Source organism: Xenopus laevis, chromosome 9_10L (assembly GCF_017654675.1).
Source record: "Xenopus laevis strain J_2021 chromosome 9_10L, Xenopus_laevis_v10.1, whole genome shotgun sequence".
In the NCBI taxonomy this organism is placed as follows: Eukaryota; Metazoa; Chordata; class Amphibia; order Anura; family Pipidae; genus Xenopus; species Xenopus laevis.
In genome coordinates, this window is record NC_054387.1 from 93,681,810 (window position 1) to 93,825,988 (window position 144,179).

The 144,179-nt window shown below is 37.8% G+C and overlaps 3 protein-coding genes across 9 annotated transcripts; 1 reads left to right on the forward strand and 2 right to left on the reverse strand.

Moving 5' to 3' along the window:
- Positions 1–30,424: 30,424 nt before the first annotated feature.
- Positions 30,425–59,403, reverse strand: trhd.L (tumorhead L homeolog). 7 transcript variants are annotated; one of them, XM_041576247.1, is made up of 4 exons: positions 50,409–54,491; positions 46,528–46,864; positions 41,313–41,931; positions 30,425–32,437 (listed from the first exon to the last, which is right to left on the reverse strand). In XM_041576247.1, the coding sequence occupies exons 1-4, from the start codon at positions 50,760–50,762 to the stop codon at positions 32,431–32,433; spliced, it is 1,317 nt and encodes a 438-aa protein (XP_041432181.1). In that variant the 5' UTR covers positions 50,763–54,491; the 3' UTR covers positions 30,425–32,430. The 7 variants fall into 7 exon arrangements, with proteins under 7 accessions (XP_041432181.1, XP_018090053.1, XP_018090052.1 ...); XM_018234564.2 differs by lacking the exon at positions 30,425–32,437 and adding an exon at positions 59,265–59,403 and having other exon boundaries at positions 41,166–41,931; positions 50,409–50,779; XM_018234563.2 differs by lacking the exon at positions 30,425–32,437 and adding an exon at positions 58,846–58,940 and having other exon boundaries at positions 41,166–41,931; positions 50,409–50,779.
- wdr75.L (WD repeat domain 75 L homeolog) lies at positions 59,314–97,056 on the forward strand. Its single transcript, NM_001093095.1, is given in 21 exon segments — positions 59,314–59,480; positions 62,783–62,912; positions 63,805–63,870; positions 66,016–66,106; positions 67,826–67,950; positions 69,448–69,518; positions 69,639–69,755; positions 70,948–71,036; positions 71,912–72,070; positions 72,445–72,504; positions 73,631–73,746; positions 76,433–76,614; positions 78,548–78,711; positions 81,352–81,532; positions 83,517–83,611; positions 89,745–89,840; positions 91,194–91,363; positions 92,214–92,273; positions 92,597–92,743; positions 93,413–93,504; positions 95,470–97,056. Coding segments are annotated over 21 exon segments (2,499 nt in total). The 5' UTR covers positions 59,314–59,394; the 3' UTR covers positions 95,672–97,056.
- Positions 97,057–123,174: 26,118 nt separating this feature from the next.
- Positions 123,175–138,828, reverse strand: slc40a1.L (solute carrier family 40 (iron-regulated transporter), member 1 L homeolog). Its single transcript, XM_018236218.2, has 8 exons — positions 138,511–138,828; positions 138,351–138,418; positions 132,527–132,686; positions 131,788–131,903; positions 130,319–130,445; positions 129,347–129,589; positions 126,274–126,930; positions 123,175–125,068 (listed from the first exon to the last, which is right to left on the reverse strand). The coding sequence occupies exons 1-8, from the start codon at positions 138,548–138,550 to the stop codon at positions 124,746–124,748; spliced, it is 1,734 nt and encodes a 577-aa protein (XP_018091707.1). The 5' UTR covers positions 138,551–138,828; the 3' UTR covers positions 123,175–124,745.
- Positions 138,829–144,179: the final 5,351 nt, after the last annotated feature.

Here is a 144,179-nt window from a genome sequence, read left to right on the forward strand (position 1 = left end):
TACACAGTTCAAAAACCAACATCTGTGATGGTATAGGAGTGCATTAATGCATAAGGCATGGGTAGCCTGCACATCTGGGAAAGCACCATTAATGCTGAATTACACAAAACATACAGGTGTTGAAGCAATATTTGCGGCTATCTAGAAGATGTCTTTTCCAGGGAAGACAATGCCAAACCCATTCTTTGTATTACAGCAGCATGGCTCAGTAGTAAAAGTGACCAGGTGCTACACTGACCTGTCTACAGTCCTCACCTGGCACCCATTAAAACCATTTAATACATGAACTAAAAACAACAAAGGAGACCCCAAACTGTTGAGCAGCTGAAATCCTATAAGGGACAATATTTCTTTTACAGCAACTGGTCTCCAGAGTGCTGTTAAAAGAAGAGGTGATGCAACAGTGAGAAACATGCCCCAGTACCAACATAATTTACAAAGTGTTGCTGACATCGAATTCAAAAAGAGTATATATTTTCTTCTTTTTTTTTTTTACTATTTATATGTTATACAGAAAGCTCCTTGTGCTGCAGTTATACAATATCCAAATACATATGAAAGGTATTGATACAAGGTGTTCCAGTGTATTTCCTAAAACCTTAGCAACATAATGTTCCATCAAAGGGCCAGATTCAATTCAGTGAGAAAACGTTATCTTACGGTTTATTCACGTGAAAACTCATGAATGAGATTCAATTTGAGGAGTGAAAGGTTTTCTCCTAATACAATTCCAGTTTTTTTCCTATAGACTTCAATAGAGTTCTCACCGTGAGATAACTTTTTATGAATTGAATTGCATCTCATATTGAATCTTGTCCTTTACTTGATAAACCTTTTTCTCACTGAATCAAATCTGGCCCATAGTACGGTGAGGAAAAGGGATCAATGGTAAAATATTTTTTATGTAACAAAATAAATTTGTCAAGTAAATGTAGTTAAAGTGTGCTTCAAAAGTGGATTAGGCTCCTTGCAGCCCCGGGTGCAAGCCGTACCCCCTGCCAGGGCAAAGTATACATGTAGCAAATAAAGCAGCAGCACTCCGGTATCTTTGAAAAATTGAAAAACTTTACTCAAATGCCATAGGCCTATGGCATTTGAGTAAAGTTTTTCAATTTTTCAAAGATACCGGAGTGCTGCTGCTTTATTTGCTACATGTAATACATTTGTCAGTAATTAGTAATTCACATTAAAGTGATATTGTAAAGTATTTGGAATTGTATTGTTGATTCTTAGAGACCAGCAATTTATTAAGTGAAAATTGTGTCTGAATATAGGAGATAAAGGAGATTTATTTGCTCAAGTTTTTCTCAGAAAGGCTGATTTTAATATTAGTAATGGCGTTAGAACAAACTGGAATGTACACATACTGTATGAATCACAGAACTTCCCTTCTGGGCACGTAGAATCAGAGTCCCTGTCAAACTATATCAGGCATATCCAAACTCAGGCTCAGCAGCCAAACAAGACTGCCACGTCAGTAAATATGGCCCTGAGGTTTTTTAAAAAAAAATGAGTTTCAGCATTAGATTAAATCTTTCCTGAAAATGTCTAATTTTTTAAAATTATGTTAAATATTAGCTATGGTGGAGGATGAGGAAACCAGCTGCAGTGCACAGTGAAAAGTTACTGGCTGCTGTGGCTAGTAAAAATGTAACCTGCATCTGACTCAACCCAACAGCATTCAGCAACCAGGAACCAATCAGCAGCTAGGCTGACCTGATAGGGAACTGAAGGTACTCTTTGCTTGTGTGACTACAGGGCTGTGATTGGCTGTCCCCCTCCTACTGTGCTTCTGGTAGAGACTGTTATGACACTCCCACCCTTCATTTGAAACAGGGACACGGTCTAGAGAACATCTATGGGGAGTGCAAATAAATGGGCTATTTTTTAAAAACAAAAATCCCCTCACCAGTGCTAGGACACTTGCACAGGGAGGGAGCTCCCAGTGTGGGCGGCCATGTTGTACATAGTGCATGCGAATAATGCGCTTCTGACATTACGTGCATAATGAGCAAGTTGCAGTATTTGCTCATTATGCGCATACATGTGCCATGTGGATTGCCTAGAGCTGGTGGGGACAATTTAAAGAAAAAAAACACTACTGTTACCCCACTAATGTTTTTTTTTTTTTTTTCCAGAAAACTTGATTAATTTGAATTCTCGGGTTTTGGGATTTGGACTCACAGAATCTGATTTTTGCCATTCAAGTTTTTTCTTAACTAAGATACCATTCAAATTTTGAATTCAGTCGAGTCATAAAAAACTCACTAGACTTTTGATAAATAACCCCCATAAACCCAAGACTTTTTATTTGAAAGGGGCAGGAGTCTAATTTATCAATTTTTGAATTCAAAAATGTGTTAACAGGAATAAAAATGGCAAACTCAGAAAAGCGTGCCTACAGCGTGCCTACATAAAACTACTGTACCTTCAGCACATCAGCAGGGCAATCAGCGGCCTGGGGGAGCGCTGGTGGGGTTCGGGTCCAGTTCAACACTGCTGTCAGTGCACACACAACAAGGACAAAAGAAAGGATCAGCATTTTTTTGCAACTCCGTTTCTATGAAGGTGGTGCCTAGGGACCTAATTGTCATACTGTGTAAAACACCATAAAAATGGTGTAAAAAGCTGTGCAGAATAAATGACAAATTTATCAAGATGTGTGGGACAAATTCAAGCAGCAAGTTAGTTCCAGGGGGGAAAAGAAACACAGAAAAAAACTCTATGGATAAATGACATATTTTTCCATTTATGCCGGAATTTAACACAGACGTACACAATCATTTAAAATCCATATGCAGCGTTTTTGGTGATGTATTTTTTTTACACAACATGATAAATAGGCCCCTTAGTGTGCCACTAGAGTAAGAGTTACTGTGAGCAATGAAAATTAAAACACAGGGTACTTGGCACTTTAAGAGACAAACATATTAAGTATCTGCTATACTATACCGTATATATATATATATATATATATATATATATATATATATATATATATATATATATTTTTTTTTTTACCATGAGGCCTCTTTACCCAATCCTTGGACTCAAGTGCTAAAGCACAAAGTGGCCCAAAATCATACCACTTAGTGCTTAGAGCACGTGCACCCAGGAATGTCAGTGCACACTGCACCTTCCACTCAATTCTCAGCCCAATACTTAGCATCTGCCATAGGTGGGTGGAAAGTACAGGCGCCAGGGCCCAGCTGTGTGCCCATTGCTACTCCATATTTTGTATGTCTGAAAGATATTCAAATAAAGTACATTGGGTGCTAAATGAGGGCAGGGTGCAAAGTGTAAAAATGTAGTTGAAAAAAGGATTATACATTTTGCAGGATTTGCCTATTTCTAAATGCATTTACTAAACCTCCAGTACAGGAAAATGACTACTTTATGTCCTGGAATGGAATAAAAGAGGGGGTTGAAGGGAATAAAAGAGAGCAGATGAAAGGAATGGAACAGATGTTAAAAGAATGAGGATATAGAACAGAGGAGAACTATTGAAGGGGGGCCACTAACATGTCTCTTTATGAATGTAGTTAATGTATCATTTATTTCATAATGCCCATCATTTATTGCCCCAACTGCCAGGTCACTGATAACCTCCTCCTGCCCCATCTTCGATTGAACCTATTATTCCTATAATGTACAGCGATGTAATGCAATTATGTTGGAATAATTTAACTTCCCCTTCAAGTGAATGTCACTGAAATCTCGTATATGAGCACAAAAGTCTGAAAATATGCCGGACAGCAATGACCTCATCCGTGTACACACAGTTCATTCACAGACAATTTACTCATTTTGTCTGCTTGGGAAGTTTTTCTTAACATGACTCACTAAAAGTATGCAGATGAATTTCCAGCCACAATAAAGTAAATGGTTAAACAGATGCTACAGTATATTCTTCAAGTTGCAAAGCTACTTTTAATCCTCTAGTGGAGGACTGTCCAAATAAAGGCCAGGTCTGGCCCTCCAAGGAATTTTGATGGCTCCCTGTTTTCTCAGGGGTTCCCCAGAAATATTTTTGTCATCGCCATCTTATATATAAAAACAAAATTATGTTCTGTCCTGTCATTCATATCAGCATACACTGTTTATTTAAAAAAAATCAAACTCCTAGCATATCCTACCCCATGTGTAAGAGGAAGAGACCTGCCGATACTTTTTTGCTCAGAAAACACTGGTCCCTCTGTCCACAAGGGCAATCATTCTACCTAATCATTCTATCAGATTTGATTCATCCACAGGCCATAAAAAGTTTGAGTTTTTCAAGGGTAGTTTTCAGGTAAAAAACCCTCACATTTTTCAAGATTTATTATACTACGAAGCTGTAAAAAAGCTGGAATCCAAAATTACTCCAGCTGAAACCTGTTAAGATCATGTAGAAGTTCCATTGAACCATTTGAAGATATTATGAATAGCCTTCATGATGTTTGGGTTTTTTCAGTGGCTTTTTCTCGAAAACTCAATTCATTCGAGTGATTCCATTTTTTTCCTGCAGAAATCTCAATTAATTTGAGTTTTTAGGTTGTTAACCCCAAATTCGCTGATTCAGGTTTTTTCCATTCAAGTTTTCTTCTTAAAATAGAAAACATTGGCGTTTTGAATTAATTTGAGGTATAAAAAAAACTCAAAAAACTCTAAAACTCAACCTTTGATAAATAACCCCCAAAATGTCACAAAATATAAACTTAGGGCTTTTGTGCTTCATTTGTAAAATCTGTTTACCCCCAAATCACACATCTTCCCATATGATCAATAGATAATAGCGTTACCCATAAATACAAATCAGATGTAACCTCAGAACGCAGGAGCATAACTGCATGTATTCAGATGCAACAATATATGACTACTCAATCAATTTAACACATCTCAAAGAGTGTTTTGGGAGATGTTTCTACCTTCTCCAGCAATAAGGAACCAAGCAAAGTTATTTTGATAATTGACACTGTTGCATCTTTACCCTTCTTTACTGTCAGAATACTTACTACTATCACTCTGGGGCTTGAAAATGTTTGCTGCAAAGTTGTTCCCATAGGCAGGATTTTGAGCAGGAAGCTTGATAAAGCCTCTCCAGCCATCCATGTGTCAAGATTAGGGTCACTAGAGACATGAAGACTGATCTTTAAGGCAGAAACACGCTGCTATTTCGGGAGAGTCACCCAGCGACAAATCGCTTCTTCTTCGGGCAACTAATCACCTCGAACTGCCTTACTGCCGGCTAGAATTTAAATTGCCGGCAGGATGGCACTTGGAATGCTTCATTTTCCGAAGTCGCTCGAAATTGCCTCACGAGGAAATTTCGGGTAACTTCGGAAAGCATTGTAGCCGGCGGGAAGGCAGTTCAGGGAGATTAGCTGCCTGAAGAAGAAGCGATTTGTCGCTCTCATTGTCTTGATAACATATGTCAGCTGGTGACCCCTTTCTAGATGTTCTCAGGGTATGTCAAAGACAAACCTTTTCCAGCTACAAGAGGGTTTCACATGACAACATTTTGTGAAGGTGGAAAGAATGAGAGTTTGACAAAAACTGCTGTTTTTTTCCTATACTTTATAGTGAAGGTAAATTTAGAGCCTTTGCAGCCACATTTTAAAGTAGAGAATAAAGGATATAAGGATAAGACCACACTTAATCACTTGTCCAGACCTGAAGGGCCTAGGTATGATCCAATCTATAAGCAAAGGGCATGCCAGCTAATAATAGGATTAGAAATTAAATGTTTATTATGAACGTTGCTTTTTTATTAGAATTTAGTGGTGCTTTACATTTGAATTGGCTCCCTCCTAAACATTCCACAGGCAAAGGTCTGCTAAACCATTCAAATGCTCATGCATGATAAGAATTTTACTGCACACTCAGAGATCTAAAGCAGACCAGCTGGGAAAAGGCCAATGGAAAAGCATTAGGTCATCAGGGGGATTTTCTTGCCCTCTCAAGTCAGTCAAAGATTATATTTCAATTCACCCACAAGGCCAAATTATTCTTAATACACACAGATAAATACCCGCAATCTGTATTTCAGCTTAAAGGGATATTAAATAAAGCTGTGGAAACAAATGGCTGGAATAAAAAAGAATGGCTCCTACTCTTTCAGATTAGGGTCAGTGTCAAACGCAGATATGCAGGTGGCAAAAGCAGCGAGTATTTAAAATTACTAGGGAGATGGAAGCCTGTGGCATACTAGTACCCATGACCATACGAGTGACTCTAAATGTACTTTTATTTTCCTTAACATGTTTTAGATACACTTGTGTGTCCTTATTATAGGACATCTGTTTATTTATTGGCCCGCTAAACATACACAGGTTTATCCCATGTGTCAACAACTAGGGATTCAAAAGGAGCACATGAAAAGGCCGGGTAAGACTAAAATAGGAACAACTAAAGAATATCTTGAACTTCATCCTTATGAAAGGGACTTCATAAAGACCTTACCTGTCGTAAGACCCGTGCCCTCATAGAGAACACAAGGAATACAGGGTGATCTAAATGTAGGAGGTTTGGCTTGGACATATATAGTTTAAGGAGCAATTGGAGGGGCATAAACGTATAGAAAGAGCAAGAAGGAAAGTCAGGAGACTTATGTAGAAACTCATGTGTTGATGAGCACCAGTTTCTCCAGAATTGATGGGTGCATTTACCAGAATCATTCAGTGGTGGAGATCACATGAACCCCCAAAAATTGCAACAACTCACCTGGGTAACCACGGCGCACTAAAATGTTTGGGAGGTAGAATATTGAAAAATAAGTATTTTTTTAACCAGCACCATACTTTTTTACTGCTGTAATCGGGGAGGGAGAGACTTAAGGAGTATTTCACCTTTAAATGAACTTTTAATATGATATAGTCATATTCTGAGACAATATGCAAATAATCTTCACTTAATATAACATAACACAACTTTTTGTTCAGCTCTTCCATTTGGACTTTCAGCAGATTTTTTTTCCAGGGTTAAATTTACCCTAGCAACCAGTACTAAAATCATTTTTTTCTTTTGCAATCCCACAACCCTGTAGTTTATGTGGTATTTGGCACTTCTGGCAGGGACCCTCATGATATCTACAAAATTTCTGGATTTTACAATGTTGCCACAAAGGCTGGCTATCCCATCTAGCTTAATGACACATTACACGGTCACAGCTGAGAAAACCTGTAATTCACATTGTATTGGCATGAAAAATCTTCCATGGTTGTGTGTCCAAGTGTGCTTAGGTGCCTCTATAAATGTATGCTATTCAACAAACAACAAAATGCAGATCATTAGCAAACTTTAGAGGGTGCTGCCATGCACTGGCTAAAGAAATGTTATTTAATGTCAGTCCCTAAGAATGTTTTCTGATGCACCTGCATTCCCATTATTTGGATACTTTGGAGCCCTATCACTGATGGGCTGTCACGTGGGGGATACTAATGTCCACTTTTGTGCAGTAAACCGAAATACTTCTGTGGGACAATGAAATAGAATCACTGCAAACAGTTACCAAATTACAAAGAAGCATGGCTCATCTAACTTGGCCATTAATTAATTCTAGTTTTGTTTCTAATTATTAAACTAGCTTTATATCTAAAAATTCAAAAAACAAAGTATAAAGTAATTGATTAGGACAAAACAAGTGTCCTAACGCGTTTCGTTAAACGTAGGGACACATGAATTGGAATGCAGACAATATTTTCCTTGCTAGAAATAGAGAAAGTCAAAAGAAGAGCAACTAAGCTAATAAAGGGTACAGAAGGTCTAAATTATGAATATAATATAGTCAAGTTGGGAGTGTTTTGATATTTTCCTCTACTGGATAAGTTAGCAGTTAGGCAGGTTTCATTTAGACAAAAAGGTTGAACTCGATAGACTTTTCCTTTTTTCCATGACTATTCATTACAATGTTACTTGTGTAGCCTTCTAGAGTCTTTTATTTTTTAACTAGAGTAGATAGAGATAGTTGGGCTTGTTTACAAACATAGTGCAGAGGGCGCAAACTGGCCCAATCCACAATGCAGCGTTTTTTCCTAGACTTCCCAGCATAACGGCACAACCAAAAAGTGACATTCAACACAATACACAAATTAACAACCACGTTTTGTTAATTGCTTTAAACGGATACTGTCATGGGAAAATATATATTTTTTTCAAAATGCATCAGTTAATAGTGCTGTTCCAGCAGACTTCTGCACTGAAATCCATTTTTCAAAAGAGCAAACTGATTTTTTAATATTCAATTTTGAAATCTGTCATGGGATTAAACATATTGTCAGTTTCCCAGGTGTCCCCAGTTATCTGACTTGTGCTATGATAAACTTCAGTAACTCTCTACTGCTGTACTGCAAGTTGGAGTGGAGCTCCCTGGTAGATGTAAGAACAGCACTCAATAGTAAAAATCCATGTCCCACTGCGACTCCTTCAGTTACATTGAGTAGGAGAAACAATAGCCTGCCAGAAAGCAGCACTGTCTCTTTCTGAAAGCACATCACCAGCCAAAATGACCTGAGATGGCTGCCTACACACCAATATTACAACTAAAAAAAATACACTTGTTGGGTTAGGAATTCAATTTTTTATGGTAGAGTGAATTATTTGCAGTGTAAACAGTGTAATTTAGGAATAAAATCTACACCATAAAAATCATGACAGAATCCATTAAAAAATCTCAAAAAATCCCTCCTATGAACCAGATGGCAGCCCAGGGTTGCCACATTGGCCTGGTGACGAATGCTGGCAATTCTACTGGACTTCAATTTTGTATAGAGGTACGAGTGCAACTACATCAATAGGTAATAAATGCATAGGGAAGGAAGTGTGTGACACAACCCAAGAAGAATAGGGCAGGCAGAGTATGACACACACAGGGAGCATAGGGAAGGCAGAGTATGGCACAGCCGGGGAGCATAGGGCAGAACAGAGAAGGAGACAGGAAAATTTGTCAGGACCACTCTTAGATGTACTACATACAGTGACACAGTGCTAGTGCCCCTTCAGCAGTTTGTATGAGTCTGAACAGGTGAAAAATGAGAGCAGTTTTAGTCTGGGTTTTAGGAGTGAATATTACAGATCTTTAGGGTGTGAACAATAGAGGTGTCACAAGTGTGAACAATGCAGTGGGATTACAAGTGTGAACAATACAGGGGATTAGTCTCAATTTGAGGTTTAAACAATGCGGGAGCCAGTTAATCTCTGTAGTAATACCTATTAAAGTTTACACATGGTAAGCAGACACAGCAGGCAGACTTTCGTGTTGGGTTGCGGGCCGCGGACTGCCAGTTGGGCAGCCCTGACCTATAGCAACCAAAGAGAAGGTAGCATTTCCAAGTCACCTGTTTAAAGGGGTTGTTCATACTTTAAATTTTTAGTATGATGTAGAGATGACATTCTGAGACAATTTGCAGTTGGTTTTAATTTTTTATTATTTGTGGTTTTTGAGTTATTTAGCTTTTTATTCAAGAGCTCCAGTTTGCAATGTCAGCAATGTGGTTGCTAGGGTCTAAGTTACCCTAGCAACCATGCACTGATTTGAACAACAGATTGAAATATGAAAATGCCTTAATAGCAATAACAATACATTTGTAGCTTTAGAGGACATTTGCTTTTAGATGGAGTCAGTGACCCCCATTTGAAAACAGGAGAGTCCGAAGAAAAAATGAAGACCAACTGAAAAGATGCTTAGAATTAGCCATACTACAACATACTAAAATGTAACTTAAAGGTGAACTACCCCTTTAAAAGCAAACATCTTATTGGTTGTTATGGGTTACTGCTCCTGGGCAAACTTTGTGCCTTTTATTGCATATGGGGGGATGCCACAGGAGTTTAATAAAATCTTTCATTTTTTTTTTGTTCAGGTAGAGTTTATTGAGAATAAAAAATACATACAGGTGAGGTTTTCAACACATCAAACAAGGGGTGATAACCGTTCTATCCATACTTATCAATCAAGTCGGTGGCCTTTGTATATACTCAAGTATAAGCAGACCCGAATATAAGCCACCTCGGCAGCAGTTTTTAGCTGAAAGAGCAAGTGAATGCTCAAAAAATCTGCATTGTTTTATGCCAAAAAGCCAAGGTAAGCACTGTGGGATAGGTGAAATAGCAGGGAAAGTTGTCAGCAGTACAATTAAAGATAATATATCAATGTTTAACAAGTAGAATACTAGAACCCAGCGACAGGATGCTGGGAGTTTTGTTTCAGCAACTGTTGACATGCAGTAGGTTGGCTGTTATATAAGACTGTGAGTGGGGCGCAGGGCTTAACTGGGAGTGTGTGCAGGGCTAATCGAGTGGAAAACAAGGGTGCGCTGGTCGGTGATGTCACATGTAATGCACAGCCGATGACATCACTCACAACGCGCCATGGGGAACCCGGCGATCAGGGGCACTGGACTCCGGTCAGAAGCGCAGCCATTCGCGTCGATCAGCTAGGTATATATTTATACTGACTCAAGTATAAGCCGAGGTAGACTTTTTCAGCACATTTTCAAAATGTACATTCCATTACGTAGCAGGTACCCTTGAGTAGTTTCTACAGACAGAGTGCTTCTGAGTGGGGATACTTAGCAATCCACAGTGATCAGACCAACGCCTGTTTATTACTTTGTCCCCTTCTACAAGCTATTATTATTCTGTAATGTACAACTCATTAATTTGTTTAACCCATTGCGTAGCTAATGGGTCCTCTGTGGCTTTCCAGTTTAAAGAAGAAGCAAACCCAAAAGTTAAAAAAACCATACCCCCCTCCCTCCTCCCCCAGCCTAAGTGTTACCCAGGCAAATGCCCGTAACGTTTTACCCCTTGGTGCAGATTCAGGCATCGGATTTCACGGGCGCCATCTTCAGCCGCTTCAGTAATCTTCGGAATGAGATCGGCGCTTCACAATTTTCTTGAGTTTCGACGGATGTGCAGTTGTCATGAATCTGAAAATTGCTCCAACTGCGCATGTGCCGCCCATCTCATGCCGAAGATTACCGAAGAGAAGAAGATGGCGCCCATGAACTCCGCTGGACAAAATCTGCATGGAGGGGTAAGTAAAACATTAGGGGCATTTGCCCGGGGTAACACTTAGGCTGGGGGGAAGGGATCTATGTAGGGTATAGGAGTAGGGTTTTTTTAACTTTTGGGTTTGCTTCTCCTTTAAGGTTAAAAAGCCTCCTTGCTTATAGTATGATAAATCTCGAAAATCAAATTCAAATTTTTTTAAAAAAAACTCGACTCGAATTTGTTTAACTTCCTAGTTGAATTTGACAATTTTAACCATATAAAAAACTGGAAAACTTCGAATTTTCAATTAGACCCTTGATAAATCTGTCCCTTTGAGTGACCATTCTTTAGAAGTGCAATGAGCGGATTATCCTCCAAAACTATAGGCATTTTTTAAATGCTTGGTGAAGGGCATTATAGAAAACTCGCTGTGAAGCAACTTTCTTTTTTTAGCTAAATGTCACAGTCTAAATCTTATAATTATATAAGCAATGTCATGGAAGTGCCACAAAGTCCATCTCACAAATATGTATATTACTCCTCATAATTTAAAAGTATAGAAAAGTGAAACATGCATTATTATAATAATTATTATTAATAATAACCAATTTTACTTGTTTGACAAAATATATTTTATACATTATATATTATTACATATACTTAATATTTTAAGACTTCTTTACATTGTATTCTACTGCTTTTACCATTACATCATTCATTTAATATTTCTTTAATACCTTCAGCTAGGACTGTGGGGATTCTGTTCGCTGCCAAACAAAGAAGAACAAATTAAATCAGAAAAAGCACAAGGCGGAATTGTTCCATGGAAAACAACTGTGTGGGAGCCAGTGATAAATTCACACACTTGGTTCATTCTTCTTCTTTTGCTTTCTGTCTATATGCAAGCAAGGCTAGACTGTGTTGTCCGTTTTGAGTGCATGCTCAACAACTCTCAAGTTAAGGATAGCCATAATAGTTGTTTTCTTTAAAAATACATTAAGAAATAATCCACAAATACATTTTCACATAATTTTAAAGGGGTCCTACACACGAAAACTGTTTTTTTTTTTAATATTAAAAGAAAATGTAATTCTAAGCAATTATCCTAAATATATTTTTTACAAATTATTCAGCAGCAGTTTTAAAGTTATTTGGAAATGTAGTGGATATTAAAATCTACATATATCTGACTGTTTACATTGTCTGATCTCCTGGGTCTTAATCCTAAAACTATTTTGCACCATCTGATTATAGCAGATTAAAAGACCCAAGAGAAAACGTTGCGTTGCTTTAAGAGTCAGGGATAAACACTCCTTTCAATTGCAAATACATTTACAAATAAATTTTTTTTTTTTTTTATTATGCAAACATGGATGGACCACCCCAGTATACTGAGAAACAATCCAAAATCGGTTCAATGGCATACCTCCCAACTGTCCCGTTTTTAGAGGGACAGTCCCTCTTTTGACAGCTCAACCCGCAGTCCCTCATTTGTACTGGAAAGTCCTGTCTTTCTCTGAACTGCACTGAACAGCCAGAAAAAGAAAAAAAGTTTCTAACTTAATTGGCTTTTGGCAGAGAGCCCAGAACAGCCACAGCAGCAGTTACTTTTGTAACAATTTCGAGATAAGCAAATAAGTAATTGTAACAATATAAGATAACAGGTCCCTTGGGAAAAGTTAGACTCATAGCTTAGTTTAAAGGGCAATTCATCTTCATTAGCAAAACTGTAATAACTGAAAAAAAACACAGAAATGTGTTCAAACTTCCATAACCTAGGGGGTGTGGCCACATAATGGGCGTTGTAAAAAAAATTGCAGTGCTACGCATGGCAACTCTTTTCTCCCTCTTTTTATTTCTAAAATGTTGGGAGGTATGCAATGCTGAAACGTTGAATGAAAAATTGCAACTGAACTGATTACAGGAATTGCCAAATCATCTAAATATTTAAGGCTGTAAATTGCTGAGCATTAAGGTCTAGGGTAGCAACATCTTTGCTTTCCTCCCCAGTGACTAGTGGTCAAATGAGAACAGAAGCTTTTTCCTACATTTCCCTCTATTCTAGGTTTCTGAGAGTGACAACGGGAAAAGAATAGGAGAAAAGGCATGTAAGCTTGGAGTCATGCAGTGAGATTTGTGGTGAGCTACAGGCAGCAGGATGGATCAGTAATAACTCAACATCAGATATAAGTGTTTGGCATCCTTAAATAAGCACTGTACCTGCCCCAAAGTTCAAGTGTCGTCATATAACACAAACTGGAAAGGGTAGTGTTAATTCACAGTCACACACAAACAAACACACATGGAATGCTTGCCAGTAAGACAAGGCAAAACTTGGTAAACCCCTGATAATAACATTCCCTTAATAACTTTACTTTTCTACAAATATCACTTTGTGTAAAGGATATTCGGTAGGGTTTTTTTTAATCTTTTACAACAGTCATAATGCAGTGCAGCTCTCAGCCCACCAACATGCTTCAGTTCTCATTTCTAGGTTCCCTGCTCCAAGACGTGTAGTAGTAGAGCAGACACTCAAAGAGCTTTTCTCCAAACAGACATGTAGAAGAATTATAATTTATTTGGTACACATGGAAGTAGCCTAGCCTAGGCTACTTCAATGTGTACCAAATAAATTATAATTCTTCTACACATCTCTCTGGAAGGGTGCTCTTTGACTGCCTGCTCTACTATGATAGAGTTTTAATTTGCTCCATTAGCTGAAGGTTCAGGGCTGTGTGTGTTTTCAAGCATTAATCCAGTATAAAGTCCAGAACTTGAGGTGTAAAATAAGAGGACTGAAACCTTTTGACTTGGAATTTTTAGAGATTGTAAAATGCAGAAGCATGCTACAGACCCCTTCTTATAAATTAAGAGAATAGGCTTAAATTGGTTAGGCTGCTACTTTGCTCAGTACTCAATCCAGCCTAAAAATTACCAAAATTTAAATCACAACAAATTCATACAAAACATCAATTTCATCAAATAATTCATTTAAAATGAAAAAGCTAAAATTGTCTGTCGTGCACAGAGTGCCATTGGAACTGCGATTTAGAGCATGGAGTCACGTATGAATTGTGAGACATCAATGTATTTAGCAGAGTTCATATAGTTCCATAGAGAGCACTGCTAAATTTGTGCTTCCACCTCCTTTATTCTGTTAGCGCATGTGTTATAAAGCAGCAAGCAAGAAGGCAAAACTAGAAAACAAGGAACTGATTACTTTGCATGCAAATATTAATTCCAAAACATTTCAGTATATCAGTTCTTAGAGTTTAGTCCAGTTTTAGCAAGTATGGTATGGTACCAATGGATTGAAGGAAAGTTGATGCAATTACAGTCTTTATAAAAAGAGATTACAATCTTGACGTGGCATTTATAGACCTATAAATTTGACATCTGTAGTGGGTAAGTTAATTGTTAAGATCATGGGAAACACATTTTATATATATATATATATATATCTATATATATATTATGAAGTGAGAACTTGGATAGAGGGGTTGCAGTAGCTGTGATCTACTTTGATTTTGGCACAGCTTGTGATACATTACCACATAAACAATTTGTTCTCCAAAGTTAGGTTGGTCTTGTTAATGTTGTTTGTACATGGAAGGATTGTTTACAAAGGGTGGTTGTCAATAGTATATACTTGTCATAGGGTTCTTAGTGGGGTGCCAGATTTCTGTATCCAGTGCAATTTATTTAATGTGTTTATTAATGACTTGTCGGGCAAATTGAAAGCAAAATAAACATTTTTGCCAATGACACAAAATAATGTTGGCAAAGTCATTACATCCATGAAATGTCAAGTCTTGCTGAGGGATCCGGACAAGTTGCCCATCTGGTTAGCTAAGAGACAGATCAGTTTTAATTTAGTGTTAATACACTTAGGGGCAGATTTATTAAGGTTCAAATTTAAATTTGAATTTTTGGTCAAAACTCACAAATTCGAGTTGGGAATAATCCAAACTCGAATTCGATATTTATCATACCTGGACCCTGGGAACAACTCAAATCTGACTATTCGCCACCTAAAACTTGCCGAGTTCATGTAGAAGTCAATAGCAGAGGTCCAGTGACCCATTTGAAGATGATAATAGCCTACCTAACATTTACATTTTTTTTCACAGAAAAAACCTGGTTCGAGTTTAGTCGAATCTGAGCCTTAAAGGACCAGTAACATAAAAAATGTTTTTAAAAAAAACCACCAAGACACATTTAACTTTAAATTCACAAAGTCTTTATTAAAAAATATTTCCGATTCTGCGATTGCGCTCCTCTTCAAAAACGGCGACAGGGCGATGATTCATCATGCAGCGCACGATTTCTCCTCCCTGGCTATCGGCAGGGAGGAATTTGTAAAGGAATTGTTTACAAAGAGAGAGATCTGGCCTGCACTTCGCCATGTTAAGCCAGATAGTTCAAACTGAAAGTCAGTTCCTGTGCCTGAACATGTCTGCAAAGTATGCTTTCTTTCTATGTTTAAAGAGATTCATGATCCGGCGGAAGTGTGTGCAATTCAATTACTTCCTCAGAATGAAGGTTGCATGCAGTGCAGAGAGAGGAATATTAGTGGGGTGTTCTGTGGTGGATGATCCATTATATCATTTCTTGTTTGTGTTGTTTGACCGGAATTGACAACATGACTCATTGGAAAATGTACATTGGTGGGGATCTTGCATAAAGATACATGGCAGAGACGTGATACTAAAAATTTCAGCCTCCCATGCATGGGAATCATCTTACAGCACCTTCCATTAATATTGTTGTGAATGTTCCCTGTAAACAGGAGGAGAGGTGCGTAAAGGGGTTGTTCACCTTTACATTAACTTTTATTATAATGTAGAGAGTGATATTCTGAGACTATTTGCTGTTGGGTTTAATTTTTTATTATTTGTAGTTTTCGAGTTATTAAGCTTTTTATATAGCAGCTCTCCAGTTTGCAATTTCAGCAATCTGGTTGCTATTACCCTAGCAACTATGCATTGATTTGAATAAGAGACTGGAATATGAATAGGCAAGGCCCTGAATAGAAAGAAGAGTAATAAAAGTAGCAATAACAATAAATGTGTAGCCTTACAGAGCATTTCATTTAAAGTGATACTGACACTAAAAAAATGAATTTTAGCATATGAATGTACATTAAATGTTACCTATAGGTCATGTTGATCATTTGTTGCTGAGAGGTTTGTTTTTGTATATAATTGTTACCGGTAGTTGAAGTTCCTAAGCCTGACTCTCTGACACTCTGACTTTGCCAACCTGACTGTCCCATCTCAGCCTGATACAGTTTCTAATGCTAACGGACTCCTGCTGCACAAATATGGCCGCCCCCTCATACAGGAACATGGGGGATCAGACAGGTAATGTAAAAGCATCATGCAAATACTTTATGGCAAAGTTAGAAGTAGCTTGCAAAGCCAATATTATAATAGATGTAAAAAAAAGTTTAATTTCAGGTGTCAGTATCTCTTTAAGATAGCGCCAGTGACCCCCATTTGAAATCTGGAAAGAATCAGAACAAAAAAAAACACAAAAAAAACAATGAAGTAAAAAAATGCTTAGAATTGGCCATTCTATAACATATTAAAAGTTAACTTGAAGGTGAACCACTCCTTTAACCTTTTAAATGCCACAGATCGTAGAATCTACGTTCTGTGGCAAAGGTACTTGAAATGCCACAGAACGTAGATTCTACGTTCTGCAGCATTTCCTGGTTCAGGAGCGGAGGAGCGGCTGTTAGAGCCGCTCGCTCCGTTCCTGCTCGATCCCCTGCCCCTAGGCAACGAGCAGAGCAGGGGATCGAGTGGCCCCTGGGGCGCGATCGCCCAGGGGCCCAAAAACAGCAGCAGGCACGTGTTACTTACGTGTCCTGCTGCTGCAGCCTACACCGGATCGACGATCTCCGCCCCCACAGCACACAGACAGGAACCACGAGGCAGATGTCTTCCAGGGGCTCTTCCTGATCGCCTGCAACAGTCTCCAGCGACTTTTTCAGGTTAGTGCAACAATTACACACACAAACACACCAACACACACTTATTACAGTAATACACACTTAGATTCACACTTACACATACATTTTTGGGGATTGGGGGGGGGTCACTTACACTCACTGCACTTACACACATGTGCACACGCACACACGCGCACATAACATGTAATTTACCATTTGTACACACGCACACGCACATACATGGCATTGTGGCTTTTTTTTTTTTTTTCTTATCGCATCGTTTCTTTTTTTGGCTGAAAAAATGTTTTATTGCCATTACGCATAGCGTATTCGCTAACCGTACTGTGCAATACCTTTTGTATGTTATTTCGGTGATTATATTGCAATTTTGGGTATTTTGGTGCATTTTTAGCCATTTTATTGAATTTTTAGCCATTTTATTGCATTTTCAGCTCTGCATATATTGTGTTCACTTTTTTCTAGCCGTATAACCTGTTTGGCCCATCTAAAATATTCAAACTGTGATTCTGACGGCCGATAACACTAGTCTGGAAAAAAACATTGATTTTTGTGGTTTTATTGGATTTTTTTGCATTTCACCCTTTACTGCCTTATTTTGTTTTGCCTTGTAAATTTTATCTACTATATATCCATTTGGGGGTCTCTGTGCGCCACATAGTTTGGTATATCTATGCATATTGGGCATCAAAGTGTTCAGTAGACCTCTGGCGTTCATATTTAGGATGTTTTATGCTGATACGTTACAAAATGTGGGGCATATAATGGGGTAAAATTCAAGCTTTCTGACAATTTTCAGAAATTTGATAAAAACCGTTATGTTCAGCATTGCTTTGCAGTTTGGCAGTTTGCAGTAGAAACACTTATTTACCCATATTGGATTCGTCAGAATGTGTACTTTCTGAAAATATATGGTTTTCTGGGGTCTCTGTACTGTTAGGGGGGTCTAATGTCGCATAATACACACACCAGGTGCTTATATTGCAGCAGCCAGCGCGTCAGCTGTGAAAATGTATATACACTATTGTCATTTGGGGGTCTCTGTGCGCCACATAGTTTGGTATATCTATGCATATTGGGCATCAAAGTGTTCAGTAGACCTCTGGCGTTCATATTTAGGATGTTTTATGCTGATACGTTACGAAATGTGGGGCATATAATGGGGTAAAATTCAATCTTTCTGACAATTTTCAGAAATTTGATAAAAACCGTTATGTTCAGCATTGCTTTGCAGTTTGGCAGTTTGCAGTAGAAACACATATTTACCCATATTGGATTCGTCAGAATGTGTACTTTCTGAAAATATATGGTTTTCTGGGGTCTCTGTACTGTTAGGTGGTCTAATGTCGCATATTACACACACCAGGTGCTTATATTGCAGCAGCCAGCGCGTCAGCCGTGAAAATGTATATACACTATTGTCATTTGGTGGTCTCTGTGCGCCGCATAGTTTGGTATATCTATGCATATTGGGCATCAAAGTGTTCAGTAGACCCCTGGCGTTCATATTTAGGATGTTTTATGCTGAAACGTTACGAAATGTGGGGCATATAATGGGGTAAAATTCAATCTTTCTGACGATTTTCAAAAATTTGATAAAAACCGTTATGTTCAGCATTGCTTTGCAGTTTGGCAGTTTGCAGTAGAAACACACATTTACCCATATTGGATTCGTCAGAATGTGTACTTTCTGAAAATATATGGTTTTCTGGGGTCTCTGTACTGTTAGGGGGGTCTAATGTCGCATAATACACACACCAGGTGCTTATATTGCAGCAGCCAGCGCGTCAGCCGTGAAAATGTATATACACTATTGTCATTTGGGGGTCTCTGTGCGCCACATAGTTTGGTATATCTATGCATATTGGGCATCAAAGTGTTCAGTAGACCCCTGGCGTTCATATTTAGGATGTTTTATGCTGATAAGTTACGAAATGTGGGGCATATAATGGGGTAAAATTCAAGCTTTGTGACGATTTTCAGAAATTTGATAAAAACGGTTACGTTCAGCATTGATTTGCAGTCTGGCAGTTTGCAGTAGAAACACTTATTTACCCATATTGGATTCGTCAGAATGTGTACTTTCTGAAAATATATGGTTTTCTGGGGTCTCTGTACTTTTAGGGGGGTCTAATGTCGCATAATACACACACCAGGTGCTCATATTGCAGCAGCCAGCGCGTCAGCCGTGAAAATGTATATACACTATTGTCATTTGGGGGTCTCTGTGCGCCACATAGTTTAGTATATCTATGCATATTGGGCATCAAAGTGTTCAGTAGACCCCTGGCGTTCATATTTAGGATGTTTTATGCTGATACGTTACGAAATGTGTGGCATATAATGGGGTAAAATTCAAGCTTTCTGACAATTTTCAGAAATTTGATAAAAACCGTTATGTTCAGCATTGCTTTGCAGTTTGGCAGTTTGCAGTAGAAACACTTATTTACCCATATTGGATTCGTCAGAATGTGTACTTTCTGAAAATATATGGTTTTCTGGGGTCTCTGTACTGTTAGGGGGGTCTAATGTTGCATAATACACACACCAGGTGCTTATATTGCAGCTGCCAGTGCGTCAGCCGTGAAAATGTATATACACTATTGTCATTTGGGGGTCTCTGTGCGCCACATAGTTTGGTATATCTATGCATACTGGGCATCAAAGTGTTCAGTAGACCCCTGGCGTTCATATTTAGGATGTTTTATGCTGATAAGTTACGAAATGTGGGGCATATAATGGGGTAAAATTCAAGCTTTGTGACGATTTTCAGAAATTTGATAAAAACCGTTACGTTCAGCATTGCTTTGCAGTTTGGCAGTTTGCAGTAGGAACACATATTTACCCATATTGGATTCGTCAGAATGTGTACTTTCTGAAAATATATGGTTTTCTGGGGTCTCTGTACTGTTAGGGGGTCTAATGTCGCATATTACACACACCAGGTGCTCATATTGCAGCAGCCAGCGCGCGTCAGCCGTGAAAATGTATATACACTATTGTCATTTGGGGGTCTCTGTGCGCCACATAGTTTGGTTTATCTATGCATATTGGGCATCAAAGTGTTTAGTAGACCCCTGGCGTTCATATTTAGGATGTTTTATGCTGATAAGTTACGAAATGTGGGGCATATAATGGGGTAAAATTCAAGCTTTGTGACAATTTTCAGAAATTTGATAAAAACCGTTATGTTCAGCATTGCTTTGCAGTTTGGCAGTTTGCAGTAGGAACACATATTTACCCATATTGGATTCGTCAGAATGTGTACTTTCTGAAAATATATGGTTTTCTGGGGTCTCTGTACTGTTAGGGGGGTCTAATGTCGCATAATACACACACCGAGTGGTTATATTGCAGCAGCCAGCGCGTCAGCCGTGAAAATGTCTATACATATTGTCATTTGGGGGTCTCTGTGCGCCACATAGTTTGGTATATCTATGCATATTGGGCATCAAACTGTTTAGTAGACCCCTATGTTTATATTTAGGATGCTTTATGCTGGTAATGATACATGGACAATACGATGCTGGAAAGTTGAAGCTTTGAGGCAATTTCCAGATATTTCACCAAAACCGCCAAATTTGGCAAAGCCTTGCGACTCAGTAGTTTGGAGCAGAAAGGCATGGGTACCCATTTTAGATTCCGTAGAATGTGTACTTTCCAAAAATATATGGGTTTGGGGGGTAAACATATATTTCTGTGTTTTTACCCCGCAAAAATGCAGTCAATGTGTTGATTTTTCATTAGCTGAAGTTACCCACGGGACTGTTTGTATGCGCTAACTTCATTTTGGGGCCTCTAAATGCCAGATACTTTGGTAAACTTATGAACAATGGCCACCAAAATGTTCAGAGGAACCCTGGCAATCATATTTAGGGTGCTTTTTCTTAGTACGTAATGACACATGGGTGATATGGTGCTGGGAAGTTGAAGCTTTGAGGCAATTTTCAGATATTTCACCAAAACCGGCAACTTTGGGAAAGCCTTGCGACTCGGTAGTTTGGAGCAATAAGGCATGGGTACCCATTTTAGATTCTGTAGAATGTGTACTTTCCAAAAATGTATGGGTTTGGGGGGTAAACATATATTTCTGTGTTTTTACCCCACAAAAATGCAGTCAATGTGTTGATCTTTCATTAGCTGAAGTTACCCACAGGACTATTTGTATGCGCTAACTTCATTTTGGGGCCTCTAAATGCCAGATACTTTGGTAAACCTATGAACAATGGCCACCAAACTGTTCGGAGGAACCCTGGCAATCATATTTAGGGTGCTTTTTCTTGGTGCATAACGATACATGGGTGATATGGTGCTGAGAAGTTGAAGCTTTGAGGCAATTTTCAGATATTTCACCAAAACCGATAATTGTGGGAAAGCCTTGCGACTCAGTAGTTTGGAGCAGAAAGGCATGGGTACCCATTTTAGATTCTGTAGAATGTGTACTTTCCAAAAATATATGGGTTTTGGGGGGTAAACATATATTTCTGTGTTTTTACCCCACAAAAATGCAGTCAATGTGTTGATTTTTCATTAGCTGAAGTTACCCACGGGACTGTTTGTATGCGCTAACTTCATTTTGGGGCCTCTAAATGCCAGATACTTTGGTAAACTTATGAACAATGGCCACCAAAATGTTCAGAGGAACCCTGGCAATCATATTTAGGGTGCTTTTTCTTAGTACGTAATGACACATGGGTGATATGGTACTGGGAAGTTGAAGCTTTGAGGCAATTTTCAGATATTTCACCAAAACCGACAACTTTGGGAAAGCCTGGCGACTCAGTAGTTTGGAGCAATAAGGCATGGGTACCCATTTTAGATTCTGTAGAATGTGTACTTTCCAAAAATGTATGGGTTTGGGGGGTAAACATATATTTCTGTGTTTTTACCCCACAAAAATGCAGTCAATGTGTTGATCTTTCATTAGCTGAAGTTACCCACAGGACTATTTGTATGCACTAACTTCATTTTGGGGCCTCTAAATGCCAGATACTTTGGTAAACCTATGAACAATGGCCACCAAACTGTTCGGAGGAACCCTGGCAATCATATTTAGGGTGCTTTTTCTTGGTGCATAACGATACATGGGTGATATGGTGCTGAGAAGTTGAAGCTTTGAGGCAATTTTCAGATATTTCACCAAAACCGACAATTGTGGCAAAGCCTTGCGACTCAGTAGTTTGGAGCAGAAAGGCATGGGTACCCATTTTAGATTCTGTAGAATGTGTACTTTCCAAAAATATATGGGTTTTGGGGGGTAAACATATATTTCTGTGTTTTTACCCCACAAAAATGCAGTCAATGTGTTGATTTTTCATTAGCTGAAGTTACCCACGGGACTGTTTGTATGCGCTAACTTCATTTTGGGGCCTCTAAATGCCAGATACTTTGGTAAACTTATGAAAAATGGCCACCAAAATGTTCAGAGGAACCCTGGCAATCATATTTAGGGTGCTTTTTCTTAGTACGTAATGACACATGGGTGATATGGTGCTGGGAAGTTGAAGCTTTGAGGCAATTTTCAGATATTTCACCAAAACCGACAACTTTGGGAAAGCCTTGCGACTCAGTAGTTTGGAGCAGAAAGGCATGGGTACCCATTTTAGATTCAGTAGAATGTGTACTTTCCAAAAATATATGGGTTTGGGGGGTAAACATATATTTCTGTGTTTTTACCCCACAAAAATGCAGTCAATGTGTTGATTTTTCATTAGATGAAGTTACCCACGGGACTGTTTGTATGCGCTAACTTCATTTTGGGGCCTCTAAATGCCAGATACTTTGGTAAACTTATGAACAATGGCCACCAAAATGTTCAGAGGAACCCTGGCAATCATATTTAGGGTGCTTTTTTCTTAGTAAGTAATGACACATGGGTGATATGGTGCTGGGAAGTTGAAGCTTTGAGGCAATTTTCAGATATTTCAGCAAAACCGACAACTTTGGGAAAGCCTTGCGACTCAGTAGTTTGGAGCAGAAAGGCATGGGTACCCATTTTAGATTCAGTAGAATGTGTACTTTCCAAAAATATATGGGTTTGGGGGGTAAACATATATTTCTGTGTTTTTACCCCACAAAAATGCAGTCAATGTGTTGATTTTTCATTAGATGAAGTTACCCACAGGACTATTTGTATGCGCTAACTTCATTTTGAGGCCTCTAAATGCCAGATACTTTGGTAAACCTATGAACAATGGCCACCAAATTGTTCGGAGGAACCCTGGCAATCATATTTAGGGTGCTTTTTCTTGGTGCATAACGATACATGGGTGATATGGTGCTGAGAAGTTGAAGCTTTGAGGCAATTTTCAGATATTTCACCAAAACCGACAATTGTGGCAAAGCCTTGCGACTCAGTAGTTTGGAGCAGAAAGGCATGGGTACCCATTTTAGATTCTGTAGAATGTGTACTTTCCAAAAATATATGGGTTTTGGGGGGTAAACATATATTTCTGTGTTTTTACCCCACAAAAATGCAGTCAATGTGTTGATTTTTCATTAGCTGAAGTTACCCACGGGACTGTTTGTATGCGCTAACTTCATTTTGGGGCCTCTAAATGCCAGATACTTTGGTAAACTTATGAAAAATGGCCACCAAAATCTTCAGAGGAACCCTGGCAATCATATTTAGGGTGCTTTTTCTTAGTACGTAATGACACATGGGTGATATGGTGCTGGGAAGTTGAAGCTTTGAGGCAATTTTCAGATATTTCACCAAAACCGACAACTTTGGGAAAGCCTTGCGACTCAGTAGTTTGGAGCAGAAAGGCATGGGTACCCATTTTAGATTCAGTAGAATGTGTACTTTCCAAAAATATATGGGTTTGGGGGGTAAACATATATTTCTGTGTTTTTACCCAACAAAAATGCAGTCAATGTGTTGATTTTTCATTAGATGAAGTTACCCACGGGACTGTTTGTATGCGCTAACTTCATTTTGGGGCCTCTAAATGCCAGATACTTTGGTAAACTTATGAACAATGGCCACCAAAATCTTCAGAGGAACCCTGGCAATCATATTTAGGGTGCTTTTTCTTAGTACGTAATGACACATGGGTGATATGGTGCTGGGAAGTTGAAGCTTTGAGGCAATTTTCAGATATTTCAGCAAAACCGACAACTTTGGGAAAGCCTTGCGACTCAGTAGTTTGGAGCAGAAAGGCATGGGTACCCATTTTAGATTCAGTAGAATGTGTACTTTCCAAAAATATATGGGTTTGGGGGGTAAACATATATTTCTGTGTTTTTACCCCACAAAAATGCAGTCAATGTGTTGATTTTTCATTAGATGAAGTTACCCACAGGACTATTTGTATGCGCTAACTTCATTTTGAGGCCTCTAAATGCCAGATACTTTGGTAAACCTATGAACAATGGCCACCAAATTGTTTGGAGGAACCCTGGCAATCATATTTAGGGTGCTTTTTCTTGGTGCGTAACGATACATGGGTGATATGGTGCTGAGAAGTTGAAGCTTTGAGGCAATTTTCAGATATTTCACCAAAACCGATAATTTTGGGAAAGCCTTGCGACTCAGTAGTTTGGAGCAGAAAGGCATGGGTACCCATTTTAGATTCGGTAGAATGTGTATTTTCCAAAAATATATGGGTTTTGGGGGGTAAACATATATTTCTGTGTTTTTACCCCACAAAAATGCAGTCAATGTGTTGATCTTTCATTAGCTGAAGTTACCCACGGGACTGTTTGTATGCGTTAACTTCAACTTCATTTTGGGGCCTCTAAATGCCAGATACTTTGGTAAACTTATGAACAATGACCACCAAAATGTTCAGAGGAACCCTGGCAATCATATTTAGGGTGCTTTTTCTTAGTACGTAATGATACATGGGCGATATGGTGCTGGGAAGTTGAAGGTTTGAAGCAATTTTCAGATATTTCACCAAAACCGACAATTTTGGGAAAGCCTTGCGACTCAGTAGTTTGGAGCAGAAAGGCATGGGTACCCATTTTAGATTCAGTAGAATGTGTACTTTCCAAAAATATATGGGTTTGGGGGGTAAACATATATTTCTGTGTTTTTACCCCACAAAAAATGCAGTCAATGTGTTGATTTCTCAGTAGCTGAAGTAAAGTCCTGATCAATTTGGATGTGCTAACTTCATATTGGTGTCTCTAAATGCCAGATACTTTGGTAAACCTATGCATAATGGGTATCAAACTGTTCAGTGGACCCCTGGCAATCATATTTCAGGTGCTTTTTCTTGGTACCTAATATAGTTTGGGATATGCGGAGCAGCAAAATAAAACCTTTGAAATGATTTTTCAGAATTTTGAATTTTTTTTTGAAAAACCGCTATTTTCAGACAAGCTTTTATGTTTGGTAGTTGGGAGTAGAGAGACATAGTTACCCATTTTGTAATCGGCAGAATGTGTACTTTTCAAAAATGTATGGTTTTGTGGGGTAAACCTACGGTTTCAGGATTTTTTGCCTTGGAATCTAAAGCATGCCGTTTTCTGCCTTAGTGCTTTCAAAATTCGGTAATATACTGCCGGGAGTTTTTGCTGTACAGAAATCCTAAATCTCCCTAAAACTATACATATCTGGTATTGGCACGTTCGAGAGACATAAGGCTTTCCAAATCAGTTGGATTTTCATCCCTAAAATGAAATATTTTTCTGGTATAAATTGATATACGATGAAAAATGGTAATTTTTCAATTTTTTTTGGTATTTAGCACTATAAATTTTTTTGCACAGGTGGAAATACATGAAAACTCAGGCAGATTTAGAAAGCTCAGTTTCTACCGAAAAAAACAATGTATAGTTTTCCTAGGTAAACTATAGGTTTCCCCTCAGAAAATGCCCCTAAAGTGAGAGAGCACAAAATGTTTCAAAAACGGCTGGCATTTCGCGTAACCAAAATGTGAAATTCTGCTGGCACTTAAAGGGTTAAGAGGAAATATGATAACAATAGATTAATAAACAATAAACTCTACACAATAAACTCTAGAATGCTTTAGTTGGCAGTAAATCCATTCAACAGACATGAGGGCATCCACTGAGATTAGGAAAAGTTCCACATCAAGTTGCAAAAAACGGGGTACAGTTAGAGATGTAAAATAGTATTTTTTCCCCGAATCGGTAGCACTGCCAGATAGTTAAATAGCTTCAAGAAAGAGTTAGAGGCCTTTTTTAGCAGGGGTACTAAAATTTAGTTGATACAAACTGATCCATGGACTAGTCGTCTGTTTCCCTCTTAGGGTCAGGAAGGAATGGAACTGGAGATAGTTTCAGAAGTGTTTTTTATCCACCTCTGGTTCAACTAACAGTTAGGCAGCCCATGATTAAACTCAATGCATGTGTCTTTTTTCAATCTAAATTTCTGTGTAACTAATATGTAATTATTTCAATTGGAAAATACTACAAATGTGTTTTCTTTACATGACTGTTCAACCTAGAAGCTATAAGAAATATACAGACACAGCTGGGCATTAATCAGTCTTTCCGAGAACTTCATGCTTTTGGAATTGTAAGCCTGCTGGTGTCCAGTGTTAACTCACCTTAACTCTTACTTTAATGCTTCTTTGTATCCTACTGTATGTGAATTAGCCTCAAGGTAAATAACTCTTGACCCCCGCCCCCCCACCTGTCCTGGGGACAATGGCAACAGCAAAGCCTCTCTTGTATGAAGTTTTTTGTTTATTTTAAATTGTGCCCCCAGACAGCTGCACCATAGACCGCCTATTCTACTTACCCATTCTTCCTACTCTGCTGCTGTAAAATGCCATAGTCACCATTTATTGGGCCTATTTTGGATCCCACTCTGGACCTGTCTGGAAATCCATTACCCTGAATCACTGGAAGGCCATCTGCCATAAAGATCTTTTCTGTCATTAATAATAAAACAATACCTTGTACTTCATCCTAAATTAGCTGCATGCTCCTTATTGATAGAAAATCTTATTGGGGTTATTTGATGTTTAAATATTTTTTGCAGACATAAAAGAAGAACTTAAGCTTACCAAATCAGAACATGGCAACCATAGCTCTTTAGCTGTAAAAATCTGTGCCTCCAACGTTGTCTCTGTAGCTCCCCATCTTCTTTTCTGCTGATTCACTGCAGTCAGGTACTGAGCTTAGGGACAGACTCGCAATATACGTTATATACAGAATATGAAAGTCACAATTAACTCAGGTTCTCATTATATGACAGTCCATAAAACAGTGTATTTGTTTTAGAATATAATAATCCAAAGCATTTAGGAATAAACTCTGGAGACCCACGATCAGGTCAGTATAATTTATTTCTCACAACATGTGTCGGATATAAACATCCTTCATCAGGTGCTTGTACCCTGAAACACGGAGTGAGGGACCACCAAAAGAAGAATTTATATTGATTTAATCCAAAGCATCAGCTACTATGACAGGTGAAACTCATTATATGCTTGATGATTTTCAATGGCCACTAAGCTTAGCTTCTCAACAGCTGCTCAAAGCACACTGAGCATGTGCATGTCACTGACACTCCTATCAATATCCAAGATGGGAAACTCTGTTGACTACTTTAAAAGTATGGATAATTACTAGGGATGCACCGAATCCAGGATTCGGCCTTTTTCTGCAGGATTCGGATTTGGCCGAATCCTTCTGCCCGGCCGAACCGAATTTGCATATGCAAATTAGGGGTGTGGAGGGAAATTGTATGCCTTTTTATCACAAAACAAGGAAGTAAAAAATGTTTCCCCTTCCCACCCCTAATTTGCATATGCTAATTAGGATTTGGATTCAGTTCGGTATTTGGCCGAATCTTTCAAAAAGGATTCGGGGGTTCGGCCGAATCCAAAATAGTGGATTCGGTGCATCCCTAATAATGACAGTTATACACATGCTGAACCTTTAGACTGGTGCATTAAGTTTAGTACAGGTAAGGGACCTGTTTTTCAGAATGCTCAGGATCTGGGGGTTTCCAGATAAAAGATCACCATACTTTAAATGTACTACAAAATAATTTAAACATTAAATAAATCCAATAGGATTAATCATCTTAGAATTTGTATTCTTTGATTACAATGTTGTCTACTGGAGATGGCATTTTAGCTATATTCGTTTTAGCGTTTAGTTCTCCTTTAAGGTATGGTGATCCAAATTACGTAAAATCCTTATTCGGAAAACTCATGGTCCCAAGCATTCCAGATGATGGAGCCTATACATATACCAATAATATTTATTTTATATAAAATCAGAAATAATTGATGTCGTAAATATGTATTTAACATGTAAGTATCTGACACAATAATGTAACATTACTTTCAAATCCTGGTAATATATTTAGATTTCTGATTCATTTCTATTTTAATGAAGTTGGAGCAAACCAGCACATTTTGTAAATGATATCTAAACCTTGCGTGTGGATTCAAACCTGCAATCAAATGCAAGTTTATACTAGGTCTAGAGAACTTGTTTCTTGGATTCTGTGTACTATTGAAGAACTGGAAACCACTGTTTATACAATCTGCAATTCCAGCTGGCTTATGTCATAAGAAAAGGTCATGCAAACTGCGTGGAAAGATGCAAGGTATTTTTTTTTTGTTAAAAAAAAGATAGAAAGAAATACTCTTGACAATACAACCATCTAGTGGTGATTTTGGGCAGCCTGTGTTCGCAGATATTTTTCAGAAGAAAGAATTTTGTTTAGATTATCATACAACAGCAATAGGGTATTTCCACCCCAAAAAAATTTATATAATGGGAATTCATTCCTATTTCTTAAACATAAAGGAACAAAATCACAGGAACAGGGGTAACAAACTTAGTGACTGTATCATTGGTATAGAAAACCTACATTTAGGAGCAGATTTATCAAAGGTCAAATTTTGAAGAATTTTTTTTTTAACTGTAATGAATTTGAATGTACTCAACTCGAATGGGAGGTTATTTATGAAAAAACTCGAATGTCGAATATGAGCGATCCGAAAAAAAAACCTCAAATGTCAGGAAGGCATTAACATCTTCAAATGGTTCAACAGACCTCTGCCATTGTAAATGAACTCGGCAGGTTTTAGGTGGTGAATATTTGAATTAGAATTATTTCCTATTTCCAGGGTCAAGGTGTGATCTCACATTTGAATTCAAATTCAAAGTTGGCGATTTAAAATTTTATTTAAAGTGACAATTCAAATTTACCATTCGAATCTTAACGAATCTGCCCCTTAGTTATGATTTCATGTAGAACATTTTAAAAGTGATTCATCCTACATTCAAGGATCAAGCAGCTTTACAGTTCATTGAAACTCGTTAGGTTCGTAGGAAAAAGGGTGAGTCACACCAATCGAACTTCCTAAGCCAACATGTGTAGAAATGCTAGAGCAAGTTGTAACAGTCTACATACCATATACAATTTATATATGCACTTAGCATCCCCTTATATTTGTGTTCTCAGATTTCTGTGGAATGTGATGCTGTTCTTATACTTGGCAAACAATGAATCTAAGGCTGGGGTCAGAAAAAAGGAACAACCCATTTGCTGAACAGCAGCATTTCATAATAGCTATAGCAATACCAAAATCTAATATATGAGTGTCTCAAGTGATGTTTCCATGTGTTGAATCATGTTTTCATCCCTATACTCTGCCTGGAAGGATGGTATCATCTTATGTGTTGCCTGGTAGATTGGTGTTCCTACTAGTATCATTTTATGTGTTGCCTGGTAGATTGGTGTTCCTACTAGTTGTCTGGTAGGTTGTTGTCATTCATATGCACTACCTGGTGGGATGCTGCCATTTGAAAAAATTAAAAAAAAAAAACCACATCTGATCTCATAGAAATTTTAACGCATTGTGTCAGGTGCAACACCCTCCCACAACTGCAATTGCATTAGAATTATGGAAGGGAATACCCAATTTGGTCCAGTTCCATCCTAAGGTTTTGACATTTTTGGTAAATTTCACATCTGGCTATTTGCACATCTGGCTATTTGCACCCCTGAGGGGTATAGGGCACACTGTGCAACATGACCAGGGGCAGCTGGGAAATTGACAAAATGTCTAGCCCCATGTCAGATTTCAAAATTGAATATAAAAAAAAATCTGTTTGCTCTTTTGAAAAAAGGATTTCAGTGCAGAATTCTGCTGGAGCAGCACTATTAACTGATGCATTTTGAAAAAAACATTTTTTCCGATGACAGGATCCCTTTAAGAAAAGTACAGTTTTGGCCTCATGGAGCCATAGATTTTGTATTAACATGAGTAAGGGAGACCTTTTTCTATAACCGTGTCAATGTGCCCCCTTATATTTTAATAATGTCTGTTCTACATTCATATGACATATTTGGCTAAAAATGTTATGCCACTGGCATAAATGGGATTCATCAAGTAGACTAGAATCATTTTACAGGGTACTGCAGTCTCCAGACAGTCTAACAATCCATAAAACTATCCCGTTTCACATTCTTAGACAAATAAAATCAAAACAGGGAATGAGAGCAAAATACGTTTTTGGAAAAAAGGCAACAAACGATTTAATGAAAGCATTCTAATTGCTGCGGAAAGTAATAATCTGGCTAACAACAGAAGATATAAAGTGCTGAATAATGTGTGAAAATGCACTCAAATTTATTTGCTTATTCCTGTGTCTTTACAAGTTGAAATTACATTTTCCAAAAGAAAAAGTGAAGTCCAAACAAATCATGAAACAATTATGGAACACATACACATGAAGTTTATTTGACTATATTATAATACTTAAAGAGTAATTTAATCTGAAAACAAATAATTAAAAAAATTAAAAAAAAAGACAAAGAAATAGGTCAAGGTTAGTTAGATTATCAATAATAAGCTTTAATTACTGTTAAGGGAAATTTACTAGAATTTCAAATGACTCTAGGGGGCTGATTTACAACATTCGGATTTCTATTCTATAAAAATTAACATTCATTAAGCGTAAAAACCATGAAAACCTCTAATACAAAAATTTGCCAGGTAAAAGCTGCTGAAGTCAATGGAAGCCATTCTGATCTTATTGGACCATTTTTAAATCAATTCAGAGTTTTAGAGGTTTTCTGATTTTTTTTGCTAGTAATTATCTGAAAAACGTGATTTTTTTGAGGTTTTCGTATTTCTTAGTGCATTGCCAAGTGTTTGGTTTTTTCATTCATACCTTTTATATTCTGATCTTTTAACAACTTTCATGACATTCGTGATTTTAGAGAAAGTGAGTTTCAAAAACCTCTAAAATCACTAAAATTTGACTTTTGATAAACAAGCCTTCACCTGTCTGTAATCTGAAACACAGGCTTGATCTGATACCCAAATTACCATTTAATGATTTAAAGCCTGTTAAGAGAAGAAAAGATAAAATGGTGCTTTATGTACATAATCAGTTATAGAATAACATGACTGGAAGAAAGTAGATAAGACCATGTGCCCCAGAAAAATAGTTGCCAAGGTATTCAGAAGTAAAAAGTGCATTTTTACTGCTGTGATCCTGTATTGTCTTCTGGCAAAACCACTTTTAAAAATAGTATCCTAATTGTATTTTCCAGTAATCATCTGCGGCTTTCATCTACATTGATTCAGTCATCATCAGAAAGATAAACAACTATTTCATGAGGTCCGCTTTCTGAAGGATGACACTCAAGATCAACTTGTTCTGTTCTGTTGTCTTCTGGATATTGCTCAGCCTTTTCTTTGGTTGTTGGAAGTTTGCAAAGGACATCATCACTATATATCTTTTTCATTTCTTCTCCAGCCAAGGCATGCTTGACAGCAGAGTGTTCTTTCAGACTTCGAGGGTGATAGAAACTTTTGTCACAAAACTTGCACTTGTATGGTTTATCACCAGAATGAATTCTCTCATGTTTAAGAACTTCCGTGGCTTCCACAAATCCTCTCCCACAAATGCTACATTTGAATGGCCTGTCGCTAGTGTGCACAAAATTATGCCTTTTTAGATGGTCAAGGCGTCTGAAGCCTACGCTGCATATTGGACATTTGAAGGGTTTCTCCTCGCTGTGTATAAGCGTATGCTTGTCTAGGTCTGATTGGAACTTAAAAGGTTTGTCACAGATATAGCACTTGTAGACTTTCCTATATGCAAAGTCTTGTTTAAATTCTGGGTGCATTTGCTGATGGCGATTGAGTTTGTGGCCATCTTTAAATCCCTTATGGCAAACAGAACACTTGTAAGGCCTTTCATTTGTATGACTCTGCATGTGATGCCTTAAATGGGAGGGCCAATGAAAAAGCTTTCCACAGACAGTACATTTAAACTGCTCTTCTTTCTTACTAGAGCATGTATCATTCCCATCTATTTTATCTGCCAATGTATTACTTCTTAGATCCCCACATTTTGTTGGTATTTCACAAACTGAATGTGAATCATCTCCTTTTTCATTAGTAGTGACTCCTGTGCCATCAATCAGCAAGACCTCAGCACTGTCTTTTACACATGGAGTTTTTTTCCATCCATCCATATTCATTTTTTCTAGAGTCTTAAGCTGAATTAATGAAATCCTCCAGTCCACGTTAGCATCTAGAACAGAAGACTTGCATTGTCATATGTTGCACCTTATATTTGCATTAAAATATGGTTTTATACGCTCATCTGACTGACATGAATTAAATCCTTTACTCCATTCTTCTTCTGCATACTACATGTAATAAACATTCCTTCCTGATTATTTTAAAGCAGAATATTACATTGTATTTAAATATTTTGTTAAAGGCCTCCTAGAATTGACTCCCTTGAATCTCGTACTTAGTAACACCAAAAAATGTAAGTGTTTTAAAGTAATGAAAATATCATGTAGTGTTGCACTGCACCAGTATAACTGATGTGTTTGCTACAGAAACACTACTATAGTTCATATAAGCAAGCTGCTGTGGAGCAATGGCGGAAATCGAAAAACGGCTGTATGGCACAGTTTAAATAACAGATAACAACATTAAACAGACAGAGCTATTTGCTATCTGCTGTGTAACTTGAGCTTTTTCTTCTTTGAATGACTGCCCCCATTGCTCCACAGCAGCTTATTTATATAAACAATAGTAATGTTTCTTAAGCAAACAGCAGTTTTACCAGTGCAGGGCAACACTGCATTATATTTCCATTATTTTAAAACACTTACTTTTTAAGTTACTGTTCCTTTAACTTATCAAGTGGCCACATCAGATCAAGCAGAAATACTTTTCATAAAACATTGCGCTTAAGCAATACCTTATTCTTGTTCGTAGGCATCGATAAAAAAAATAGAAACTTCTGAGGTCATAAAAGCGGAGATACTATGAGCAGTTGAATAAACTCCCTAGAGCTTGGGAACAATGAAGTCCTGTACTTAATACCTGCCTTAGGCAGTACAGGTCTCCCTAATGGTCCATCTACAGGGCTGCCATCAGTGAGGAGGACAGGCAATAGTCCTGTTAGTGTCCGGTAAAACAAAAGGACACAATATGGTAGCAGCTTCTAGTGAAATTGGGGGGGTTTAGGCATATTGGAGCTGGGTGGGTCAGTAATGTGGCCAAGCAGGCACACAGGGCCCTACTCTTTATTATGACAACCTCAATTCATATTTGTTTTTCTCTTGTATAGTATTTTTGCCTCTTTCTAACTCTTTCCAGCTTTCAAATGGGGGGTCTCTGACTCCATCCAAATAACCACTCCACTGTTATATATGTATTGTTATTGATACTTTTAATTATTTGTTCTTCTATTCAGGGCCTCTCCTATTCCACTTATTAAAATAAATGCATGGTTGCTAGAGTAATTTGGTCCTTAGCAACCAGCTTGTTGAACCTGCAAACTGGAGAGCTGCTGAATAATATAATTGAAAAGTGAACAACCCCTCTATTTGTACTACAAGGGTTTGGTAACTTCAGGAATGAAACAAAGGAAGATTTCCATATTTTTTTAAACCATGTTAGCCAGTAGAAAAAATAACAAAGAATAATAGTGACAGTGGAGCCAATCTATGACAGTTGAATCAATAATAATAATTAAATAAAGTTTTATGATTGGCTGTTGGGCCTTTGCTATGTGTAGTGGCTTTACGTCTATTATGTGCCACTGGCAAAAGTTCCTTAATTATGCCATCAATCCTTTAAGCATTTGTACAATTAACCCATACAAAAGGCATGTTCAAAAAAGTCATAATAATTAGATGCACCTGTGAGTGCTTTAGGATACAAAAATAAAACAACCTTTTTAATTTATATTATTATAGATGCTGTTCACATCACAAGACTAATAAGTTGGCTCATTTAGCACACACGGTGATGCGTTTTCAATAGTTGCCCAAAGTTGCCTCAGTGAGGCAATTTCAGGCAACTATTGAAAACGCATCGCCCTGTGTGCATTAGCGCAGGCGACTTTTCATTGTAGCCTATGGGGAAAAACGCTGAGGCAGTTCAGGGAGATAGTTGCTCAAAAGACAAGGAGATTAGTAGCCAGGCGACAAAATCTCCCTGAATCTCCTCGTGTGTCCTTACCCTTAGGCTAAGGGCACACTAGGCGATAGCGCCGCGATTTGACTCGCGGCGACTTTTCGCCGCGACTTTTAATCCGCAATCGCTGGGGAAACTTTGGCGCTGGCGTCTATGGGGAATCGCGTCAAATCGCCAGCGTAAAAACACACGCGGCGATCTTTTTTCTATTGTCGCTCGAAATCGCCTAGCGAGGCGATTTCGAGCGACAATAGAAAAAAGATCGCCGCGTGTGTTTTTACGCTCGCGATTCCCCATAGAGGCCAGCGCAAAAGTTTCCACAGCGATTGCAGATTAAAAGTCGCGGCGAAAAGTCGCCGCGAGTCAAATCGCGGCGCTATCGCCTAGTGTGCCCTTAGCCTTACACTGGAAAAACTTGCACCTGGGCAGTTACCCTTGATAACATATCAAAAGTTTTCTTTTGTTTTCCTTGCTGCAGCGATGCTAATCACTGATCACTGACTTTCCACAAATCCAGGCTTGAGTGTAGTAATTTGTGTAGTTCAAGATACTACTAACTTACTGTGTCAATACAAATATAAACTTTACATATATCAGAAGATGAACAGGCAACAGTAAAAGATGAAGCTTCAGCAACAAAGACACTAATTTCTGTTGAACCCCTCCAAGTGAACCCTAGTGCATATACATATTATAGACATATCTTATATATGAATATATATTTTACAAATCATCAGGTATGGTGCCTATGTACAATATTGGAGAAAAGTTCATGTAACATTTAAAAAGGGATTACAATCCAAGTCTGGCATTAACAAGCCTGTATGTCTGACATCTGTTGTGAGTAAGCTATTTCAAGGCTTGTTAAGGGATCACATTCAAGATTATGTTCTGGAGAATGGCATTATAGGTAATAATCAGCAGAGCTTTATCAAAGATAACGTCAAACAAATTTAATAGCCTTTTTATGATGAGGGAAGTAGGAATTTGGATGGTGGGGTTGCAGTAGATGTGACCTATTTGGATTTTGCCAAAGCTTTTGATACAGTGCCACAAAGACATTTGGGTTAAGTAAAGTAAATTATCTGTGTTTGCTTATGACATAAAACTATGAAGGCCAATTAATTTGACCCAGGATGTGGCATCCTCCTAGGAAAATCTGGACAAACTGGTAGACTGAGTGGCTAAGTGGTAGATGAGATGTATTGCTGAGTAATATAAAGTAACTGGCCTGCATAGTTTTGTGTGCAAGTCAGGAGGTTACTTGAGGTGTGATCAAAGATGGCCACTTGTTGAGATCACTCCTTACCCACAAATTCCTTGACCCCAGTTACCACCAATCAGCAGTGAACATTGACTCAAAATCTAAGTCTAAGTCAAAAAATCCATCCTGAGGCAAGAGAGACCACCAGATGACACCTAGGACACAAAAAAAGGGTCTCAAAAGGCACATCACCTCATACATAACAGCCTAAGTGTGTGGGCTCTTATATTACTAGGCCTCACATGCAAACTACTGGAGTAATGACAAAAGTACAAAAGTAAAAATGACTGGGCCTGATTCCCAGTCAGAACAAGCACAAGTTAAGGCTAGACAAGCACGGGATAAAGCAATTTAAAACTACAAGAACTTGCACAGCCTAGGCACAATTGAAAATGAGCTGTAAGACATGATTATGGTTCTTGATGCTCACGAACAGGACATTTTACATTGCCAACTATCAACGGATTGAAGATGTCGATAACAGGTTAAGAGGCAATAACATACACACCAGGGGGGAACCCAGAATAACTAAGGGACTTACCATTGTTAGCTGGTAATTGATCTTTATCTTTTGGATTTGTCATAAAGACTGGAATGTGACAGAATCCATTGAACACTACACAAAACAGTAAGGGGAACCATAACGGGATATTATCCTATAATTGCATTGTCACCAGATCGAGGTCATGATACCGCAAGCAGGCAGATCAGCCCAACAGTTGAGACATGAGAGCAACAAATATCAAATATATCTCCCCAACTACACTACTAAACAGCAAGACTTACTCATATTATTCAAGCTCTCCTATACCACAAGATCAAATAATGCTGGCTTTCTGCTTAGGCTTCACATATAATAAACAAACACAGTCGTCCAGGCTCCACGCACTTTTCTATCGTAATGGTAGAATTATGGGGGTTTTTTTCCTCCATAGATAACAGGATGTATATTTAGTTTCTGCTGACAATAAAACTAAAGTAGAGGTAATTTTCTTTACAGCTGGCCTCAGATTACAAGTGCAAGACAAATGTATCCAATTCTGAGGGCTGATTTGTTTTGGTGACCACTATAATAGAAGGAGCCAAATGATAACCAATAGCGTGTTTTGAGATTTGAATGGCTCTCCTAGGAGACTTGGGGCATGGGCAATTAGTGATATGTAGAGACTATTGACAAGCCCATGATCAGTTGCATTAATATTCTTACAATGGTCCAAGTGTAACCCTGATTTTTGCTGGCGATCAGAAATTGTCTCTGAATTGGAAACTTGTATTAAGCATTATATTTCTGAAAATGTAGCATTAGTGTGGATATCACATAAGATTCAGGAGAGAAAAAAAAAGGAGAGAAATTGATTAATTCCTTAATCCAAGCCCTAAATCAATTGCATATCACATAAGATAATAACCCAAATATGGATATGAGGATACAAATCTTTTAGATGGACCAACCAGAGGCTGTATACCCAAATGAAGAAATCAACAATAAAATTAGCTTGATGCCTTAATAATAGAATTGATCATACACTTATAACTTTTCTAAAATTGCCCTCTGGACAAATTACAGGAGAACTAAATGCCATAGTCATAGAATTTGCCTCCCGTTGATTATCAATGGCCCCGGGCCATGGCAGATTTTTGGAAATGTATTATAGAAGGTTTTCCTGTATTTTAGCACTTCATATGGCCACAATGTTTAATGTTTTTTTACTAGATGAAAGGTCTGTTTCAACAAATATTTCTCTAATCCCAAAATCAGACACCGATTCTACAGAATGTAAGAATTTAGCACCTATATTAGTTCTGAATCTTGACATTAAATTGTTAGCTAAGATTTTAGCGTTACTGTTAAATACCATTTTACCTTCTCTGATCCACAGAGATCAGTTTGGGTTTTGCACAGGCAAGATGCGGTCTTGTATACATCCATAGCAAAAAAAAATACAACCAACCATGATTCTTAAATTACATTTTTAAATGGTTGTTAATTCTATATGCTCGTCATACCTATATGAAGTGTTACATAAATTTGCATTTGGGAGCACAGTATGCAGATCCTACAGCAAAGCTTTGTATTGCCCCTTGTTTCTCCCTCATTATTTAACTTCACCCGAGGCACCCATCAGAGTTGTCCGATATCCCCTTTACTATTTGATTTGGCTAATAAGCCACTGGCAATGACAATTAGAAACAATCATAAAATAAGAGTATTTGCTGCTGAGGTCCCCTTAATTATAAGGAGGTATCAGACCAAGAAAAGAAACAGTAGGCACTCACAGATCCCATGGACAGGAAAAGCAAATGAAGTGCAGACATTATTAGGTAAATACTAAACAAAACCTTACATGTTTCATGCTCATATGCACTTAATCATAGGCTGTTTATAAGTGCATAAGTACAAAGTTGTTCCAGAGACTGGTTTAATTTTTTCCCCTTCAAAAGCAAATTGCAGAGGCTGCAGATTGAGTTTTTCACCTTCCTCTGAAGGAAGTAATTAGGCAGGTTGAACTTGGACTTTTTTAACCTCATTTACTATAGTATGTTACTACATTAATATATAGTTATACAGACCTATCAATTCACTCACATACATAAAAATATATACTACACCTGAAAAACCCCATCTACTAAACCAACTATAGATGTTGAGATAACTGAATCCTTGGATAGTATGCTTCTCTAAAAAGTTATCAATGCCACTCTTAAAGTCATAGATAGATAACAGAATCTACCACCACATCATTACCAGTGTATTGCACAACCTCACTGCCCTCTCTGTGTAGAACCATTTATGCTGCTTCAAGTCCAAAAGGCCTCTTGTTCTAAATAAATAAATCATACTGTCACATTTTGCACTAATGTACCTGGTAAGGGCTATGACACATGGAGGCTACAAAAAGCCAGAAAATAACCTGCCATAGACAATAGTGAGAATTGTCTCTGCTAAAACACATGTAGTATGATCAGTATTGTCAATTTTGTAGCCTTGACAAGAAGCCCTTTTTGCCACTGCCCTAAAGAGTAAACACACATCCTCTCAAGTGCCTATTCTCCTGGGAAAACAACCCCAACTTTCCTTATAGTCCTCGTGGTTTACTTTTACATTTTTAGTGGCACATTTTTTTATCCTACTTAATTACTGGGGTCCAAAAACAGGACTGCATACTCATATTAAGGCCTTATCTGAGATCTATAAGGGTAGTGGCCCACGGGAAGATTTGTCGTCCGCAATTTTCCCTCCAGAGGCAATTTAGCAATAAATTGGCCATACTGCCATCGATTTCAATGATTGGCAATGGAGAGGCATTTTCAGATGTCGCCCGTGCCATGAATTAATAATTGTGTTTGACAAATCTGTCTGCCATTACCCTTAGGGGAATGACACACGGAGCTACTTGTAAAGGCTACAAAATAAACAATTCTGAGAATTGTCTCTGCTAAGACACTATGTGTGTTTTAGCAGAGACAATTCTCAGTACTGTCTATGGCATGGTATTTTCTGGCATTTTCCAGCCACGACAAGTAGCTGGGAACAAGTAACACAGTGTGGCATAGCCATAGGCAGCAAAATTATGCTTTCTTTCTTTGAGTTAATCACTTTTTTATGCATGACAGAAATTTACTAGCTTTAGTCTCCACAGACTGACACTGAGTTTTGTTTTTGTTTTATCAACAAAAACTTCCAAATGCAACAAAAAAAAAAAATGCAACAGATAACAATAAGCAGTAGACGAACAAATCTATCAGTCACTGTTGCTTCAGATAATGCAGAACTTTATGCTTCAGAACTCCTCCAGAAGAGTAATTTAAAATAGGATGGATCTCAAAAGCAAAGGCATGGTATGATTTTGGGAGCGTTTTGACACCTGGGCCATTTCCAGCTTGGCAATTGAGAACATTATGTGTCTAGGGTCTCTGGTGTGCTCATGATTAATATCCTGTACATGAAGGCAAGCTTGTAGATCATGTCATAGTTGATTACATAACTTTATTTCTGAGCAGCTATCTAACTCATGCCCTGGCTGTTGTCCATTGTTATGGTATAGCTTGTTCTGAGCAACATTGATGTAAGTTGTGGATATATATTTATGAATGGGAGCTATTGTATTGTCTTGGTTGAGTACATCTTCTCAGAATGCCATTTGAGTATGCACACTTGCAAATGGAGAATGTAGACAGTATGACAGGTATGATGCAAAAGAAACTGAATTAACGTTCTGCATGCGCAAGAAGTTTTTTCTGTCCATGTTACATTGAAAGGTTACTTCATGGAAATTAATTTAAGCGTGTAAATAGTTATTTTTCTTTTATTTAATTTAGGTCTAATTAAATTTATTGCTACTTAATTCTACAAAGAAGTGGAAAAAGTACATAAATCATCTTCAATTGAATACACATCAACATGTAGATGTATTACGAAGGATTGTGACCCCTATTGCTCATCGGAGACATTACAAGTATGAAGCCAAAAAGGAAAAACAAAAACTGTGAAACAACAGTTTACAGTACAGTCTAATTCAGGGTTGTCTAACTGGGGGTCTGTGGGCCCAACCTCATATATCCATGGACTTAAGTGTGCTTTGTCGTCCTTTAGATAGAATCAATTACGCAAACATTAAGGGCTATTCCACACGGGGAGATAGCGACGCGTTTGCGGCGACAAAGCGCGGCGACAGTCGCCGCGACCGGCGCAGGCGACAGTTTTGTATGGGCGCCTATGTAAAAACGCCTGTGCTAACCACACGAGGCGATGCGCTTTTCAACAGTCGCCTGAAAATGCCTCGCCAGGCTTTTTCAGGCGACTGTTGAAAAGCGCATCGCCTCGTGTGGTTAGCACAGGCGTTTTTACATAGGCGCCCATACAAAACTGTCGCCTGCGCCGGTCGCGGCGACTGTCGCGGCGCTTTGTCGCCGCGACCGCAAACGCGCCGCTATCTCCCCGTGTGGACTAGCCCTTAGAATAAAAACTAAATAGCCCATTACATGAAAAGAGTTAAACAGTGCTGGTCCAGTTAAATCTCACATATTTCTCTGCATACACCTCACCTTTTAATTCATATTGTAAGCATTGTCTAACTAAAAATTAATCCAACGGAATTAAAAGAATAGTTGTTAAAGAGACTATTATTCTTAACTTTCTTCTCAGACACTAAAGGCATTTACTGCACATGTAAACTATCTAAAGCACTTATTCTCTATACATTGCAATCACTCCACTTACAGTGCAGAGTAGAGAATATAAATCTATAGGGAGGCAGAGTCCATGTGTAATGTGCTTTTTGAGTCCTGGAAAGGCTAACATGAGCCATTTCGGTTTGTCGTGAACTCTCACTGGAGGCATATTTTCAATAAGAATAATGCTCAGTGTAACGTATTAGCCATATTAATACTTGTTACTCAAGAACAAGAAAATATAGACACTTTGTCCTTAAACAACTAAGATTAATACAAATCCTTGAATACCTCAGAGTAACTAGTCAGCTACGTTTTTACTGGCTCTGTATATTTGTTTGAACAATTGATGAACTCGTGTTATTGGTCATAATATAAACCAAAAAATGTTTTGTTTTTTTACTTTGACAGTTTTTTTTTCACCGTGCATTGTTCTAGACTACTGCTAGGTCTAGATCTTAAGGCTCTTGAAGTATGTATGTGCCCCTCATTTATTTGTAGGAAGACCCCATTTTCTTCTGATTCAAAGTACCTGGAATCAATAAATTCAGATGGATCATGGGATTGTGCTCTTCTTTTAACAGGCAACTTTGATATTTTTTGAGAAGCCCCTCTGTCCAAAGTAAACTGGGTGGTTGCATTAGATACTTGTGTGTTGATTTGATCGGCGACATCACAAGTTTCTGTGCTGCTGCAACATGGGTATACTGGGACTGAGGGATATCCGGAAGAGCTAGGGGAGTCTTTACCAGGACCTGATAATGACTCAGAATGCGGTGCTCTATTGTGAGAAAGTGTTAACATATTTGTAGCGATCAAGCCAAGATGCTTTTCAATAGATGAGGCTATATGCCCCAAATGTATATCAATTGATGATGCTATATGGGCCAAATGCACATCAATTGATTGCTGCAGACTTTGTGCTGACTGGCTCATCTCATTGCGTAACAAACGAATTTCTGATATGAGTTTTTGTTGAGTGGTTTGGCTGGCCTTCAAATGGTCTGAGAAATGATGGTTGTCACCCCTATGCTCTCTGTGAAAGGTTGGCATGCTTTGCTGCCTTGTTGTTTCTGTTACTTCTGCGCACCTCCTCTCCTGCTCCACCATGTCATCAATATATTCTTCTGTGTCCTGGGTAGTTGTCATGGCTAAAACATTAAATAAATAAAAAAAGTCAGCAACAATCCACCATTTGTGGGCAAGCATGTTTTGCATTTATTCCCTTTAATAAAACTGTATACATACTACACCAAAGGCCTGTACCAAATATTGTTTTTAGGCCATTTCTTTTTAGTAACCAAGTAAGCACTTATAATTCATGTAATATTACATTAAATGCTTACTTAGAATACCATAATTCAATAGTTTATCCTGTGAGGGTTATTTAATATCAGGGTAATTCTCTGGATAAACTTACATACAGCAAGTAAAAGCAAAGGCTGGCCAAACAAGAAGTAGTCTTATCGACCACGTCAGATGTTATTCAGCAAATTGTACTCCTATGACAATGTGTGTGGAATGCCACAAGAGTTGAATCTTAAATAAATTAATAAACTGTGATTGCTCAAAAATTGATTATGTAGTCTCCATGGTTTAGTCTGCAAAACAACTGGATATGGCTTATATTATCTATATATATATATATATATATATATATATATATATATATATATGCATATATACATATGCATATATACATATGCATATATATATATGCATATATATATGCATATATATATATGCATATATATATATATGCATATATATATATATGCATATATATATGCATATATATATATGCATATATATATATGCATATATATATATATATGCATATATATATATGCATATATATATATATGCATATATATATATGCATATATATATATATGCATATATATATATATATATATATATATATATATATATATATATATATATATATATATGCATATATATATATGCATATATATATATATGCATATATATATATATGCATATATATATATATGCATATATATATATATGCATATATATATATATGCATATATATATGCATATATATATATATATATATATATATATATATATATATATATATATATATATATATATATATATATATATATATATATATATATATATATATATATATATATATATATATATATATATATATATATAATGTTTAGATAGGGACCCGCACTCCAATGTTTCCGTGAAAAAAGGTTTTTATTTTAACTTGTGCATCCAACGTTTCGGCCCATGTTTGGGCCTTTATCAAGGATAAATTACAAGTGTTCATGGTGCATATTTATACACATAGCCCAACCCCAAAGGGAGGCGCTCAATTATGACGTCATACATGTGAATCACATCTCATTAAAATCATTAACTTAGTATACAGGTTAAATCAACCGTGACACGTAATTAGCATTCTCACCACAAGATGCCACTACCGAGTGGAAAAAGTGAAGTAAGTGAAAGTTCTTTAAAAAAATCCATTTGCTGAGATTTCTTCCATGTACACCCTGCAAATGTATACAAAATATATGTAATAATGCTTGACAGAAGCGATAGATACATAATAAAATACGTTACAATAAACAATGTGTCGTCATTTTTCACTGATCACATGTTAGATACTTTAGTAACTTTGTAGTTTTTTCTATCTACTTAAATGTCTTACATTTACACAACGTGAAAACGTTTCACAAGATTGTTAAGAAATTTTTTCAATCCAAAAAGCAGCTTAACACCAATTGGCCATTTAACCCTTTTGGTGCCACACAGGCTGTGCGACAATTAATTACTGAAAATCCGCTGTATACAGGCCCACCGATTGAATTCACGCTGTCCCTATTGAGATTCATTTTGTTTAAAAATTACTTCAAGTTTGAAAAACAATTTTATTTACAACACAGTGGGACAGCTATGGGTTCAAAAGTGGCTCCTATGTATGCAAATGCTTACATGTTTGTTTATGAACAGGAAAAGATATTAAGTGACCCGGTGTTCAGACAGTTTGGCGCTTTTTATCGGCGCTACATCGATGATGTCTTTTTTCTATGGTTGGGCACGGCTGATGACTTGGAGTGTTTTGTCACACGACTAAACAATGAGATTAGCCCTGTTAAGTTCACCCTAAAATACCATAGGGACAGTATCGAATTTTTGGATGTCAAAATATACAAGGAGGACAACAAATTGAATTCTTGCATTTTTGTGAAGCCCACAGACAGAAACACCATTCTCCATTATCACAGTAACCACCCAAGGCATCTTTTGGACTCCTTACCGAAGTCCCAGATGCTTAGGGTGGTACGTATAGACAGTAATTGGCAAAAAAGAAAGGAAGATTTAATGGTGATGTCTAGGAAATTTTTAGCAAGGGGGTACCCACACAAATTGGTGCAGGATACTATGCAGTGGGCCTTAGAGCTTGATAGAGATGAAATGCTGCTGGAGCAAGCTGATGAATTGAAGTACAAAAAACGCACTGATGATATGTACTATGTCAGTCGCTACGATGTAGCGGCTAACTATAGACGCAAATGTGTGCTTAAACATTGGCCGCTGGTACAGAGCGATGGGGTGCTGACTAAGAAACTCCCCAAAAGACCTAAATTTAGTTACAAAAGAGGTCGAAGCTTGAAAGAGAATTTAAGCTCTGCGGACCCGGCATCAAAATATACTGAGCTCCAGCGACAACATTTTTTAACGCCACGTCCAGGTGTGTTTAAATGCACTGGTTGCATAATGTGCAGCAGTCTGATTTTGGGTTCAAGTTTTACTCACCCCTATACTGGTAAAAAATACGAGATAAAGCACCGCATGACATGTACCACCACGATGGTAGTTTATATCATTAAATGCCCCTGTGGTCTCCTATATTGTGGGAAGACGATACGTCAACTCAAAGAGAGGATTGGGATGCATAGAGCCAGTATAAGGGCTGCATTAGATCCTGATAGAGATGATAGGAGTAAAGAAAAGGGCAGAAAACAAGATATAGCACAACAATTGGTGGCGAGGCATTGGGCGGAGGCGAAGCATAGCCCTGCAGCGTTCCGTTGCATGCCAATTGAGCATGTCCCTGAACGGACACGGGGAGGTGATTTTGATAAAGCCTTACTCCAGAGGGAAGCCTACTGGACCTACGAATTGGACTGTGTGGCACCAAAAGGGTTAAATGGCCAATTGGTGTTAAGCTGCTTTTTGGATTGAAAAAATTTCTTAACAATCTTGTGAAACGTTTTCACGTTGTGTAAATGTAAGACATTTAAGTAGATAGAAAAAACTACAAAGTTACTAAAGTATCTAACATGTGATCAGTGAAAAATGACGACACATTGTTTATTGTAACGTATTTTATTATGTATCTATCGCTTCTGTCAAGCATTATTACATATATTTTGTATACATTTGCAGGGTGTACATGGAAGAAATCTCAGCAAATGGATTTTTTTAAAGAACTTTCACTTACTTCACTTTTTCCACTCGGTAGTGGCATCTTGTGGTGAGAATGCTAATTACGTGTCACGGTTGATTTAACCTGTATACTAAGTTAATGATTTTAATGAGATGTGATTCACATGTATGACGTCATAATTGAGCGCCTCCCTTTGGGGTTGGGCTATGTGTATAAATATGCACCATGAACACTTGTAATTTATCCTTGATAAAGGCCCAAACATGGGCCGAAACGTTGGATGCACAAGTTAAAATAAAAACCTTTTTTCACGGAAACATTGGAGTGCGGGTCCCTATCTAAACATTGTATGCTAAAGCTTTGGCCCAGCACCCACAGTGACTTCAAGACTGGATCAGAGTGCGAGCGTTTGCTGATATATATATATATATATATATATATATATATATATATATATATATATATATATATATATATATATATATATATATATATATATATATATATAACAAACAAGGGAAAGTTGTGCTCACCACTATTTTTTAAAACCATTAGGCGGGGGTGCAATGAGGGTGTGACCACAAAATACATATAGTCAAATACAAGAGTCCTCTGCACTCAACCCATTATCAATATATTTAAGACAGCGACTCTTGTATTTGATTGTTTAATTGCTGTAAAGCTTTGCAAAGCGCACAATTTGATTTGAACCATGCGCATAATGGGCTGATGTGTGTTATAAGCAGCCACACTTATTATTTGAGCATACCACTTGACAGTCACAGGGAACACAGATGATGCACATGTAAAAATAATCAGATCAAATATAATTTGTTAGGCTACTCTTGTTAAGTTTTTATTTCTAAAACTTGTTATGAACCCGAAGGTGTTCTAAGGGCTGCCAGATAACTAAACCTTTAAAAGTTATTCAGAGTGCTATTCTAAGCATTTTTACATGGATTTTTTTTTAAGATTCCAAAATATTAAGGAAAATATTTACTGCGAATATAATGAATTTTGTTTTAACATCACCACCTGCTGGTCAGTTTCCAACTGTAATCCAGTCGAGGAACTTGTTATGAAGAAAGAATGAGGACTGAACTGATGTTCCTCTGTTTAGGAAAGACATCATAGACCTCAAAAAAACCTTTCCAAAACAGGAAAATACCAGGTGGTGATGTTGTAGCAAAATTAAAAGCACAATAAAATGGTTACTTAGCTCAACACCCACTATCCTCTAGTGCATTTGATAAACTACATATCATATTTCTGTCAATAAAAGGAGCTATCATAAAACAAAAGACAGAATTACCAGCATTTGATGTAAAAATGGCACTACTTGTGTCCAAATCTGAAATCCCTTGGATCTGATGGGGATGTATAGTCTCTTGTAACAGTCTTTGGTGGTGAGGGGGTTGAAAAACTGGGGGTACCGCTGCAAGATGGTGGCCAATTGGTTCAAAGACACTTAACTTCATCTTGGTGCGCCGCCTGAGATCATGCCACCTCTTCTTTATTTCGCTAACTGTTCGGGTGGTGACTCCAATGGCATTGACTTTTGTCACAATACCCTCCCAAATTTTGTTTTTGACAGCTGTAGGTGTCCTTACACTGAGCTCACCAAACAGTTGGCTCATATTATCATGTACCTAATGGAAGAGAGACAATATTTACATGTTGATGTTTACTATTTCCTTTTCATAGTTAAAAAAAAATACATTCCAATTCCACTTGGCGTTTTCAAAGCACATCAATTTATAGTGCCCCTCAAGCATAATCTTATTTTGAATCCAGTTTTTTCTAAAAAAGCAAATACATTTTCCATATTTAGCTTTAAAAAGTTAGAAATCAGGCAAGCCATTGCAGTCATCTCCCATGATTCCATAGGTAGGTATAGAAACCACCCCCTATTCTAGCTAACTGCACTTAACCTTCTCCAGCACAGGTGACAAATTGTCATAAGTTTCATTTCCAGCCAGGATTAATATACATTGCTGGCTGCTTGTAAACATATGCATCACATAGTTGCCGTAAGTTTTCTTGCTAAAGGCAAATCTTTGTGTACACTGTTAAATATGCACCTCTACATCACAGTCGCAGGTATGAGAATGGCACCCTGCAGGAAATATAGGAAGGAAAAGCTTTGCATATATTAGAATTAAACAGCTGAGCTGCCTGAAAAGACTTGCATTATGTTAAAACTAGCTGTTTCTCCAAGCACAGGATCATGCATAATGAGCTGAGATAGCTGCCAACACACAATTATTAACACAAAAGAGAAAACAGTTTGAAAATGCAGTTTTAAAAAGGTCAAATGACATTCCCAGGGCACACATTGTAGTACATTATTATAAATTATACCATTAACATGGAGTCACAACAGGAATACATTTTGCATTAATCACAATTAACAGAGAAACACACAAAAGAGTGTCAAAAATATGCCCACCAAAGAAATTGTGTTATAAGGGCAATCAGTGCTTCCTTTTTTAAAAAGATAATCCTTAAAGGGACACTGTCATGGGAAAAAATTTTTTTATTCAAAATGAATCAGTTAATAGTGCTGCTCCAGCAGAATTCTGCACTGAAATCCATTTCTCAAACAGATTTTTTTATATTCAATTTTGAAATCTGACATGGAGCTAGACATATTGTCAATTTCCCAGCTGCCCCAAGTCATGTGACTTGTGCTCTGATAAACTTCAATCACTCTACTGCTGTACTGCAAGTTGGAGTGATATCACCCCCTCCCTTCCCCCCCCCAGCAGCCAAGCAAACGAACAATGGGAAGGTAACCAGATAGCAGCTCCCTAACACAAGATAACAGCTGCCTGGTAGAGCTAAGAACAACACTCAATAGTAAAAACCCATGTCTCACTGAGACACATTCAGTTACATTGAAAAGGAAAAACAGCAGCCTGCCAGAAAGCATTTCTCTCCTAAAGTGCAGGCACAAGTCATATGACCAGGGGCAGCTGGGAAATTGACAAAATGTCTAGCCCCATGTCAGATTTCAAAATTGAATATAAAAAAATCTGTTTGCTCTTTTGAGAAATGGATTTCAGTGCAGAATTCTGCTGGAGTAGCACTATTAACTGATTCATTTTGAAAAATTTTTTTTTCCGATGACAGGATCCCTTTAAGAAAAGTACAGTTTTGGCCTCATGGGGCCATGGATTTTGTATTAACATGAGTAAGGGAGACCTTTTTCTATAACCGTGTCAATGTGCCCCCTTATATTTTAATAATGTCTGTTCTACAATCTTTTCCCATGACAGTATACCTTTAAAGGTAAGGTAAGGGATAAGCCTTGTCCATCTGTGTTATATAAAATGTGTAATGTATACAATAAAGTGCTCTTCTAGTGGAAAGGTTAAAAAATCCACGACTTGTTCTGCATAATTATTTTCTTTTTAGTATGAATTCTTTTTACAAATTAGAGATGACTATGGGGTCCAATTTGGCCCTGTTCTACATGAATATCTATCAGCTTTATAAAGATACATATGTATAGTATAGTGTACTCCTTCATGTATGTTTTTACTATTTTTCTTACGTTGTGGACCATACCACAATGGACCCGTTAGAAGTTTGCTCAGAAAATTGGTCTGACTCTTGACATTATTCCTCGAACTACAATTGTGAATGACAAGATGATCCGTTTTTTGGACGCGAACATTTACAATGGAAGGAAAGAATTTATACTAAACCAACAGATTGATTTTCATTTTAAATCCTTTCATTCCATGTCTTTACTTAAGTCTTAATTCACTCGTATTACATGGATTAGCTCCGATAAAAAGTGTTGAAAGATTAGATGAAATGACCCAATGATTTGCAGCAAGGGGATAAGATGCTGCCTTTTCACAAACAGAAAGATGTTCTCAGTACGGAGAACTTTCTTGCACCTCTTTAAAAGGAAAACTCCAATAAACTGGTGTTTGTGAGGCACTTTAAAAGCCAAGTCAGTTAAAAGGGTGAAGGAATTACCCCATGTATTGCCTATAAATGAGGTCTGAACTATGGCTCCATGTTGATAAAATCTGAAGTGGGCAATTTTCTTCTGTAGAAGAAAGGCACATTCCCTGTAGTACATTATCAACTAAGAATGTATACTGATTGAAGGACACTACACATATGCAACCACATTAGTGGTTTATGCAATCATACGAGTGTGACAAGCATCTATAAACGTCCGCAACCATATAAGGTAAGTGCCATAAATACAAAAAAATGCTAGAGCAAGATGTTTAGGTCTATTATATTTAATTTAACCATGGGATTAGCCATCTGAAATGTCAAATTATAGATTCAGTGTAAAAGTTGCAACCGGGAAGAGATAGAACTAAAGGGGGTGAGGCCCACAATCCAATCAGTTGGATAAATGCTTTGTCATGAAAATATAAAATAAGGATATTAGGCTATAACTTGTCCGAGTTATATTTGAATAAAGATCTGCAGTTATTTTACAATGCCTATTGTTGGGATTCTGTGAGTGCCTGCCAGAAATATTCAAAAGCGGTTTCTGACATTGCTCATTTTGTGCTCACCAAGACCTTGGCCAGATTTTAATTTTACAATTACCTGTTATGGCCCTTTTAGTTTCCTACTGATCCTTGCCAGAAGTACTCCACCAGTTTCCAGAGATCCCCCACTACTTGTAGGGTCTCCCCTGATAGTAAGATGAGAGGAAAGGGCTTTAGCATATGGATTATCACTTATCAGGTTGCCATCCATACTTTGTTAAATATCAGTAGCCATTCAGTATGGGCTCAGAACTGGTACACCTATATGGTGCCAATCCAGAGCCCATATTGCATGGCTGTACCAGAAGGGTACAGTAAGAGATGCCTCTATGGAGAAATTATGCGTTAAAAAGGTTAAGGCTTATGTTACATCAGATGTTTTCTTCACTAGTGCATTTTACAGTGTAGAAATGCCTGGAAACATCCCATGCTGCCTGCCACTACTTGAATGGTGACCACCCCTCTCTGTTTGTACAGGAGGATTTCAGGCCAAGGTGGCTGCCATTCAATTCAGGCAGTACAGTTAAAACTGACATTAAAGAATATAAGCAAAAAAGTAGGATGTGGCGGTAGAATAAATAAAACCTCTCTACTTATACATATGTCTATGAAACTCAGGAACATTATGCAGGTAATAAAAGACTATATGTAAAAAAAAAAAACTCACCTCTTGTACTAAAACATTTAACTCTTCGTCTGAGAAGCGCATCTTCCTTATTCTTGGCAGTGTCATTGGACCAGCAAACTCATCTGTCATAAGGGTATCTTCATGAGCATCAGTTTCCAATTCAGAGGTGTCATCTGCTTCATTTTCAGAAATGTCACCAATCTCAAATTTGAGTATGTCCTCTCTTGCCAATCTATGCAAATCATCTGACTCCATAGATACTGGGGAAGGTTCACATTTAATGGGCCTCTCAATTAGGAAATCTTGGTGGCTGGTCTTCATACTTCTTTTTCCACTATTACTATCAGAAAATGTAGCAGCAGTGTCTGTAGAGCCAGGAAGTATTCCCACCATTTCTGCTGGGGAGAAGGCTGCAAATGTAAAATACTAAGTAAAAGAATATGTTGCTCTGGGGATGTGGACACCACCAGTTTCAGGAGCATAACAAGTGACTAACGTGGCATTACACTATAGTAAATGTTATGCCACATAGCAACATACATAGTAACATAGTAGATGAGGTTGGGGGGAAAAAGGACTCATGTCCAAGACTCAAGTTCAGCCTTTGTTTTGGTTCACTTTCCAAAAAGTCATCCCTTTCTTGAAACTATCTAAGGTCACAATGGATAAGATCTTAGTTACCACCATGTATATACTCTTCCCAGTGAATTTTGGTTGCATACATCAATTTTTTTCAGGAAAAAAGATAGGACAAGTTGGTGATCAACGTACAACAAAACCATCATTTTCTTTGCACAAATTGTACAAAATGTCACAACTATTTAGTATAGAAGCCTTACTTGTGGTTATTGTATTAGCAAATTATAAACGAGTTGCTTACATCTTAAGTTGACTAATCTATGAAGACACTGCTAGCTTTAGTAAGCATGACAGTACAAGGCTACTAGAAACTTGAATTTTCCTCATCGCAATTTTTCACATCTAATATTTACTTTGCAGTGAATAGAACTTGTTCTGAACATACTTTTTGCATATTTTTTTAGAAAATATTTATTTTATTTTATTTAGAAAAAATTTGAAAATTAAACAAACTATATTCTACTTCCTGATCTCAAAGAGGAAAATCAAACAAACCAACCACAGCCTTTTTAGATAAAGAACAGCTCATTATACAGAGGCGACACAGTGAACTACTAGTTTGAGTGACTTTGCTCCTTGGGATCAGGAAGTAGACTACAGCATTAGGTTTATTTAGAGGAAGAAGTTGCAAAATCTATAAATATTTCCAAGTTAAAAAAACAAACAGGGCTTGGTAACCCAAATTTCCCAATAGGGAAAAATAATAAGACAGTTGTGGATTGGCAGAATCAAAATTTTAGATTGGTAAAAGATATTATTAGTGAGACTTTCACTATACCACCAAAGGAATCTCTTCTTCAAAAATTCCCTTTTCTCTCCAACGACTATTTACTTTCAATTCAAGTTATCCATTTCACTAAAACGGTTCTTCAACATCGGACAAAGATAATCCGATAAATGCACTATGGCCTAAAAACGACTCACTCAAAACTACATCCCAAATATACCGAATTCTTCGAACGACATTGCCAATAGAATCAGCAGATACTTTTCTAGCTAAATGGACCTCAATACTTCCGCAAATAGATACTGCTCAAATACTTCAATATCATGCAAAAACTATGCGGGTATTACCTTCAAGCAAATACCAAGAAATGTCACTACAGATCTTACATCATTCCTATCTTACACCGCTTAGGCGCTATCATATTGGCACCTTGGACAGGGACAACTGTCTGAGATGCCATCAGTCTCGAGCAGACCTGGTACACTGCATTTGGCTTTGCCCCGTAATACAGAAATTTTGGGAAAATGTACAGGGATACTGGAGATCTTTAACTAAACAGACGGCTCCCTTTTCTTTGTTATGGGTGCTTTTTGGGATTCCCCCTTCACAACTGAAACTATCACGATCTGAGAGCCGCCTAGCGGAAAGACTAATGGCAGCATCTAGAAAAGCTATTCTTCATCATTGGCTTTCCCCATCGGTACCCCCACTTTCGCTAGTTAAACAAAAACTTCACTATATCTTTCACATGGACTGGCTAGAAACCACTACAAATAAAGAGGAATACACAGAAAATTTTTTTTCGACCTGGATGACATACATATTCTCACTCCCCACTCATACTAAACATTTAACGATTTACACATTTCGACATACCACGTGGTTTGATACAGAACTGTTACTCAGCAACAATGCAGTACGGGACACCACACAATATATACAGAATCTTTATAGTTCACAGTCACGGAATCGTCAATCACCCCCCAGGAGTCACCATATCAATAGTCTGCTATCCACAAGTAATCTATGAGTGCCTGGGATGTTATTTTGGGTATGGTCCTTCCCTCCTTTAAATCTGCCGTTGGTTAGTCATAGTTAAATCGTGTGAATATCTTGTTCAATATCTATATATGTTAAGCTATGTAATTTATGGCATTTCCTGTTGGTCTTCCAAATTCCGAACAGATTATTTATATACTTTGTTTAATTTTGTTTTTCTTTCTTTTGTGAACATAAATAAAAACATTTATTAAAAAAAAACAAAAACAAACAGAATGTATGCTCAGCACAAGCCCTATTAACTGAACCAGTGTTGAAAAGAGTACATTGTCCCTTTAAAACGTTTCTACTCCATGATACAAATATCCTGGGCATATAGTAGAATATCAGAATGCAGGGTCTTTAACAGAAATTGTGGACAGGAAAAAAACATCTGTATCAAAGACCTGATCCGTTTGCGGGTGAAGACTTCGCAAGTTCACCAGTTCATGACCAAAATTGTACTAATTTCAACAAAAATATTACGGTTTGTCAACAAGAAGTATTCCAAAACCATATCCAAGCTCATGGCATTTAGATGTGTTCTTGTGAACTTTAGGCAACACAAATGCATCAGGCTGATCCATTGACTTCTGCACACAGCAGACCTTTGTAAGAAAAAGCATTTAGTCTTTCCATGACAAAATCCTTATTGTGAGTTCTATGACAGGTGCAAACATATACAAGGTGCTGAAGGCAGCGGATGGGCTCGTCTCCACTAGCAATCAGTAAAAAGGACCTGTGCCATTAGCCTTAAGATGAATTTTATCTTTACTATTTGATAAGCATATGGTGTAAGATTTAAATAGGATGGCAGTGGGTATACAGTTTAAGGTAGCATGAACATATTAAAGGGCTTATCCAAAAAGTGCTTTTTTAAAAAAAAAATGCAATTCTAAGCAACTATTCAGTGGATTTAAGTTGTTGTCAGCTTGTCAAAGTAATGCTAGAGTTAATTTCTCATACACTGTGTCAGTAGTCTGGCAAACTAAGAAGATAACAGCAAAGGACACGCAGAAACCGCTAACGTAATTACAAATAAATTCAATGAAAAATATATTAGTATATTAGGAAATGCCTTTGAATTACTTTTTCTCTCTTTATGCAAACAAACATTAAATTTTTGTGTTGCCCTTCCACTTTAAAAGCAAGATAAAATTTAGCTGCATCAGAAAGAGCACTGTAAAATTCCCAAGAAAACAAACTGCTTACAGACCTCTGTTCATTGGCCGATATATACCTAGCATGTTTGTGTGCACTGTGAATCAGTGGACTACTAATTTGTACTTGGAATTAGCCAATGGCACATACAACGATAAAAGTTTATGTTTACAAAAATGATTATTTATATAAAGCAGTGCGTTACCTAAGGGCTATTTTATGCAAAATATTTTCACAGTCGCCTGCAATACTTTCCCTTTTAACCCACTACAGTACTCAGCAAGGATATACACACACACTTCTCTTTTTAGCCACAATTTGCCACAAAGTTTCTTTAAATTCTCTACTTGCAAAAATGTTTTTTTAAATCTACCAATATTTATATAGACAATGATACCACACTATCCTTAAAAAAAATAAGATAAGACTAAAAAATTACAGATATCACTTCTCAATTTTCATTTAAATAAGTAAAACAGAGATATACTATGAATAATTTATATAATAGATGTACAGGTAAGGAATCCCTTATATGGAAAACCTATTATCTAAAATGCTTTGAATTACAGGAAGACCATCCCCCATAGAGTTCATTGTAATCAAATAATTCTAATTTTCAAAAATTATTTCCTTTTTTCTGTAATAATAAAACAGTACAGGTATGGGATCTGTTATCCAGAGTGCTCGGGACCTGGGGTTTTCAGGATAATGGATCTTTCCATAATTTGGATCTTCCTACCTTAATTCTACTAGAAAACAATTTAAACATTAAATAAACCCAATAGGCTGGTTTTGCTTCCAATAAGGATTAATCATATCTTTGGATCAAGTACAAGATACTGTTTTATTATTACAGAGAAAAACTGTATTACTTGGATAAAATGGGAGATGGACTTTCCGTAATTCAGAACTTTCTGGATAACAGGTTTACGGATCTCATACCTGTACCTTGTACTTGATCCCAAATAAGCTGCATGAATCCATATTGGTGGCAAAACAATCCAACTGGATTTATTTAATGTTAAAATATATAGGTAGTGATGGGTGAATTGAAATGGCGAAAACTTGATGAAATGCATCGAAGTTTATGGGCGACATTTTTCTGACACGCAATTTTTTTGCCCATTGGAGTTTATGGGCCTCCTTTTTGTTGAAAAATTTTGCTTGGCATTATATATAGGTCGATATATATATATATCTACTGTGTGAGAGATACATATTTTGCACCCTGTCCCTCTGTAAGCACGCAAAGGTGCAGGTCCTTGTGTTCCATCTGTGTTTCCCTGATGAATACAATGCTGCCTGCAATTATCAAGAAGATGCAGTATTTCTTATACAGAGTGAGGTGCAGAAAGACAATCTAGTACTATCTGAGATAATAAAACAAAAGTCTGAGATTTTCAGAAAAATTGGAATGGCCAAAACTAAAATAAAGCTAAATTCTACAGGGTGTATACCATGAGACCCCTTGTTCATATTTATTTTGCATAAACATTTCATTTCCACATCCTACATCAACCACGGACAACTTGTTTGAGCTGAACCATGTGCACCCATGCACAGCTTGTCCTGTAACTCTGACTTCTCTGCTGTATATATTGAAAAAAATAACTAAGAACAATTGTTTTTTCAGAGTCCCCTATAACCAAAACACAATTTTTTGCATGCTTTACATAGAAACATTAAACCAGCATCTTTTTACCATTTTGGGATACCGTAAGTCTTGGTGAAGAAATCAGTTTATTTTTTTGTATCTTTGCCGGATTGCTGCTTTACAACACTTCTTGTAGTACTTATATATCATTAAAGAAATATATGTGCCTTTTGACTAGAAATTTTTCAATGCTTTCTTCTTCATTCCTATTAAAGCCTTTAAATTGGAGTTTAACAATTTTAATTTATAAATGTTTTTCCCAGTTTAGCATCATCAGAAAAACAATGACAGTATTTACAATGCCAACCTCAAAGTAAAATTAAAAATCAATGGGTCAATGACAGACCATCAGTACAGATTCATTATGACAATGTAGAGAACCATTGGTTGATAAGCTGCTTTAAATTGCATCATGTGGAGATTGCAGACAGCGCCGAGCTAAAACAAAACTGTACCTCACTAAGGAGGCAAAAAAGAAGAACACCGCATTCCAAGAAAAACACCTGCTACCTACTGTCAAATTTGGTGGAGGTTCCATCATGCTGTGGGGCTGTGGGGCTAGTTCAGGGACTGGGGCCCTTGTTAAAGTCAAGGGTCAGATGAATTCAACCCAATATCAACAAATTCTTTAGGATAATGTTCGAGCATCAGTCACAAAGATGAAGTTACGCAGGGGTTGGATATTCCACAATAACCCCAAACACACCTTGAAATCTGCAAAGGCATTTATGCAGAGGGAGAAGTACAATATTCTGGAATGGCCGTCAAAGTCCCCCAACTTGAATATCATCGCAAATCTATGGGATGATTTGAAGCAGGCTGTCCATGCTCAGCATGAACTGGAGACATTTTGTATGGACGAATGGTCAAAAATACCGCCATCCAGAATCCAGACACTCATCAAAGGCTATAGGAGGTGTCTACATTCTGTTACATTTGCAAAAAGGAGGTTCAACTAAGTATTGATGTAATATCTCTGTTGGGGCGCCCACATTTATGCACCCGTCTAATTTTGTTATGATGCATATTGTATATTTTCTGTTAATCCAATAACCTTTATTTCACTGCTGAAATGCTACTGCTTCAATATATATATATATATATATATGATATATATATATTTAAAGGAAGTTGCTACTTTGAAAGCTCAGCCAATGATAAACAAAACTACAAAGAATTAAGAGGGATTCCCAAACTTTTTCATATGACTGTAGATAGTGTATTTCACCAAGGCACATAAGTGCTCAAAAATGCCCCTGCTGTCTCAAATTGACTTCAGTATGTGGTTTTTGGCACTTCTCCTCTGTCTACAATATGTAGAAGTCAAAAATCAATTTGTGCCATAGCCCTTACAATCAAGTTAACAGTTGATTACCAGAGTGACCTGGATAAGACAACCCCAAAAAAATACATAAATATATATAGTTTTGTCAAAACTACATTTAATAAGCAACAAATACTGCATAGTTCTAATCAGGCATGAATGAATTACAAAATAAAAATATTTTTAGAAGATACTGGTCTTTGCTATATAAAATATTCTTTGGCTATATTAAAGGGGTGGTTTACCTTTAAATTAACTTTCAGAATGGTCAATTCTAAGCAGCTTTTCAATTTTGTTTTTTATATAATTATTTGGCTCTTCTTTTTTTCTTTTTTTTTTTATATAATTATTTGCCTTCTTATACTCTTTCCAGCATTCAAAAAGGGGTCACTAACCCCATGTAAAAACAAACACTCTGTAAGGCTGCAAACGTATTGTTATTGCGACTTTTTATTACTCATATTTCTAAACAGGCCCTCTCCTGTTCATATTCAAGTCTCTTATTCAAATCAATGCATAGCTGCTAGGGTAATTTGGACCCTAGCAACCAAATTGCTGAAATTGCAAACCAGAGAGCTGCTGAATAAAAAGCCAAATAACTCCAAAACCACAAATAAAAAAAAAAATGAAAACTAATTGCAAATTGTCTCAGAATATCACTCTCTACATCATACTAAAAGTTAACAACCCTTTTAATATTTTTATAAATACTACCTGCTTATGCTGTTATATAGTATATGTATCTAACGTGCTGGTTCTGTGTGTCCCCTGCCCAGAATTGCATGAGTTTACTGATCACATGTTCACCACTGGGCAAACACAATGAAGACGGACAATGCTCCATTTGTATTGCATCTAACCATGACCTAACATCTATGTTCCTTATTTCAAGGGAGAGTTCTGTGTTCTGAATACTTGTCCCAGAGAAACATATTCCTGGAAACCTTCCAGGTTTTTAAAAAGGAAGGTGGATATGGACAATTGTCCTATAATAAAAAGCAACTTTTAATGTCTGAGCTTGAGTATAGTTAGGAGAAACACAGTGCTCCAAAATAAATTGTAAATGACTCACCAAATAGTGAATGTGGTCCGGGTGCAGCAGCCCCAGACCCCCAGCTTTAGGGAGCAGTGCGGAAAAAGATGTGAAGAAGAAGCAGAGCCGACCGGCTCTCAAACGGATCCACAGGACCGGAGAAAATTTGTTAAAAATTTATTTTATTTATACAAAGTTAAAAAACTTGTATTTGCATCTCCATCCGCCATCCGCGTTTCGCACCCACTTAGGGCACTTAAGTCATGGGCTCATCTTATATCTTAGTTGGGATCAAGTACAAAGTACTGTTCTATAATTTTTTTAAATTTGGATTATTTAGATAAAGGGGTCTTTGGGAGATGACCTTTCCAAAATTCGGAGCTTTCTGGATAACCGGTTTGAAGATAGCGGATTCCATACCTGTAATTACCACTAATTACATAATGTCTAATGCAACACTAGTGCACTAGAAAACTAGGACCGGTCCCATTCTATGGATTTGTTTAAGGCCTAAGAATGCAGGTTGACGATAATGATTTTTCCCCTATCATCAGTATGGAATAAAGTGTACATTTAAGAACACTGCCTTTAATTGACAACCCATCTGGCCAAAGAAGTCTATAGATTTTCAACAGTGGCCTCTGCCTTTTGGGAAAGTTCTGCAGTGTATTTAATCTCCGAGCAATATAATATGAGTTTAAATACATTATAATGTACCAAAACAAGTGACAAACAAGAAGCCTGTAAGATGATCTGCTGCAGGACAAGCACACGTATAAGAGCACAACAACAGCAAAAAAGATGCTTCTGTGCAGAATATAGTGAGCTCCCAAAGTGTAACTGTGCATGTTAAACCTCAGACACTCTTCCTACTCACCTTCTAGATTTAAGATTTCATACCTGGAAAATACTGCCACTCGGCGTCACCTGTAGCGGAAGTCACGTGTTACTAAATCAACTTCCGCCAACGTCAACTTCCGCCAAGCCTCTTTTTTTTTTTTTCTTTTCTTCATTAATATAAATACAGCCCCCATTTTGTTTGGGGTTTAATGTCAAATCATACCAAACAATTCGTACAATTGTACAGGTTAAGATAAATGTGGTTTTGGCCGCGAAAAGAGATATCCTATGTGTGTGTGTTCCTTCTATATACAAAAAAAAAAAAAATCGGTATTGAATATTTAATGTTTGATCCGTTAAAAGTGAAAACCTAAACCTTTTATTTTTAACTACTATGAAAAGTCTTCATTTTGCAAACTATGCTGGAAAAGCTTTTTTTTTTCCTTTCCAGCATCAAATATGGCGGAGTTCTTACTTACCAACAAGTTGGGCGCTCTGTTCCGCGCGTAGCTTTCTCTATGGTAGGTCGGCGGTTCCTGCGACGCTGTTTCCACACGTGTGCTGCACCGGGGATAAGCGGAGGAGTGTGAGATCACGCAGGGAAACATCATGGTGTCCCAGTGTCAGATTCGCGTGGTTCGTTCAGGGGGAAGCAAACTTGATTATAGACGGTCTGTGTTCTCTGCGGACGGCAAGTAAGTTGTATTTTTAAACCTGTTGATATTGGTGGAATGAAGGAAGACGTTGCGACATCTAGAACAGTATCAGCATGAATTCAATAGATTGGCTGCTCCCCCGTGTGAGTCAGTGTTCTGTCATGGTCACCAGGGTTGCCAGGTCTAATTTTCAAAACCAGCTACAAAACTAGCCAAGAGGCACTTCAAAAGTAGCACAAAATGTGCAGTGAAAAAAAGTCTAAAACATAAATGAGTATAAGTTAAAATGCATCTTTTTCACATTGGCACTGTTTACAATTTTTTTCATAAAGCAAAATCGGACAGATTCACCTGTCACCAGGGGCGTAACTACAGAGGGGGGCCCAGGAGGTATAGGGGCCCCCATTAGAGTTGCCACCCGGCCGTTATACCCTTTAAAAAAAGCCCCTGGCCTGCCCCAATTCGCAAAGAACTTACCTTTTTTCCAGCGCTGTGCGATGTTGCTCCGCCCCTTTTGTGGCTGCGTAGTTCCGTCCCCTTTTAGTGTCATGGACCGCCCCCTTTTGGTGCCCGCCCCCCACTGGCCGGTAAAAATTTTTAATAAAGGTGGCAACCCTAGCCCCAATAAGGCCCTAATACATATACAATTTCAGTAAATATTGGTAAAACAGGTCAACCGCTCGACATTTTGGTGGCCAGCAGATTTTAGCCCCAAAATTGTTTAAAATTAAAGAAAGTCACAGGAAAATATGAGAATGCTGGGAGTGATGGGAGACTGGGGTACAAAGCCCAAAATCTGGTAACTCCCGACTTCTACACAAGTCAGTCGCATGCAGGGTATTGTAGTCTTACATTAAACTTGGCAGTTGGCAAGACACAGGATTGGCAAAAAAAAAAAAAACTTTGGCTGCCAAACCAGCCAAAACACTCAATAAGTAGCCCAAATCCGTACCTTGGCTAGTATGTGCTTTCAAAACCTGCCCGGGCTTTAATTTAGTAGCCCAATTTTGCTGGAAAACCGCAACTCTAGCAACCCTGGTGCCGCCTTTAGAAAGGGAGCGCTGGAAAGTGTCTGAACCTATTTTATATACATAAATTCTTATTAGTAAAAAAATTCTAAGTTGATGACTCTAAGAAAAATGGAAATGAAATGGATTGAAAACAATAGCATTTGCACCCATAACTTATTGTCGTGTATAAACCAACCGTTCTATTAGTCAGGTTTTCCTGCCTTGTTGTATTCCTTATTAAAACAGAAGCAGTAGCTTGACATCGGTTGGCACTCCTCAGATTTTTCAAACTGTCTTCTCTCATGCACATAAACCTTCTCTTTCGCTCGTTCAAATGAGAAGCAGAGAGCATGAAAACATAGGAGTCGCCTGTACAGATGCATCTGGGCAAAATGGTAGACATGGAGATTGGCGTTTTAGCACCCAAGTGCTAAAAATAAAAGTAAAATAAGTGTAAAAATAAAAACTGGATAAATAGCCTGTGCAAAATAAAAAAAAATGTTTCTAATCTAATTAGTTAGCCAAACATTATGTATAAAGGCTGGAGTGACTGGATGTCTAACATAATAGCCAGAACACTACTTACTGCTTTTCAGCTCTCCAACTGAGTTAGTCAGTGACTTGAAGGGGGACCACATGGTACATATCTGGTCAGTGAGTTTGCAATTGATCCTTGGGATTCAGCTCAGATTCAAAAGCGACAGTTATGACCCATGTGGTCCCCTATTAAGTCACTGATTGGTTACTGCTTGGTCACCAGGGTAACCAGTCAGTGGAAACCAAGAGAGCTGAAAAGCAGGAAGTAGTGTTCTGGCTATTATGTTAGACATTCAGTCACTCCAGCCTTTACAGATTACATTTTTGCCTAACTAACTATATTAGAAATATGTTTTATTTTGCACAGCCTATCCATTTACCCAGATTTTATTTTTATACTGAACCATTCCTTTAAGTAGCAAATTGGAAACCAGCATTGGGACTTATAAGTTTGGCACAGTTAGGAAACTGTTAAAGGCTAGTAACAAGATTCTGTGGTGTTAACCAAGTTTGTGGTCTATGTCAGAGCAGGCAGCTAGTGACCCGCTAGTTTGACCATCACTTGTGCCGGTTTGGGTTGAAATTTGACCATCCATTGCGGTTACAGGTTTGCTGTGCGTCAGACTGAGAATGTACTCTCCTCCTCTGCCCCTAAAGATTTGCTGTCTTGGAACGAGAGGCTTACATAGAAGTAGCATAGAGCGAGAAAACACGGGTACGGGTTGAGTGCGGGTCAGACTGGGGAAGTACACTGCTCCCACTAATGTCATCATAAACCGCCATTAAATTTCTGACCTGATCCATCCTTTGTAAAACCCTGCTCATTGTTGCTTACAATGCCATTCTCCAGAACATAATCTTGAATGTGATCCTGTAAATGATTCCTGCAGATGTCAAATTTACAGACCTGTATGTGCAATGTGGATATTGCAGTTCCTTCAAATTTTAGAATTACACCAGCTTTCCTCAAATCCATAGGTACCATACAAGATGAAAGCAAGCATGGCTAAAACTGAACTAAGATCTCGAAGTACACATGGCTGTATGCCCTTACGGCCTAGTGCCTTGTTTAATTTAAAAACTTTTATGAACCATATCCACGTACATGAATAATAGTGTGCACACACAGAGCAGGTCTATATAAATGTATGATATTGTTATAGTAGAATTTCTGTTGTCTGCTATTCTAGCTTATTATTTTCTAGTTTTAGAAGAATTGTAGGCAGAATCCATCCAATTTACAGACTGAACAAGCATGCAAGGCATTGTGGATTGTGGGAGTCACAAATGGCAATGCAGAAAAGAACAGACAATGCTTACTTTATTTGCAATGACAAATAAATTTAAAAATAAATAAGATGAAACTCCAGCACACGGATGCTTAAGGGTTCATAACCCGTGTTTATTGTCAATGCCAAACAGGAAACAACGTTTCGGGGGCGTACCCCTTCGTCAGGCCCCCGAAACGTTGTTTCCTGTTTGGCATTGACAATAAACACGGGTTATGAACCCTTAAGCATCCGTGTGCTGGAGTTTCATCTTATTGATCAATTGTTGGAGGTGCCGTCCTCCTTTAACCCCAAGCACCGGTGAGGATACTGAGAGACCAGGTGTGCTACTGCTTCTATTTGTTTGAAATAAATTTAAAAGCAACACATAGAATGGAAAGTTGTTTAGAATTACATTTTTCTTTCATTAGACATTTTATTGTTTTGTTACCGGTAATTTCTCCCTTTCGCTTATTTTCCAATTGTTTTTCTGTATGTAGGCTGAATTTTATCTTTCTTCTCATAGGTACCTCATTTGTGTTTCTGGTGACTTTATTAAGGTTTATAGCACATCAACTGAAGAATGCATACATGCTTTGCAGGGTCACCGTAAACTGGTGACTGGCATTGAACTTAATCCAAAGAACCACCTCCAGGTAGGCTTACAAAATACTCTATTGGTGTCAAAGCACTCTGAAAAGTTACACATTTTGAATAGATTGATAAAGATAAATTCACCAAACATGAAAGTTAGACATCAGCCCTTTGTGCACGAAGAACTATGGATGCTCCTTTCAATATTGGTTTAATGTGCAAAAATGGGATAACAATAGCAGTACTGAGTGGTCATATCATGCTGTTATGGCCTTACACATTATACACATTGATTGTTTTTTTAATTAAGTTGGCCTCAAATATACAGTGTCTTTCAAAAGCTAGATCCTTCGCATGAACAAGCATCGCCCAACAAACTTGGAGTTAAAATCACTCCTTCACAGTGTATATAGCCCCAAAATTGATAGACAAGTTAAAATTTTGCCAAATGAAAGATAATTTAATCTAAGCAATTTTTATACAGTATATACGTAAATTACCTAGTGGTATGAAGTACAGTGGAATAATCTCTACATTCTGGGATTTAATAACATCTGAAAATTATTCTTTGACCTTCATATGTTATGAGTGGAGTTTGCCCCACAGGGCACATGTCACTAAAACTGCTAGAAGGGAAATGGGTTTAATAATTAAAAAAATCTATTTTATAGATTTTCAGTTTTCCACTGTACGGCTCTGATGTTAGGAAAGCTTTTTTTTTTTTTTTTTTTTTTTTTTTTTTTTTTTTTTAACACTGTACTACCGGTATACCCAATGAGCAGCAGTAAAATACGATAAAACAATTTTAGCAGACCAAAGACCAACTCCTCATTTCCACACGTGGCTAGAAACCTGTAACTTCATCTATGCAACAGTTCTATTCAGTATATGGTGCAATTACAATATCTGCTGATAAAATATATATAATTTTAATGTTTGCTTTTCTTTTTTCAGCTTTATTCCTGTTCATTGGATGGCACTATTAAACTATGGGATTTCACTGATGGCATTTTAATAAAGGTACTGTAAGATTAAGTTGTCTAGCTGGCAAACTGTTCTTCTGCCATTTATGTTGGTTCCCCTTTAAAGGGATTGTTCACCTTTGAATTAACTTTTAGTATGATGTAGAGGGTGCTATTCTGAGACAATTTGCATTGGTTTTTATCATTTGTGGTTTTTGTTATTAAGCAGAATATAAATAGAAAATACCACTCCAACTCACTGCAAGCCTTCTTTGCAATACAGGCAGCCCAGGGATGTGTCCCCTGGTGCTGGATTCCCTTGGCGTCCCTTATGATCCTTATGATTAAGGGCGCTGGTGCCCGAAACGCCTCAAGCTAGAAGTGCTGTGTGCCTATCATTATGGATAATAAAGATTTTGGATTTTTAAAGCACTCCAGTGTGCGGAAGCTTCATCTTTTCTTCTTCCTTTTGAGTTATTTAGCCTTTTATTTAACAGCTCTCCAGTTTGGACACTAGAAACCAGATTTCTGAAATTGCAAATTACTGTAGCAACCATGCATTGATTTCAATAAGAGACTGGAATGTGAATAGGAGAGGCCTGCATAGAAAGATGAGTAATAAATAACAATACATTTGTAGCCTTACAGAGCATTTGTTTTTTTGGATAGGATCAGTGATCCCCAATTGAAAGCTGGAAAGAGTCAGAAGAAGTCAAATAATTCAAAAACTAAAAAAAAAATTAAGGCCAATTTAAAATATGCTTAGAATTAGCCATTCTATAACACAAGTTAACTCAAAGGTGAACCACTCCTTAAGTGCTGTAACCGCTGCAATACCCCTACACAGAAGATAAGGTCCTATCCGTAAATGTAAATTCAAAATAGTTTATGCAGAAAGAAACATTCTCTTACATAAGCTTTTTTTTTTTTTTTTTTTTTTATTCTTTACCATTTTAAAAACAATAGATTCATGTCACTGTATCCTGAGATCCCTCCAACTTTTTGACCTTGCTTCTAGCAGTCTGCCCAAATCTTTGTCGCCAACTTGAAAATTTGACAATTGACTATTGTACTAGAAGCACTTATACTCACATCCTCTTTTTTTTTTTTTGTTAATTTCCTGTAAAAATTCAGTGTGACATTAATATGTTATAAACATTGTGCGTTATTACTAATTAAAATTAGTGGGATAAACGGTTGATATATTGTATTTGTAGCAGTCTATGCAGTGCTGGTTAATGTGTGACAAAGTGCATTTTTATATTTGATATTCCTAACCCCCAAAACATCTTCTTCTTTTTTTTGTGTACCAGAATTTTGCACTCATCTAGACCTACATTATACCATTTTATAAAGACACAATTATAAGTTAATATGTAGAGGTTTTTAGACCTCAAATGAACTCCCAACTTGAATGGGTTTCTAATTTAAGAAAAAACCAGAACCAGAACTTGAACATCATGAAGGCTATTAAAGTCTTCTTTTAGATGGTGTATTTTTGAATTCAAGCTATTTTCAGGGTATAATAAAAGTTCGAAAAATTTGAGTTTTCAAAAATCAATTATATCGCTCGAATTTAAATGGAAACACAACTCAAACCTTAATAAATCTGACCCGTAATGTTGAAGTGATGCCGGTATCTGTCATACTTTTAAACCTGCTATACATAGCACCTACAAAACCGTTGCAACCATTGGTAACATATCTTCCTTCCAGCTGCCTAGACCCCCTTATTTGCTCCAGTAGTAAGCTCCCCCGAGGGAATAATGTTATAAAGCATTCCCTTTATCCATCAGTCTCCTGCATTTTTCACATCCATGGCAGCCAAAAGAGTGCTTGAGATGGCTGCCCTGTCAAGGTAAAAAGAAATCTGAGGCATTGCCCTGTACTTGTGAACTTTCAGAATCTGGGTTATAGGAGACATACTAACAAACACATTCTCTTAACTCACAGCACTAGCATTTATACACTGTATTCATCAAAAATGTTGGCGTTTTAGATGTTGGAGAGCATTTTCAGCATCTCTCAGCAAGATACATTGCATGGGATTTGCTGATAGTTTTGCAACAACTATGAGCTGAAGATTTCTTTTCTCTTTGTAATAAGCAATTCATCTACTATCTCGTGCTACATTTAAATTTTCTGTTGCTGATCCTTTACTTGATAGTACAAATGATTTAAATGTTTTTTTTTTATATTACAGACTTTTTTAATAGGATGCAAATTTCTTTCACTGTATACCTCTGCTACTGATGATTTGGTTTTTGCTGTGACTCTCAAAAACAATGACTCAGGTAGGTTACATAATTTACAAGATGCATTTGTTGTGCTTGAATTTTTTTCTTCTGTTATCATGCAATCACAACCTCTCTTTTGAACATTAGTTGACTATTTAGAAAGATTTTATGTGGACAGTTCATGTATGATTTTCTGGATGAAATAAACGAACACACTAGATCTAAAGTGCTAATGAATTATGAGCATGTTTACTAACATTGGAGATAAATATCTGGAGAGATTTCTGGAGCTGTTGCCCATGGCAACCAATCAGCAATTAGATTTATACTGCAACCTATAAGTTAGACAACAAAAGCAAAGATCTGATTGGTTGCTATTGGCATAATCTCCAGATATCTCCAATGTTCGTAAACATGCCCCTTAATGGTAACAAATCAAGGCGGTTCTTTCTCGCCTAGTTTGCTAATTGTTGCACAGCAAACACTGTGTTGTGACTTGAGTGGATGATAGGCCATCCAACCCCAGCCTTAGGCCAAGGTAAGACTGAGTGGGTCACTGAAGAAATCAGATGATTTGCTCAGTGTGTCCTTGCCCTTAGTGCTATAAAGGCTTCAAAGATGTAAATGGTAAATTTCACACTGCATCTGATAAGTAAAGTGCATTGCTGGAAATTCTATCCTCATTTTTTCACTACTATGAAGGTTATGTAATAAAAAGCACTAAGTTTGCCCAGTTGCAATAACCCATAGCAACCAATCGGCAGGCACAAATACTGGTCACCTTTTTAAAAACAAACCTTATTGGTTGCTGTGGGTTACTATTCCTGTGCAGACTAAGTGCCATTTATTACACGTGGGGATTTGAACTCTTATACCCTTATATAGATGCAGCCATAGGGCAATGGCAAACATGGTGATTTAATGCATGGTCATACAGGCATTCATACTGTGGGTGATCAACAAAACACTCTTTGTTTGAAATAGGATAGTCATGCTTTCTTGTGGCGTTGAATGCTACCCAATTCTAACCTCTCCAAAAGAGGGGAAAACTATGTTTCTACAAGAGCTGGTTAATTAACATGTGCTAATAGCAGCCAATTTGCAACTTTGCACCTATCGGCAATTCCTTTGAGAGGTCCACTAGTTGGAAAAGCATATACAGATTGGTTGCTGTTGGTAAGTGCAATTGAGCATGCATATCCGTAATACAGATAAGAGATTATATTGCAAACTAGTGATCTGTGATGCAAATTGTTGAGTCATAAATCATTAGGGACAATTTCAAATGAATTTGGTTTTTTTTAATGGATGTTAAAAGACAAAGACAGTCACTCTGCCCCTGAAGTGTACAAATTGCACTTTTCCAATGCAATACCCATGTTGTTTACCACAATACAGCCTTTTCCCCCAGAAATCCAGTGTTGTTTTGGTCATCAGGGTGAGTCACTTCTAACACAATTGCAGCCAATGTGTCAATTTATGCAGTTGCTCTCGCACTTTGATGTAAATCTGATGCAGTTGTGCAGAAAAGCCCACTTGGCGTCATTTCTAGCATTAGAGTGTGTATGCCTGTTTTTTTTTATTTATTTTTTTTTTGTGCCACATCTGTGCTGTGCCTTTTGGGAAATGTACAGAAATGTTGTGGGATGATGATTACCATTTAAACAAATAACATGACCATATAAAAAAGACCTATATGTATTTGCATTTTATACAAAACTGTTAATTCCAACCTAATGTTAACTGAAAGCTACAACATATTTTTATTTTTTGCAGCCTCTTCACAGCTTGTTTCTGTGAAACTACCAAAGTCAGCAAGTCAAGAATGTGAGGCTAAGGAAATTTCAGTGATAATTGAAGATGTCAGCCATTTACCCAAATGCACAGCAATAGGAAGACAAGTGAGTGTACTTTAATAAAGACAGTGCTTCAAAGTTTTTTACACATATTTTAGACACATGGGGAATTATAAAGGCAAAAAATAAACCACAGAAACATCTTCAGAGATAATTGTAATAGTTGCTCACTGGAGCAGTAATAACTCGTTTGTTGTAGACATGACCCATGGGTTGACACACAGATTATTCTAATTTGTACAGTATATCTTTAATATGTTCTATATTTTTGTAGAGAAAAATTCAAGGATGTAAATCAGCAAATAATTTGCTTACTGAAAGAAAATAATTCTCGCAATGCTTCAATAGTTACAACATTCATGTATTTTAAGCGCATTTCATGATGTACAAAGTCCCATTTTTTTTTATTTCATAGAATAATAAGGGGATATTAAGCAACTTTGTACAGTTTGTTGGTGTATCTGTTAAGGATACATTTATAGCTTATTTCCCCAGCCTGGCTTTAAGTATCTTTGTAGAAGCATTTACAGTGGAAGAAAGTGGAAGAGATGTGATTACATTACTGGCATATTAATTTAAAGAGGACTTAAAGAAGTGGATGAAAAAAGGTGACACTATTTTACTGAGGGAATTGGTTATTGGGGGAAAAACATAAGTGCTTCAAAGAGGCTGTAAAGATGATGCTGTATATTACAAAGGGAGACTGATATTAATAGTGAAGCTGAAGAAGTGGCTGAAGCCAAGATATAGTCAGAAGTAAGGTGGTAAGAAAGAAGACACCCTAGTTTACAGAGAAGAGGTGGAATTGGAACTGGTGCATTTTTTAAAAGATTAAGTGGCATTTTGGGCCAGATTCAGTTTGATGAGAAAAGCTTATTTCGTAATTCAATTCGAGACTTTCCCATAGAGCCAGAAGCATTTCAGTGACAAAAACTTATCTCACGGTTTATCAGTTGAAATTACCATCAAAGTCTATGGGGAAAAACAGGAACTGAATTAGGAGAAACTTTTTTTCCCCTCCTTGACTTAAATCTCTGCAATTAATTAAACCATAAAATAACATTTTCTCATTGATTTTGATCTGGCCCATACGTTTAAAAAAATTAAGTGGAAGAAGCGCTAACATTGTTTCATGGACAGAATGTGACGCTTTTATAGGGGATGTAGAAACTGACATGCTTATTGAGGGAAGATAACGAAAAGAACTAGCATGTTTAACAATTGCGTGGGGTTGTCAATGCAAAGAGAGGTGTTAGTGTTACTTAGAGAAGGGTAGATGCATTTAGAAAAGATGACTTTTGGTGGCAGGAGACAGTGGGGAACTGAGTGACGGTGACAGAGCACACTGAAAGTATACCATCCTTTTAACATTAATTTAGTATAAATAGATACTGTATATGATAGATAAATAAGAGAGTTTGTCATTACATTACATATCTATCATATGATTCAGTATGATTCTTTTCATACTGTATGATTACTTTATTTGGAATACATATAAGTGCAAGACAATTTCCTAAGCAATTTTGTTTTCCCATGCAGTGTTTATATGTCGCCTCAGTCAAAGGAGTACATCTCTCCATCTACTACTTCAAAACAAAAAAGTCTTTTCGGTGAGATAAACATATATATATTTGCGTTCCATTTTGGACTGAAAGTTCAACAACATACATCAACCACATGAAATGCATTTTCAAAAGAAGGCCTGTATGTCTTTGCCATCTGTTTTCCAGGTTTTCTTTAAAGGCCACATCCAAGAAGGGAGCTAATAATATTTTTACTGTTGTGGCTTGCCACCCGTCCGAGGACTGTATAGCAACTGGTCACATGGACGGCAGAATAAGACTCTGGTAGGCATTGATACAAAAATCTTCATACGGGTAGTATGAGTAGAAATCTACATTTAAAGACAGAATGGATCAAAGTTTGATCCTCCCTCAAGATTCTTAGATTTATGACATATTGTAGCACTTTGTATAAATATTTAAAATAATATCCAGGGCTATGCTGGTGGAAAAACACAAGCGATTAAACTGCAATACAGCCCAAATCTGCATTAGTCACAGCAGGCAATGACAGCTGTGGCATCCACCTGTCACTACACAAGTGGCTTACAATGTCCACTTTGACTTTATTCAGACACAGGGCAGATTTAGACTGTATTGGCATTTTCTCCACCAGCAGAGTGAAAGCCAGTTGTGATGTGAAACTGATGACGCTACCATTATCCCTTTAATGCTCATTAGTTTATGCTTTTCTTTTTAATAACATGCTTGCATAGTTTTGTGGGTATGTATTATGATACCAAGTTATCTCATCTTCCGCAGCCATTTAGCAGTAAAGATCTGTGCCTCCAAATATGCCCCAGTAGCTCCCCATCTTGTTTTCTGCTGATTCACTTCACATGCTTTGTGCGGCTGTCCGTTACTAAACTTGGGGGCCGACGCACAAAATACTGAAAATATATAATATAAATTTCACAATATAAGGCTATTTAGTAAGTAATTCAGGTTATTGGTACGTTGCAGCTAAAACAACAGCATAATTAACATCAAAATGTAATAATCAGCCCTGTAGTATCAGCTTGTATGACTGGCAAACTTCATTTCCTGCTTAATATTTGAAACGACCCCTAAGCTTCTTTTCTCAACAGCTGCTCAATCTACATTGAGCATGTGTGTGTGTTTTGTAACAAAGTCCAATATGGGAAACACCTGTGACAAGTTTGAAGGCCTACTTTACAACTACTTTACTATAGAGAAGTTCAGTATATAAAATAAGGCATTTCTAGCTATATTCCTTGTTTGTGTTTAGTAGATGGTGATGATGGTGTACTTAAAGTGAAAAGGAGATAGTTGACCCCCAGCCAAACAATGTTGCACAACATTCCTGTCTATAATCCCACTAAAGATTTCAGTGAAATACAAAAGTTGTAATTTGCAATGTCACCATTACAATTTAAACCACTTTGATTGGCTTCAGTTGACTTAATGTGTAATAAATGTCCCTAATTTGCTTTTCTCTTGGTCTTTTTCTTACTAGGAGAAATTTCAACCATAAAAAAGAATATACCTATACTTCTCTGCACTGGCATCATGATTCTGTTATGGATTTGGCTTTTTCTGCTCAAGGTCTGCTCAAGATTTTTAATTTTTTTTACACTGAAAATAAGAGTTAAACTAGTGAACACTCAATTGCTGTGGTCACGTGTGTTTAAGGGCATCTTATGCTTCCGCAATATTGTTAAGTTTTGTTATCTTTGGAGCATAGGACTGCTATATTGTTTTCTCAAGCAGCAGTTTCATACAGATTATTTTTTATACCTTAAATTAACTCACATTTGGAATGGTTTCTTAATTTTAAAAAACTCAGATGGAAAAAAACTTGATTTGGTGAGTTTGAGTTGCGAAACTTCGAAAACTCAAATCGCTAGTGAGTTTTCGTGCAAAACCTTCCAAATAAAAACTCAATCATGAAGGCTATTAATGTTCAAGGGAACTCTGCCATTGACTTCTAGAATACCTCAACAGGTTTTAGGTCTTCTGTTATTACAACTTACTGTATGCTTAAAACATACTTTTATACTTGCACACTTATATATGTGAGTTGGAGCTTTTTTCAGACCTGTAGCCCACTATATGTTTTATAGTGTATGAGAAACAAGTTAGCATTTGGTAGTAAAATAATTTTTCAGTGTGGATTTTTATCTAGCACTTTTTTCTAGGGATACATGACCATTTTTCTTTATATTATTGTTTTCTTCTTCTTGGTCTACCTGCATCTGATGCACTTGAAGGGAAAGACTGCTAGTGCATCAAATTTTTGATCAGTAATTTTCTCTGAGGACGCTATTGGCTTTCATAATAGTTTGCCATCTGCATTTTAATGTGTTTGTAATTTATTAACATGTATTTATATAGCGCCAATATATTGCGTAACACTGTGATATATTACTGTTACTGTGGTATGAACACATGGTTATCATTTTCTGTGTCCCCCTATGTAGGCACTAAACTTTTAAGTGGGGGTGTTGAATCGGTGCTCGTGCAGTGGCCTTATGGCTCAGAAGAGAAGAAGGAATTCCTACCTCGTTTAGGAGCTGCTATTGAACACATTTCTGTTTCTCCCCATGGAACTCTTTACTGCACATCTCATACAGATAACAGTAAGATCATACAAATTGCTCTTCTCTACACTAATTTCTTTAAAAGGAAACTATCGTAATTATCCTTTTTTAACAATTCTATTTTTACATTTCATTTAGCACCACTGTCTTATGTTATGTTATACTGCAGTTTCTTACGTTCTAAAATATTTTGAAATCTCTATTCAAGTATGCCCCCCCCCCTTAGTCATCTGTGTGGGAATGGCCTTTTTGTTGCAGTTACACTATTTTTTACCTTGGGAGTAGTTTCTGGAATATTACAATAACACTTTAAATAATGTGATTTCATTGTTTCAGATCATGTTTAAATTAAAAGTTGTATATACTTGTATTTTTAATTTCTAATAAATTTGTATTTTGTGTTTCATCTGCAGAAATCTCAATCATTGATACCAGTTTAAAGGTTTCGGGCATAATCCAGGGCCTACTTAAAGGTAGGTTTTTTGCTGCAGTATTTTGATTTTGAAGGACAAGGAAAGCCTATTTCACTGGGCTGTGCCAAAATGTTAGCCCCACCCCATTAAAATATGTCATGAATTCTAAACCAAAGCCTATGCTCCTTTTTGGAAAACCTGCACTGGCCCTGAGACCTGTGGCCCCAGGCATCTGCGGCCTGGGCTTGTGCACATGCAATACAGAACATTTTTCAGACTCTTCTGTACTATATATGCACATGTTTCTGTGGACACCTAGGAAAAGGTACGAAAAATGCCAGTGCTCTGCCATAAAGACTTATTTCATGGGTAGGGCTAGGGGGGCAACATTATAGCGAATTCTATTCCAGTGAATAGACTTCTTCTGCTTAAAGTAAAACCGAACAAATCTTATTGTGTTCTGCTTATTTTATATATGTTTGGTGTGTTTACCATTAGAACTATTTACATATGACACCTGTACTCCTTCAGGGTACATTTGCTTGTGTTCATTCAAAGTATGATAAGATACAGGTATGGGACCTGATATCCAGAATGCTCGGACCTGGGGCTTTCCGGATAACAGATCTTTCCATAATCTGTATCTACATACCTTAAGTCTACTATAAAATCATGTAAACATTAAATCAGCCCAATAGGGTGGTTTTGCCTCCAATAAGGATTAATTATATCTTAGTGTGGATAAAGTACAAGCTTCTGTTTTATTACACAAAAAAAGAAATTTTAAAAAATTTGTATTTGGATAAAATGGAGTCTATGGGAGACGGCCTTTCCATAAATCGGAGCTTTCTGGATAACAGGTTTCCGGATAACTGATCCCATACCTGTAGTATAACTTGACTTCAGCATTCAAACACTTATCTGCAGTGATGGTATGTTCAGGAATCAAGTGCACTACTGGTGCTAAATTACTCTGCAGCGTTAACCATAGCAGCAAATCTAATCATTGTTTTCATTTTATAACTTGAAGAATTTTTGCTTGTGTTCTTTGGGTAACTTCAGTGGAGCTGTTTACCACCTATGTTAGTTCATTTTTTTAAAGTATTCCCACATGAAAAAAAGCAAGCCATCAGTTTGTTACCTTGTGAATTAATTATGATTATGTTTTTAACTGTTGTGACTTTAGGAACTGTGGTAAAGACTGGCTTGATTGTAGATCCGAGAAGCAATGCATTGGTCCTCAATGGCAAACCAGGTCATCTCCAGTTTTATTCCTTGCTTAATGACCGACACCTCTACAATGTAAGTTAACAGAAAATAAAGAACTGCCAACTGACTGCAGTAGGAAATGTTTTCCTATTTAAGAATGTATATATGCATATATTGTCCTTTTTACTTTGCTCGAAAAAGCAAATATCTTGTTACTTGTGTTATTTGTTCAGATTTTGTTAAAAATACATTTTATTTATTCCAGTTACTGGTTGTGCACTATTTGGTGTTGTCGTGTTGAGTGGCAGGACTTCAGGAAAGGGAATTTTGGAAGATATTGTCTTTTCTGTACTGTTTTGTACAGTGAAAATGGAGGTTTAGTTAATTTAGATATACTAAGGCATAGTGCTGTGAGAATAATGGTAAAACTGATAATAGAAATCGTTTTTTTCTGAGAACTATAAAGATTGATATTTATAACCTTAAAGATTTTTAGAGTTTTTTTTTCTGCCCCCCTCCTTGAATTCTCCTTCCTTTAAACCCAGAATACCTAAAAAGCAGACTCCGGCCCGCGGTAGTCTAGTCCTCCACGTGGGTTCCTCGGCGCATGGGGATGACGTCACAGTTACCGGACGCGTTTCGTCGCTTTTCAACTTTTTAATTTTAACTACCAAAGTCAAGGATCTCGGTTGGGAAATTCGTTTGGATCTATGTCAATTTTACATGCTGATTATTATTTGAAACGTTTGTGATTATCAGCACGAGGTGTATGTTTACAATCTAGAAACACGGCTTTGTGCATTGTACAAGTGGGTGAAGTTGTTGAACTACAACTATCTCAAAAAGTTACTACACTATAAGTTTTTTTTTCCTCTGCTACATTTTTAATTTTCCCTAGCTTTTAGCGCTGACCTCTACAGTATATTGACTTTTGGTGAACTTTGCACTCGAGTATTCGGGTCGGATTAAAGGGAAAGCTCCAGAGACTTTGGACATTGCTGCTATTTAGCAATTTTTGGTCTCTTCATAAATCCATTGAGTTTGAAGTTATTGGTGTCTGTAGGGGTGGAACATTGTGAATAGAATCTACTTTACATTTTAAGAAGTCTACAAAGTCCTCGGGCTATGTATTCAGTCGTGTGTGATTTGTCGGGATGTAGAATACAGAAAACAAGCATCATGGATTGAGTTTTTAATCTTTGAGTGTACTATAGTAAACTTGCTTAGCCTGGGATAGGCTCCAACATTTCCAGCAGCCTTTGTAGAAGCTCAGACACTGATATGGGTGCATTAACAGTACAGGTAACGGTGTGCTCTAAAATCACAACATTACTAGTGCCTGTCACTTTAATTCATAACAGGCACATTCTGAAATCAGAACAAGTGATTTATAAGGATGAAACTGTATGTGTAATGTTATTACTATATTGTTGAATAACTTTAGTGGCTGTTCTGTTGCAGCTCTTTAATGGAATTGATCGGTGTAAAAATAAAAACTGGGTTACTAGATAGTCTGTGCAAAATAAAAAATGTTTCTAATATAGTTGGTTAGCAAAAAATGTAATGTATAAAGGCTGGAGTGACTGGATGTGTAACATAATAGCCAGAACACTACTTCCTGTTCTCTTGGTTTACACTGACTGGTTACCCTGGTGACCAAGCAGTAACCAATAAGTGACTTGAGGGAGGGCCACATGGGTCATATATCTATTGCAAATTCACTGAAAAGTTATATCCCATGTGGTCCCCCTTCAAGTCACTGACTAACTTGGTTAGAGAGCTGAAAAGCAGGAAGTAGAGTTCTGCCTATTATGTTAGACATCCAGTCACTCAAGCCTTTATTAATTACTTTTTTGGCTAACTATATTAGAAACATTTTTTATTTTTGCACAGCCTATCTATTTATCCAGTTTTTATTTTTACACTGAACTGTTCCTTTAAGATAGGCATCCGTTTCTAAGTGTGTGAAAGCCTACAATGACTCAAATCTGCTTTGCTGTGTATGGTGCATTAACTGTGTAACTATTCACATCTGCTCAGCTGTATAGTTGTGTGTAATGAATTATTAAATAAACTGCAGTTTTATCACTAAATCATTATCACACAAAGGGTGCTTTAACGTAATTATAATTTTCTGGAATTGATGTGTCTCAATCTTTCACTTGATCTTTTTCCATGTGTTATTGCTTGACTGCTGTGGGTGCTGGTACTCTCCGCTTGAAAAGAAGCAGCTTTAAAGGGAAAATTTAAATAAACTTTTAGTGTGACGTAGTCTCACTCTCAAATTTGCTGGTTAATGTCCAATTTTTAAAAAAGGTTTTAAGATAAATAGTAGACTTTAAGTGCCTCTTCTGGGTACCACCCACTATAAGAAGCTGAGAGATTCTGGTAAAGATTTTCAGTGAAACATGGTTTCCTTTTAATCTGTGGAATCAGTTGTTTGTATAAGAAAAAAATATTTCTGTAAATTCTCTACATCAGCCCTGCTGAATGGGCTACTGTAAAAAAAAATTCATTGAACCTTGCTTTTTTTTGCGCACATAACCAATAAGGAATTAACGGGAACATTGGTCTGAAGAAGTCGTTTGTGAAAGTGGATATAATATTGTGTATGAATCTGCTTTATTCTATTATTTATTTCTTTATCATTTGGTTCCTTAAAAACCTGACCTGTTTTTCCCCCCTCCGGCTATGTTAATTTCAAATGATCTTTTCTGACATGCTCCTAACAAATTAATTGTAACAACATACTTTTAATTTTGGTCGTCTTTGTCTGCAGCTTGACATAGTGCAACAAGAGTTCATTCATCAGGCAGGGCTGCAGTACATGGATTTGGTAAAAGCTTCATTCAGCAGCACAGGGAGATGGTTAGCAACAGTGGAAGAGTTACAAGGAGGAGAAGATTCAATGGATCTTGAGATGCAGATGAAACTCTGGGAGTACCAGGACAAGTCTCAGAGGTAACTACTTGTTTTGTTTGTTTTTTTTTTTTTGGTTGCATCTGGGACTGGGTAAGGGCTGTGCTCTTGGACAGTCACAATACTGGGCTATCCACTGAACATGGGGTTGACCATTTATCAAGGGATTCCTGCCAAAAGAGAGACATTCTTTGAAAACATGGATATGTCAGAGAAATGCTCAGAATTCTAAGGAAACGAGGGACCCTAGAGCCTCATTGTAGCTAACATCCTTGGCTAAAGAAAGTGAATAGCATTTGGCACCTCATATTTGGAACATGAGGTTTAAGAAGTGGAGGAGCTGAAGATTGCTGAACTTGGAGAGAGACATTTGTTAGAACAGGCAGTTCAGATTGGTTTCTTGTGGGCTAGGAGACGGCATTAGCTGCAGGTTTTGCGAGCAAAATATTTGACGTCCGCTGAAATTGATTTTGTAAAGGGACCACCATCAGTCATGGTGGAGGGAGTCTGTGTTTCTGATCATTTGTGTGTTTCTGATAATTTGCCTGCCTCCTAGGCAGTGGTGACTTTTGCCCAGAGGTGCCCCGCTGCTTGGGAGGGGGCGAGGTTTATCATCTGGAAATTTGGGTCTTAAAGTTACCAGGAGTTGCCTCTTTTGCCGCCTCTGGTAACTTGCGGGGCAGTGCCGCCCGAGTTTTCACCTTCAACTCATGGCAGGTACGCCCCTGCTCTTAGGAGATTTGCCCAAGAAATGCTTCTCCGATCCTGATGGAGCAGTGTGTGTGGCTGATAAGGCAGCATGTGCTTAATCAGGATGGTGAGAGGAGATGCAGAAGCTTAGTTACTGGAAGGCAGAGTAATTATTGGAATGTAGCGGGAATAAGTACAGGCAGCTATCTAATCTAAGGGAGAAAAAGTGGAGGTAGGCAATGACTGGGGAATAAGAAGCACCGTTACAGGATGTCAAGGGCTGCAATGGTACTTTCTTAGGTTCTGCTTGTTTGTTCATTTATTTCCAGCAGTGCGAAACTGTTAGTTTAGGAAACTGTTATAGGGTCAGAAAAAAGATGCCAACTATATTGCCACAGATAAGCAGGAGAATTCAGAGATGATGGTAATTACACTAATTCTATTGTGTACACATGGGCTTCTGCATCATACTTCCTTCTTTCAGATCTCCCCCTCACTGCTATAATCTGAGCCCTGAGCTGTGAGTGAGCAGGGAGAGACTCAAACAGGAAGTGATGTCACACCATGCAAATATGGCAGCTGCTATAATAAACAACCAGATAGAACATCTAGATCTATTTACTCTGGTATGGTAAAGCATTCTACAGAATAAATATAGCGTTCTAGCTTGCACTGTTACTGATAATCTATTGCCAATAATCTGCCTTGGTAGCTTTCCTTCTTCTTTAAAAAGCAGTGCCTTGGCTATATCAATACGTTCCAGTTGAGCAATGGATCTCTCATACTTGATAAGTATGTTTTCTTCTTGCTGAGAAACTGATGGAGGGCTCCGGCTATTTGGCCTTTGGTAAAAGGTTCTCTGATGGGCCCTAGGTTTCTTAGTCAAACACTGCTCCCACCTCCAAGTTGCAAGGATCATAGATGCCAAGGGAGGAGTCAGAAATTATTTTTCTAGGGTCCTGTCTATAGGTGGTGGTGTATCCCACTATTCCTGTGTCCCCAGAGTGACTACAGAGTAAAATGTTGTTTATCGTTACGTTTCAATTAATTCATAATGTGACCTTCCTCCTGGACAGACAGTTACATGTGATCTGTTTTTACATGTAATTATTTTATTTATACATTACACATGTATTCTACAGCACTTTACATATAAGTTTTTTTTCTTTACTCTGCTTGTTTCACTTTCAGGTACGAGTTAATCTTTTATTAATGTAATACGTTTTGTGTGAACTTACTTGTAAACGTATTTTCGCTTATGTATTTTTTTGTTTTGTTTTAAAAGTTTCGTCCTGAACACCACAATTAACAGACCACATGAAGATCATATCACATCGTTATGCTTTAGGGATGAGGGCAATTCAGAGAAAGAGGCTCCAACATTGGTAACCACTGGGAAAGATGGCCTCTTTAAAGTCTGGATGCTGAATAATAACTATGACATATACAGTAAGTTATTACCTATAAGATCACAGAGTTATCCCCCCCCCATGCAATTCTCTCTGCTCAGGCACACTTTTCAAACTCTGTTCCCTACAGGCCACTAGAACTCATTGAAACCAAACCGCCTTAGAGGTTCTTGGTTCAATTCTATATTGTGGCAAACCAACGCTAAACCCTTGGCTAGAGCAAGGGCAAAGTGGCAGAGGGACATCAAACACATGGATGAGGAAATGTGGAATGATACCCTTGAGCAAGTTCCTTAAATTAATATTTCAACTAGAGTTTCTGTTCCATTTTAACACTATAGGCTTGGAAAACTGTTAACAGAGACCAATGGGCTTTGCCTTAAATGTAATATAGAAGTGCGTGCCTTGTTTCATGTTTTCTGGGATTTCCCTATTATCAAGCAATTCTGGAATGCTGTCTGGAAGTACATCTGTAAAGTTCTGCTGTTTCCAAACATAAGTTTCCTAGTCTTCTTGGTTTTTTTGGATGCCATAGCTGAAGGCTAGTGCCAAACAGGGCTGATTCTTGATCAGTCGCTTGTCCTCCTGTGTGTGGCACCAAGAGGCATTACCAATTGGCTCCCTAAACTGAAAGTGATCTACTGTATATGGCAAGAGAATGTCCTTCTAACTGATGCTATTTGGGCTACATGTTTGACAAATATGCAAATCCCATAAATTGATTGGCTTGATTCCTATATGGTTTCTCTTTCTTCTCTCTCCTATTTTGAATATTATCTCTAACCCCAGTCATGTTACTACCTTACTACCTCTTTGTTTTTTTTTTTTAAATTCTATGAATCAAATAATGCAAACCTGGATACAGCTATTTCATCATAATTGCCCTTTGCTAGTGGTAATTTTGAGATTCCTTTTACTTGTAATATTGATTTTTTGTAGATTATGTATTACAAAATCATGATATAAGTAGTGTCGTTGTACCTAGAGCTACAGTAGCATTAACCTTTACTATTATGTAGTAGACTGTGGCAAGCTAACATTGTTTGCACATGGTCTTTTTGCTCTTCCTTGTGATTTTATAGTTCCTTGTTTTGTTCTGTAGTGATGTGGTATGGATTGTTGACCACTTACCATTCTCTTCAGTGCAGAGCCAATCCAGGGGTTGGAGTGGTTTGGGGCACAACTATGCAAATCTGGAATAACTTTTAGTATGATGTAGAGAGCGATGTTCTGAGACAATTTGCAATTGGTTTTCATTTTTTATTATTTAAATGTTTTTGAGTTATTTAGCTTTTTATTCGACATCTCTTCAATTTGCATTTTAAGCAATCTGGTTGCTAGGGTGCAAATTCCCCTATTAACCAGGCATTGATTTTAATAAGACACTAGAATATGAATAGGAGAGGGGCAAAATAGAAAGATGAGGAATACCAAGTAGCAATAACAATACATTTTAGAAGGGGGTCAGTGAAGCCCATTTGAAAGCTGCAAAGAGTCAGAAGAAAAAGGCAAATAACTATAAACTATAAAAAATAAATAATGAAAACCAATTGAAAAGTTGCTTATCGGCCATTCTATAACCTACCTTAAAGGTGAACCACCCCTTTAAGAATAAGACCTAGTACAAACATAAATGGAAGAAACAGGAGAGTGGGAGAAATCGCTGCAATTGTTAGGAAGAAGAGGCTACTTGCCATGTTACCTGCCTCAGCTCGTGTGTGAAGGTGAAGGGGCACTAAATACAACAAACCCAGCATTTTGTTGAGGATTCAAACAAACCCCAGTATTCTGATTCAGGAAAACCCTATATTTTTGAGCTAGACTACATACCTTGAATGTCATATTCCTTGAAAGTACTGGGCAACAGAAAGCAACAGTTTTGCTGACCGATAATGCTCCTATTTGAGTATACATATTAGAGTTCATATTTGGCTTGGTATTCAGCTGAATGATAGTTTATGAATTCCATGTATGACTGACTGATTATATTATCTTCAGGGCAGGGACCTCATACCAACTGTGTATTGTAATTCCTAGCACTCTTGTGTTTGGTCTCACAGTTTATAATAAATTGTGCCGCTGTTTGTCTTGTAAAGCACTGTGCACATTTTAGGTACTATATAAGTAAATAGAATATAATAATTATTGGCATGCATTTTAAAGCACCAACATATTCTGCAGGCAATAAATGGATATATACAAAGAGCATTACATATTACATGCATTGCAACCAATAGCCAATACAAAAGATGAACAATACAATCTACAATAAAAATACTGGACATTAAAAACAACTGGATGTTTGTGTAAGCCATTAATGAATTATGTATGCAGCCATGATGTTTTGTACATTCCACACAAGTGTTAGGGGTGCCCAAACCTGAAAGCTAGTTAGGGTTAGATTTGGGGAAAGTGCCTACAGATAGATGTACCAGACAGCCCAGTTTGAGGGCCAGTTAAGGCAATATATGGGAAAAACTTTTTGCTGCCCTAGATATTACTGGAACTGTGGCTGAATGATTTATACACCCATATTTTCCTGTTGTTTGCTAAGGGGGCCCTGACCGAAATTTGGCTTCCAAGAGGCTTAAACTGCAAAAGTCTGACAACCACTGGCTTAGAGGAAACATTGTTCATACCTTGCTATGAAACAACTAACCAACTTTTATTTTATTTACAGAGCAAAGTAGCAGCTGGCTCTGTGATTTCGTTGGCGGCTACCACAAAAACCAAGCCACAAATTGCTGTTTTTCTGAGGATGGCTCTCTTTTAGCAGTTAGCTTTGATGAGATCATCACTGTTTGGGAGTCTAGCACATGGGATCTCAAACAAACATTCTGCCAGCCACCTGGAAAAATAAGGTAGGGAAACAGTCTCTTATCCTGTCTCAAATGAAAGCAGAGACCACAGGACCCAATTACAAATTTCATGCACATTGTTTCTAATAAGAGAAAAGGAACTGATGGGTTAATGTCACAGTGCAGCTTGGGGCTCTTCCATCGCTTAAAATATGTCATTAAAATTATCTGAAATTGACCTTCCCTCTCCAGCCTTCAAAAAAAGTATTTTCAAGTGCTTCATGCATGCTGCAGCAGGGTTGATTAAGTTATGTGTTCTGATCCCTGGGAAAATGTCCCAGGAGCATTTTGTATGTACTAAGCCTTATACCATTTAAATGGCCTTCTAAGGAAACCATGCATTTCAAAGAAGGCCGGTGAACCCACATGTGAAATGTTTCCCCAGCAACTTATAGCAACAAAAAAAATATTTGCTTTGAAACAGGATAGCAGTAAATGCTACCTGCTGATTGATGGGTGCCAAAACCTGGGTACATTGTTTTTTTTTACATAACCCCATACGAGACAATAGTGAAACATTCTAAACCAGTCTGTGTTCCTATGTGGGTTGACCTGCAACAGTTTTGAAGGGAATGAATTAAAGATTCAAGTAGAAAGGCAGGATTTGCATTACTCTGCCAGGTAATACTTTCATTGTAGGTCATAGATACAGGAAAGAGAATTGAAATATCAGTAAACATGTATTTCTAGGCTAATGCTGAGACTGCAAGTCTCATAATTCATTACAGCCAACTGTAAGGAACTGTAACTGAAAGGAATTCATTGTTTCAACCAGTCTACTAGAGATTGAGGTCATCGGCTGTGATAGTCTGATTTCCCTTTTGAAGTCTGAAGGGTTTTTTTTTTTTAAGGCAAATTTGAGTTAGGTAAAGGTTAAACTAGAGCCTCATTTAAACAATAAATAAACCCAATAGGATTGCTTTGCCTCCAATAAGGATCAATTATATCTTAGTTGGGATCAAGCATTCGGTATTGTTTTATTATAGAAAAAAATAATTAAAAAAAAAAAATGAAATAGTACATTTATTGTTTACAATTAAAATGTTGTCTATTGGAGATGGCCCTCCCATAACTTGAAGCTTTCGGAATAAGGGGTTTCCAGATGACATAAGCCCAGCTGAATGTGCTCATGTCAAAAAAGGTGCATATATATATTGTCTTTCATTCAGGGCTGCCCATCTAGATGACCATGGGCCATATGTGACCCTCTAAAAGATTGCTGTGTGCCCTTTTATATGCCACCTTTTTCTTATAGTGATCACTAAATATGTTTAAAAAAATGTGGACAGTTGTCCCACAGCATCATAATACTTGGACAGCTCTCAATTAACATTTTAAATATTGCTCTGGAATTAGCAACCTGTGTTGAAAAATAAGTAACAAAACCTAGAGTTCAATGGGTTTTTTTTTGTGAAGGTTAACTGCCCTTTTAAATTGAATACATTTGTAAAGAGACAGAAAGTGATCTTCACTTAACGGTGAATTATTGTTTGTGTTTTTCTGAACCCTTCCACCATAAAAGAATGTGAGTATGAAGTGCAACATGTACAAGGGCTGTGATTACATCAGCAGTACAGGTATAGGACCTGTTATCCAGAATGGGCTTTTTGGATAAGGGATCTTTCCATATATTTCAATCTTTATACCTTAAGTGTACTAAAAAATAATTTAAATACTAATCTTGGATGGGATCACATACAAGATACTATTTTATTATTACAGTGAAATATGGATTGTTATTATTTGAGTCTGTGTTAAACAGCTATACTGTTTTTCAGAGCTTTGAGGACAACAGGTTTCCAGCTAACCAATCCCATACCTGTAATGGCTTTCAACTTATTTTAACTGCTACCATCTTGTATTGCCATAAATGGCATCAGGTCAAATGTAGATTTCTTACCAACACTAGTGATAAATGTCCACTATGTGTTGTTCATTGTTGGATCAAGATCAAAGATAGTTATTTTTTTTTTTTTTTGATTGACAGGAACCTATGCTTTGGAAGAATGAGTTGCTCTAAATATCTAGTCGCTTCCACGAATAATGGCTTTATCTGCTGCTGGAACCTGCTAACCTGTGCATGTAAGAAAAATTGGTTTTGTCTTTTTGCAATACATAATTTGCAGAGAGCCTTCCTAAAGGCCCTCCATGGTTCACACTAGGTTCACAGGATCTACTAGGTAATACATAGTCTAGAATCTTGTATAGTATGCATGTCCTTGAATATGTGCATGTAAGAAACTGCTGTAGTTTATAATACATCTAAAAGGCAACACAACCTGTTTTAGCATACTTGTTAAATTGTTATTTCTACTGATATAATTGGTTTACTTCTATGGTAAACCAATTGCATGTGACCAAGTTTATTTCAAAATTTAAAATCAACAGATAAAGATTTATATAAGAGTAGCAGGTGCTCTCTGGCTCTTTTAAGAATCTAATATGTTGAACACACTGACATTTTAGGACTCCCCCCCCCCCCCTTTTTTTTTTTTTTTTTTCCTCTCGTCACCTGAAAAATACTAGTACCAAGAATAGGTGCTGCATGAACAGAATTTTTTTTTAAATGCAAATAAAATATTTTTAAGTTTTAATGTTACGGTTATTTTCAATGCACTCTTTTACAATTAACTGAAATGATTTAGAATGAGTGTGGTTTACTATATTTTCTTACAATTGTCAAAATACAGATGTAGAATATTCTGCACAGATCCTTCTTTATTAATATATTGTATAACGTGGGAAGCAGCTGTGCAAGTGTACTTAAAATATCCTTAGCATCAAATTGAATAAAACTGAAGAACACGTACATTCATTTACGTGATATAATTGAACAAAGTCATTTTAGGCAAATAGGCCATGCTAAAACATTTCCAAAGGGCATAAATAGCCGGTATACTTTTTTTCTTCTAAACACTCATAATGGAGAACGAAACCCCCTTTAAGTGAAAACCCCCATCCCCTTCCTTCCGCCTTCTCCCTCCATAGTACCTTGCTTGAAAAAAGTGACCCTGGCAATAACGTTGGCATATTCGTGCAGAGTAGCGCAGCAGAACTCGGGCGCCATGTTCAGCATCTTCGGATTCCTGCATAAGTGAACGGTGACACTAAGCTTTTTGGCTCATGTGCAGTTGGAGCCAATCTGGTATTCATGCCTACTGCGCATGTGCCGGAAGCTCTGAAGATTGCCAGAGGAAAACCAGAGGAACCGATGATACTGAAGATGGCGCCCATGAGCTACTCTGCATGGATATGTCCACATTACAACCAGGGACACTTTTTTTTTTATCATGTACGGTACTATGGAGGGAGAAAGCAGAGAGGGGGCGAAGGGGATGGGGGGTTTCACGTAATGGGAGTTTAGTTCTCTTTTAAAGGAGAAGGAAAGGCTAAAATTAAGTAAGCTTTATCAGAAAGGTCTATATAAATACACCTATATAAATACACCTCTGTCAAAAGAAACACAGCATTTCTTTCCTTCTATTGTGTACACATGGACTTCCTGTATCAGACTTCCTGTTTTCAGCTTAAACCTCCAGGGCTAGGGCTTGAGCATGCTCAGTTTGCTCCTCCCACCCCTGCTGTAATCTGAACTCAGAGCTGTAAAGGTGGCCATACACAGGCCGATAAAAGCTGCCGACAGACCGCGTCGGCAGCTTATTGGCCCGTGTATGGGGCCCCCAGACGGGCTTCACCGATCGAGATCTGGCCGAAAGTCGGCCAGATCTCGATCGGATGGGACAAAAAATCCCGTCGGATCGCGGCCGCATCTATTCGTTGATGTGGTCCCGCGATCCGACCACCCGTTTAGGCATCGTTACGATCTGATCGTTGGGCCCTAGGGCCCACGATCGGATCAGCCCGATATTGCCCACCTCAAGGTGGGCATATCGGAGGGAGATCCGCTCGTTTGGCGACATTGCCAAACGAGCGGATCTCTCTTATGGGCACCTTAAGTGAGCAGTGAGAGACTCAGGCAGGAAGTGATGTCACACCAAGGTTATATGGCAGCTTCTATCCTAAACAAACAGAGACAGTGTCTAGAGCTGTTTACTCAGGTATGGTAAAGCATTCTGCAGAATAAATATAGCATAATAGCTTGCACTATTGTGGCTAATATGTTGGCAATAAACTGTCTTGGAGCTTTCCTTCTCCTTTAAAGGGGTTGTTCACCTTTGAGTTAACTTTTAGTATGGTATAGAAAATGATATTCTGCAATTTCAGCAGTCTGGTTTCTAGGGTCCAAATTACCCTAGCAACCATGCATTGATTTGAATAAGAGACTGGAATAGGAATAGGAGAGGGTCTGAATAGAAAGATGAGTGAGTAATGGCAAGTAGCAATAACAATACATTTGTAGCCTTACAGAGCATTTGTTTTTAAATGGGTTCAATGACCCCCGTTTGAAAACTGGAAAGAGCCAGAAGAAAAAGGCAAATAATTAAAACTATAAATCAGGAAGACCAATGGAAACATTTCTTAGAATTGGCCTTTCTATAACATGAAAAGTTAACTTAAAGGATCCGTAAAACCACATTTTTTTCATACTCATTTCCCCCCAAAATAGCTATAATGATGGGTAAAGGCTTAGTTCCCCTTGGCTTATTTTTTTTTTTTTCTTCAAATCTTGAGCAAAGTGCCCCATAGGAGAAAGGCGAAGGCAGCTTTAATTCCTCTGTGCAGTTGCTGAACTGGAAGTCGGCTCCATACTGATAACCTAAAGCACACAAGCTTTTTTTCAGTGTCTGCTGCTTAAATTAATGTTTCTATTCCTTCGGGCAGCTTTGGGGGTAATGATGTGAGCATATATTTAAGCTGCAGCTGGGTGGTTTTGGTTATTGGCACAAAGCTGACTTGCATTTCAGCAACTGCACAGAGGAATTCAAGCTGCATTGCCTTCCCTTGCTCCTATGGGGCAAAGCTGAAGATTTGAAAACATCCAAGGGGAAGTAAACCATACCTATTTATTACAGCTGTTTGAGGGGGAATTCAGCATTAAAGAAAATTGGTGCTACTGTTCCTTTAAAGGTGGTCCACCATTTAAAGGACCAGTAATAGTAATTTTTTTTAAAAAATGTGTTTCTTTTTAATGAAAAAAACCCACCAACACAGTTTAAACTTCTAATTCGTAAAGCGTTTATTAAGAAATTACTTATCTATTCTCTGCATGCGCACCTCTTCTGACACGGCGCCGATCCATCATGCGGCGCTCGATATCTCCTATAATTTAGAAGGCTCGATTGATCGTGGCAGTTTAGAAGAGGAGCGCATGCAGAGAATCGATATGTAATTTCTTAATAAAAGCTTTGTGAATTAGAAGTTTAAACTGTGCTGGTGTTTTTTTCGTTAAAAAGAAACAAATTTGTTACTGGTCCTTTAAGCCTCCTTCATTACCTTGCAGTAGGCTTCCCTTTTAGATTGTGGCATTGTGGATCTCCTTTAAAGAGTTGGTTGTTATGGAAATATTCCCATTAGTCTGGCATTTCTGAATCTCACTGTACTACAGGGTAATTGTAGAACCGGTGTTTCAGTTCACAGAAAGAACTTGTTTGTTTTCTTAAAACGCAGCATAGCCATTATTTTCAGTCATGCTGCCCTTACCTCCGATTTTCTAGATCTGTGCTTTGTGGTATATACATTTTTACGCATATTTATACATTTTTATAAATCTTGCATACACTCTGTGCTGGATTTAATGTTATATACCAAGTTCTTTAACAGACTTGAAAACGATAACATTGGATTGTTAGTAACCTATCCTGTCTGCTTTTATTAGGCCCCTTAAAAACTGCATCCAAAAGTGGCCATGTACATTTTCTCTGCTAGAAGTGCAAAGTGGAAATACTTTCTCTTTAATGAACTCCACCTTGCCTTTATATTTACCCATACCTAACCTGCTAACAGCCTCCCCACATGAAATAGGAAAGCTTTGTTATTGTTGGGAGCCTGTGAAAGGGAGGAGAAGACGGATGAAGGAAAGGTGTGGACGTTTTAGAAATAAGGTTTATACTTCCATATGGTGATGGTTATTTATTGGATACCACAGGAATTGCCTGGTAGAAGTTGTAACATACTGGAGCTACAACAAGGTGATGGCCACTAATCCTTTAAAAATAATGGCAAAATGGAAAGGTATACTAACCACACACTTAATGAACTCCAACTTGCCTTCATATTTATGCCTATTTACTCCAACCCCATACCTAACCTGCTAACGGCCTCCCCACATGAAACAAGGAAACTTTGTTATTGTTGGGAGCCTGTCAAAGACAGGAAAAAAAATAAAGAAAAGCTGTGGATGTTTTAGAAAAGTAGAACATTGTTCTGTCCGGAATAAGGTCTTCTCTCTTTGGGTATTTCCCCCCATTGGATGCCCCTGGATTCTATGTAGCAATTAATTCAAAACAAATTGTCACACCAAAATGTGCCCTTCCATATTAAGTTCTGCAGAGAGTGCTGCTGGCATTTGATTTATTTTTTCTTAACTTTTCTGGTCTAATTTCCCTTTGGAGTCAGGAAGGTTTTTCTTCCCTGCTTCAAGATAGAGATGACCTCAGATTTTTCACCTTCCTTTGACTTTTACTATTGGGAAAAATCATAGTGATTGGACTCACTCTGGGTTCCAAAAATATTTTCGTCAGGGCTGTATTTGCCATATAGGTACCTGAGAGCAGTGCTTAGGGTATCTGTTTTGGGGGGTGTCCCTTGGGTGCCTGTATAGTAAATAAACTTTACCCAGCCCACCACCAGATACTTACGGCTAAATCAATTGGGGTGCATGGAACAGTGCTCTTCTGAGATCTGCACATGTGCAGTACAGCAGTACTTTTTTTGCCATCACCAAGGGAAAGGGGCAGGCCAAGGTTTGGTACCTAGGGCATAGCCAGAACTAAATTGTTGGTTGTAGGTTACTACAATAGGTAGTTGGTACAATACTTGCTGCTGTTTGTACTGGAGGGGATTCTCCCTTTAATGCTTGTGGATCCAATTATTGTGGGTGGATTCTCCGATTCCAAAAAATTCTCTTTATTGAAGGTTTTGCTTCATGACTGATGTATCAAATCATATGCAACTGTATCTTTTAGCCTGACTGTAGAATTAAATGAAAGATATCTCGTCTGAGGCGTGCTGGGCAGTCTCTCTAGTGATATAACCAAGAAATTGGCCTCTCAGCAGATTGTTCAATGTTAATTAACATTGGGTTGGAACTGATTGAAATGTTGGTGGAATTCTTCTAATCAGAGTTCAGATGGATTTCTTCACTGTCATAGAAATAGGCCAAAGGTTTCAAATGGCAGGTGGACAAGAATTCCATGTTTTGGTGTAAATTTGGTTTTATTTTACATCCCATAGCAGCCACTGAAAATAAGTAATTGTACAATACAAAATAATTATCATGACAATTAATACATCTAGTGAGTACAGAATCTGCAGGAATGTTTTAGCTTCCTGAATATAAGATTTATTTTCCTTTGAATTTCTCTCGAGGCATAAAAATTGCCTGGAACATGCCGTTTGCAACATCTTATTTCATGTCATCAGCTATTAAGATAAAATGAAATGATTGGAAAGTTTTTAAAGGGGACCCATCACCCAAAAAAAATGATTCAAAATCCTATTTTATCACACTAGTCAAGCAAAATGAACTTTAATTACACAATACAAATTATTTGAATCTTGTTTCCTTCAGTCTGGGAATTCATAATTATAGCAAGCAGGCAGGCGCCATTTTGTGGACACTGTTATTGAGACAAGCCTTGCATCATCTCAGAATCTTGTTTGTGCACCAGAATGGGGGACCTGATGTCCATCCCCATGTACTGGCTACACAATTAAATGGTAAAGAGAACAGGGGAATATGGGGAGAGCAGTGACATCTAGGAAGTGCTGAATGGAAAGTGAAATTAATTGTCTGCCCCACTTCTATGCCTAGGCATAGAGGAGGGGCAGACAATATTTGATTGACAGCTGAGATATTTAAATGAGCTTACAACAGTTATGAATGCTTTAAAAAAATAGAAATTGGATTTCATGTTTAATTTGAAAATTACTTTATTATACAGATTTTTGTGTCTGGGTGACGACCCGGGTCCACTTTAAGTGTAAAAACAATGAATCAAGAACAATTCTGCTTCCAGAGAAACAGACAACTAGAAATAACAGAAATGTGCATGAAAGCTAATTGTTAATATATCTGAATATGAATCTCTTTCAGTGGAATGGAGAGCCCAGTTAGACGCTACCGTTCTGCAACCTGACCCTCTCTCAGAAAACATCGCTGTGGTTTCATGTTCTAAACGATGGTCAAACTGTAAGTGACAAATACTTGAATTATAGAGACTTTTAAACAAAGGGCTTCAAGGATATCAAGCAGCAATCAGCCTATAAGCATGGCACCTATTATCCAGAATGCAAGGGACCTTGTGTTTTTACAGATAATACGTCTTTCTCTAATGGAGCAAATAAGCATACTTCTCCTAGGAATATTTAAGCATTCTAAAAATACGAGATTTTTTTTTTTTGCCATAAGTATAGATTTTGCTATGGGATGAAAATCAAGTTTAAAACAAAACAAAAGGTTTAAAGCTTAAAATGGAAGTATTTTGAAAATGAAACAACAGAAGGATGCTCCAGGCTACACTAGGCTCCTACCTACCCCTTGTTCCAGACTGATTGGCTGAGGGAGCGACTATGGAATGATCATTGCACACCACTTCTACTTGTCAAAACCTACCTGCTCCAACAGGAGAATCACTTAAAAATGAAGAATGGTTTTTCTAATAGACTAATGTGAAACTGAAATACTGTACTTATGTATTCTGGATAACCGGTTTTCAGTTAATAGTTCTTGATAAGTCAGTTTTTATTTATTTTAGCAGCATTTTCATTTAGTTGAGAAAAACAAAATGTAAACTGCATATTGGGGCATATGATATTATTTAATTTATATATACCTGGCGTGTATAGTTGCCCAACTTGTTCTCCATTTCACAAATTATTCTGATTTGTGATAGGTGTGATGACACCAGCCTCTATTTGAGCCTATAAACTGGTAACTATGGGCTAGGAGGAAGCTCGTCTCCAGCTGATTATATACTATATACACATTATACATTTGTGTAGTAATCCACTTGTAGAATTCTATAACTATGCTCTTCTGGACATGAGTTCTGTGAAGAAGCAAATTCATTAAGAGCCTCATGAACTGAGTTTACATCGCTAATGTTGGTATCTGATTTCTTTTCTTAAATATGTTTATTTATGGAAGCAAAAAGGGACTTTATAAGGGCAGAGACACATGCGACGATTCTGGGAGATTAGTCGCCTGGCAACAAATCACTGCTTCTTCGGGCGACTAATCTCCCCAAACTGCCTTCCTGTCGGCTAGAATCGAAATCGCCAACGGGATGGCACTTGCAGCACTTTGATTTCCCGAAGATGCCTGAAGTTACCACTTTGGGCGACTTCAGAAAATGAAGTGATTCGAGTGCCATCCCACCGGCGATTTAGATTCTAGCCGGTGGAAAGGCAGTTCGGGGAGATTATTCGCCCAAAGAAGAGACAATTTGTCACCGAGCGAATCTTCACGTGTGTCTGCCCTTATGCAAAAAGGTAGGAAAGAATATGGGGCTGCTTTTATTTATAATCCTTTTTTTCTCCTCAGTGTTTCTGTTCCAGCCCTCTGAGCCCAGACCATTTTACACACAAAAGAATATTTGCCAAGAAAAAGTACAATGGGCTGTGTTTGTGCCAAAGGAGATTCCAGAATTTGTAAAATCAGAAAGCCACCAGTGGCTGAACAAATCCCAACTTTATTTTCTTACAGAAAAACAGGTAAATTATTTTGTAACTTGGCAATAAGTTTTGCATTATCCGGCCAGTAGGCTCTCCTTATTCAGTCTTTAATAAGACTGAGAAGAAAGAGAGGATATATGACATTAAGGGGGTTATTTATCATAGGGCAAATGATCGTTTTTTTTATACCTCAAATGCACTCACAACTCAAATAATTTTTTTATTTAAGTAAAAACTTGATTCTGTGAGTTGTGAAACCCAAAAACTCGAATTAATCGAGTTTTCCATGGGGAAAAAAAAAGAAATTGCTCAAATTATTCGAGTTTTTGGGCAAAACCCTCCAAAAAAAAAAAACTTTAGAACAAATTTGAGGTTTTTTTTAAACCAGAAAATGTTTTGACCAAAAGAATCAACTAGAAAACTCAAATTTACGTGGAAAACACAACTTGAACGTTAAATTAATACCGTCACGTTCCTAAAAAAAATCATTAGACAACAGTGACACTGGGCTGGGGGTGTCGCGATCCGTACATGGGCTAATTACAAAAGAAAACTGGACTTCAGCCTATAGAAGGAACGCTCTGCCCCAGCCCAGCTTCACTGAAGCAACGCTGAAGATCCGTTTAGCAGTGCCAGAGGGTCGGCTTCACAAAGGTTTGCGGGGGTGGATTTTAGAGGAAATATTTGGCATGCAACACCTCCTTGATATGGACAAGTGCCTATGATTTTTATAGGAATGTGTCGCTATTGCTTTAATAAATAATAAGAAATAAATATTCTATCCATGAAGTGTTATTTGCTGAAGACAGCTGGTTTTACATGTATTCACCTGTATTTACTTTGCTCACTGTAATCATGCATTAATAACTAGGTGATATTTTGCTTTTAGGATCTATTGACTTTCAGCTCCAAATCTACAGAAGAAAGGCTGACACCTTTAAGCAAACAGGTAATAATACTTTATGCAGCTATGGGCTTGTAAAGTTTGAGCTTTCACCTAAAACTGTTTGCTTTTTCTTTTTTTTCCTATCAAACACATTCTGCTGACTAAATCATTTTGAAGTCAAGAGCAGCTTGTAAAAAATGTGATAAAAAGTATGTTCTGCCTTTAATGGATTTAATTTTATTTTACTGCTTTTGATTTTACTGCTTTTTCTTTACCTTTTTACTTTCTTTTCTTTACCTTTCCATTTATCAAACGTCTCTATTTCTAGTCATCCAGAAGTCCATAAACTACTCGCTCCACTTTATAATCTGTCTCTTTCATTACAGCTGGCAGTTGAAGAAAGTTTGCCTGTCACACCTTTTCACCTACTGCTGGGTAAAAAAAGGCAGGAGGAACAAGAAAAGCTAGATGCACAGTCAGTGAGAGCAGCCCCCAGCTTCCATAGAGGTTATCAAAACTCTGCAATAAGAGAGGTAAAGCTCCTGAAAATAATTGTGTTCTTAAAGGGCTTGGTTCACTTTTCAGTTAAATTCTAGTATGTTATAGAATGGCTAACAACTTTTCAGCTGCCCTTCATTTGAACATTTTTATTGTTTTTGAATTATTTGCCCCCTTCTCACTCTCTCCAACTTTCAAATGGGGTCACTGACTCCATCTAAAAAAAACAATGCTCTGTAAGGCTACCATTTTATTGTTACTGTTACTTTTTATTAATAATCTTTCTATTCAGGCCCTCTTGTATATTTTCCACTATCTTATTCAAATGAAGGCATGGTTACTAGGGTAACTTGTACCCTAGCAACCAGATTGCTGAAACTGCAAACTGGAGAGCTGCTGAAAAAAAGTACATAACTCCAAAAACCACAAATCATCAATGAAAACCAATTGCAAATTGTGATTGATTGTTACAAATTGCTAATGTCAAAGCGAACGACCTCTTTAATTTAAAATGTGTGTATTATTTATCAGTTAAATACAGGGCTGCTTCCGCTCACTATTTTTGGTTACAAGTGTGTGGCGCGGCTGTATGCTAAAATTAAATTTTCTTTCACTTTTATATTACTCAGAAACACAATTAGGCATGGAGCACTTCTGACTATTTCTATACATTAAAGAGTTGATTTATTGTGTTTATCTTTCAGGTTCTTCATACACCAGCTCATGTTTTGCCACCTGCATCAGTTTTGTGCACCGTATTTGTGAATTCTTTGCTAATCTCCAAAAAAAGCCAAAGGTACTTTCTTTTGTCATCTATAACTTCTATATGGCCGAAGTGAAAGAATCCAAAACTGCTCAATGTTCACCTAACTATAATTTATTGCTACCTTGTGCTAAGGTTTTGTTTTTGCTTCTGAAACTCTGATAACGTATATATGTTTAGTTTTACCAAACCAGACGATGGGCCTTTTTTGTATTACAGATATCACAAACCTATTTAGAATACTGTTGTCTGTCACCTAAGCTCATGTAACTGACAGCAGACCAGAGAATGTGCTGTGAGGTTGAGCTACTAGGGCAGTGATCCCCAACCAGTAGCTCGTGAGCAACATGTTGCTCTCCAACCCCATGGATGTTGCTCCCAGTGGCCTCAACGCAGCTACTTATTTTTGAATTCCAGGCTTGGAGGCAAGTTTTGGTTGGATAAAAAACAGGTGCACTGCGAAACGGAGCCTCAATGTAGGTTGACAATCCACATAGGGGCTACCAAGTGGGCAATCACAGCACTTATTTGGCATCCCAAGAACATTATTTATGCTAGTGTTGCTCCCCAACTCTTTTTACTTCTGAATGTTGCTCACAGGTTCAAAAGGTTGGGGATCCCTGTACTAGGGGGACACTGCTAAAGTTCTCTGTGAATTGATTGATTCCAGTACAAACAAAATCTAACAAAATAACGGCTTTTTGCACAAATCCTGCATTTAGAGAGACATTATGTCTGGTGATTTTAATAGAGTGATCTCTAATACATCTGCTAGGAAAGGAATATCTTGAAAAGAGAGAAGGAAAGAAAAGAACCTTGTTTTGTAACTGTATCAATTACTACACCTCTATAATTCGAACACTTCCCTCAAAAAATAATTTAGTTTCAATTTGTTATATGGTTTGGAAAAGGATACCCTTATCTTATTGCAGTAGTCCGACTTGAAACTATGTTTACAGTCTATAAGATAAGCTGATAACACCAGGTTAGCAAATTACAATGTTGCTTATTATTATGGTTTGGTAAATTTAACTCCTCCCTACTGGATAAAACAAACCATGTGCAACATTCACCTTCAAAGACCTCACAATAAATATTTATAATAGAGAAAAACTTATCAATTAGTATCGTTTGTTATTTTATTCAAGTTTAACCCACCAAATCGATAACCACTAGAATTAAAATTCGGAGTTGATTACTCCTTATTCAATCAATTTAATTTAAGGTGCCAGTGTTTTATAAGGATTCCAATTCATTCATAAATTAATTAAATTCACTCTCAACGTTCTAATCAATATGACCAATAATGGGTTTACTATTACGATTCATTGAAATGTACGATATAAAGTGACCTGTGCAGTCGATTCGTTTTTTGATAATTCTGATGTGCTCTAATTAATAAAGTGCCATGTGCAGTCAATTAGTTCACCAATTCATTTAGTGACTTGTGCATGAATTAAGATCTAAAAGTTAATTATTATGGTCACAATTAAAAAAAACCCTGGTTATCAACCTCTTGATTAAAAGTTGAGGAAAAGTGAAAATTGTATAGAGGGTGGAGTTGCTCCCAGGAATATAACTAATAGTTTTTTTCTAAGTCCCTAGGAGCACCACAAAGATGTAGAACGACAGGACCTGTAGGGCTGCGGTCTCAATTGTACCTTCCTATCTGTTTTGGAGAGGCTATCAACCTACAAAACCGCAAACCCCATATAGGGGGTTTGCATGAAGACAGAATGAAGAGAAATAGATGCTGAGAGAGGGATAGTGAAGATAAACTTGATTATTTCAGAAACAATGCAGAATATTTAATTGATTATATTTACAAAGTTGATGTTGGGTATCCTTTTCCAAACCATATAACAAATTGAAACTAAATTATTTTTTGAGGGAAGTGTTCGAATTATATTCAATTTTCATTTTCGTGATAGTTCCCATTTAAGTAATTTATCAACATTATATTTTTTAATTGTTATTTGTTCCTGTTTTCCCTTACAGTACGGAGGAATCAAAAGAAGACGAAGAAATGAAGAGTGAACACTCAGAAGCTGACTCCTCGGACGAAACTGAGGAAATGGAAAGCCAAAAAAGATTTCCCTCCGCATTTTCATTAGATGTCGCTGCCATGTTGCCTAAATTCCAAGAAAAGGAGTTGAGAAGAATACGAAGGACTGATTACAGCTGGATATCTTCCTTGTAAGACTGCCACATCGAAATCTGGGACTTTGTTTTTATATTCATAAAGCAGAGCTTTGTAATCATTACAAATCTACTCCTAAAAACCTTTGCTTTGTTTATATCTGGCAGACATACTGGTTTCTCTACTGGTGTTTTTCTGCCTCCCGAGAAACCACTGATTCTTCTGCTTTCCACCCCAAATTCTGTGCATTAGTCTTAAATTTGAGCATTCAGCTGTTGATGTTCTTGTCCAGAAATAGGTGAAGATGAACAAGAATGAAAGGCAAGCTTTGTTAGTCTCTCTCTGAATTTCAGACTATTGCAATTGTAGGAAAATGGACACTCTCCCTACAGCAATCACCTCATTTATTACTAGATCCTAGTATGAATAAGGTTATGGGAAAGTGAAAATGATTACCATCACTAACCTTGGACCCTGGGCCAATCATACAGTTCTTTTCACTGAAAACACTCGCTGGCTGGTGATTGTTTGATCAACCAATGCAAATCTTTTATGAAGCATAGTCTTCATAGTCATCCTGTGACTTGATTGTTGATCTTGCATTTGCGGAAAAAGTCTTAGGACTATTTGTAAATGATAAACTCCACTTTAATAAGCAGTGGCAGTCTAAAGCAGCAAGGGCTTTTACAAGGGCTGTAGTTTCTTCCCTTTTATATAAACGGTGCAGTTCTCCTCGCTGGTACATATAACACTGTACATAACTTCCTGTTCATAGACGGCAACTTTATAGCAAGTAAAGATCCCCAAAGACGCAAAGATTTCTCTTGCTGAACGACCGATTTTAGCGAAGTCCGACCAATCCTTCGAAATTATCGTGTGGTTAGTGGGATTCGAACGATCGAACATCTTACGATTTTTCAGCCGACATCTGTCAGGAAATTTATCGTCCAGGTTAAAAAATCTCTATCGGTCCCAGTGCAATCTATCTGTGTTTGCAGGGCCAAGCAGGCAGCTCCCCTTTGTTTTTCTGGCAAATTGGTCTTTTTAGTTGATGGACACATTGTACGATCGTTCCGAGATAATCTTGGTCTCACGATGACGATCGGATCTTTTAAAAATCTCAACATCTATGGCCAGCTTAAGATGATTGCTGTTATTAATACTTAAACTGCAGGGTTGCTCTAAGATTTAGGGAGAATTCTTTTCCTTTGAGAAGGAAACTGGAAATAATTTCTGACGTTTGAACTTGATGAACATTTTTCCCTCAGTTGTCACTATGAATGTCTGATCAATATTATTTCAATTTACCTGTAAAACACATTGGATGTGGAGGTCAGTGCTTAAGTATGTATGGCTAGTTCTGTAATTGGTTTGCTTATTTGTACTGATAATTAAATAGCTCCATGACTTCAGAAGTTTTTGAGTAAAGATTTCTGCGTACAAAACATTTTTGCCTACTCTGTCAAAAGCATCTGGTACAGCCCCAGCCCACTGCATGCACAGCTCAGGATACATCCAGAGCCAATTGTTACTCTGATTAAACTCTCATGATACACATTATATTTGAATTGAAATGAAAAGTGTAAGTTAATGTTTAACCCAACACAGGTGTACTGTTTCACAAAGCCACTAGGTGGAGGTATGGTACTAAAGTTTAGAAGAAGCCAAAGGCCCATTTACAAACACAGTGCAAAATTTTGAAAAAAAAATATTTGAATGTTTCAAAAACATTGTTATTGTGTCCGTGTCATGGCAGATACAAAAGCGAAGCTGCTCCCACAGCAACTTGCACACACGGCACCATCATAGAGGCAAATTGGCATAATTTTGGTGTATTTCAAGCAATTTCTGGCACATATTTTCAACCCTGCATTTGTGTTTGAATGGCTCATGGCGTTTAACAGCATTCAGGGCCGGATTTACATAGCGGGCGCCCTTAGGCCCACTGTCATTCGGCGCCCCATCCTCTGCCTTTTATTTGCTAAAATTTTCATCATCGCGATCGGAGAAATGGGGATTGGCACACAGGTCATTTTTAAAAACAATTGTATCTCCTGCACATCCCCAGTGTTTCTGCACCAATGTGGGTGTGGTTAGGCAGCATGCAGCCCCCCCTAAAATCCTGCCGCCCTAGGCACGGGCCTTGGTGGCCTCTCCACAAATCCGGGCCTGATCGCATTAGCATCTGATTTTCATATTAATGCAAGTCAGTTACTAATACCATTGCTAAGGGAACATTGCAGACACATGTCCAGGCTGCAGGTTATTTCAGAGTTCTGTTCTGTTATCGAGTGTTCTTGCACATACTGTAGGCCAGCAAGCTGAGAGGGAACTGGAGCTTGGCACAGATTGCTCAGGGAGAATGTATAGCAGTACTTAAACTTCATTGGCTTCCATTCTCTTGAAGTACTATTGCAGATTTATCCTATGCAAACGTGTAGGCAATACAGAAGTCATGTAATGTTACCCAAAAGCAAGAACAGTGTTCCAAAAATACTTTTAATGATCCAAAGCAATTGCAACATTCAAAATGCCACGTCATGTTTGTTGTAATGTGGAGAAGATCTTATTATGGTGCTAATAAGCCTAGACACCCACCACCACTACCATCATCATCCCCTCAGGTGCGCATGTACTTTATATTGTACATACTAGGGATTTTATGGCTACTAAAATAAAGAAATAAGATTCAACCTCACTGTACATGTTAGTATTTATGAAAACAATATGAGATAAGTATAATTTCCTAGTTCCACCTTCTATTCTCTTCCAGTAAAGACGTGTGCCATTCCAAACATCCCTTTCCCAGACTCAGCTGTTTTCAGCAAAAGGCTTTAATGCTGGTAAATAAGCTAATTTTTATCCTGCCTCTCCTTTGACCTATGTAGAAATGTGCATCAAATGTGCAGATTACACATTTTCTAAAGATAAACTTAAAGGGCAAGTCAACCCCAAATAAAAGAAATCATAATTATAAGCAACTTTCCAATCCATTTTGTTTTTAAAGTTATTTGTAAAAAAAACAAAAACAATTGCTATTGAAAGCAGCATTAACGCCCGTTTCTTACTTTTTAAACAATGTTGCAAAAGTCTGCAGGTCTGTTAATCAGCTGCCTTGTCTTACATTGTATCAACAGTCTGAGCCAGGACAGAGAATAGAAAAGGACAGACAAACACTGCATCATGCAATAACAATACATTACATTACAAATAACTTAAAACCAGGAAAATGCGTAATGAATGTATATTTGCAATCCCTTTTAACTTTTAAAACATATACTTTAAAGTGTTCTGCAGTTTAAAAGGTATAGTGAGTAGTACGGAATTGTTTCCATATGTGGATGGGTATGGGCTTTCTGTGGGCAGTGGTGAAACAGGAAATGGAAAGGAATTTTTTCTGACCAAACAGTAATAATTGAAAGTTCAAGATGGTAAAATACGCAGAGAATAATGCCCATTGCTCTTAACCTTTGCTTTAATGGAGTCATTGTTCATAGATTTTTCTCATGGCGCATATACGAAATATACATTTCCTACTTGCGGTTAAAAAAGGAATAAGATCACTATGCTGAAAGGGGAAGTTACACCATAGTTACATAATTAACTGCTAATTTGTTAAATAATGGCAGAAGTGAAAATATATGCCGGTTCATGCACATGATTTTTAAAGAGAGGGGAATGAGACAAAAAGGTTTACTATGGCTGCATTTAATTATTTGTGCTGCCTCTCCAGGACAAGGCACATGGGGGTTTTATGAGGTCCATTATCCAGAAGGCTCCAAATTATGGAAAGGCCATCTCCCATGGACTCCATTGTATCCAAATAATCCACATTTTTAAAATGGATTTTAAAAATGATTTCCTTTTTCTCTGTAATAATAAAACCGTACCTTGTACTTGATCCAAACTAAGATATAATTAATCCTTATTGGATGCAAAACCAGTGATTGGGTTTATTTAATCTTTAAATGATTTCCTAGTAGTATGAAGATCCAAATTACAGAAAGATACATTATCTGGAAAACCCCGCAGAGATTTCTTTTCAAATCCAACGGAAAAGATCCATGGTGGGAGAACCTGTGTGAATTGAGGTTGATCACTGGACTGCACTTCATTAGATTTAGATTTTGATCAGGTTTTGTGGGTCGAATTTTTTCTGATCTTGCCATCCAACACCATGCAACACCACACAACAGCACAAGATTTGTAGGATGCTACGAAATCTGATCCCCCTATAGCTAGAATGCAAAGTCGGATCAGATGAAGTCTGAGGGTGTAGTTTACTACATCCGACAGTCAATGTGTTTCAGTGGAAAAAAAAGTCATCAAACACCATCAGATTTTATCTCATAAGGGTAGGACTACATGGATGTTTTCAGCGCGATCCAAAGCTCTGTGACTAAAACGCCTGCGACAAGTCACATGCGCCAAAAATAAGGTATGTGAATGCATTGTCAGTGTCGCAGTGTTGATCTGATGCGACGTGACTTGTCGCAGGCGTTTTGTCACATCGCGTCGGATCGGGCAGAAAACATCCATGTAGTCCTACCCTAAGAGGAAGATGCAGCATGCAGAGTTCCCATCCAATAGTCGTACCGCGCAAATGGAAAATTTTCCATGTAGGTTACACATCAGATTTTTGTATCAGTCCCATTATATATTGACCCACGAGACTATATCCGACCTGTCAGATGCGTTTTGTCGAGCCGACACCATCCTACAAAAGCGCTTGTGGAGTTTAGCCTTAGAATGAAATGTAAGATGCATGTAATTTGATTAATGTTCTGTCTATTGTAAAATATCAGGATATTTGGTTTTATACATGGGTACATTATTATTTTTTTTTATAATACGCAAATGTTGATGGGTAATATACAAACAGCACTAAGCACTGTTTATAAGAATACATTTTACAATAGACGTACAGTATGTAGTGGTAGAACAATGTACTCTAAAAAACAAAATGAAAACCAATTGCCCAGGCGCTTTCTCTGTAAGCACAATTCAGTTCTTTCCAGAAAGCCTTTCTCAAGATGAGACTCGCTTAGATTCTGGGAAATTTCGTAGCCTGGTGACAAATCTCTTCTTCAGGACGCCTAATCTCCCTGAACTGCCTCCCGCCAGCTAGAGTGTAAATCTCCCGCGGGATGGCACTTGCAGTGCTTCATTTTCCGAAGTCGCCCAAAGTGAAAACTTTGGTCCACTTCGGAAAACGAAGTGCTCCGTGTACCATCCTGCCTGCTATTTACACTCTAGACGGCGTTAGGCAGTTCGGGGAGATTAGTTACCCTAAGAAGAGGCGATTTATCGCCAGGCGACTTCGAATCTGAGCGTGTCTCTGCCCTTAAGGATTTTTCATAGTAAGTGCTGTGGCCTCTCCCTGAGACGGTTGAATTAGCAGACACTGTATATTATAAAGTTAAGATTAGATATCTTTTTAGAAAGTGAGAAATTGGAGTCAGGAAGGAATTCTTTTTCACCTTACTCTGGATCAACTGGCAGTTAGTCAGGTTTGACTGCAAAAAGGTTAAACTTGATGGACGTGTTTTTTTTTCCATCCTCATCTACAATGTTATGTATTGTATGCAGCTTAAACAGGGACCCATACCCTTAGCTGTAGGGCCAAAGAGCATTCATCTCCGTTTAGTTCCAGTTTTCAAAACCAAGGACGTAAATACAGCACCTGCAGTTTTACATACAGTCGCATTTTCTTTCTGAGTTAACTAGCACGAGTTTAACGCTCTATAGTGTATTATCTTGTATCACATAGTCCAACTAGCTCATGTCTCTGAATTATGACACTTAATTGGGCAGATTTATCAAAGGCCGAATATCGAATTCATGTGAATTTTTATTTTAATAAATTTGAATATACACACAACTCGAAAGGGAGGTTATTTAAGAAAAAAATGGAATGTCTAATATTCAATCGCATAATCCCCACTTGAAAATTGAATTTGAAATGAATTTGAAACGTACAAATCGAGTTTTCCTCTGAAAAAAAAAACTCGAATGTCAGGTTCAGCGGACCTCTGCCATTGACTTGTTCAAATTCAAATGTGTGAATGTTGACACTTAAATTGAATCGAAAATTCAATATTCCAAACGAATTTACTATTTGACCCTTAATAAATCTGCCCCTTAATGTGTTCCTGGTGCTTGGTGAACCATTAGGTTCACTAACCAATCTCTCCACCCTGGTCATATTTATAGAAATAATTTTTTTTAATATATGATAGCTCCTAGTGCAATATTTAGTAGCACTCTGTTGGTTTAATGTATAATGAGATACAAATATACTGCTCCTGTTCCTTAAAGGATCAGTTCAGTGTATAAATAAAAACTGGGTAAATAGGCTGTGCAAAATAAAAAAAATGTTTCTAATAGTTAGCTAAAATTGTAATGTATAAAGGCTGAAGTGACTGAATGTCTAACATAATAGCCAGAACACTAATTCCTGCTTTTCCAACTTCTTATTAATTTATAACACTTAATAAGGAGGATTAGAAAGAAGGGAGAATAGAGGAAAAGACAGAGGAAAAGTTTGGAGAGTGCATAAAAGTAGCATTAGAAGACTGTGGTCGCAGGCATTCCTTATCTTCTAAAAATGTAGTTAGCCTGTCGAGTTCCAGCCAGCGGGGAGTCTATCCGTTTTATCCATTTGGTGATGGAGGAGAGGGACCTTTTTTTTTGCAGAAATGGGCACATTGAAATTGTGAATGGTATAAGTGTTGTAGTTGTATGTAGCTAAACATAACAGGTCTGCCAAATCTGGAGATAGTTGAAATCGATCTAGGGTTTTGAGAGTTCCTGCTTGTGGTAAGTGTTGAAGTTGTTTTAACTCCCTCTCTTGCTCAAAACCCCACATCCCTAAATGCAGCAAAGTTGCTAAGAAGAGCATTATGCCTCGGACATGTGTGGTGAAAGTCAATTATCCTTATTGGAGGTCTTATACAGGGAGTCTCATCATGTCCTTTTGGTGGTGTCTAGAAGAGGGATTAGGGGAGGTAGTGATTTCCTGGGTCTATATAGGGTACGGTCTAGTTTTTCTATGGAGCCAATGTACAGAGCTTCTAGCAAAAAGGCTGGGTTTTCAGTGTATGTTTTGCAGTTGGAGGCGTGTATTGCCTGACTCGCAAGTTAGTCAAAGTTGGGCAACGATAGGCCTAACTGTGTTATAGGGGCATGGAGAGTGGATCTGGCTACCGTTGGAGTCTGCTTTTATGGCATCTATCATTTGTACAGAAGATTTAGGGATGTAACATGGTGAATTGAAAGAATGCATAGAAATTTAGGGATAAATATCATTTTAAATATATTAGTTCAACCAATTTTGGTTAGGGGTAGAGCAGACCACCGTGACTAAGTGTTTTTCATTGTGTAAGGAATATCGGTTACCCTGGTGGTCCAGTGGCCTTCCCTGGTGGCCTAGTGGTTAGCAGGGACGCACGCCGCGGCTCTGACATGGACGCCGCCACGTGTGTCCTGCCTCCTTCAGTGCCGGTTCTCCTATGGCATGCTTCCGGGTTTATGTGCCGGCGTGATGACGTCATCACGCATTGGCGCGAGATTCAAATGTATAAAAGGGGAATTCAGGTTTCTAAGCGCTGCCCGTTGTTAGGTTCTATTAGCAAAGTTCCTGGGTGTTTTTTCCTCGTGTATCCTGATTGATCTTCTGTGTTTGACCTTGCCTGCCTTCTTGATTCCTCTAATCTCTCCAATCCTGACTCTTGCCTGCCTGACTACTCTGACCTGACCATAGCCTGCCTGTTTAACTCCGAACTCTCCAATCTGACCTTTGCCTGTCCACCGACTATTCTACCCTCTCCAATCCTGATTCTGGCCTGTCTGACTGTTCTACACTGCTTGTGCTCACCCGGCCTGCCTGTTCCACGCTGTGTTGTCTGGACTGCCCTCCTGAGGTGTTCTTCCATCCAGTATCCTGGTGAGACGATCATGGCCCTGTGCTCGTCCAGAACCGTTAGGTTTGCTCCTCTCTCAAATAAGACCTGGCGGCATCCAATTAGCCGAGGGCTCCTCCCGAGTTGAAAGGCGGCGGTTATAGGCGGAAGTGAGAGCTGAGACCAGGAAGCTTAGCTTGGGTTCTGGAATGGTCACAGATAGAGTTAGTCTTTCAATGTTTTATACCTCTGTAATCTGTTTATAAGTAACTAAATATTTGACCCAAGACAGCTTTTATAAACTGTAAGCCCCATACATACATTCTCTTCTGCTTTCTTCCCATTCCTCTGTCTCACATTTTACAGCAGAAATGCACTCCATGACCTCTTCTACCAGGAGTGGGTTGTTCATATGTTTCAGCAAAGAATTTTTCTATCTGAACTCCTGCCCTAACACTCACTTTACATGGTGGGAGAGCTTGTTTCACCTACTGGCTAAGCCACTAAATGGATTACAGTCACCTTGTAGGTGAAACAAGCTCTTCTACTGTGGGAATGAGGGTCAGAGTGAAAGTTCAAAGTGAAACATTCTGTACTGGTATGCTATATGGTCTATGGTATTTGGACACACCCCAATCCAACAACTCACTCTGAAAATCTATAAATATGATGTTTGTCTACTTTTTGATGTTATACCCATCTCTAGTCAATTTTCCACTAGTTGTTTAAACTTTGTTCTTGGTATTGACATCCCAATTCATCTTACAGTTGTTATTTTGGGTTGAGATCAGAGCTTTTTTCAGACCAAGCACCTACTGTATATGCTTTGTCCAGGGGTCTTTTATAATGTTGAAACAGGAAAGAGCCTTTCACAAGCTGTTGCCACAAGGAAGCACAACATTTCCAACCAGAGTAGGACTGGGGGGCCCACAGGGGCTGCTGCCTCGAGGCCCCCCACCCAGCTTCAAAGCTCCCTCTGGCCCCCTTCCCTGAGCCGCAACAACACCCCGCCCCCAGCCCCCCTTGCTTACCATCATTTTCATTTAGTTGAGCAACAGGCCAGGGAGAGAAGTCAGAAGCCGCTTCTGGCTTCCATGAAAGAACCGTGTCTGGGCTGGCAGGGCCCAGTCCGACACTGTTTCCAACAATGTAATTGTATGCTGAAGTTTTAGAGATTGCTTTTACTGGAAGCAAGGTCATTCAGGCATGTAGCAATTCTCCCGGTGTCTGACATTTAACTGCTGTAGTAATCTAGCTCTCAACTTAGTATAAATATATAGCTACGCTAAAAACATCCATGGCTTCTGTAATGTAATAAATGGCGTATAAAACAAATATTGCAAATATTACATCAGACAGGTAATGTAAAAGCATTGGGCAAATACTTTATGACAAATTAATAAGTTGCTTTCAAAGGCAATATTATGATAGATGTAAAAAAAGAGTTTATTTTCTGGTGTCAGCATCTCTTTAAATGTATTAAGAGGACAAAACTTCTACATACCAGAACAGAGACATGAAAGAAAGACAGAAAACAGTAAATGTAGGAGGTTTGATTAGTAGATCATGAGGGACAGTTTATTAACTGTTCCTCATGATCTACTAATCTAACATCCTATACTGGGTTTTCTGTATTTCTTTCATATGCATAGGCATATGAAACAGACATTTGTATTTGTGTGACATAATCCACCAGAACCTGTCATTTTTCCTTTATAGAGTTAAATAAATTTTTGCAATGTCCTGCCGAATCTACTCTTGGCAAAGTGTTGCTGATGTGAGTGAAGTCAGCGCTGGCGGATCTTCAGAGGTAAGTAAATTTCCCCCATTGGATTTAACAAATATATAGCTCCCCTTGCATTGCATTTTCACCATATTCTAAAGAGTATATGCAATAGTAGAATATGTGAAACCAGCACAGACAGAAACAAAAACACATTTAGTCATTCTGACTTTGAACTCTGTCTGGTTCTATTTAGAACAGAAGATGGGCATCAAACATTCTGGCTGGAAACAGGTTTTGTGCTGGCACATGTATTTCTGTACTACGTATGTGTATAATATCACTGTTACTGAGTCTGTAGTAAATAAAAGTTCTGAACACTGAATAATATCAATGACATTGGTTACACTTAAAATGTGATAACATTATTTCTAAAAAGCATTGGTATTCCTCCCAAAGACCCAGTTTCCAGTGGTTGTTAGTTGGGTTGCTGTGCATTGAATAGGAGAATGCTGAGAGATATTTGACTTCCTAAGAACCCTTAAAGAGATTCTTCACCTAACTTTTAGTATGACTTTTAGTATATTGTAAACATTGATATTCTGAGACAATTGGCAATTGGTCTTCATTTTTATTTTATTTTTGTCCTTTTTCAGTTTTTTAGCTTTTTGTTCAGCAACTCTCCAATTTATTATTTCAGCAGCAATATGGTTGCTATGGTTGTATTTACCCTGGGAACTAAGCAGTGGTTTGAATAAGAAACTGAAACATGGATAAGAGAGAGACTAGATAGGAAGTTAAGTAATAAAATATAATAACAATAGAATTGTAACTTTCCAGCCTTATTGACTGCAGGGGCCAGCGGCCCCCATTTGATAACTATCTAAGGTAAGAGAGCACACACTCATGTCAATGCAAGGTGCTGATCCATCGGGAGGCTGCCCAAACGTCTCCAATATTTTCTTTTTTTTCTGCTGACTTTTTTTTTTTCATGACCGATTAGAGATCGAAATGCGTAGGGCTTATGATTACGTTTTTGTAACCTTTTTCTTTTCTGTAAATAAATCATTTTTCCTCAAAAAGAGTGTGCGATCCAGCTTTGTAATTTTTTGACCCCCATTTGAAAGCTGAAAAGAAGCAGAAGAAGACAAAAAAATAAAGCATTCTGTGACATACTAAAATTAAACTTAAAATGAACCACCTCTTTAATTGTAGTAGAGCCTAATGAGCAGTTGAACCATTGATAATCAGGCATTTAATTAAATAACAAATGATTTTTAATAGAGCCAGTATTCATTTAAGTTTATTAAATATGTTTCATCTTAGACTGGGGCACATTGATCCCTTAGCAGCATAATGTACTGTATACTGTTTGCTTATTGTTGTGTGATTCACACTGGCATCAGAGAACCACTTCTGTCCATTTTGTGTTAACTTGTGTAATGCTGCGGCTATGCAATTGTTTATGCTGGGATTTGGTATTTTGCTGTGGGCTGTTTTAACTTAACTGCAGTTTGGTAGTTGAAGGTCATACAGAAGGGCTAAGGAAAAGTTTTATAGGTAATAACAAATGTTTCCTATTAGCACACACATTATTGCCTGTAGCTGTGTCTCTTCAGATGCAAATCTGTTCAGCGCTGCCATTTCACCCCAGGCCCGGACTGGCAATCTGTGGGTTCTGGCAAATGCCAGAGGGGCAGCTGTAAATTGCCATAAATATTCACTATTTATTGGGCTGGTGGAGAGCTGATTGGGCCTCTGTGTACTTGGAATGCCAGGGCCTATTGTGAATCCCAGTCTGGAACTGTTTCACCCATTTATAACCAGACAAACATTGAAGCCGCAGTGTCTGTGTATGTGAAAATTGACTATAATACATTTTTTTAGAACTACTAATAACTAAAAAACATACAAAAACGAATCCAAGTGTATGTGATGTTCACAAGAACATAAACCATAATTAAAATACAGGGTTGGACTGAGGGGCCCAGGGCCCACCGGAACTAATTTCCAGGGCCCCCTCCGACCCCCGCCCCCCTACTATGACGTGCCGAGAGCGCATGGATGAAGGCGCCGCTGCGCTCGGCGCTCCTAAATCAATAGGTGCCACACGCATGCTCAGATGGCGCTGTGCGGCGCCTGAAATTTTTTTTCTCAAATCTGATTGGGAGAGGGGACTGGCCCAGTGGGGGCCCATTAAGGGTTGGGCCCAACAGGTTTTTTTCCGGTGTCCTGCCGGGCCAGTTCCGACACTGTTAAAATACAATGTGTTGGCAGTCATTAAACATTAAATCTTGCATAAAACTAATGTCACTTCACTGTATGTGAGACATGGCACATAGGTGTTCTAACTTCAGAACAGTCACTGCTTGTGCAGCAAATTCCACCTTATTACAAGCCAACACTTAGCATTTTTATATGCTGATAGGGAACTTTCTCCAGCAGTTAGGCTATGGAAATGACTGAATGCTTTATTTTAACTAGGTAGGTAGGTAACCACTACAACTTTAACTGCTTTGGTGCTGGGTTTTCAAGTTCCAAAGAATATTCTGAATATCTCATGAATGTTGTGAAATGACAGAGACTACAGAGATGTCAAATCCACTTATTTAGGGAGGTAATTATGAAGTCATGGTATACTGAAGATTTTATTCTATGTTACTGTATGTTTTGCATAGTAAAATGTATATTTGATATAATTCCAAAAGTAAGCTCTAATAACCTGGTCGGGGTGATACATAATTCCTTGGCGTTTAAAAATAGGCACAACTTAAAAAATATTAAACTATTGTTATGTGTTCCTGTTCTCTTAGTGACCTATACATACCTATATACCTATACAAATCAGATTAAACTCAATGTCATTATTAAAGGGGTTGATCACCTTTAATTAACTTTTAGTATTATGTAGAGAGTGATACTCTGAGACAATTTGCATTTGGTTTCCATTTTTTTATTATTTGCAGTTCTTTAATTATTTAGCTTTTAATTCAGCCGCTTTTCAGTTTGCAATTTCAGATGGTTGCTAGGGTCCAGATTATCCTAGCAACCATGCATTGATCTGAATAAGAGACTGGAATATGAATAGAACAGAAAGATGAGTAAAAATAAATAGCAATAATAATACATGTGTAGCCTTACAGAGCATTTGTTTTTAGATGGGCTCAGTGACCCCAATTTGAAAGCAGGAAATAGTCATAAAAAATCAAACAACTGAAAAACTATATAAAAAAAATAATGAAGAATCAATTGAAAAGTTGCTTAGAATTGGCCATTCGATAACTATATATACTTAAAATTAACTTAAAGGGGAACCGCCCCTTTAAATATCAATTACATCATTGATTTGCTGCTAATCATGCTGTACTATTGAAATTCTGTTTATATATTTTATCAATGGAATATCGTGATTTTGATTTGCAGTGTCTGTTTTCACAATGTTAAAAATTAGGATTCTTCTTCTTTTTGTTTGGTTAGTATAATGTTTAGAAATTGTGCTGATATATGCATCAGATGCAATCACTTTTAAAATAGCAGATAGTTGTGATAGATGTGAAACCATAGTTTAAATCCCATGCAAATGTAACAAGCTTCCCGTTTCCTCTTATTTTCTATATCCTTTTATTTTTTTAAGGGGTCATTCATGTTTTGGTCCCTTTTTCTAACTATTTAATAAACACACCTTGTATGCCATACAAATAGGCAGACCCTCTGCTTTTACACTTCTAGCCAAAGAAGGCTCATTTTTATTTGCTGTTCTCCTATACACTCTCTCTTTAGGAGACCTTATTTCTTTATTTGGCCTTAAATATTACTTATATGCAGATGATATCTGGATATACTTAGACGCCCCTTCACTAACCCGACTATACCCAGATATCTAACTGCCTCCTAGGTATTTCCTCCTGGTTAAAGCAATATCACCTCAATCTGAACCTAGCTAAAACAGAGTTTATGGTCCTCCCACCCAAACCTGGCCTTTCTCCTTCTATTACTATTACCATGGATGGAATGATCATCAACCCTGTTGATTCAACATACTGTCTGGGAGTTATCTTTGATCAAAACTTATCCTTCTCTAATCATTTTAATTTCACTGCCAAAATCTGACATATATTCATATAAAAATGTGTCAATTTCTAACGCAACTGCTAAAACAATAATCCATGCCCTAATCCTATCCCATTTAGACTCTCCTGGATCCTTTGCAGTGCAGGAAAAGGTAAGTGCTGGGGGCGGCATTGCAGGAGCTGCCTCAGGTTTTGGGTAAGCGACAGAAGAGGTACATGCCTTGCACCCCCCACCGTTGCACCTTAGGCAAGTGCCTTTTCAGCCTACCTCTAGTTCTGGCCCTGATCATGACAAACAAGGCATAACGTACAAAATCTGTCTGCTAACATTGAAAGCCCTTCTCTCCTCTGCTCCTCACTACGGGGCAATTTACTGTTGTGTGAATTTCCTCCTTATCTAACCATCAATGTTCATCTTAATTTGCCCGGTGCATTTTTACAAGACATCTTATATTTACTAAAAATTGTAAGCCCACTTTTCTAGAGAAATGTGGTGAATTTTTTCCTGGCATAGTTCTCTGTGAAAATTTGCCAGTATATTTTCCCCATACAATTGTAGTGAGGAAAATTCTATAAAGAATTTTTGCAATAAAGAAATTACATATATGGAAAATTAGCTTGAAGGGGGGTATGAGATTCAAAATCTACTAGAAAATCATGTAAACATTAAATAAACCCAATAGGCTGAGTTTTGCTTCCAATAAGGATTAATTATATCTAAGTTTGGATCAAGTACAAGTACTGTTTTATTATTACAGAGAAAAAAGGAAATCATTTTTAAAAATGTGGATTATTTTAATAAAATGGAGTCTATGGGAGACGGCCTTTCCGTAATTCTGAGCTTTCTGTATAATTTTCCGGATCCCATACCTTTATGATTTGCTTGTTCCCTATTTGCGGTGTTAAAAACGTGATCTGCAGAAACCTGATGAATCAGCTGAAATCATTCAAGAGAAACTGCCCAGTCATGCCCTTGTTTCGGCTGATCTGTGAAAACAGCCAGCATTCAATATACATTTGTGGCTCGCTGTATAAGGCTATTTAAAGAATTCACTGTATCTTCAGAAATGTCTTTATAAGAAAAGATAAATAGGCCTAGATATCTACTGTAACTTTTACAGTGACAGCTGCAAAAATAATTCCTAGATAGTTTCCTCTTTAAAATATATAAATAACAAAAAATATTTGTGTTAGTAATTTTGTTAAGAATAATGCAGAACTGAATTTCGGTCCGATGCTGCCCTATGCATCGGACCTAAATACACCCCCTATGTCGTGATGTCACTTCCTCAAACCAGCCCAGTCCCCTACTCCTCACCCCCAGCTCTTTCACCGGATTTCCAATGGAAATCCGTGAAAGAGGCTGGGCAATTCATTTAAAAAATATATATTTATAGGCACCCAAAACCTGACACCCTAGGCACTCCCCCTGCCTTAATATAAATACGGCCCTGGAATAATGTAATACAAGATCAGCTCCCATGATACCGGGAGCACCACATTGCTTTTTACCATATACTTTCTTGATCTGGAAAACTGTTGGGGCAGGTTTAGATGGCAACACAAGGAGGAAGGGATCCCAGAAATATCAGTGTCTGTGCTGCTGTAGTGCATAAGCCAAGAAATGCTATAAAGCAATTTTATGATTATGATATAATGAGTACTGCACATAGCTAAGAAACATTTTTAATATCACTTGTTGCAGACTAAAGGTGCTTGCGGGATATTCAGAACCTCCCATATGGCCTCTGCTAAACAGTACAACGTAGCACAGGGAATTTCAATTGTAGGAGCACAAAGAGTTTAGGCAACATCAGCTCTCTAGTTCACATTTCCAGCACTATCTACAGTGTTTAAATATCCAGTGACGGACTGAAGTGAAAGGCTAACGGTATCACAGCCTTCCAGTTCTTTTTAGAGGTTAATACACCTAGGGGGTTATTTATTAAAGTCTGATAAAACAGGAAAAAAATTAGTTTTTTTTAGTATAAAACCAAAATTTTTAGTGGAAAAAAAACTAGAATTTTTCATGATTTATTATATCCAGAGGACAGAAAAGGTCCGAATCCAAAAATCCTGCATCTCAGACCTGCCGAGGTTGTTTACAAGTCAATGGGAGAAGTCCGGAAGATATCCTGATCTGCGCTGGGTTTCGTGCAAAAATCCAAAGATTTTGTGTTTTTTGGGCAAAAATCCAAATAAAGTGCGTTTTCGGGTGGAAAATCTAAAAAATTTGTACGATTCGAATTTTCGTACATTTTTCACAATTTTTTTCAAGTGTTTTCCCGGCCTGGAATTAACCGTGCGGATTTGGTTGGAGTATATATAAGAAAATAATGAGATGAATTCAGATTTTGATAAATAACACCCCTAGTATAATAACCCACAGCTGACAAAGCTTGTTTTTTTAAAAAAAAAAATATTTACATATTTAAAATATTATTTTGGATTCATTTAGCTTTTGGATTATTTTACTTGTTGCAATACCCTCATTCACTATTCTAGCTCAGCAATTCTGAATGCTTTATTGGCTTCTTTGTACCTAATAAAAGTTAACTTGAATGCCCAAAGAGCATATTTTTTCCTACCACTCTTTATTCATTTCGATGGGATTTTTAGAGGCATTTTTATCAAATGTGAAATCAGGGAGAATATACTGACGTATATTCAGCATTTTAAACACATTTCATTTTCTTCCGTGTTTAACCCTGTAAAGTTTTTCCTGGTTAATATATTAAATAAATGGCGTTATAGTGCCAACATTTACAAGTCTAAAATTTAGTGTCTTGGTTATTTCCTTATAGAGTTGTCACTGCAACATTATCTCAAATAAAACCATGTATGATCACTGTTATCTGATTGCTCATTAAGCAAATGCTAGACATAATTCAGTATTATTAAAAAAAAAGATCCAAAAAAGGTTAGTAGGTTCGTGAACTACCTGAAAGAAAAAAGTTGTCAATTAGCAAACTTTGCAAAACTGCCAGCCATTTCAATTGGCAACCCTATTACTCCAGTCAATGTATGGATACATGAAGTCAACCAAAATAACAACTTGACTTTATTGTGAAAACTCCTATTTGTAATAGGAGCTGGGCTTTATTATTCTCAGTTATAGAGAATATATACAGCTGTAGCATATATCAATGATAATGATTTTGTAACCTTATGCCCATCTGAACTCTCTACCCACAGGTCTTCCACACTCCTGCAGTGCTATCCCTGGCAATTTGTTTAGTGCACAAAACTTTGTATTTTCTCACTTTCTATATATTCTTTAATATCCTGTGCCAGCAGCCACTCAAAATGTAATTGAGGTTAGTCATGTGTACCTTTATGGAGTCGATCTTCAAACTCTGAAGTGAATGGCACTATAAACAGCAGTGAGCATGGCTTAATGAAGGACAGATCATGTAAAAAAGATTTGCTTTTTATGATGGTAATAAGGGAAAGTTGGAAAGCAGTGTTGCAGCACTCCTTCTGCGTTAAATGAAAGAGCACATTGGATCCATAATAGATTGCTGACAGGGCCCCAAATTTAGCATGTTAGCAGTTGCTCCCCTCCAGCTGTTACCACAGTTCTATAATCAAATTTTCTCATATATTTATATGATTTATCTGTACCACACTGTGTGTGCCTCTGTGCATAGGGATTGTGCTGCTGAAAAATGGATTGTATACCCTATTTTAAAAAATGTGTTGGCATAACATTTGCATAGGCAGCTAATTCTTCTACACTAGGGAGAGAAAGTAACCCAGACATGTCTTTATCCTGGGCTTACTGCTAGAGAAAAGCAGAATCTCAAAGCACCCTCTACAATGGACACCATGAGAAGAAACTTCCACATTGAAGTTTTTTTTGAAAGTTCTTAGAAACATTTCTTTCAATAGAAACAGAGTTTAAAAAATCAAATTGTTACATTGCAGAGATCTTGTTTTTGGCAAAAGTTACAGCAGATGAAAGGTTTCATGGCTGCCCCCTGGCTGGCCCTGGGCAAATATCTCTTTTGCCTATTTATGTAAAGAGACCTGCTTTGGTGCCTTATTCACCAGAAGATCTTTCCAGAAGACGTGATGGTCTCTCAGAAATAAAGATGGGGAGGTGCAACTCTCTGTGAAACATTGCATGACCAAATATTGCAATAATTTAAGAATAATGTTCCTTAACTGTTAAGCGATGGTTGCGTGCGCCGCAACATGGCAGCCAGCACACATGTGCCGTGACGCAGTGGCTAGCAGGTATGCTCTGGGATGCAGCGGCCAGCGCGCATGCTCAGTAGAAGGGGCGATGCGGCCAGCCGGGTTTCCTGTGGTGCCCGGTGGTCTGGCCCGGCCCTGCATACTGCTGAAGCTGCAAACTGGAGAGCTGCTGATTAAAAAGATAAATAACTCAAAAATCGCAAATGATAAAAAATGAAAACCAATGGCAAATTGTCACAGAATATCAGTCTCTACATCATACTAAAAGTTAACTCAAAAGTGACCTGGGGTTTTCTGGATAATAGATCTTTCCTTAATTTGGATCTTAATACCTTAAGTCTACTAGAAAATTATTTAAACATTCCATAAACCCAATAGGCTGGCTTTGCTTCCAAAAAAACTTAACTATATCTTTGTTTGTATCAAGTATAAGATAAAAACAGGATAAAAATTACAAATAATGTTGTTTTAGGATTCCTTTTAGACAAGGACAAGTAAAATCACTTGTAAAAACATACATACCAGCTCTTGCAGCAACAACACCAGGGAACAACAGGATAACTGAGGAGAAATCTTCTTTTCTGGAATTAAATGCTGGACCTGTATTTAACACTGAAGATGCATTGGAAGAGTTTTCTGTAGGGATGGGCGAATTTGACCCGTTTGTACATACCGTATATGCTCAAGTATATAAGCCGACCCGAGTATAAGCCGAGGTACCTAATTTACCTAAGAAAACTGGGAAAATTTATTGACTCGAGTATAAGCCTAGGGGTGAGAAATTAATTTTAGGACATGGCCAATTTAAAGCTTTAAAGTTGCTGCTTACTCACTGATCTGAAGACAGCAGTGACTCTTCTGTGATGCCCATACTTCTCACTCCTCCTTGCTAGATTCTGCTTCCTTAGCCCTCAGCCCCTCCCCTCTCAGCTCTCGTCACTCAGTCCTCCCACTTAAGCCTTTCCCCTCCGTGCTCAAAGCTCAAATGACAACGGTAGCTCACAAACTTGCACGGAGGGTTAAAGGAGAATAAATAAAATAAAAAACATTAATCATAGCAAGCTATAAGACATGATACACTACACAATTACAATGATCTGGCGCTACCTTTTCTCCACAGATTGACCCACGCTTCACCTCTCTTCTTTCTGACAGGCGCCATATTTAAAAGTATAACTCCAGAGCTGCAGCTCCTCCCGCAACTGAAATCAGGCTACAGGGAAGCGCAGGATACGAACGGAAGAAACAAAAGCCAAGGGATGTGAGGCCGCGCCCCCTTAGCTCTCAAGCTTCCGCCTCCTTTCCCTCTATTATGAGGCTTCAGCGTCCCAGGGCACGTCACAAAGGGAGAAGACGTGCGCCTCTGCTCCCTTAACAGGTGCGTGCTCGTATCACAGAGTGAGCGCACACCTCGTCCAACTGTCATCTTGAGCACTCCTCTTCCAAACTCTCGCGCGCTCCTATTAAAAATAATGCACACACATTTTCCCCACATCTCCTGTGCACTATGCGAAAAAAAAAGGGGGAGGGCTGAGGAGGGTGAGTACTGAGTGACGAGAGCTGAGAGGGGAAGGGCTGAGGGCTAAGGAAGCAGAATCAAGCCACAAGGGGGGAGAAGTATGGGCAGCATGGAGGAGTCACTGCACGCTTCAATCAGTGAGTAAGCAGCAACTTTTTAGCTAACTCGAGTTAAGCCGAGGTAGACTTTTTCAGCACATTTTGGGTGCTGAAAAACTCAGCTTATACTCGAGTATATACGGTATGTAGAGATGTGAGATTCTTAAATAATGTCATTGTTGTTTACATTTGTCTATGAAGTAATGAACCTCCAGGCAGACACTATACAAACTGTTAAACTAGAAAGTTGTCTGATCCCAGAGATACCACCTGTCTAGATTTAACCACACCTCTTCTGGAACCAAGCAAATGCCATAGTTCAAAGTATGCCTAAAATGGCTGATACTCCAATGAGGAGCTTGTGTGTAAGCATACCCCACTGTAATTGAGTCAAATCCCAAAATAGTCATGTGAAGAAATGAAAGAGCCACGCCAGCAATATCAGATGCAGATCTCTTAAGTATGAGATCCTTTGAGTTCCACACCCTTGCTTCTGAAACTGTTTGGAACATCACAGCTCTAATTCTGGCAAAGTCTGTCAGATAAACTTAAGGAGGACCTCATATGCAAAGACTTGTATGAACAGTTTGATCGCTCTTAACATTACATTTGACAGCTCTGTAAGCATTAGGTTGAGAAAGATTGTGATAAGCAATTGCAACCTATACTGGCCCAACAATTCCAAAGGCATTGGCCTGCTCCAGCAGCACTTTCTTCAACCACATTTGAAGACCTCATGCCAAACAGCTAAACACATCTCAAATACTAAAACAATTCCATTGTGACACCTCCTTTACTAAAGCATGATAATACCTACCCCTTCAAAAGAACTGAATTCTACAGAAGGGCCCAGAGGCCAAATCAGAAAGGAATTGCTACTTTTGACTTTTGACTTTTAACCTACATGTAAAAACTAGACATTTAAAAGTCCTTAAAACACAAAACTTCAAGATAAAGCAATAAAATTTCCATTTAAAACATTTTGAATACAAACACTAAGAGGGTTATTTATTAAGGTTCCAGTTGTGTTTTCGACGAAAATTTGAGTTTTCAAGTATGCAAACTTGTGTGTATTGCCGTTCGCATACACACGCAAATCAATTCTCGCAAGTGCGACGGGGGAGAATCGACAGTCAGGGAAGAGAGGGGACCAGACTAGGGGTAGGCAGGCGACAGAGAAGATACGTGCCTGGCGCCCCCCCAGCTTTGCGCCCTAGGCACGTGCCTACCCCTAGTTCGAGCCCTGCTTGAACCATTTGAATATGTTAATAGCCTGCATGATGGTTGAGTTTTTTTTTCCAGGGGGTTTTGCCCGAAAACTCTAATAATTCGAGCGATTCGAGTTTTCAGGTTTTGCAACATGAATTTGCATAATCCATCTTAGTTTTTTCTTAAATTACCGTATATACTCGAGTATAAGCCGTCCCGAGTATAAGCCGAGGTACCTAATTTTACCTCCAAAAACTGGGAAAGCTTATTGACTCGAGTATAAGCCGAGTATAAGCCTAGGGTGAGAAATGCAGCAGCTTCTGGTAAGTTTCAATCAAAAAATTGAGGGTTTCTGCTCCCATTGGAGGTGCCGGCGTCTTGTTTTTGGACGCCGACGACCATTCTTGTATGCCGGCGACTATTCTTGGAGACTATTCTTGGATGCCTGTGACTATTCTTGGACACCGACGACTATTCTTAGACGCCGGAGACCATTTTTGTGCTTGACCCGAGTCTAAGCCTAGTTATAGTTTTTCAGCATATTTTGGGGGCTGAAAAACTCGGCTTATACTCAAATATATACGGTAGATACCATTCGAGTTGTGAGTTCATCTGAGTTCACTCAAGCTATAATAAACTCTAACAAGGGGGGATTCCATGGTGATGAGTGGTCCTGGGGGAACGCGAGCCCGGCCTAGGGGTAGGCAGCAAAGGTGTGTGCCTCTTCTGTCTACCCCTAATTCCAGACCTGGTATAAAGTAACTTACCCGAGCATCATTTACTGTGTGTTTCATCATCTGAGAAATCCATGGCTGGCACTCTTTCCTCTGTGCAGTCTCTATCTCTCTCTGCACCTTATTAACTGGCCAGTGTGTTACACTATAGAACTGTTTTCCTGTTTAGATGAAGTCAAGTAATATGAAACTCCTCAGGGGATGATTACAATGAATCAGCAGAATAAAACCTGACTGCTTTTCCCTGATGGTTGATATTTATTTATTTAAATGTTCCTTTAGTTCTCTAGTATTATATATGTAAACTATACATTATGCACATGATGCAAGTCATTATGAATTTAGGAAATACCCCTAAAAGGTATTCATTTAGTGGTGTGCAGGATATATGCAAATATGTCAGTTATAGTTGTATTTATATTTATTAGAATATAAGACCCACACTTCATTCCAGCGAATCCATTAAAAGCAACTGAGATATTTGATATTGGGGTGTAATCAGTTTTACCATGTTTGCACCCCATCCTTAAATAGTTTATCATTGGCTGCATCCTTTCTCTGCAATTACCTTTCATGTAAAATGATGCCCAACTTCTCAACTTTCACACAGTCTCTTCAAATCTGCCCCTGTTCCCCTAGTTTGACGCCTCTCTTTTGGGAGGCTAACCCCCATATGTATTATAAGGCACTAAGTTTACCAGGAGCACTAAACAATAGTAACCCATAAGATGTCTGCTTTTAAACAGGTGACCAAGAAGTACTATCCGCTGATTGGTTGCTATAAGTTACTGCTCTTGGGCAAATTTAGTGCCTTTAATTGCAAATCAACATGTTCCATGTACATAATAATATATTGTATCACACAGATATATAAAAGTAAATGTTCTCTATAGAAATACACCAGTTAGCATTATTGCTCTAAAATGTTATAATACACAAAAGCCATGTATATCCTGTAAATTATATCCTTATAAACAGTGAGTTTTGATGTCATCAGTTATAAACGGTGAGTTCTGATGTCATTTCTGTCACATGACTCACTGAAACTTGTGTATTATAATAAATAAAGTACCCCCAGTTGCAAAATATGAGGATATTAGAAGTTACCTCGGAGTTCCATGACCTGTATAAAAACACTCGGCCTTCAGCCTTGTGTTTTTATATGGTCATGAAACTCCTCGGTAACTTATAATATCCTTATATTTTACAAGAGGGGGTACTTTATTCACTATATATTGCCACTATCCTCACCAGTGTGTCATTTACTTTTTTTGCAGCTATTCATTTGACCCACTTAAGTCACCTGCCCAGGACTACAAGAAAAAAAGATGGAGAGGCTGAAAAAGCAAGCCACACTACCATAATGAATATATGCTCCCACTTCCAACAATAAAGGAGAGGCCTGACAGAGGGAGTTGTGCTTGTGGCAGTGAATCAAAAGTTATTCACTTGTGTTTGCACTTTGATGCAAGCTTTTAATTTGCTGTCAAAATCAGTACTGTCCCACAAAAACAGGACAGTTTAGAGGTATGGTATACATTGGATACATATGTCATGACATAAGGCAAATAAGAAATTAATTCACATTCTCATTATATGACAGCTCTAAAAACAGTGCAATTACCATCAGAATTGAAAGATCAACCCTATAGAATCAGCTCAGGCAACCCTCATTTACTTGATAATTTGACCTCTGAGCTAACTTTTTCAACAGCTGCTCAGAGCAAACTGAGCATACGAGGTGTTACTGACACTTCTCACTAAATCCAGGATGGGAAACTCCTGTGACAACTGTAAAGACCTGGATCATTACTATTATAGAGATGCTGAACCTTTTGGTGGTACACCAAGTTCATTATATAAAATAAAGGAAAATTGTATGATACGTACATGATTTTACTTTCCTGGACATACTCCACTCAGCCCTCACTGGGGTATTCCCACCCCCATCAGAAGGACCCCCCCCCCCAAAGCTTTAAAAGCCATCCCCATCGAGGATTCGTATGATTTTCGGACCTTGTGTGGAGAGTCCCGACCTTTTTCGTCCGGCAGAGATTGGTCGTTTGGTCGATCGGACAGGTTAGAAAATTTCTGTCGGCTGCCGATAATATCTCTGCGTGTAGTGCTGATCGTACGATTTTTAGTGGGAGACTGTCACCAGCTTTGTCGGACATAGATATTGTAACATTGCTGATCTGTTCTTTAACTACTTTATTTGGTCGGAATGGTAAGACTTTGATCTGAATGGTTAGTGGCAGGTCGGGAGATGGGGAAGTTCGATCGTACGATGATTCTTACGATCAGATCTTTGCATCTATGGCCAGCTTAAGACAACCATTGTAGAAGGGATTGGAATGAACTGATATGGAGTATGTCCAGGAAAGGATAAACACGGTAAGTATGATGTAATTTTCCCTGGACATATTCCATATCAGCACTCACAAGGACATAGCAAGTTTAATGCCCAGTTGGGGGGGGGAACTAGGCCCCTGGTTAAAACTGAAATAACTTTCTGTTGAGAAGTTCAGCAACTATTCATTGTCATACTACCAGCTCCAGGTGCAGAACCTACTAATGTACATGAGACTTCTTATAGGGATAGCCAATCCCAAATCCAACCTAGCAGAAGAGAGCAATGAACAATGTTACTAAGGGGAAGATCACTCTCAGTGTGAGTTCCTTGGTGTAGGACTGGGTCCTGCCTTGTTAGCCAATTTCAAGCAACTATGCAATGCACATGTTCCCATTATATTCTGTGTTTATTTATAATTATAACATTCCAATTAAGCACCTCTTCTCCGGTGTAAAGAGTCCCAACTTGGCCAGCTGAATAAAGTTTGCAACTAAAAGTTGCCAAGTTTCTTTAAAATTTGGTAGGCGGGGGGTTGAGAATGGGGGAACATTTTCTCATTTTTTACAGTTCCAATGACATTTAATGGGAAAATTCAATTTTTTGTTTTTTCCCCCCACCATTTTCATGAAAACAAATTGTGGAACAAAAGTTTATTTTATTAAGTCATATTTTTTTCCACTACAACAGCTTTTAAAAACGTGATTTAAAAAGTGTAAAAATCAGCCTCTGCTTGTAGTATTTTAATGGATCTGAATTTTCTCTACTCTAAGCAAAATAACACTGTGTTGACCTTTGACAGTCATGCATACAATTGAAGGTACCACAAAAGGGAAACAGTCAACAATGAAATGTAGTTGTTGAAATAGTTGTGGTTTTCCTGTGTTGTATTTTCCTATTAAACAAATTCATGTTTATATAGCTATGATAAGCTTTTCGGATGTCTCCACCTCCTTGTTACAGCCAACATTGTTTAATTAAAAGACTAATAACACCAAGTAATGTGTTACCCTGCACTGATGTAAATTGTGCTTTGCTCTAGAAATACAACAAAGGGTGATATCACACTATGCATTTTCTCTGCCAGCATATCTAAACCAGGGAAGGAAACGCCAATGTGCTCTCTACCACCCCAACATCCGTGTAATCTGGCAGTAATCTGTTTGGCAGTACAATACCTGAAAGTATGAATTTCGGTGCTGAAATCTGTTTCATGTTACAGATGCTGTGCCTGTCAATGCACACTAACATTGGGGCAAAATACAACGAATCTGCATTTTCTTCCTATTTGTAATAAGCCAGTAAAGAAAATGCTTAGTGTGACCTAGCCAAGCTGAATGGGCCAAAAAGGATATGTTTACATAGCAGATAACAGATAAACTCTGTAGAATACAATGGATATTTTAGTCCTTACACAGGAAGATAAACAAGAGCATAATGTCATTCATGGCTCTATGCAAAACAGTAGAATTAAACATCTCATATGAAATATTTTGCCAAGAAATTATATTTTTGTAAGTGATTGACCAACATAAACATTTTCACTTTTAGATTTCACTGGTCCTTTAAGGGCTAATATAACCCTGCTGGTCCTTTAAGGGCTAATATAACCCTGCTTTATTTTACTTAGCCACATGCAAGTGGTGCATTTATCAGCATTGAATCTCATTTGCCACACACCCAGATTACTGATTTTGTCAGGATTTGCTGCATGGCACATCCTGAATGGGATTTATTGGGCTACATAGTTTTGCATCATTTGCAAACACTGTTACATTACAATACCCACCTCTAACGGGCAGATTTATCAAGGATCGAATTGAAAATTCAAAGATTCGAATTTGGATTTCGATTTTATTTTAGTGTAATTCGACTAGGGAATAGTCCAAATTTTATTTGAGTTTAAAAGAAAATAAATCAAAATTCGAATTTCGAAATTTATCATGTACTGTCCCTTTGAATTCGACTATTCGCTATCTAAAACCTGCCGAATTGGTGTTTTAGCCTATGGGGAACCTCCTACAATAAATTTGGAGTCGTTTGGTGGACTCTTGAAAAAAATAGGGCACTGTAACAAAAGCTACACCAGATGATAGTGAGTCTGACAAAATCAGAAAAACAGGCCTGGCTAAAATCGAACCAAGCTCAAGGGTCTACCCAAGGGTGTATTCCATTAGGCCATGGTGCATTGTTCACATTAATTTTGAATAAACCTTTATATACCATAACCTGCCTCAGCCACTGAGTTAATTTTGCTGAGTCATCTGTGCCAAGTGGGTCTTGAAGTTCTGACTTCTCTATTGTATAAAGGATAGAACTGACTAAGCAGATTTGCCTTTTTTGTATCCTTTATAACTAAAAATATACATGAATTAATGGAGCCACAATTTCTTTTTACTATTAATATACTTAAAGAGACTAAGGGTTTAGTCTTAGCCTGTGCTGCAATCAGTTCTGCATTTTCTAGCATTGCCTTCCTGATTGCTGTTTAACAACACTTGTTATAGTATTTATATTTACAGTTGAGTAAATTTCGGGGCCCGGGCCCCTTGCAAACACTCTTACACTTGCATCTTTAGGGCAAAAATTGTAAACAGTAATGTCAAAGTCAGACATATTTTTACAAATAATACCCCAAACGAAGTCCTATTTTTTTTTTCAGGCTTACTTAAAGGACTTAAAGTCTAAAGTAGAATAAGGCTAGAAATGCTGTATTTTGTATACTAAATATAAACATGAACTTACTGCACCACAAGCCTAATCAAACAAATAATTTATGCTTTCAAAGTTGGCTACAGGGGGTCACCATCTTGTAACTTTGTTAAACATCTTTGCCTGACCCTACACATGCTCAGTGTGGTCTGGGCTGCTTAGGGACCATCATAAACAAAGCTCCTTGAGTTCTGCATGGCTGGGAAGTAAGGGGGGGGCCCCCCCTGCTGTTCATAAGTATGATTGTTTCCCTGCTCAGCAGTTAGGGACCATCTGACAATTCCTATCCACAGCAGTAAATGAAGGGAGAATTTCATACAGTCATGTTTCTTATAAAAACGGTACACATTTTTTAATTAAAGTACATTAGAGATAGGTTTCTTTTTCATTAAAGAAAGTAAAAATGGGATTTTATTTTTTGCCTTTACATGCCTTTAAGATAGTCCCCACTGAATGACTTGTGATTCTCTGTAGTTTGCGGTCTCCATCTTTTATTCATACCTGTTCTCTTCCTCCGAGTGCTTATTGATCATGCAGACTGAACTAGAAATGGTATATACTGATAGTAACATAGTAAATACAGCTATTTCCAAATCACGCTACAAACTTATCCAGAGGAAACAAAAACAGTGTAATTATATCATATATGACTTATGACTAGAAAGGATCTGGATCCACTTCAGAACACCACCAGCATGTCATTCATTACCACATACTTATTGGTAAAGAATTTTATATCTGATAGTTCGGACATTAAATGATATGCTCATGGTGAAAATTTTATTTTCTCCAGTCTTAAATGCCTAATCCAGAATTTTCAATCACACTGCCAGTTGAGTTATACTTTAGTCTGGATACTTGATACTAGTCTTTGGTGGTGTAACAACAAACAGCCTTGTCTGCCATTATCTTCAGCTCAGCTGAAGCACATACAACACTTTACTAGTGCAACATGGCTAAAATAAAATATATACATTATTTTCACTTGTATCTAATTTATCTGTATGGTTTTTTGTACCAGTATGAAATCATATTAGACACAGAGGATTCGTTTTCAGCATTTACTGTTTATTAAATATTACAAAGAGAAGGAATATGAATATTTGGTATAGCAAAATGGATGACATTAAATTTTATAGAAAGTCAGAGAACTGTCAAGTAATACATCCGAGAAGTTACCAGTAAAAATTGTGTATACAGTCATTACTGTGGTTAAGAGAAAGTGCATAAAAATTTATTGCATGGCGCTTTCATCTGCCTCTTGCATGCTCCTGGATACAAATGTATGTTATACAACATTAAAACCATTTTCCATTGTTAGAAAATGTCGTACTAAAAGACAATGATTGTAGCTTACATATTAACTTCATAGTATTAATCTGCTTCTTCATTTGGTTAAAAGCAACCTCACTTATTATCAGATATTGCAAATAATTTATGGCACAATGTGCATCTGTCAGCTGTCATATACAATTGCATTTATTTCTAGCAAACTGCAGTGCTGGTGTTAAATATACTGTATATACCTATATATATATGTATAACTAATTTTACAACAGTTGATTACTCTTAGGTAGGCACAGAGAATCCAGGTTGAATGTGCTCATAGTTTAATATTTCAGTAATGATTCAAGTCTGGACGTTTTTTAAAAACCATTTGACCAAAGAAGAAAAATAATACATTCACAATATCTTTTGTTTCTTTACAAATAACCAGCTTTCGCAGTTATGTTGGCTGTAAACACTGGTGAGGTTGCCATCTGGGTATCAAAATTGGGCCACTCTCTTGGCTCCTGAGCCAACAATTATTTTAAAAAAGGGGCCAATGAAAACCCATCAGGAGAGAACTGCATCGACAGCCCAAAGCGGTCCTCAACCAAAAGGATTTTCAAACCAGTCTACCTGATCTCCAAAAAGGTATGTGAGATAAGCCATAGTTTAGGCCCACACTTAAGCCAATTATCATGCATACTCGACCTGGAGCAGCCAATGTCAGCCTATGGCTTTAAATTCAGTGTATGGCTAGCATCAGATTAATTTCACAAATAGATGCCAGCATAACAGTGTTTGGCAATATGATGTAACTGACCAATGAAATGTTACTGTATTTACAATTATATCACTCAGTGTTGAAACAGGAAAATACATCTATTCTTTGTAAGGAGATTCAAAATCTGGACATTGAAGCTCGAACAGTTTCAAACCCCAATGCATATGCAGTGTGCATGGCAAAAAAAAAGCCACTACATACACTGAATGTGTACATATATGACTTTTGTTTAAAAATGTTGGCCATCTCAGTCAAATTTTCAAGTTGTCTGATATTTTAGTACTACTCTTATCGGCCATCATATTATACTGGTCCCTGAAAGCTTAATGCAAGGGATAAGTCCAGGCTTAGAATGTTGGTCTAAAAAGTGGCTAAATATATGTGAAGCATATAACTTTTATATGAATCAAAATTGTTACTCTTTCAGTGTCATAGGCAGTGTTTTGTTTCACTATCTAGATATTTCCATTCTAATAACTGTTGTACACTGTAACTACTCCAGAATAACACTTTTAAACATACACTAATTAACACAGAGTACTGTACGTTAATTGCAGTTAGGAACTATTTAAACAACAGAGGCCTCTTCACCTGGCTGATTATCACCCGTCACAGTTTTGGGCTCAGGGGAGCAGCAAGCAAACACCTGCTTCCCTAGATTTAGGTGAGCGTATCGGAAATACATAATATGACCCAAAGCAACAAAGGACACAGAAATGAGCACTAGCAAACCGAAGGCCTCAGGATTTGGGGCTAGGATTACCATGATGAAATGCAGAAGGTCCAGCAAATAATTCATAGAGTTCTGAACCCCATTTATAATGCCTCTTTCCGATTCAATTACATTTTCTTGAAGGAGCTGTGTAACTGTCAGGTCAAAGGACCAAAGGCCTAAAAAATTAAAAAATATACATTACAAAATGAAACAAAAGCAGTATACAATATAAATTTGCACTTAAATAATACTTACAAACACCATCGCTCTTTTTTCTGAATTCTCAAACCATTGAAACATTATAGGGTCCTTAAAGGAGAAGGAAAGGCTTGCAGCACTTGGGGGTGCCAAATGTTAGGCACCCCCAAGTGATTGTATTGACTTAACTGAAACCCCTGGGCCAGTGCTCCTGTCAGCAGAAAACTGCACCGGCCCAGGGTTATACCAGTGAGCACCACAGAGCGATCCACTTCCGTCTTCCTCTTTCATCAATTTCCTAGGGCAAACGCATGCACACTTCAACGAAATAGTTAAAGTTCGGCTTCTCATTCTACTGCGCATGCGCAGCCCTGCGAAGAAGGAGGAAGGAGGAAGAAGATCGCTTTGTGGTGCTCAGTGGTATAACCCCGGGCTGGTGCAGTTTTCTGCTGATAGGAGCACCGGCCCAGGGTTTCAGGTAAGTCAATACAATCACTTGGGGGTGCCTAACATTTGTCACTCCCAAGTGCTGCAAGCCTTTCCTTCTCCTTAAACTAAGTTTAGGGCTGATGGAAAGTGCAAAAATTTGGTGCAAGCTGCCATGTTTTTCGCACTTTAAGCTCTGCCTGAACATAAAAGAACTGTCACGGCCCTCTGTGACCTAACCTGCGACTGCATTAGAAATAAAGTGTTGGATGTGTTCTGCACTGCTGTATTGATGAGCATGACAAGGCTGCTGGGGGACGAGGTTGGCCTGGATATTTTTCTGGTGAAGAGAGAAAAAATCCTATGACATATGTTTAAAGTTGTTTCTTACTGGCTTTATTTGACCCTTATATTGGAGGGTCAAATAATATTTGAAGCTAAATATAGGTTCTGTGGCTTTGAGCAATTTTTAATTTATCTCATTAAGAGTGTACGTTTTTTTCTTGCAGCTAAATATATGCTTCTTTGTATAACGATAGTTATTTACCACACTGTGAAGGACTGAAAATAATCAGATATTGGTCACACAAGGGTCCATAATTTAACTAATAATCTAAAAAACATCATAACTGATCAAGATACATTCATATCATTGATGATGTCAGTTTTTTGTACAAAATAAATCTCCTTTTTTTATATCTAGTCCAAATGCAAAGATTTTTAAATGATTTTACCCAGATAGAAAAAAATGACTTACCGACTCTAGCTGCGATGACCCCGGCAAACAAAAGACTGACAGAGATCAGTGATATACCAGCTTCTGAATCACTAAACTGGGAGGTGGAGTTATTTCCAAGGTTCTGTATATCAGTGGTAAAGTACACATCAGGAACAGGAGACATAGTGGGCAATGGCTCACCCTCCAAGAAGCGAGTGCTGATGTCTGCAAATGGAGAAACCGATAGATCCAAGGCACTTCCAGGCATGAAAACTGAGATCACACAGAGAATAAGGCTACTTAGTTGGGCAACTCCTGAAATAAAGCCTGTACGAATTAGACCACATTTCTTTCTAAGCCAGGTGAAGGCTACGGTTCCCATGATGCCAGAAATAGCAGAAACTCCCATTAGAATACTGAGAACTGATCCACTTAGACCTTGTGTGTAGGCATAGCCAGTTGTGATGCAGTCAAAGCCGAGGACCGTCATGTAGAGAAAAGCCAGACCCATTCCAGCCCAAAACACAGATTGATTGTAGTATGCCACCCATCCATCCCGGAAGGTTCGGAATGGCTCTGCCATTCTTTCAGTACAGCTTGGTTCTTTTTTAGTATCCACAACAGCTACAACTTTCTCTCCCATAAGCAGCGCGTCTTCAGTGGGCTTCTGACTGTTATTTGTATTCGCGTCTATAACTGAATAAACCATACAGTAAGTTAAGCATTGTTCAAAATTTATAAAGTGTACACAAAATTCTAATCATTAAATCAAATGTCCACCCAAAAATATATTTTTTTTTTGCAATATCAATGAAAATGTCATTCTAAGCCACATTCATTATTCATGTTAAATAAAATGAATGAATTACTTTAAAAATTGTAAATTAAATTTCATTTTAAGGAAGCTGCTGTCAAATTAACACTCGATTAACCTAGATTCCAGTTCCCACAATGCTTTGCACACTTTTTGTCAGTCTCCTTCCTTAATCACAGAATATGCAAGAAATTGTGAGCTTTGGAATCTTTACTGGGGAGAGCCGACTTTCAATTTAGTTTTGCGACTGGTATATACTATATGTAAGTGAATTAATAAATGAGCCCTCTAGGCCTAATTTTCAGGCAACTATGATCTGGCTATTAAAACAGAAGGAAAAGCTCAGCACCTACAATATGATCCACTTCTCTTATTCTTTCTACTGTGGATTCCAAAAAGTGTGAAAAGGAAGCTTTGGTCCCTTCCTTCAGGTAAATGGCAGTTAACTATAGTACAGGGCTTCTTTTGCACTCGTGCACCCTATGGATCAGTCGCAGTTACTGGCACAACTGAGACTTCTGTAGGTAAAGTAAATTTAGAATCTTATGCCACTGGGTGCCAGAGAACAATTGTTTTTTTAAACTGTTTTTGTAAACAGTTAAGTTCTATGGGGCCCTCGACGTTTCTGATAGTTGCCGTGGTTAATCCTGGTGCACAGTGCTGACTATCCACAAGTGTGCAAACATGAATATACCAATATAACAAAGGAGATATATATATTTTTTTCATATGAGGTCCCTTTTTTTAAAATATATATGAACACCAGTGTGTGAATATTTAATTTATAATTTAATAAATGTAATATCTATATTTTAGCGCTACTGTTGATTAAAAACCTCTAGTGTGGTTTTAGCTTAGATTATCCTATAGTTTTGGCTTTACTCTTGAGTAATCATAATTTACACAACAAGTCTATGCATGCACAGTAGCAAATGAAGCTATAGCTAAAGTACAAGAAATGGACAAGACTGAACATGTTCTGCCCTGTTTGTATTTAATGGTGGGCCACTTAACAGAGAGGCTCTGCAAACACTGTGCTGGAACTACTCTGTCATCCCAGAGCTCAGTGACAAAATTATGGAGGGATGGAGAGAATTCTTAAGGGAGCTTTATGACTGGAAAATATACTGCATAAAAAATTTAACCCTTTTTTATTGCTGGGCCTTGAACACTACAAGAGGGAAAAAGACTGGTAACTACGTTATCAGTTTTTTCTTTGCTCAGCAAGAGAGCAATTAATAGTAAGTGCTACAGTAAAACTTTTCAATTTTTTATTTAGTGCATAATATAACAACAATCAAAGATATTTTTAAAATTAAACCTTTAGACTTATTTATAAGGCTTATGGCAGACCTGGTGGTTCCTTCATCAGCGTTTTCCACCAGATCTCTGGATGTCGTAGTAGTTTGCAGTTAGTTTCAGTATCTTTTTATTTTTTCTCAACTTTTAAAAGGCATCCAACCCTCTCTAAACTATCTAATGTATCTACCAGTACAACTGCTTTGGACCATAACTTCACCTGCCTCTATTTTCTGACAATTTAGCTTCCAAAAAGAAAACCCACCTGCAGTTCTCACTAGTGAATGCTCCTTGAAAAAGCTGCACGAAGAGTGCATACACTTAGAGGGAATTTTCTAAGTTAAAAAATTCGAAATTCAAAGTAATTTCTGGATACTTCGACCATCGAATAGGCTACTATGACTTCGACCTTCGATTCAAAGTAAAATCGTTCGACTATTCGATATTCGACCGAAGTACTGTCTCTTTAAAAAAAACTTCGACATCAATACTTCACCAACTTAAACCTGCCGAAGTGCTATGTTAGCCTATGGGGACCTTCCAGAGCATGTTTCTAAGTTTTTTGTATTCGAAGGAAAATCGTACGATCGTACGATAAAATCGGTCGAATAGTACGTTTCGAAGTACGACCGCACCACGATCGGAATACGATCGTACGATGCCAAAAATCCTACGAATTCGACTTCGAAGTATTTTCCGCCTAGAAAATTTGACCCTTGATAAATCTGCCACTTAATGACACATTGGATTTTATTGCACCTATTACTTTATTTTCCATAAAACTGTCCAAGAGTAGATAATAATGTCTGTGGTTTTTTTCTGGCACTGAAACAGACCACAAGGTGAAATTCTAGCACAGATTTGCAAAACAAATTGCTACTAATGAACTTTTACTGCAAAAAGGTGTAAAAGTCGGTTTATCCTTAATAAAAATAATAAACATAATTTGTTTAGTTTTGCAAGACATGCACTTTAGACAGAAATATATGTGTAGACTACCTTGGATATTTAGTTGCTTTAATTCTTGTTCATCATCTTTCTTTCCTGATTTAATAGCCAGTGCTGGTGTTTTCTGGTACACTTTCCACAAAAGGAAGTATTCCACACACATTGATAACATGTTCCATCCAGCTATAAATCCACAGCCTATGACTGGTGAACCAAAGGTCGTTATTTGTCCTACAGCCAATGGAGCCAATATGTTTGTCAGTTGATCGATTCTTCTTATCGTAGCATTCATATCTGTCAGGAAATATAAAAATATAATGGCTTATGAATATTTTCTATTCAAGACCTAGAACATTCAGTGACTACATTTAGTTAAAATATATTAATGTAACAACTGTGTTATTTACATTCGATTTTTACTATATTGATATATGTTGAATGTAGAATATCACTTATATGTTATAGGTTGAAACATCAAAGAATGCATCTTTTACTATTTACCCTACTTCAAATAAATTTCCTGGAAAATATGAATTAAGAAATATGAAGTTAAAGGCTAATGCCACTTGAGGCTGATTTTCGGCCTGCAGAAAATACTCTATTTTTAGGTTGTTAATTGTTATGCAATTAATAGCATAAATAATGAGTTTTACCATACAGGCCATGAATAAGCCCCTATGCTGGCATCAGCCTCCTTCCTTGCCTGCACCCGGAAATAATATGGGTTCCATCTATTATCAGCTATTTAACCTGTGCTAAACACAAAATAGTGTTGTTTCTGAAGCAAAATGATCAGTTTTACCTGTGGGGCAACAATGCATTACATTCTAATTAATTTAAGTTGCTTTTATGGTGTTGCTGTTCCTTTAACTACTAATCGCTGGCACAAGCAATTTTCAAGAGAGGCCAGTTCATGGTTCACCTGGAAAGTATCAGGTTACCCGACTAAAGTATGCACTCAGTATAGACTAGCACTAAATTAATGTCTGGGTTATGCACTCAAAGCAGAATACACATTTTTACCTGCTAATCTGCTCCTGTCATCTCCTGCGACCACAACAATCCAGTCCCTTTGAATGGTGATACCAGTGGCTGTGCTGGCCAGATTAGCAATGTTTGCAATGGTGATGACTAATATATAACAACAAGTCTGCAAGACCACAGATGAATAGGCATTACATAAAAAGACCGTGGACTAATAATAGAAAGTTTTATTTGGAGGTTTAATAAAGAAAACTAGATACAAGTTATAAATACAGTTATATGTTAAATTTAGCAATAAAAATGTATAACGTATTCTAGCTCTAAAACTGCTTTAAATTAAATTGTCAAATACATCTGCAGTTAAATTTTGAGACACCTGTGCTAAATATACTATGATAATGGGAGCATATGCCTGTTTACAAGAAATGCCTAATTTCTATGCAAATACTGAAATCTAGGCGTTATTTGCAAAAGAGTATATATTTTCAAATCGCAGTATACACCTATGTAAACTTATTTATATCCTTATGTGTTGTGCTTGTATCTAGATTCATTATAGCCAGTGTTTATATGTGAACTGGTAATTTGATTAACTACCTATTTCTATTTCCACAATTGTTTACAAGAACCCAGAAGCCGAACACTAAAAAGCAATATGAATTTCTCTATTTGCCCTGATTAGCGCAACAAATTTAAAAAACCCTTGGGGTTTTCTTAACTTAAACAATAGCCAAAAAGTTTACTTAATCAAGGTGATATAAATGCTGTAAAGTAAACAATGGCACATTTCTCAGATCTGCCATTGTGTTATTTACAACAATGGTGAAGTTCTGGATTGGGCAATGAAGCTATGTGTTCATTATGGTAAACTATTAAATAGCATTTTTTTAAAATTTTTTTGCTTACTGTGGTGCCTAAGCTATCAAATCAGTTAATATGGGGATCCATAGACATACAAATAGAGCCTAGCCTAAATTTGATTAACATTTCTAAAGGACAGTTGCCTATTTAATATATTATTATTAGTATGCCTCAGATTTATGCTTTAGTATTCTCATGTACAGGTATGGGATTCGTTATCCCGAAACCTGTTAATCATAAGGCCCTGAATTATGGGAAGGCTATCACCCACAGATTCCATTTTAATCAAATAATTCAACACAATTTTCTTTTTCTCCATAGTAATCAAATAATACCTTGTTACTTGATCCCAATTAAGACATAATTAATCCTTGTTGGAGGCAGAACAATGGGTTTAATTATTTTTTAGTAGACTTGAAATATGGTGATCCAACTTTCTTATCTGGAAAACTCCAGGTCCCAAGCATTCTGATTCCCATATCTGATCTAGCAAGGCCATACTGCACTACTAAAAATCTCCTCCTCTGATGTCACAGCCTGATAGGACTCTGCTTCAATACAGTAATTTATAATTACTTTATAACATTCACAACACTCATCTATAAAACACACAGAAATACATAATCATCTCCTCTATAAATACTCACCAAAAGCCATCCTTGGTACATTGACACAAGTTGTGTCTTGTAAAGGAAAACTACCATCAAAATAATTCCACATACAATAACCGAGGCATTCTGGACAATAAGTGATGTCTGAGCCACTATTAAGAAAAATCAATGAGTCATTACCAACATAAGCTTTTTGTATATAGTAAGCCATGCAGAAAGATAAATTTACATTCACCAAACAATTTAGGATAAACACATGTGTATATATATATATATATATATACTGCTTATAAGTAGTGATTATAAAATATTTAATTTCTCTTAGACAGCTTGCCTCATCGAAGAAGTCTCTATACAAAGCTATAGTGCAGTAATGGTATGGGATAAGTTATCCAGAAACTCGTTACCAAAACCCCAGGTCCTAAGTTTTCTGGATGACAGGCCCCAGCCATAACTCTACTACCTTTCTATTATATGTAACACCGCTAGAGGATGCTGTTCTAATTTCTTTTTTTCTTAAAGCTATAGCACATAATTTGGATTTCTTATTCATATATTTTACCCCCATTTCAATAATCACTTCTAAAACACGTTGGGGGGCAGGAAGTTTTGTATTTGTTTTTTGATGTATGACATGATCACTGGTAGCAACTACGATGCAAAAAAAGTAAAAAGGTATAGTATACAGAGAGGGTTCGCTAAAAAGAACTGAATCTTGGTATCTACTCAATTAAACAGTAAACACTTATACTTTATCTAAAAACAGACAAATTACCTTTAAGCCTTGGGTTTTTGTCTACCCAGTCACCAATTACAGCTCCAAGGAGAAGGACAGAGCCTGCCACCACTAACCCATAGACTGCAGTCAGAAGAAGGCTGTTCCCATAGAGTTCAACAAGAAAAAGAGAAACTGCAAAATGCCACATACGATCTCCCTGTAAAAATGTAAAGAAATGTTATCAGGTTTATACGGATCTGCTGAATGTCACCAGTTCACAAGATATCTATATTTGTTCTCTGATTACCTTCAGAGGCTGACTTGTTTGTTTTCCATGACACACCATGGGAAACCAACAAACTAAATATACTGTAAGTTCAAACCAACAATGCCACCATTATAAAATTTCCAGTAGGGAAGAGGTGCAACAAGACAATTAAATGCTGCAGAAGAGAACAAATGTCATGGGGAAAATGCACACTCCAGTCAATATACAATATGCTCTTTATTTGATATGATATGATAACTACTAAAATTCACAAAGCATATGCCAAAAGGCATAAATAATGCAGGTTGGTGTCAAGGGACAGGTCTGGAAATGCACCCTGGTAGAACAAATGAAAATGTTTAGCTAATGATCTGTGTCAACACACATTAGCCACAGAAGAACAACCTTACCTGCCAGTGGGCTACTGTATGGTCAGTCACGCGACAAAAAATGACTGGACCCTAGATTTTTAGATCTGATCTTTGAAAAACATACAGCTTTCAACATGATACTGAAGCAATCTATTATGTGTCAGTTTAACATCAGTATTCCTCAACAAATACTAATTAAACAAAGAAGAGTTCCATGACCTTTAAGTCATTACTATATCATCCTTAAGCAGATGACGAGTGGCATTAGAATATGTACAAAAGAGTACAGTCAAAATGGCAGGGCAAACAAAGTCGTTGTAATTTAAATTACAAAGGAATTCGATTCAAGCCCTTCAAGTGGAAGATGTAAAGCGCTTTGTTACTAGGGTGATAAGACTTTTCCTTTTATGACCGTGTTTAACAAAATAAATCTTTTCACAAGGCCACTGTTTTCTGAAAGGCAATCACATCAAGCTCTAATAAGGTAAGTTCCCCATAAGGGCTTTCCATAAACAGCATATGGAGTAGTAAATAAAGTCTACTATAAAAACAAGTTTTTTGGGGGAACAAAAATGTTTTTCTTTTTTAGTTGGCTAGAACACAACAGAGAATTAGAAAAACCCTTAAAGGGGGAACCTATTGTCACACAAACAGCCCCAGAGCTGTGAGTTGGCATAGTCCACATTCTGGTTATGGAAGGGATACTGGCACAGGCACAGTAGAGCAAAGGATGGATTTTTCCAGAGTCTTTAAAGGGATACTGTCATGGGAAAAAAAAAAAATTTTCAAAATGAATCAGTTAATAGTGCTGCTCCAGCAGAATTCTGCACTAAAATCCATTTCTCAAAAGAGCAAACAGATTTTTTTATATTCAATTTTGAAATCTGACATGGGGCTAGACATATTGTCAATTTCCCAGCTGCCCCAAGTCATGTGACTTGTGCTCTGATAAACTTCAATCACTCTTTACTGCTGTACTGCAAGTTGGAGTGATATCACCCCCTCCCTTTTCCCCCCAGCAGCCAAACAAAAGAACAATGGGAAGGTTACCAGATAGCAGCTCCCTAACACAAGATAACAGCTGCCTGGTAGATCTAAGAACAACACTAAATAGTAAAAACCCATGTCTCACTGAGACACATTCAGTTACATTGAAAAGGAAAAACAGCAGCCTGCCAGAAAGCATTTCTCTCCTAAAGTGCAGGCACAAGTCACATGACCAGGGGCAGCTGGGAAATTGACAAAATGTCTAGCCCCATGTCAGATTTCAAAATTGAATATAAAAAATCTGTTTGCTCTTTTGAGAAATGGATTTCAGTGCAGAATTCTGCTGGAGTAGCACTATTAACTGATGCGTTTTAAAAAAAAAACATGTTTTCCCATGACAGTATCCCTTTAAATTGAGTTGAAACTAACCACTATATTCCATTGTGCAACCTATATTTAACTATGTCCAATAATCTAATTGTTCTGGTGTGGAAAAAACATTGTTAAATCCAAAAGTATTGATTACCACTCAGTAACATTTACCAATATTGGTCCCTGAGGGGCTCATTTACTAATGCTTGGGCCTCCGGGCTCAAACATTCAGGGACTAAAATCATGCATGGCTTCAGCTTTATTAATTTCAGTAACCATGTATATTTCTTTCTTGCTAAAAATATATCCAATGCTTTCCTTTATTGTATGGCCTCCTTAGATATATATTCATAGTTATTATTATATGTTCCATGCTCCATCTTAAACAATCACAACTTGGCCAGCCTCATAACTGAGACATTCCATACCGTTTATGAGTTTAATTACTCTTATTTGGACATTCTCTATATCATAACAACCTTTTAAAAGATTGGAGAGGAGCTTTGTAAAGAGCAATAATTACCTTCTCCTTTCCATGAATCTATATCCCTTTTAATACAGGAAAATACATTGATGTCCCTTTCTGCTGCTGACTGGCATTGCTTGCTAAGACTAAGTATATTCTGTACAATTACCCTTCTCATCCTTCCCCCTTCTCCATCAAGGATTTGCCTTACTTAAATCTGATCATATAACTCATTTGGGGTGGGAATTGTATTTTTGCTAAATCACAAAGTCACCCATTTGGAGCTGGAAGATTTTATTGATAGCTGCTGTCTACTCGTCTGGCGCTAACCAAGGTATTGCACTTTACAGCTTCATAAACATCTCATAATTTTATTGCAAATGAAACACTTGACCTCCTTCTGCTGTTTGTCTTATCACAATGGCACCGGAATGTCTTATCAGCACATGATATTGTAGAAGTACAACTCAGCTCTTTTATGTTTGCATTTCATCATGTCTTTTTTGAAAAAAACTAACAGTTTTGCTAACATTTTGAGTGAATTTAAAAAGAGCCTAGTAATTATGGAAAGAGATGGGACATTTGCTTTATCTCCTTGAAAAAACATGGAAAGTATTCCTGAAGATCATATAAAATATAAATATAAACCACAGAAAGATTTGATTGAATATATGTATGTTTTGAAACTGCTTAGTATTCTTCTAATAGAACTGACGCATGATGATTTCCTGAAGCTTACTGAAGTTTGATGACTCCTAAACTTTGTGAGGTCCTACAGACCACTATGAAGGCCTAGATCAGGGCTGTCTATCTGGAGGCCCATGGGCCAGATGTGGCCCTCAAAAGGATTTTTGTGGTTAACCCAGTCTACTCTATAATCCAAGCAGGAACTAGGAAGCGAGAATAGAAAATGACTAGGAGAAGGTTTGAAATGTTTATTATGCATAATAAAATATGATCAATAATATAATATAACCCCCAAATACATGAAGGTGACTAAGTGGAGGTCAATACAAGAAGCTTGAAACATGTTTTGCAGATAAAACACTTACGGGCAGATTTATCAAAGGTCGAATTTCGAATTTATGTGATTTGTTTTTTACTCTTATAAGTTTGAATATACTCACAACTTGAATGGGAGGTTATTTAAGAAAAAATTAGAATCTGAAAATCTGAAACGAAATTGAATCAAGTTTTCCCTCCGAAAAAAACTTGAATGTCAGGAAGGCAATAAACATATTGAAATGGTTCAACGAACCTCTGCCACTGACTTGTAAATTAACTTGGCAGGTTTTAGATGTTGAATATTCAAATTAGAACTGTTTCCATGGTCGAGGTGTGATAAATCTCACATTAAAATTTAGATCCGAATAGGGGGATTCGAATTCGGATGTGTGAATTTTGACACCAAAAAAATTTGAATTCAAATGTATTATTCCACCCTTGCTAAATGTGCCCCTTACAGTATTTGAAGCAAGTAATGTTCCTTGGCTCTCTCAGTAGCAATTACTAATGGAAAATGTAACCTTCATGGCCACTAGGAGGGTTTTTATTTCTGGGGTCAGTGCCTCGGACAAGCCAACAGCTTTTATAGTTAAAGACTGGAAATGGTCAGAATAATGAAGACTAATTGAAACATGAGGTTAAACTCCAATTTAAAAAAAAAAAAAGGAAAATCACTTCATATATCTATTTTTAGAACTGAAATGGCCCTAAAAGATTTTTGCCACAATGTAAGGACCCTCTTACACAAAAAGACTGTATGCCAATGAAATTCAAACTCTGCCAAATAAACTGGCCAATTTATTGCAGCCTATACACGTTAATGACAGATATAGCATTTTGATCATTGCTTAGGTTAATGGCAGATGTAGTGTCTGACCTCTGCTGCCATCCTACGTAAAACAAAGCAGGTCAAAGTACTTCTTAGCATCTGTCAATGATTTCATTATTAGTCTATGTGAAAACCTGGTTTTGAAGTGCATGCAGCAGTGACAGGCAGAGCTCCATTCACAAATGCCTAAGCATGGAGGGCCACCTGCCACCACCATATGTACATAGACCACAGCAATTCCCATACATTAATATGAAAACACCAGGCAAATATCCTGGGGAAGGGACCGATTAAATGTTCTCTAATCTCTTAGACATGCTGTGTTGACATATCTGCCCTATATAATTAACAGATAATAAATATAGAATTGTAAGTGATTATATACTATTATACACTAATGCCATCGGCAACACTTTCTGCACTAGCATATTTCTGCTTAAGTGGCCCGAGCTGTGCTAAGTAGCATTACTGTCCAAGGCCCATCACCCAGGAAGTCTGCCTGCACCCATAGCACACCACCTCCTCTGTTCACCGATGCCTCCATCATTGGCTGCTGACATTGCTCCCCCACCCCAGCTGCCACCAACACTTTCCCCCACCACCTCTTCCTCCATCACTGTTGCCTCCTTCACTTCAACAGTCACTCATTTCCATCTACATATACCATTAGGAACTGTGCCCCCCCCCAGCTGCTGTACCTTAAACACATGCCTATCCCTAGTTCCGACCCTGCTCTGATAAATGGAGAAATGCTATCACTGTTCTCACAGGGATGATTTCTAAATGAACATAAGCATTTTCATACCTAGTAGTGTCCTATAGTAATCACTCCTGTATGCTCAATGTATGTGGGCACCTATTCAAGTGCTCAATAAAAAACACAAGGAGCTGTAAAATGGCAACATTGGCAACCTGCCCAAATGGCAGTCCATCAGAGGGTATACATCAAAATTGTAATCCATAAAAAACAAGGAGTTTCCAGCAAAAGAATACCAAGGAGACTATATTGCGTTCCTGACAACATTAACCAAAATGTTGATTATTCCAATTGTAAGATATAAATGTTAAAACTACTACAAAGTTAAATTCTAGAAAAATATGAATGGATGGGCAGACAAGGAGCAATGTTGCACTGCAGTTACGCCGGCTAAAAATGACCGTGCAAAGCTTACACTCCCCTCAGCAATGTTACAGGAGGTCGGGGGAGGGGAAGCAAGTTACAGTCTACCCTCTGGCTTTGTTGGATGAAGAATATCTCCTTTCATGTACAGGACAGTTAGCATTTCTAGTATTTCTTTACATTTTTAGAAATTGTAAAGGCTATAAATTGTCATTGTTTGAGATCGTTGTTTGCCATTTGTCCATGGCTGTTGCTTAATACAACAGGAATAATAAAAAAAAAAGATGGAGCAAAAGATGCTGAAAAACAACATCCTTTAGTGTCGGCTCAGCATTCTGGATATGGTCACTGCCAAGTCATGACAGAGCATTTAAAAGCAAACAGCAATGGTGAGCAAGAAATGATAGCTGCAACCTGCATTCCACTGATGAACCAGTGTGGGCTAAAATAACCAAGTACTCACCCAGGTGGACAGAGAGTGGCTAAGGTACATGAGAAATTTGGCAGATGTCAAGTAGGTTGCAAGGGAACCTGCAAAAAAGAAAAAACACACCACTTGTGTAAATAGCAGACACACAAAAATGCCACTTGTTTTGTATAGTATAGGTACTCGCTCTACTCACTGCAACATCCTGCCTTTTCCTGATCGCCAGTTTTCCCCATGATTTCCGGCAGCCTATTTTCTGGAAAAACGAATTTCGTACTATAAAATAATCGCTTTTAAAAAAAATTTTTTTTATAAGAAAATAAAAACAAAATAAACAGAAAAATCTTTAACACCCTATTTTTTCTTTCCAAACTTAGCTATCACTGTAGCTGAAGTTGGAAAGGGAAAACCTTATACAAAAGCAATAAAAAAAAAGGGGGGGATCCAGGGAATCTGGGTGCCCCTATCCCCTTCTAAAGCTGCCCTCCTTTCCTCGCCGATCTGTGTTGTTTTTCTGCACACTCTGCTCTCTATATAGGCTGAACAAGGCAACCCAGCAGTCAATCACATCAAGGCAATTTGCATATCTCTGCCCCCTATGTGCTTACGCTGCAGTGCTGGATGGGCAGTGTTATTGTGAGTGCTCAGATGAGAGTCGGAATAGCTCAACACTTACAGCTGCATATGAAATGTTTGCTTTTTAAAAAAACATAAAGCCTGTTTAACTTGAGGATGTTATATTGGTACAAATATATGGGTGATAGTAATCAGGAATTTGTTGAAATTACTTTTAGGGGCCGATTCACTAACTTCGAGTGAAGGATTCGAAGTAAAAAAACTTCGAATTTCGAAGGTTTTTTTGGGCTACTTCGACCATCGAATGGGCTACTTCGACCACGACTTCGAATCGAAGGATTCGTAGTAAAAATCGTTCGACTATTCAACCATTCGATAGTTGAAGTACTGTCTCTTTAAAAAAAACTTCGACCCCCTAGTTCGCCATCTAAAAGCTACCGAAGTCAATGTTAGCCTCTGGGGAAGGTCCCCATAGGCTTGCCTAACTTTTTTTGATCGAAGGATATTCCTTCGATCGTTGGATTAAAATCCTTCGAATCGTTCGATTCGAAGGATTTTATCGTTCGATCGAAGGAATATCCTTCGATCAAAAAAAGTTAGGCAAGCCTATGGGGATCGTACTATCTGCGCTCTATCCTTCAACTTCGATATTCGAAGTTGAAGGATTTTAATTCCTAGTCGAATATCGAGGGTTAATTAACCCTCGATATTTGACCCTTAGTGAATTGGCCCCTTAATGTGATCTGTTTCAGGACAGATATATGTGTGATTTTTGTTTCAGCTAAGGGCAGAGACACACGCGAGATTTAGTCATCCGGCGACAAATCGCCTCTTCTTTGGGCGACTAATCTCTCTGAAAAGCCTTCCCGACAGCTAGAATCTAAATCGCTGGTGGGATTGCACTCGGAGCGCTTCATTTCCAAAGCCACCCGAAGTTTCCGGTGACTTCGGAAAACGAATCGCTCCGAGGGCCATCCCACAGGCGGGAAGGCTTTTTGGGGAGATTAGTCGTCCGAAGAAGAGGCGATTTGTCGTAGGGCGACTAATCTCCCCGAATCTTCGCGTTTGTCTCTAGTGTTTAAGTTTTTCGGGAGGGACAAGTAGGTAAAAGGCAACCATTTGTCTGCCTCATCTCAGGTAGAAATGGAACAGTTTTTCATATTTGATATTTGCTATATTAGTACTTATAATACAGGAAAATAACTATGTTTGTTCCATTTATAGCTGCTACTATTTGTTCTGAATAATACAGATGTTATCCAAAGCTGGAGCAGAGTCAAGACATCACCCATGTAGCATACTTTGTTCAAATCTGTCATGTTTATCACATATATTTTATACTATAGTACATGCAACTTGTTAATTACACTAGAAATGGGGTTTATATGCTTTAAATTTATGATATAATCAGGAACAAGTTTGTGGAAAAGCCTCAAAGGTTCGGGCGGGGGCCAAGAATGTAAAGCTTTAGAAGGAGTGGCAGACAGCCAGTAATGTACAAAGATACTCTGACTATATGGTTTAAACTCTGACATCCAGTGTCTGTAAGATGTGTTGGGGAGGGGCTGGTGGCTGAGGATGATGGTAGTTGCAGTACTAGAGATATACCAGAGAGAGAGATATTCTGGTGCTACATCTGTTTCCTGTGACAAGTACTGGCCAGACACACTGCAGAAGGTATACAAGTGCCCTAAAAGTTATATACTGTACAACTAGTAGAAAGTAAAAATACAGGGGACAAAGACAATGCTGAGCAGCTTTAGTGGAGGAGAGGAGTACCCAACTACCCATGATCCTCCTTTGTAATGCATCTACTGGCAGGTGTTAAAACAATATAGGGCTTATTCACAATGCCCCACAGAATGTGCAAAGTGCAAAAAAGGGCTTACTTTGCCAACTGTGTGGGGCATTGTGCAAATAGCGATGGGCCCTTTGTGCTCCATTTCACATCCATTTCGAAACGCGTAAGTCTGTAATCCACTCTTGTCCTACCTTGTAACAACTGTGATTTAAGCAATATAGTGATATATTATAAGGTCTATGCTCCTCTCATTTACATTGCCACCCCTTATACTGTAAGAAATGAGTCCCTCCTTCTGTTCCCTACCATGTCTTCTCATACACTACTGGGCACACAGGAGAACTACTGTGGAGGAGAGAACCAGACAGGCAACCAGTTGGCTGCTCCACGGTGGTTCCCAAGACCCAATACTACATATTGACTTCAATTCTCTCAGCTGTTCCCTAAGAACTGTGAGATTCAAGTTGCTGTAATAGGCCTTGGGAACCACCACAGAGCAGCCAGGGAGTTGGCTGTCTATAGTAATAATGCTCCCACTAACTGCACAATAATACAGAAACACAGACAGTCGCATGCAAGCATTGTTACACTAAGGGGCACATTTACTTAGCTCGAGTGAAGGATTAGAAGGAAAAATACTTCGAATTTTGAAGGTTTTTTTTTGGCTACTTTGACCATCGAATTGGCTTCTTCGACCGTCGACTACGACTTCGACTCGAACGATTCAAACTAAAAATCGTTCGACTATTCGATAGTCAAAGTACTGTCTCTTTAAAAAAAACTTCGACCACCTACTTCGCAACCTAAAACCTGCCGAGCACCTATGTTAGCCTATGGGGAAGGTCCCCATAGGCATTCTAAGTATTTTTTTATCGAAGGAAAATCGTTTGATCGATGAATTAAAATCATTCGAATCGTTCGATTCGAAGGTTTTAATTGTTCGATCAAACAATTTTTCCTTCGATCGAATGAAATGCGGTAAATCCTTCGACTTCGATATTCGAAGTCGAAGGTTTTTACTTCGACGGTCGAATATCGAAGGTTAATTAACCCTCGATATTCGACCAATAGTAAATGTGCCCCTAAGTCTCTCTCACGTACACAGACACAATCTCACAAACAGAAACAAGACGATCCAGAAACTCTCCACCACACTGAAGCAGAACTATTTTAGAACACACATCTCTCACAGCATCATGTGACCAGGCTGTGGCTCAGGAGTTACTGAAGCAGCTGACAGAGAAACCTGCAACTGCAATCTTATCAGCAGAGAGTCAGCAGTTTCTGGCATCTTAAACACCATTATGGAGGCTTTGGTCCTCCAAGGGGGGACACGTGCCTCCCCTTGCAAAAGGGGAACCAATGATCATCTTCCTCTAGCTAACTCTTTCAACGTCCGCACAGCACCAAGACCAGCTTGATGGGCATCAAGACCAAACTATGGTTAGGCAGGTGGCTAGGGAGCCGTTGGTGGGGGACACAGATCCGAGTGCCAAGTTGGATGAGATTCCATTTGAGAAGAAAAAAATAGTCTCATAATTAAGTTTTCCCTATCCCAGAAAAAGGAAAACAATTGTAAAAATTTGAATGTTCTAAAAATGGAGATGGCCCTTAAATTACTCCGATAAGGGAACCCATACCTGTACCTTGTACTTTATCCTTACTAAGCTGCATAAACCCTATTTATTGTGCTAATTTTTATCAAATGTTATTTAAAGTGTATACTGTTCCTTCAAGATATTGTAATCCAGATTACAGAAACCCATGTCCCAAGCATTCTGGACAATAGATCCCATACCTGTATTAACAAATACAGAGGAAGGCAGATAAGTAAGTTAAAGAAAAATAATGTGCATATTGACGGTCCATTGTATAGTGATGGCATCCTCTGCAACAGTTGCATATGAATTTCATCATTTAAACCCCCCCCCCCCAACTGTCACTGCCTGATTGTAGGTCTTCCTCGGCTTGATCCTGAGCACTCAACCCTGCCTATTCCTGCATTCCAGTTAGATTTATCAAAAGCCAAATTGATTTTTACTCTAACAAATTTGAATTTTCGAATGGGAGGCTGTTTTTGATAAATTGTGAATGTCTAAAGTTTGATCGATTGGGAACAATCCAAAAATTAGTTTCATATTTAAATCGAATACGAACGAAACTCAAATAAAATTTTCCTCCGAAAAAAAACTTAAATGTCCGGAAGGCTATTACCAAATTCAAATGGGTCAATGGACCTCTGCCATTGATTGTAATTATCTTAGGCAAGTTTTAGGTGACGAATATTCGAATTTAGAACTGTTTCCACGGTCGAGGTGTGATAAATCTCAATCTTTTAGAGAGTAAGAGGAGAGCACTCAAAACGCAGAATTAACTGCTTATAATTATTTATTTCAGACAATGAGACAGATGTCATATTCGTGTGATAAATCTCATATTCGTATTTACATTTGAATTAGGGGATTCAAATTCGAATGTGTGAATTTTGACATCATTCCACCCTTAATAAATCTGCCCCATATACACATGCGGTCTTCAAAAAATGTGTGGCCATGTGAATATTCAGGTACACAATCAGGTGGAGAGGGGAAACTTGTAAAAAGCAGACCCCACGGTCTGGGAAACCAAGGGGCCTGCTTCCTCTATAATTATGCCATTGCATTTTACCTGTCTTTATCCTGTTTACCCTGCTTGTTCCTGGATTTCTTTTGCTATGCATTCTCCTTGTCTTGTCCCCATGTCTCCTGTCATTTCCTGTATTTGTTTTGTGAGACTGTTTTCTGCCTGTCTTTCTTATATATCCTGCTCGTTACCTGTCTTACCTGTCCCAAAGAGCAAAGTCTGCCCTGCATGTATCCAGTAACAGCCTTGCTTGTTATATCTATTGCATAGCACCTGCTTTTTTACTAAGTCTGTATTAAACCCATCCTGACAGCCAATGGTTTTGAACAAGGTATCCCCAACCTTTTGAACCCGGGAGCAACATTCAGAAGTAAAAGGAGTTGAGGAGCAACACTAGCATGTAAAATGTTCTTGGGATGCCAAATAAGTGCTGTGATTGGCCATTTGGTAGCCCCTATGTGGATTGTCAACCTACATTGAGACTCTTTTTTTCATTGAATCCTGGTTTTTATGCAACCAAAACTTGCCTCCAAGCCTGGAATTCTAAAGTAAACAACTGCTTTGAGGCCACTGGGAGCAACATCCAAGAGGTTGGAGAGCAACATGTTGCTCACAAGCTACTGGTTGTGGGTCACTGGCCTAGACAGTCTAATCATGCTGAAAAACAGCAACCCGTACAGATTCAAAACAATCACACCAAGCCTCCTTGCCATACCGGTAATTGGCTTGTTTACCTCATATCTGTTGTACATTAGTAACTTCAGTTTTTCATTTACAAGGATATTTACAGGAAGCTATGAATATTTTTAAAGGGAACAACATTTTATGATAACACTGGATATAGCATCATGTGTATTCCACATACA

Bases quoted from the DNA above. Each gene is read 5' to 3' on its own strand.
- slc40a1.L (XM_018236218.2), bottom strand. From the start codon at position 138,550: ATGGGGAAAACTGGCGATCAGGAAAAGGCAGGATGTTGCA. The intron at 131,904-132,526 runs GTAATTTGTCTG...TTTTCTTAATAG, and splicing joins CAAAAACCCAAGGCTTAAAG to TGGCTCAGACATCACTTATT. The intron at 126,931-129,346 runs GTAGTCTACACA...TGGTTTATTCAG, and splicing joins AAAGCAACTAAATATCCAAG to TTATAGACGCGAATACAAAT.
- trhd.L (XM_018234564.2), bottom strand. From the start codon at position 50,762: ATGGTGGGAATACTTCCTGGCTCTACAGACACTGCTGCTACATTTTCT. The intron at 46,865-50,408 runs GTGAGTTTTTTT...CTCTTCCATTAG, and splicing joins TAAATGTTTTAGTACAAGAG to GTACATGATAATATGAGCCA. The intron at 41,932-46,527 runs GTAATTCTGTCT...TTAATGTTTTAG, and splicing joins CATTTTTACATCAAATGCTG to CCATGACAACTACCCAGGAC.